The following is a 116,902-nucleotide window of genomic DNA, read 5'->3' on the forward strand; positions in this document are numbered from 1 at the left end:
CTCCTCTTTCTTCTGTCAGTACTGGGACTTGAACTCAGGGCTTGGGCATTGACTCTGAGCTTTTTTACTCAAGGCTAGCATTCTACTGTTTGGGCCACAATGCTACTTCTGGCTTTTTCTGTTTATGTGGTGCTGAGGAATTGAACCCAGGGTTTCATGCACTCTGGGCAAGCAATCTACCACTAAGCCACATTCCCAGCCCTCATATGGCTTCTTGTTACTTATTTTCTTTTTCTACTCAGCCTCCTGAGTAGCTAGAATTGTTTTTTTTTTCTCAAGGCTAACACTACCAAAGCACAGCTTCTGATTTTATGATGATTAATTGGGTTAATTGGACCTCCTAGACTTCCTGCCCAGGCTGGCTTTAAACCATGACCCTCAGATCTCAGCCTCCTTAGTAACTAAGATTATATACAGGCATGAGTGACTGGTGTCTAGCCCCTAAACTTTTTAGTAACTTTATTTGGCTGACACTCTACCACTGGAGCCACAGCTCCATTTATTATGTTTTTAGAAGTTAAGGGAAGAGTTTCACAATCTTTCCTGCTTAGACTGATATCAAACCATGATCCTCAGAACTCATGTGCTTTTTTTTGGTAGTCCTGGGGCTTGAACTCAGGATTTGGGTGCTGCCCCTGAGCCTCTTTGTGTTCAAGGCTAGAGGTCTACCGCTTGAGCCAAAGCACAACTTCTGGATTTTTTGAGTAGTTTATATGAGATTAAAGTCTCACTGGGACTGGGACTTTTCTGCCTGGGCTGGCTTCGAACCAGATCATCAGATCTCAGCCCCTAAATTGTTAGGTTTACAGGCATGAGCCACTATCTCTGGGCCTGATATCACCTCCTAGGATTATAGGAGTAAGCACCCTGGCCCTTTTTTATTTTTTAACTTATTGTAGGGTGTGTGTGTGTGTGTGTGTGTGTGTGTGTGTGTATGTCAGTCCAATCTTTAAACATGAATTTAGGGCCTGGGCACTATCCTGAGTTCTTTTCTCAAGATTAGTGCTTTACTGAGCCACAGCTCCACTTCTAAGTTTTTTGGTGTTATTTGGAGACAAGAATTTCATGAACTTTCTTGCTTAGGCTAGATCCTCAGATCTAAGCATTCTTGAGCTATACTTCCAGCCATCTTTTTTTTCTTTTTGCCAGTCCTGGGCTTGAGCTCAGGGCCTGAGCACTGTCCTTGGACTTTCTCAAGGCTACTACTTGAGCCACAGCAACACTTACGGCTTTTTTCTATGTATGTGGCACCAAGGACTCGATCCTGGGTCTTCGTACAGGCTAGGCAAGCACTCTACCCCTAGGTCAAACTCCAGGCCTTTACTTTTTTTTTTAATTGGAGATAAGGTTCTCACCAATTGTCCTGTCCAGGCTTGCTTCCAGCCTCAGTCCTCATAAGCTCAGCTTCCTGAGTAGCTAAGAGATGTGAGCTACTGGCAGTCAGCCTTTTTTTGTTCCAGTATGAGGCTTGAACTCAGGGCTTGGGCACTCAAGTTTAATGCTCTGCCACTTGATCCATACCTGTTTCTAAGCTCGTTCCTATTGAAGTTTGCTATTGGTTAAGCCCTGCCATAAGTAGGCACCAGAGCATCCATAGTGCAAAACTCTGAGCTTTGGCAGCAAGAAAAGGCCTTGTCTGGGCCTCTGAAAAACCCCATGGAGACCTGGTGATCCTCAGCTGAGTTATAACTCCTACTTGAGTGACTCAGGTGCACTGCCAGTTGAGGATGACTGGTACCTTGAATTCAACTCTCAGTATCCCAGCTGGGGCCCTGCCCTAACTCATTGCAACATAGACAGTGGAGCCACAGAGCCCTTTGAGGGGTCATGAAATCATCAAAACCTTGTATCCCAGGACATGACACTTGTATTTCTCGGACTACCCGCTTCTAAGGATCGCTCCCTTCTGCACCATGCAACCCAAGCACCTTGGGGTCTTTCAGCCTCCCAGACCCCGACACTTCCAAGCTGTGTCATCCCTCCCAGGCATTTTGACCAGTAAGAGGGCACAGGGCCCACTCTCTCCCGCAGTAGTAGTCCTGGACGCCACCCCTTTCCCATATTTCCTTGCAGTCTGGCAAGATTGGCAAGGATCCTCTGCTGGGAAGCCTCGCCCCCGCAACTACAGACCACACCCAGTTCCTAAGCCCTTCCTCCTCAGGGACTTCCCCAGCTCTAGCTTCAACTCCAGGGACTGTTCCCAGTGCCTATGATGTCCTGGAACTTTTCAAGTTTAAAGCTAGCGTTTTACCACTTGAGCCACACACCCAAAAGCCCGTTCTGGCTTTTTGGTGGTTAACTGGAGTTGAGTCTCCAGGTCTTTCCTGCTCAGGCTAGCTTTCAACTGTGATCCTCAGATGTGTCTCCACAGTGGCTAGGAATATAGGTGTGAGACGTAAGCACTTGACTTACTAACCAGTTTTAAACAGAAAAGAGCATTTCCACCTCCTGGCAGTGGCTTACAAAAAAGTTACTAGCTTCCAGTAGGGCATGGGTATTGGTGTGGTCTGTGCAAAACAAAACTTTCCAACCTTCTGGAAACTGAATCCTCTATGTGACATTTGCACCCAAGTAGAGATGAAGCCTGCAGCACTTGTGTCAGGGTTTGCCCACAAGTGACAGTAATGGAAGGATGATATGCATCCCTCTCTCACCTTACTCTCACCTACTCTACCCCAAAATTAAAACTCATTTTTATCTATTCTGTGCGCAGCCTGTTCTAGAATTCAGGAGGGCTGAGATACATAACAATATCACTAAAAAACAATATGGAAGCTAGGCGCCAGTGGTTCACACCTGCAATCCTAGTTACTAAGAAGGCTGAGATCTGAGGATCGCAGTTCAAAGCCAGCCTGGGCATGAAAGTCCAGGAACCACCAGAAAATCAGAAGTGGTGCTGTGACTCAAGTGGTAAAGCAATATCCTTGAGCTGAAGGGCTCAGGGACTGTGTCCAGGCCCAAACCCCATGACCAACAAAGAAAAAAAAAGAAACATGAGCTGGGAATGTGGCTTAGTGGAAGAGTGCTTGCTTAGTATGCATGAAGCCCTGGGTTTGATTTCAATACCACATGAACAGAAAAAGCCAGAAGTGTAGCTGTGGCTCAAGTGGTAGAGAGCTAGCCTTAAGCAAAAGAAGCTCAGGGACAGTACCCAGGCCCCGAGTTCAAGCCCCAAGACTGTGAAGAAATAAGCAAACAAGCAAAAAGAAAAACACAAGGGTAGAAATACACTTTCTTCTGCTAAAAACTGGTTGGCAGAAGCCAGTTCTGGTGACTTACAGCTGGAATCCTAGCTACTTAGGAGGCTAAGATCTGAATACCAAGATGGAAGCCAGCTTAGGCAGACAAAATCTGTAAGGCTTTTTTTCTTTTTTTTTTTTGTTGGTTGTCAGACTTGAACTCTGGGCCTGAGTGTTGTCTCTAAGCTCTTCAGCTCAAGGTTACTGCCCTATCACTTGAGCCATAGAGCCACTTCTGGCTTTCTGATGGTTAAGTGGAGATAAAAGTCTCATGGACTTTAGTGCCCGGGCTGGCTTTGAACCTTGATCCTCAGATCTCAGCCACTTGAGTAGCTAGGATTACAGGTGTGACCTGTGGTGCCAGCTATTTTTTTGTCAGTTGTGGGGCTTGACTTCTAGGCCTGGGTGCTGTCCCTTAGCTCTTCAGCTCAAAGCTAGTGCTCTACCAATTTGAGCCACAGCACTATTTCTGGTTTTTTGGTAGTTAATTGGAGATGAGTCTCATGGACTTTAGTAAGTGGGCTGGCTTTGAACCCTGATCCTCAGATCTTAGCCTCCTGACTAGCTAGGATTACACATGTGAGCCACAGGTCCCCAGCAGCTTTTATCTTTTTGGACACTGTCCCTGAGCTCAAGGCTACCACCCTACCCCTGGGCCTGGGCGTTGTCCCTGGGCTCTTCAGCTTCAGGCTACCACCTTACCCTGGAGCCAAGCCCCATTACCCCGTTTTCTAGAGGTTAAGTGGAGATAAGAATCTCAGTTCCTTTTGTGCCCGGGGTTGGCTTTGAATCTTAATTCTCAGATCTCAGCCTCAGTGAGTAGCTAGGATCACAGGCACCATGACTGACAGCATTTTTTTTTTGCCAGGCTTAGGGTATGAACTCAGAACCTGAATTGTTGGGGTTTTGTTTGCTTCTGTTTTCTTTTTTCCTAGTACAAAAACAAAAAGGAATTTCTGACTTTTGGGGAAAGTTAACTGGAGGTAAGCTTCTTGGGGATTTTCTTGTCGAAACTGGCTTTGAACTTCGATCCCCAGAGTTCAACATCCTAAGTAGCTGATTACAAATATGAGCCACCAGTGCCAGCTCATGAGATTCTTTTTTTGTGGGTCATGGAGCTTGAACTCAGCTTGGGTACTGTCCCTGAGCTCTTCAGCTCAAGGCTACCACCCTACCCTTGAGCCAAGCCCCACTTCCCGTTTTCTAGAGGTTAATTGGAGATAAGAGTCTCAGGTCCTTTTGTGTCCAGGCTGGCTTTGAACCTTGATCCTCAGATCTCAGCCTCGTGGGTAGCTAGGATTAGAGGCATGAGCCACTGCACTGGGCTAGGATTTTTTTTGCCAGTCCTGGGCTTGAGCTCAGGGCCTGAGCACTGTCCTTGGACTTTCTCAAGGCTAGAGCTCTACCGCTTGAGCCTCAGGACCACTTCAGGCTTTTCTCTATGTATGTGGTACCGAGGAATCGAACCTGAGTCTTCATACATGCTAGGCAAGAGCTTTAACGACTAGGCCAAACTCCCGGCCCAAGGGCTAGGATTTTTTTTTGCCAGTCCTGGGGGTTGAACTTAGGGCCTGGGCACTGTCCTTGAGATTTCTCAAGGCTAACACTGCCACTTTCAGGCTTTTCTGTTTATGTGGTAGTGAAGAATGAATCCAGGGCTTCATGCATGCTAGCAAGAACTCTTCCACTAAACTATATTCACAGTCCAGAAAAGGTTTCTTATGAAGTCACTATCTCAGCCTTAGCCATGGGGCTTTATGGAGGAGGCAGCAAGGGTATTGGGCTGTATGTATGGCATGAGGGGAAGTGGACACATTCAGCCAGAAATCTTTGTGCTCCCATAATTTTGCAAGCTTGTTCTTGAATTTTCATTTGTCTAATTCACATCTTTTTTTCTTTTCATTTTTGGTACCAACCCTGGGCCTTGAACTCCAAGTCTGGCCTCTGTCTGAGCTCTTTCGCTCAAGGCTTGGCTAGCACTCTACCATTTGAGTCACAGCTCTACTTCTGCCTTTTTGGAGCTAGAATTCTTTTGCTCTAGCTGATTTCAAGCTGTAATCCTCAGATCTGAGCCTTCTGAGTAGCTAGGATTATGGGAGTGAGCTACCAGCACACCTGACTGTATGCACATTTTCTTGCTCCTCCCTACCCCCTCTGCTCATTCCCTCTGCCAAGCCATGAATCGAGCCCCTCCTTGTGGGACTCTTAAGTCCTTAGAAAGGCTTCTGCCTCTTGTCCAGAGATAGGGGTCATGGGGGTAGCCGAAGGAATGCGTACATAAGCATTTCAAAATTGGCTTTAAATACTCATTAGGGTGCCACACAAAGGAGCTGGGGTTAGTTTGTTTTTTTTTCAGTTGTAGGGGGCTGGGGTGCCCTGAGAGGAAAGAAAGGACCCATTTGTCTTGGAAGCAGGGGTATACCACCCCCACCCTAAGACAAGGGTGCTCATCCAGGTCCTCCTTTCCGATGGGTTCCAGGGCTACGTGGAAGCCAGTCCTCCCTTAGAGGTATATGACCAGGGAGGGAGAAGTAGCTCCCCAGGTGGCAGGCAGTGGGCTCTTCAGTGGAATTGTTGATAGCCAGGATAGCCCGGAGCTGGACTACCATCCTTTGCACCTAGTTGACTGGGGTCCTCGAAGAATGGAGGTGCTGAAGAGGGAAAGACAAAGAAAGTAAGCAGCAGAGAAGGAGGCAGACAGAGCGATTCCCACCTGCTTTCCCATAGATTCTCACCATTGCGGAACTGCTGCGCGGTATAGCGTGTGAGGAGGATGCCCACACCCTCAATGAGGGCCAACAGGATGCCTCCCATCATGGCCGAGCCTACCATGGCCAAGGGGCCACCTGCAGGTGGAGAGGAGATGGAGGTGAGGGCAGGTACAACGGAGGAAAGGGGCAGGGCCAGAAGCCAAGGACACTCACTGCGAGCAGCCAGCACAGCCCCTGTCAAGGCACCACTGGTGATGGAGTTCCAGGGGTCCTCCTTGCCCCGAAGTCGTACCAAACCACAGTCAATGGTGGAGAATAGGCCGCCCCACACAGCAAAGCTACCTGTAGAGGGGCAGAGGTCTAGTCATTATTTCCCAGCAACCCCCCAGAATTCATATCTCAGGGGATGAGGACTTCAAAGGTCTGAAGGCTTTGGGCAAAAATGGGCTAGAAAGGGAAGTTTGGTGCAGGGCATGTTCAATCTGCACAAGACCCTGGGTTCCATCCCCAGAAACAAAAAAAAAAAGAAAAGAAAAGAAGAGAGGCACTGGTGGCCATGCCTATAATCCTAGCTACTCAGGAGACTGAGATCAGAAGATTGAGGCTCAAAGCCAGCCCCGGCACAAAAGAACTTGAGACTCTTATCTCCAATTAACCTCTAGAAAACAGGAAGCGGGGCTTGGCTCAAGGGTAGGGTGGTAGCCTTCAGCTGAAGAGCTCAGGGAAAGCGCCCAGCCCGAGTTCAAGCCCTATGACTCACAAAAAAAAAAAAAGACATGAGATCTGGGCCAGGAGATTAGCCTAGTGGTAGAGTGCTTGCCTAGCATGCACAAAACCTGGGGTTCAATTCCTCCGAACCACATACATAGAAAATGCCAGAAGTTGGCCAGGAGTGTGGACTAGTGGTAGAGTGCTCACCTAGCATACATGAAGGCCTGGGGTTCAATTACTTGGTATCACATACACAGAAAGAGCCAGAAGTGGTAGAGCACTAGCCTTGAAAAAGCTTGGGGACACTGCCCAGGGGCCTGAGTTTAAGCCCCAGGACTGGAAAAAGAAAACAAACATAAGTAGAGGCTATACAGAGCTCAGTAGTCAAGGGAATGTCTGGCAGGGAAGAACCCACATTCCAACTCTAGTACTGCCTGGTCTCCCCACTCCCCCACAAGAACAGGTAAAACCACCTGGACCTTCTGATTAGCATGGGAAAGCCTAAGGACAGTGTCCAGGGCCTGAGTTCAAGCCCTACAACTGGCACACACAAAAAAGCCATAAGTGGTACTGTGGCTCAAGTGGTAGAGCTCTAGCCTTGAGAAAACCCAAGGACAGTGCTCAGGCCCTGAGTTCAAGCCCCAGGACTGGCAAAAAAAATCAAGGGAGAGTGCAAGGCCTGAGATCAAGCCCAAAGATGGAGGGAGGGGTTGGGGAGAAAAGCGGGAAAAAAAAAGTGGACAAAGAAGCAGATAACAGTTGGGCACGAGTGGCTCACTTCTGTAATCCTAGCTCCTCCTCAGGAGACTGATGTGAGGATTAAAGTCAGCCCCAGCTGAACATAGGTAAAGAAAGGCGGGGGGGGGGGGGGAGCGGAGAAAGGAAGGCTCCCAGAAAATATTCTGTCCCCATCAAGTAGGTAATGACTGTCTTAAAACTCATCTTTATCTTCTGTGTGCATGCATGAGCGCCAGTCTTGGGGACTGAACACAGGGCCTAAGCACTGTCACTGAGCTTTTTGGCTCAAGGCTAGTACTTTACTGCTTGAGCCACAGCTCCATTTCCATCTTTGTTTGGTGGTTAACTGGACATAAGTCTTACAGTCTTTCTTGCCCAGATTGGCTTCAAATCTTAATCCTCAGATCTTAGCCTCTTGAGTAGCATATAGGCATGAGCCATGGATGCCTGGCTCTCCTGATCTTTATATGGAGTTGAAAAATGGTTATAAGCAGATTCATCTTTTATTTGGCTTTGTTTTGTGCTGGTCCTGGGGCTTGACTGAACTCAGGGCCTGGGAGCTGTCCCTGAGTTTTTTTTTGTTCAAGGCTGGTTCTCTACCACTTAAGCTACAATTCTACTTCCTGCTTTTTGGTGCTTAATTGGAGATAATAGTCTCATACTTTCCCACACAAGCTGGCTTTGGACTGAGTCTCTCAGATCTCAGCCTTCTGAGCAGTTTCCTGGCCTAGAAATCAAACTGCTTCAAAGTCCAAAACTTTTGACATAAGTAGAAAATTCCGCAGCAGAATTCATGTGAGGTGTACTAGCCAAAATACAGGTGAACAGAACATACTGTATAAAATTAGTCAAAGACAAAGGACATGTGTCTGCAGTCCCAGCTACTGAGGAAGCTGAGCCAAAAATTACTGGAGCTCAAAAGTTAAGAGCCAGATACCAAAGGCTCATGCCAGTAATCCTAGCAACTCAGGAGGCTAAGATTTGAGGATCATGGTTGAAAGCCAGCTGGAACAGGAAAATCTGTAAGAATTATCTCTACTAACCAACAAAAAAAAGTCCCAAGTAGAGCTGTGAGACTTAGGTGGTAGAACTCTGGCCTTGAGGAAAAAAAAAAGAAGCAGCAGCAGCAGCTCTGGGGACAGTGAACAGATCCTGAGTTCAAGCTTCAGGGCTGGCCCCAAGTGGGGAGAGGGCAGGGATATGCTTTGACATTATAGAAAGACACATTTCTCCGCGCGCGTGTTTGTGTGTGTGTGTGTGTGTGCGTGTGTGTGTGTATGTGTAAGGTGGTATTGATAGGAATTGAACTGAACAGAGGCCTTGTGCATGCTAGGCAAACATACTACTACTCAGCTACATCTTCAGCCCCAAGACTCATTCATTCTCTCTCTCCAGTCTGAGGCTTGAACTCAGGTTGGCATTGTCCGTGATTTAAAAAAAAAAATATTTTATCTGTCATAGGGTTTGAATTCTAGGTCTGCCTGGGCACTGTCCCTGAGCTCTTTAGCTCAAGGTTACAACCCTATGCCTTGAAGCCACAGCACCTCTTCCAGTTTTCTAGTGGTTAACTGGAGATAAGAGTCTCATGGACTTTAGTGCCCAGGCTGATTTTGAATTGCCATCCTCAGATCTTAGCCTCCTGAGTAGCTAGGATTGCAGGGGTGAGCCACCATGCCCAACTTACCAAGCTTCTTCTTCTTTTTTTTTTTTTTTTGCCAGTCATGGGCTTGAGCTCAGGGCCTGAGCACTGTCCTTGGACTTTCTCAAGGCTAGAGCTCTACCACTTGAGCCTCAGCACCACTTCTGGCTTTTTTCTATGTATGTGGTACCGAGGAATCGAACCCGGGTCTTCATGCATGCTAGGCAAGCACTTTAACCACTAGGCCAAACTCCCGGCCCCCTTACCAAGCTTCTTTTGTGCAAGGCTAGCAAGCTACCACTTGAGCCACAGTGCCATTTCTAGCTTTTTCTGTGTATGTGTTAACAAGGAATCAAATTCAGGGCTTCATGCATGTTAGGCAAGAACTCTACCACTAGGCCATAGCTCCTAATTAATTAAAGACCTTTAAACCAATCCCTCCCTGCACTATGCAAAAAAAAAAGAAAAAACAATAGGTTTACATGATAGAAAATTACCTTTGGAGCTGGGTGCAGTGGCTCAAGCTTGTAATCCTAGCTACTCAGGAGGCTGAGATCTGAGGATCATGGTTCAAAGCCAGCACGGGCACTAAAATCAATGAGACTTTTATCTCTAATTAACCACTAGAAAACCGGAAGTGGTGATGTGGCTCAAGGGGTAGGGCAGTAGCCTTGAGCTGAAGAACTCAGGGAAACTGCCCAGGCCCAGAGTTCAAGTCCTGTGACCAAAAAAAAAATTACCTTTGGGCAGGGCACTGGTGGCTCACACTTAAAATCTTAGCCACTCAGAAAGATGAGATTTGAAAATCACAGTTGAAATCCAGTCTGCACAGGAAGCTGCATAAAACTTTTTTTAAATCAGTGTGGGGCTTCAACTCAGGGTTTAGGCGCTATCCTTGAGCTCTTTTGCTCAAGTCTAGTGCTCTACCACTTAGAGCCACAGTACCACTTTCTGTTTTCTGATCAGAAATAAGATGGATGGGCAAGGAGTTTGGCCTAGTGGTAGAGTGCTTGCCTAGCATTCATGAAGGCCCGGGTTCGATTCCTGGATACCACATACATAGAAAAAAGCCAGAAATGGTGCAGTGGCTCAAGTGGTAAAGCTCTAGACTTAAGAAAGCCCAATGACAGTGCCCAGGCCCTGAGTTCAAGCCCCATGACTGACCAAGAAAGAAAGAAAAAAAGAAAGAAAAAAAGAGAAAAAAAGAAAGAAAGAAGATGGTGATAATTGCAGATAAGAGTCTTGCCTAAATGGGTGTGGTGCGCTGTGGCTGGCTCTGGCTCTTGGGGCATGGTGGCTCACACCTGTAATCCTAGCTACTCACTGAGGCTGAGATCTGAGGATCAAGGTTCAAAGCCAGACAGGGCACAAAAGGACCTGAGACTCTTATCTCCAATTAACCTCTAGAAAACTGGAAGTGGGGCTTGGCTCAAGGGTAGGATGGTAGGCTTGAGCTGAAGAGCTCAGGGACAGCGCCCAGGCCAAGTTCAAGCCCCATGACCCCCCCCCAAAAAAGTCTTGCCCAGTGTGAGGTAGTGGTACAGTGCTTGATTAGCATGCATGAAGACCTGGGTTGGATTCCTTGGTGAGACATACACAGAAAAAGCCAGAAGTGGTGCTCTGACTCAAGTGATAGAGTGCTAGCCTTGAGAAAGTTCAAGGACAATGCCCAGGCCTTGAGTTCAAGCCCCAAGACTGGCAAATAAAGAATAAGAAAAATCTCAAGAATAGCACCCAAGCCCTGAGTTCAAGCTCTAGGACCAATAACAAAAAAAAGAAAAGAAAATTATCTTTGGGATATGTGTATAAGTGTGTATGGCAAAGTTAATTTTGCATTTAGACATGGGATCAATTCCTGAGATTTCATTATGCATATGTAAAAATTTATGTTTCAAATGGGCACTAGTGGCTCATGTCTATTATCCTAGCTCACCACACACTGAAGTCAGCCTGGGAAGGAAAGTGAGGCTCTTATCTCCAATTAAGCAGCAAAAAGCTAAAAGTGGAGCTATAGTTCTCAAGTAGCACAGTGCTAGCCTTGAGAAAAGAAAAAACTCAACTCACAGATAGTTCCCAGGCCTTGAATTCAAGCCACACTACTGATAAACATGCACACACAAATTGGAGCACTGTGTTCCAGGACCTATTTTTAAGTATTCCATGTTATTTGATTCATGACAATTTAAAGTAGTTAATAATAAATGGTTGACTTAATGCTGGTGGTTCATACTGTTATTCTAGCTATTGAGAAGGCTGAGATGTGAGGAACATGGTTTGGAGTCAGCCCAGGCCTGAGTTGAAGCCCCAGGACACCCCACCACACACATGCACACCTCAGGGCGGGGGACGCTTGCCTAGCATGCATGAAGTCCTGGGTTCGATTCCTTAGTACTACATAAACAGAAAAGGTGAGAAGTAGAGCTGTGGCTCAAGTGGTAGAGCAATTGCCTTGAGCAAAAGAAGCTCAGAGACAGTGCCTGTACTCTGAGTTTAAGTTTCAGGATTGGTGTGCACAAACAAGATCACCCTGAAGTCAACATCGTATGTTCTATGTTTCCCCAAGCATCTCACCTCCAATCTGGGGTGCTCGAATCCTTACAGCATTGACACTGCCTCTGAACCGTTGTTGAATTCCCTGAGGAAAAGCAAGGCAAACAGTTAGAACAGGCTTCGAAATATAGTGTTGTATAGAGGGGTTCTAAGCTTTTAAGAGGGGGTTGGAGAAATGGGTACGGTGGCTCACATGTGTAATCCTAAACTACTCAGTCAGGTATCTGAGATCACCCAGAGGCCTGGAGAAGAAGTTCGCAGAAAATCAGGGCTGGCTCACAGTCAAGGGGTAGAACACCTGACTAGCAAATACAAGGCTCTAAGTTTGAACTCCAGCACCAATAACAATAAAAAAGAAAGAAAGAGGTGGACTGGGAGTGTGGCTTAGTGGTAGAGTGCTTGCTTAGCATGCATGAAGCCCTAGGTTCCATTCCTCAGTGTCACATACACAGAAAAAGCCAGAAGTGGTGCTGTGGCTCCAGTGACAGAGTTCTAGAGCCTTGAGCAAAAGAAGCTCAGGAACAGAGCCCAGGACCTGAGTTTAAGCCCCAGGATTAATTTTAAAAAAAAGGCGGGGAGTGGTGCTGCAAAAGTACATCTCAACGGTAGAAAGCCTATCCAGTGTATAAGGATCAAGGTTCCAGCAAGAAAGAAACGAACAAACAAAAACAGGTAGAGGACAGGGAATGTGGAAAGGTCTCCTGAAGGAAGAGGCAAATGGGCACTGGGTCTGTAGCTCTATGGCATCTGTGCATCTATGCTGCAGGATGCTAGAGGCCATGGTTTGGTTCCTATCACACACACACACACACACACACACACACACACACACACACACACACACACACACACACACACACACACACACACACGGAGGCATATCATGTGCTAAGACCTTGAGGAAGAGAAACATGGGCAAAGATCCAGGAAGGAGAATTGTATGATATCTGGAGCCCATGCCTCACTCCTATAATCCTAGCTACACAGCAAGCTGAGATTTGAGGACTGAGGCCAAGGCAGAAAAAGTCTGTTGAGACTCTTATCTTCAATTAATTAACAAAATGCTACAAGTGGTAGAAAGCCTGCTTTGAGTGGAAAAAGCTAAGAGATAGTGACCAGGCTTAAGCTGAAGCCCTGGTACTGCCACATAAAAAAGAAAACAAAGGAGCAAAGGAGGGGGCGGGAGTGTGGCCTAGTTGTAGAGTGCTTGCCTGGCATGCATGAAGACCTGGGTTTGATTCCTCAGTACCATATACACAGAAAAAGACACAAATGGTGCTGTGACTCTAGTATAAGTGCTAGACTTCAGCAAAGAGAGAGAAGGAATGGGGGGAGGAGGGAAGGAGAAAGAATTCTAGGAGTTAAGGGACAAAGCTAGATATAAAAATTGTAGAAGCTGGGCATGGTGGCACGTGTCTGTAAACCAATACTAAGACCAGCCTAGGCTTCATAGGGAGACTTTAGTCTCAAAAAGCCCTTAAATAAGGTGGGTACCAGTATCTCATGCCTGTAATCCTAGCTATTCAGAAGGCTGAGATCTGAGGGTGGAGGTTCAAAGCCAGCTTGGCTACGAACTCTTATCTCCAATTAACCATTGAAAAAGCCTGAAGTAAAGGTGTGGCTCAAACAAGAGACAGCCTTGAGCAAAATAGAGGTGATAGCAACCAATAAGGCTCTCTATTCCCACTATTAATATGCACAAATATAAAGTATTTAGACAAAAATAAGCAAATGTTAGGACATTTAATGAAATCTTCTGGAAGGATGGTCTGAGAAAGAAGTGGAATTCATTGTGTTAAAATGAAAGGATTTTCTCCATTTTGAGACTCTAGCCTTCTGGTCAATTAAATTTTAATCATTTCTGTATGCCTAGGTTCCTGTTTCTTTTTTTTTTGCGGTCGTGGGACTTGAACTTCGGGCTTGGGCATTGTCCCTGAGCTCTTCAGCTCACGGCTATTGCCCTACCCCTTGAGCCACAGCGCCAGTTTTCTGGTGGTTAATTGGAGATGAGTCTCACGAACTTTAGTGTATGAGCTAGCTTTGAACCATGATCCTCAGCAGCTAGGATTACAGGCGTGAGCCACCACACCGAACTTCCTGTTTTATTCTTTTCTTTTTCTCGTATGCCTGTCTTGGGACTTGAACTCAGGCTATGGGCACCGTCCTTGAGCGTCTTCTGCTCAAGGTTAGCAAAAACTGGAGCCACAGCAGTCACTTCCAACTTTTTTTCTGTTTATGTGGTACTGAAGAATCATACCCAGGGGTTCATGCATGCTAGGTGGGCATTCTACCTCTAAGCCACATCCCCAGCTCTTCTATGTCTAGGTTTCTAACCCAGACTCTAATTTTACGTTTAAAAAAATCTGACTTTATATACATATTTAAGATTTGATAATACTTATGTCTTGTTTGTTTTTGTTTCCTGGTGCTGGGGATGGAACCCAGTACTTTACATCTGCTAAACAAGTACTGTGTTATTGGCATTACTCCAAGACCAGATCCAGGGGCCAGGCCTGACACACGGGCATCAGAATGAGTAAGTGCATGTTGAAAGGCAGCTCCAAGCAGCTTCCAAAGCAGTCTTCAGTGTCAAGGCTACTGATTCCCACACCACCAGGGGGCAAGGCCCAGACTCACAACAGGGGCATTACGAAAGCCCTTGACTGCCTGGAAGACTCCACCACCGATGACCCCCATAGTGAAGGCTCCTCCACAGTCATCCACAATCCGCCATGGGCTACATGCAAGCAGGAAGGAAAATCACAGGGTTAATGAGAGACCTTTCTCTGCTAGGCCCTGCACCAAGATTCATTCCAACTGGGAGAAACCAAGTCATCTGAGTAGGAACTCCATGGGTGGGAAGAAATGCTTCAAAATAGCAAGTTAAAGCCAGGCACAGTGGCTCAGGCCTGTAAAACTAGCTACTCAGGAAGCTGAGATCTGAGGATCACAATTCAAAGCCAGCCCAGGCATTAAGGTCCACAAGATCCTTATCTCCAATTAACTACCAGAAAACCAGAAGTGGCACTGTGGCTCAAGGGATAGGTAGGTAGCCTTGAGCTGAAGTGCTCAGAGACCACCACCAGGCTCCAGAATTCAAGCCTCACAACGTATTAGAAATAAAAATAAATAAAAATCAAACTAGTCCTCTTAGGGCCTCCCTTTATAAAAGCAAGAAAGGAAAGCAGGTATGGTAGTACTATTGCTCATGTACTGTAATTCAATTAATTATCAAAATGCTACAAGTGGTAGAATCAGCTTTGAGCAAAACAGCTAAGAGACAGTGCCAAGGCTCTGAGTGGAAGCCCTGGTACTGGCACACAAAAAACTCCCTGTAATTCCACAGGAGGCTCTCAGTTCAAGGCTAGCCTTAGAAACATTGTGATGCTTTGTCTCTCCACACACACACAAATTGTAAAGCTATAAATGGAATAGAAGGGGATGATCATGCATATTACTCTTGATTCCAACCGAGATATCAGCCAACTGTTCTGCTATCACCAAAGATTTAATGAATTGATTACATGGAAAGAGTTGGCATTTGCTTGTTCAGTGTTCATTAGCTAGTGATTGTCACTCAGAGCAGGGCAGAGTAGGGCTCCCATCTACAACGCTGGTCACATCTTTCAATCTGTTGACATCTTTAAAACCCCCTCCCCTTTTAAATGTAAAACTGGGGAAAAACGAAGACTATGTGGAGAATCCAAGCTCCCAAGCCCTATCTGGAAGTCTCAATAAAGCGGCCTGAGGAGGTTGGGGGGGGACCCATCCTAGGTAACCCTGAGGAGGCCCCACCAACGCTGTGATGAATTCCACCAAGCGTGGCTCCGCGTTAAGGGGGTTCATGAAATCACGAAATCAGGAGCCCGTGGAAAACGTGAGGTAGGCTCGTCATACCCCATTCTCCCAAACACAACAAATAGCGCTTAGACAAAACCCGAGTAGGAGGAGGTAGACGAGGGACGCGAAGGGAGTTTAAGGTCGTAGAGCTCCCAAATCTCAGGATTATGACATTCTAGTGCGGAATCCTCCCCTGCCCGCTTCCCATGACCGGCCTGTGCCCCAGCAACAGTCCCAGTATCCATGCCCAAAGTCATACCAAGGCTCCCGAGCGTATTCCTCCATGGCGCTGGTATGTGGCGGGCCAAGTCGAGACACTCCAGCGAACCACGCCTCTACAGTAAACGCACCCGAGCGCGCGAACGTTCCATTCTTCCAGGGGAACGATTGGGTCACTTTGCTACACGTAGAAACAAAGTTTCACTCTTATTGGCTGGATAGGCTAGCGTCATAGGTTGGGTGCAGCCTTGACGTCGCCCAGTTACCTCCTGGCTGCGAGGAGTAAAAGCTCATTTTCTACTGTGAGAAGAAAAAAAAAATCCTTTGGAACTGCTTAAATTGAGGACGAGAGACTAGATAATTTCCTACCATCCGCACCCACTGTATTGGTAACCCCCAGGTGAGTGCATTCTTTGCTTTTTCTTTTGCAGGGAGAGAGAGTGCTTCATTTTCCCCCCCCCCCCATTCTCGAGTCTTAGTTTTTCCCATCCGGCAGTGTTTAACAGATGTTGGGTGAACCCATGTTTTGTTTTCGGGGGGGAGATGTGGTTGCCGCGTCTGATTTCCTCAGCCAGTGGGAGGAGCTTGAGGCTTGGGCCTGGCTGAGGAACTGGGTTCGGAGCGTCAGGCCTTGTTTGCCAGCCTGGTGGTAAGTGTCGCAGCTTTTCCTGCCTGTCTCTCTTCCTCAGCTTTCTTCTGTTCTCTGCTAGCTACTAGTGTAGCTACATGTTACAAGAAGGTGCTTAAGCACTACAACCAGATTAGAATCTTCATCTAAGCTGTTTTGTGAATCTGTCCTTTCACCTCCAGGTTTGTCAGCTATGCCGTTGCCTGTTGCATTGCAGACTCGCCTAGCCAAGAGAGGCATCCTCAAACATCTGGAACCCGGTGAGAAGCTAAGAACGGATGGGCCTACCACATGCCAGTACCCTCCCTTCCCCCCCACCCAACTCGGACTGACACTTCCTTTCCCTTATTGGCTGGAGCTCTAAGACCTTTAGCCACATCTCTAACCCTCACATGCCAGTTTTGACAGGCTTTTTTTTTTTTTGGTGATACTGACACTTACCACCTAGCATGGCCAGATCGACATCTCATTGTTAATATGATTTCCTGATACCTATCACACGAGCCACCACACAGTCCATTTCCATTTGGACTGTGTGATAAACTGTATCATATGAGGAGTGGTTGAAGGATAGAAACTTAGCAATTCCGATACTTGATGATGAGTAAAGTCGAGCATAGTGGTTCATGTCAGTAGTCCCAACTTATTCAGAAAGTGGACATTGGAGGAGTATGGTCTACGTCATTTGGGACATAAATGTGAGCCCCTATTTAATAAATAACTGAAACAAAAAGGCTTAGGGGCATGGGCTCAAGTGATAGAGCATCTGCATAGGAGCAAGAACTCAAATTCAAACCCCATTAATGAAAAGAAAAACTAAATAATGACTCCATCCATAAGAATGGCTTCATACTTAGTAGAAAGGACAGTTGGCTCTCGCACTCCCATGTGCCAAGTACTGTAGCAAAATGGTGTTTTGCTATTTAATACAGAAAGTACCATATTTTTATTTTACATTATCTGTAACTTATTTAGTTCACAAAATAATTAGACTAACATATACTTAAAGCTTCCAAGTTCCTAGTATTTCTGTTATAGTTAATTTTCTAAATAATACTGGCTGGGCTGGGCTGGAGCTCAGTGACAAGGTGCTTGTCTAGCAAGTACAACGTCCTAGGTTCAACCCATAGTACCAAAACAGAAAAAAATGCAGTTAAAAAATAAAATAGGGGACCGGGAGTTTGGCCTAGTGGTTAAAGCGCTTGCCTAGCATGCATGAAGACCCGGATTCGATTCCTCGGTACCACATACATAGAAAAAAGCCGGAAGTGGTGCTGAGGCTCAAGTGGTAGAGCTCTAGCCTTGAGAAAGTCCAAGGACAGTGCTCAGGGCCTGAGCTCAAGCCCAGGACTGGCAAAAAAATAAAATAAAATAAAATAAAATAGGACAGGAGTGAGGCTTAGTGGTAGAGGACTTTCTAGCATTCATCAAGCCCCTGGGTTCCATTTCTCTATCTTATAGACTGAAAAAGTTGGAAGTGGTGCTGTGACTTAAGTGAGTACTAGCCTTAAGAAAGCTCAAGGACAGTGCCTGGGCCCTGAGTTCAAGCTCCCAGACTGGCCAAATCATTATAATAAAATAAAATAGGGGGACTGGGGGTGTGGCATAGTGGTAGAGTGCCTAGCATGCATGGAGCCCTGGGTTTGGTTCCTTGGTAGCACAAACACAGAAAAGGCCAGAAAGGATGGTCTGGCTCCAATGGTAGAGTGCTAGCTTTGAGAAAGCTCAAGGACAGTGCCCAGTCCCTAAGTTCAAGCCCCAGGACTGGCACAAAAAATACAAATAAAATAGGGGCTGGGAATGTGGCTTCCTGGCAGAGTGCTTGTGTAACATGTATGAAACCCTGGGTTTGATTACTTAGTACCATATAAACAGAAAAAGTTGAAAGTGACGCTGTGGCTCAAATGGTAGAGTGCCTTTTTTTCCCCCCAGTCCTGGGGCCTGGACCCACGGCTTTGATACTGTCCTTGGGCTTTCTCAAGGCCCTACAACTTGGGCCACAGCACCACTTCCAGCTTTTTCCCCTCTATGTATGTGGTACAGAGGAATCGAACCCAGGTCTTTGTGCATGCTAGGCAAGCACTCTACCACTAGGCTAAACTCCTCACCCCTAAAGTGCCTTCTTTTGCCTTAAGCCAAAGAAGCTCAGGGACAGTACCCAGTCCCTGAATTTAAGCCCCAGGATAGTAATGTAAAAAAATAATAAAATGATCCTGTTTGGCTGGGCACACTGGTACCTGTGTGACTGGAGCTAGTGTGCAGTGTGGGTTAGGTCTGAGGGTGACCCTGGGTAAAACATTTGAAACCCTACCTAAAAAATAGCTAAAGCAAAAAGGAATGAAAATGTATTTCAAGTGGCAGAGTGCCTGGCTACCAAATATGAGCCCCCCAAGTTGAAATTTTAGTCCTGCCAAAAATAAATGATTGTGGGAATCTGTCATTTAGGCCTACTATATTGCTGGCAATGATATTTTTGGCCTATGATGTGTCAGATGATGGAAAATGTCAGTATCTTCACCTTATTGATAACTGACATATGTTACAAGACTAATGTGTGCCAGCTATAGACTTTATTTTTGTACCAATCTTGGGGCTTGAACTTAGGACCTTTTTTTTGCTGAAGGCTAGCATTCTACCACTTGAGCCACAGTGCCACTTGTTCTGAATCCTTAAGTTACTAAAGATTTTCATAAAATAAACCTGCAGTAGACTCCCATTAATATCAGTAGAATAAAATGGTGCTAGTGCTCATTACTGTAATACTAACTATGCAGGAGGCTGAGATCTGAGGATCACAGTTTGAAGCCATCCCTGGCCAAAAGTCTGTTTGATGAGTCTTGAAAAAGCCAGCAGTGAAGCTGTCCAGGCTGGCTTTGAATGTGGATCCTCAGATCTCAGACTCTTGAGTAGCTAGGATTACAGGCAAGTAGTTAGGATTACAGGTGTGAGCCACTGACACACCTGGCTAGATAAATGTTTTGATGAATCCTTAACAGTTCTGAAACCAGATAGGTTTATGTACCTGTATTAACTCACTACCTTAACATAGAAACAAAAGATCTAGGTAAAATTTCTGGTAAATTCCCTAAAGTAGATGGATTTAGAATGTGAGCAATTTATTTCCTAGCACGCACATAGTTTGTGTACATGTGTACACACATATACACTATATATATGTGTGTGTATCTTTTTTTTACAGTCCTGGGGCTTGGACTCAGGGCCTGAGCACTATCCTTGAGGTTTTTGTTTATTTGTTTGTTTTTTGCTCAAGGCTAGAGCTCTACCACTTGAGCCACAGCACCACTTCCGCTTTCTGCATATGTGGTACTGAGGAATGGAACCCAGGGCTTCATGCATGTTAGGCAAGCACTCTACCCCTAGGCTACACTCCCAATCCCTATGCATGTATCGTCTACATGCAGCTTGCAGAGACAGATGCGGCTATAAGTCTAGGATGAGAACTCCTGGTCCTTAAATACTTGTCTCTTTGTTCTGCCAGAGCCAGAGGAAGAGATCATTGCGGAAGACTATGACGATGATCCTGTGGATTATGAGGCCACGCGGTTGGAAAGTCTGCCACCGAGTTGGTATAAGGTGTTCGACCCCTCTTGGTGAGCCTGGGTTCCTGGAAGGGGGCGCAGCTTTCTGATTATTGCCCTTTCCCCTCTCTTGTCTTTGGCTGTGGGACATATGAGGGACAGGGAGGAAGAGGTCTAGGGTACAGACAGAGGGGCAGAGATTGGTGACACAGAGTTGATTGATTGGAAGGACCTCTGTGCTAACATTCTTTCTTCCCATCCCCTACAGCGGGCTCCCTTACTATTGGAATGCAGACACAGACCTTGTATCTTGGCTTTCTCCCCATGACCCCAACTCCATCGTTACCAAATCTGTGAAGAAGCCTAAGAATAATAATGCAGGTTAGTTGGCACGTACGCCTTGGGTGATTCCAGCAGTTCTCAGAGAAGGACTATGGAAAGAAAGAGTGGAAGAGGGGCAGGTGAACCGAGGCAGGCCCAGCCCTAGGAAGTTAAGGTTGTTGAATGCATGGGCTGCTGAGGCTGGGGAGAGGAGGTGGTTACTTAAAAGTGTGCATTGTGTATGCTTGTACATGCTTTGGTGCTGTCCATAGCTCCACTTCTGGCTTTTTGTTTGTGTGTGGGGGGGTTATTGGACATAGAGTCTCAGCTGGGCATCAATGGCTCATGCCTGTAATCTAGCTACTCAGGAGGCTGAGATGTGAGGATCATGGCTCGAAGTCAGCCCAGGAAGAAAATTGCCAGTGAGACTCATTTCAGATTAACCACTCAAAAACCAGTAGTGGTGCTGTGGCTCAAGTGGTAGAGCACTAGCCTTGAGCACAAAGAGAATCAGGGACAGTGCCTAGGCCCTGAGTTCAACCCCCCAAAAAAGTATCACAGACTTTTTTCCTGCCCAAGCTGGCTTAGAACTATGATCCTCAGATCTCAAACCTGAGTAGCTAGAATCGATTACAGATACAAGCCACCCATTGGTGCCTGGCTACTTTATAGAACTTCTATGTTCCCCCTAGATGCTGAAGAGAAAGTGGACCGGAACCATGAGAAGCCAGATAGGAACCATGAGAAGCCAGACAGAGTGGAGAAGTCAGAGCGGAACCATGAAAAATCTGATAGAGATCGAGAGCGTAACTATGACAAAGTGGACAGAGAGAGAGAGCGGGATAGGGAACGGGAACGGGACCGTGGGTATGACAAGGCCGACCGGGAAGAGGGCAAAGAACGTCGTCACCATCGACGGGAGGAGCTGGCGCCCTATCCCAAAAACAAAAAGGGTAAGAGAAAAGGCAGGGACTCAGGTTATGGTAAGGAAGCCTCTCCTGGGCTGTCCCTGCACCTGGGCTTCCACAGAAATCTCTTCATAGTGGTATGGGCTCCATTTTTTCCTGGGATGCAGGGCTCAGTGACCAAGGGCTCTTTTGTGTCTTGAGTGAGTGAAGAACTTACATAGTCATTTACTACTCCAGTGGCTAACCGAAAGGATGAAGAGCTAGATCCTATGGACCCCAGCTCGTATTCAGATGCACCCCGGTAAGTTGAGACAACCTCTCCTCATTCTTGTGGCACCTGTGCACACCATCTGCCTATCATTTCCTTCCTCCATTCTTCATTCTGGGCCAGCTTGCAGGGGGAGGGCACGGGAGGGAGAATGTGTCTGTGTCATCTCATCCTTCTTCCTGCCCCCACCCACTTTCTGTCACCCTCAGAGGCACATGGTCAACAGGACTCCCCAAGCGGAATGAGGCCAAGACAGGAGCTGACACAACAGCAGCTGGGCCCCTCTTCCAGCAGCGTCCGTACCCATCCCCAGGGGCTGTGCTCCGGGCCAATGCTGAGGCCTCCCGAACTAAACAGCAGGATTGAAGATTCACTCTTCCGCAGCACTGGAAGTTTTCTTTCTTTCCTTCTTTCTTTCTTTTTTTTTTTAAACGTGTGGTGGTACTGGGGATTGAACCCAGGGCCTTGGTGTGTGCTATAAACCCCTCTAGGATTAAGCTTCAATAAAATCATTGAGTATCAATAAAATCTTTTTCTGTAGAAGCTTGAATGCTTCCCTTTACTCACTCTTTCCCAGGTTTTCCAACCCAAAAGCTGGCAAGATGCAAAAACACAATTTTATTTGCAGAAATGCACCTAAAAAAACTATGGAGGATGGCAGTAACTTAAATGGGTCATTAACAGAGAGAGCTTAGTTGTGATAACCCTGTATGGGGGCAGGTGTGGCACCGATGGGAAGTTCCACCAGCTACCTCATCCTACTCCTAATACTGATCAGAGTTTCGTCCCAGCTGAGCCCGGGGGCAAGAAAGGAGAGCGAGGCCAGGCCAACGTCTTCAATCCCGGTGGCTACGAACCCTTCACCTTGGTGAGCAACCTGTGGTGGAAATGGGAAGGAAAGAGAAACACAGAAAGCTGGGATGTGCTGGAAAGTGGACTTTTTGGAGCAAGCGAGGGCTGTGGTAGTAAGGCTGGTTGGCAGTCTCGAGGTTAGTAAGAGTGTCTATGTCAGGAGAATGAGCCCCTGGGTCAGAAAGCTACACATGGACTAAATAAATACAACATCTTTATTTGGCATTGGGTAATCCTGACATTTTGTTCATTACAGTTCCTTAGAAAACAAACCCAAAAAATCAGAACAAATTAATCAAAAATAAAGATCCAATGGCCCTATTTACATTTAGCAAAGACAGCCTAGGCAGCTTTCTCACATACCCCCACGCACACACGGACACACACACGCACACGCACACGCACACACACGCACACACACACACCCCTGGGATAGTTAAGGGGTTAATAAGCTTTGGGGAGTGCAGGGTGCAGGTTCCATTCAACTCTGAGACCACCTCCCCCACCACGAATTAAGCCAATGTGGTAGCAAGAGCAGGACGGGCAGCTTTATTTTCGTCTCTGGGTAGCTCCAATAAGAGCCCTGCATCTGACAAGTGCCAGTGTTTCAGTTCAGTGAGACTGAAGCTACTTCCAGGATCCAGAAACCTCCCCTCCCTGCTCTTTCACACTCTGGATCATTTAATGATCTGCTTACAAACCACTCAAAACAAAAACAACCCAGCTCCTACCACACCCTTCTTCAAATGGGCTGAATGAAGCCAAGCTCTCAGCTTATGCCTCTTCCTCACCCTTGGGCACTTGCAACAGGTCATCTTCAAGGGTCTCAGTGCCAGGGAAGCTGCCCCAAGGTTACATGAGACCAAGCTGCTAACATGATCCAAGGTGGTGAAGGGAGGATAGAAGGCCTCAGATGATGGGAAACAGAACCCTGCAGGTAGGCATTAGTCATTATTGAAGAGCTGCAGGACTTCTGACTTTTGTCCAGTCTGCCCTTACAAAAGTAGAGGGATGGCCAGCTGGGATGGACTGTCTCCGAGGTAAGAGGACACCTTCGGCAGAGGGTGATGGGGCAGACGAAAACAAGGCCTTGAATGGCAATACCCAAAATCCTGTCCCCAAAGAGGTTAGACTGGGGCAGGGAAAGCAGCTCTAAAATCCCCGTCCAGGGGAAGAGAGCCCATATACCAGGAAAGATCATGTGACATCTGGCCTTAGTTCCGTGCCCCTCAGGAAGTCTCAGTGACCTGGGAGAAAAAGACCAGCTTCCAACCCCAGAGGAGCAAGGCCCTGGCAACAACTTCGGTCCTGCAGATGCCCAACGCCCTCCACCCGAGTCCCCCTGCTTCCCTGTCTCCCCCAACCGCCACCAGCCCTCACTTCACCAGCACTGACTTTGGCAGAAAGGGCTCCGTGATGAGGTCCCCTCGATGCGAAGAGAGCTGTGGTGGTGGTGGTTGCCCCGGAGGCTGCTGGTGAATGGAGGGCCCAGAGGTGGTAGCAGAGGCAGAAGCAGAAGCTATGGCTTTGACTGCACCTCGGGGAAGGCTGTAGAGGTAGACGGCACCAATGACGAGCCCAGCGCCAAGAGCAAATAACGGGTCCAGGTGGAAGCCAAAGAGGCGAATGGAGGCAACAGTGGACAGCACAATGGACAGGGAGGTGGCAAAGCCCTTGAGGATGTTGTCAGCATACTTGACAACGACAGCCACCAGCAGCCCACCAAAGGCTTGATTTAGTACCACACCCCAGACAGCAGGTGTGTACCCAAAGAAGAAGCCACGGTGAGCCACAGCAGTGCCCTCAGCCCACCAGAGCCCCACTAGGCCCAGGGCTGTGCCAAAGAGACCCAGCTGCAGGTTGCGTAGCCACACAGAACCTGAGCTGCCTTTGAGGATCTTCTCAAAGTAAACGCCTGCAAAGCCCGAGGACAAACAGGAGGCCACCACGGCTGCTAGGCCTGCTCCAGGATTCTGATCCAGTGGCCGTGGGCCACCTCCACCAGCTTGCTGTGCCTGGACGATGGCAACACCAGTGAAGAGGAGCAGCAGGGAGGCCCACTGCAGCCTAGAGAGGCTGCGGTTCAGCATGAGCACGGAGAAGAGGGCCGTAGTCAGGATCTTCAGCTGGTACGTCACCTGTGAGTGGCATGACGAAGGCACTGAGGGCAGATCCTGACCCCCCAACAGCTGCACTTGGGGGGTACAGAATCCTCTGTGGGCCCTCAGGTACAATGATACATAGTAGGCATGGTAGGTGACAACAACAAAAACAAAAAAAACAAAAAGAGTTGGGCGCGGTGGCTCATGCCTATAATTCTAGCTACTCAGGAGGCTGAGATCTGAGGATCGCAGTTCAAAGCCAGTCTGGGCACTAAAGTCCATGAGACCCTTCTCTCCAATTAACTGCTAGAAAACCGGAAGTGGTGCTGTTCCTCAAGGGGTAGCTTGGTAGCCTTGAGCTGAAAAGCTCAGAGACAGCGCCCAGGCCCCGAGTTCAAGCCACACACACACACACACACACACTCAGCCACTGGCTACTAACTAAACTGTGGCTAAGCAGTCCTTAAAGACAACACAGCAGAGTATACAAAAGGGCAGTTTTGCCAAAGCACTAGCCCTATCTGAGTCTTGGCATCATCTCTGCTGGGCAGGAATGCCTGTGAGACTTTTTTTTTGGTCCATGGTGAGGCTTGAACTCTGGGGCGGGGTGCTGTCACTGAGCTCTTCAACTCAAAAGTAGCCCTCTACCACTTTGAGTCACAGCACTAATTCAGGTTTTCTGGTGGTTAATTGGAGATAAGAGGCTCCTGGACTATAGTACCTGGGCTGGCTTTGAATCATGATCCTCAGATCTTCAGCCTCCTGAGTAGGTAGGATTACATGTGTGAGACACTGGTGCCAGCCGTGACACTGTTATCCCTCCAATGAACCACCAAAAAGCCAGAAGTGGAGCTGTGGCTTAAGTGGCAGAGCACCAGCCACGAGCCAAAAAAGTCAATCTGTCTGCCCATGCTGCCTCTGAACCTCAATCCATAGATCTCAGCCTCCTGAGCTGCTAGATTACAGATATAAACCACTAGCACCAGGTCCAGAGCTGCTAAAACCCAGGAAACCTGATACATGACTCCAACAAGCAGGCTGCTCATGCATAGCCACAAGGCCTCGAACTTATCTCTTTTTTCCTTTTTGCCAGTTCTGGGACTTGAACTCAGGGCCTGGGCACTGTGTCCCCTCTTTAAGATTCTTTTTCTCAAGACTAGCACTCTATGGCTTGAGTCATACATAGCACGACTTGTGTTTTTTTCTGTTTATGTGGCACTGAGGAATTGAACCCATGGCTTCATACATGCTAGATAAGCACCCTACCAGTAGGCCACATTCCCAGCACCCCCCTCCCCGGCCTCCTTTTTTTTTTTTTTGTAAGTCATGGGGCTTGAACTCTAGGCCTGGCCCTGTCCCAGAGCTCTTCAACTCAAAGCTTACCGCCCTACCCCTTGAGCCATAGTGCCAGCTACTTCCAGTTTTCTGGTGGTTAATTGGAGATGAGAGTCTCACAGTCTTTTAGTGATCAGGCTGGCTTTGAACTGGGATCCTCAGATCACAGCCTCTTGAGTAGCTAGGTTTACAGGTGTGAGCCACTGCACTCAGCACCCGCCCTCTTTTTTTGAGATAACATCTCACACTACATATCCCAGTCTAGCCTCCAAATCTCCAAACTGCAACTTCAGCATCCTGAGTGCTAGAATTACAGGCATGTAATATACCTGGGCCTCAGTGATTCTTTTCTGTTGGTGGTGGTGTTGGTTGTGGGGCATAAACTCAGGACCTGGGCACTGTCCTGCTTTTTAGTGCTCTATCACTTTGAGTCACAGCATCTTTTCTGGTGGTTAATTGGCTACAAGAGACTCACAGAAGAGCTGGGCACGGTGGCTCATGCCTGTAATTCTAGCTATTCAGGAGGCTGAGATCTCAGGGTCACGGTTCAAAGCCAGCCCAGGTACTAAAAAGTTTGTGAGACTCATCTCCAGAAAAATGGAAGTGGCATGGTGGCTCAAGAGGTAGGACGGTAGCCTTGTGCTGCAGAGCTCATGGACAATCCCCAGGTCCAAAGTTCATGTCCCATGAGTAACAAAAAAGAAGAGTCTCACACACTTTTCTGCCTGGGCTGGCTTTGAACCTTAGTCTTCAGATCTCAAACTCCTAAGTAGCTAGGATTACAGGCATGAGCCACTGTGCCCAGCTAGGTATTTCTATTCTATTTCCTGATTCTCACAAGAGGAAACTGAAGTTAGAAGGAAGTTGCAAGGATATTCTAAAAGTGATATAGGGACTGGGAGTTTGGCCTAGTGGTAGAGTGCTTGCCTAGCATGCACAAAAACCCAGATTCAAATCTTTGGTCCACATACATAGAAAAAGCTGGAAGTGGTGCTGTGGCTCAAGTGGTAGAGCTCTAGCCTTGAGAAAAGCCCAAGGACAGTGCTCAGGCCCTGACTTCAAGCCCTAGGGCTGGCAAAAAAAATGTGTGTGTGTGTGGTCATGGGGCTTGAACTCAGCCTGGGCACAGTCTCTGAGCTCTTCAGCTCAAGGCCACCAACCTACCCTTGAGCCAAGCCCCACTTCCTGTTTTTTAGAGGTTAATTGGAGATAGAGCCTCAGGTTCTTTTGTGCCGAACTGGCTTTGAACCTTGATCTTCAGATCTCAGCCTCCTGAGTAGCTAGGATTACAGGTGTGAGCCTGATTTTGTTCTCAGCAGTCTACCTTGTTCCCCACTTTATGCCACTAACCTAGCCAGTTTTCCTTGAGGCCAGGCTGTGCTGGCAACTCACCTGGAAAGTGGCAGCTGGTAGGTTGGAGATGGCAACATACTGGAGGTTATTCTGTAAGGTGTAGATGAGAGAGGGCACTGCAAGCTTGAGTGTGTCCACATACTGCACAAGGACAGCCTCATGAAGGAAAAGAACCAGATGCTTCACGTTACCTAGGTAGGAGGAGAGACCTTTCAGCATGACTACCAAAAGACAGGATCCACTTGACTGGGAGTGTAGCCTCATGGTAGAGTGCTTGCCTCACATGCACAAAATCCTGGGTTCGATTCTTCAGTACTATATATATATGCTGGAAGTGGTACTGTGGCTCAAGTGGCAGTGGGCTAGCCTTGAGCCAAAAAAAAAGTGTCCAAGGACAGTGCCCAGGCTCTGAGTTCAAGCCCCATGACTAAAAAAAGAGGGGATCCACTGAAGGCTAGGACCAGGTCTAGCTCCTACATCCATCTCTGTGCTATGTCCTTATCTGAATCCCTTCCCCTATCTCCTCACTCCCTAGGGACTACAATCCAGTGTTTTTGGTTTTGTGTTTTCCCCTCATTCAGTGATGGAACCTAATGTTAATCACATATTAAGAATGTAAATTACCACTGAGTTCCACTTCAGAACTTTGAACTCAGTGGTAGTTTAGCCTTGCCAGAAGTATGAGAAGCCCTAACTTGTATCCCTAGCACTGCAAGAAATTAAATAGCCATACAATAACTATCCATCATGTTTCCTTGTCTAAAAGCTCACTCCTTGACATGAAGCCCAGAAAGAGCAGGCAGTCTACAGTGAAATAATTTCACTCATTGAAAGTTCATGAAGTAGTAGCCTTTGAGTTTGGCCTAGTGGTTGAGTGCTTGCCTAGCATGCACAAAGACCTGGGTTGGATTCCTTGGCACCACATACATAGAAAAGACCAGAAGTGATGCTTATGTCTCAAGTGGTAGAGTGTTAGCCTTGAGAAAGCCCAAGAACAGTGTTCAGCCCTGAGTTCAAGCCCCAGGACTGGCAAAAAAAAGTTAAACACTTTGATGAAATTTTCTTGCCCAGGCTGATTTTGAACCACAATCTTCAGATCTCACCCACCTAAGTAACTAGGATTACCGGCTTGATCCCCTGGCACCTGGCCAGTTTGCACTTTTTGCTGATTAAGTGGAGATAAAAGACTCAGATGAGGGGCCGGGAGTTTGGCCTAGTGGTTAAAGTGCTTGCCTAGCATGCATGAAGACCCGGGTTCGATTCCTCGGTACCACATACATAGAACAAAGCCAGAAGTGGTGCTGAGGCTCCAGTGGTAGAGCTCTAGCCTTGAGAAAGTCCAAGGACAGTGCTCAGGCCCTGAGCTCAAGCCCAGGACTGGCAAAAAAAAAAAAGACTCAGATGACAAGTTGGGCACCTGAGGTTCATTCCACAGAAAACCCCAAGTGTTGTTGTGGCTCAAAGTGGTAGAGTGTTAGGCTTTAGCTGAAAAACTCTGGGATGGCACCCAGACTCAGAGTTCAAGCCCCATGAACCCCCCCCCACCAAAAAAACAAAAAGAAAACAAAACTAGTGTGTGTGTGTGTGTGTGTGTGTGTGTGTGTCGCGCGCGTGCGCATGCCATTCCTGGGATTTCAACTCAGGGTCTGAGTACTGTCCCATACTTTTTTTTGGCTCAAGACCAGTATACTACCACTTCTGTCACAGCTCTATTTCTGGTTTTTTGGTATTTAATTGGAAATAAGTATCTCATGGATTTTCTTACCTGGGCTGACTTTTAACTACAATCCTCAGGTATCAGATTCCTAAGTGATTAGGATTACAGGCATGAGCCACCAGTTCCTGGCTCTCACTATATGTGTGTGTGTATGTGTAATTTTTTTGCCAGTCCTGGGCTTGAGCTCAGGGCCTGAGCACTGTCCTTGGATTTTCTCAAGGCTAGAGCTCTACCACTTGAGCCTCGGCACCACTTCCGGCTTTTTTCTATGTATGTGGTACTGAAGAATCGAACCCCAGTCTTCGTGCATGGTAGGTAAGCACTCTACCACTAAGCCAAACTCCCAGCCCATCTCATATCTTTTAAAAAATATATATATATAATGGGGACATTTATATATATATATAATGTTATTATTATTAAGGTGTTGCACAGTAGGTGCAGTTCACCTTTGAGTCTTTGAAGAGGAGAGTCAGTGCTTAAGGAAGTTTTCTACAACTACAAGCACTGGGTTATCCAAGAAACTCCTGCTGATGTTCATTCACAGTCAGCATCTCAGAACTAATTACTGGATCACATCCTCTCATTTTCTCATTATCAGGTCAATGGGCTGGAATCCATTAGCTCAAGCCTGTAATTTTAGCTACTTATGCTAAGATCAAGGTTTGACCCCAGCCCAGGCAAGAAAGTCTGCCAGACTCTTATCTCCAATAAACTCCTTCAAAAGCTAGAAGTAGAGCAGTGGCTTAAATGGTAGAAAGTTAGTCTTGGACAAAAGAAGCTCAGGGATAATGTACAAATCCTGAGTTCAAGCCCCAGGGTACATTTTGTTGTTGGTGGTCATGGAGCTTGAGCTATGGTCTTGAGCACATTCCTGAGCTCTTCAGCTCAAGGCTACTGCCATATCCCTTGAGCCACAGCGCCACTTCCGGTTTGGAGATAAGAGTCTCATGGACTTTAGTGCCCTTGCTGGCTTTGAACTGCAATCCTCAGATCTCAGACTGCTGAACAGCTAGGATTACAGGTGTGAGCCACCACACCTGACTATGTACACATTTTTGTTGTTGTTGTTGCCAGTCCTGGGCTTGAGCTTAGGGCCTGAGCTTGGGCTTTCTCAAGGCTAGCATTTTACCACTTGAGCCACAGCACTATTTCTGGCTTTTTTTTCCTGTGTATGTGGTAGTGAGGAACTGAACTCGGGTCTTCATGTATGCTAGGCAAGCACTCTACAACTAGACCAAACTCCAGACCCCAGGGTCTTGAACTTTTTAAGCCAAGGACTCAACCACTCAAGTCATAACCCCTGCTCTTTTTTTCCTTTTGTTTTAGTATTGGTTTGGTTTTGTATTTGTGCTGGTCCTGGGATCTGAACTCAGGACCTGGGCATTGTCCCTGAACTTTTTTGCTCAAGGCTACTGCTCTACCACTTCAGCCACAGCTCCACTTCTACGTTTATTTTTCTTTTTTCCAACAACAGTGTTTTGGGGGTTTTTCAAGACTAGAGCTCTACCACTTGAGCCACAACACTACTTCCGTTTTTTTCTATGTATGTGATAACTGAGGAATCAAACCTGGGTCTTCTTACACTCTACCATTAGGCCAAACTCCCGTCCCTAGTTTTTTTGTGTGGTTAATTGGAGACGAGTCTCACATCTGGGTGCTGGTTACTCACCCCTGTATTCCTAGCTATTCTGGAAGCTGAAATGTGGGGATCGTGACTTGAAGCCAGCCTGGGCAGCAAAAGTTTGCCACCAAAAAAGCTGGAAGGCAGCTGTGTCTCAGGTGGTAGAGCACTAGACGAGTGAAAAAGCTCAGGGACAATGCCAAGGTCCTGAGTTCAAGCCCCAGGATTGACAAAATAAAAAGAGATATCTCATGGATGTTTCCTGCCCAGGTTGTCTTCGAACTGTGATCATCAGATCTCTCAGCCTCCTGAGCAGCTAGGATTAGAGGGGTGAGTCACTGGTGCTCAGGTCTTTAGTTTGTTTTTGACAGGGCCTTGCATTTTTGTCTGGGCTGGCATCAAATTCAAAATCTTCCCAAGTAGCTGGGATTATAGACCAATGCTACCATCCAAATTTTCTGTTTTGAGGCAGAGTCTTATTATGCAGCCCAGACTAACTTTCTGCTTGCCTGAACCTTTTGAATAGATGAGACTGTCAGTGTTGTACGAGCACACTCAGCTGACATTATGTTATTATAATGGTATAGCTGATATTATACTAGCTACCCAGGAAGCTAAGATCCGAAGACTGAAGTCTGAAGCCAGTCTGAGAAGAAAATTCTGTAAGAATATCTCTAATTAGGGCTGGGAGTTTGGCCTAGTGGTTAAAGTGCTTGCCTAGCATGCATGAAGACCCGGGTTCGATTCCTTGGTACCACATACATAGAAAAAAAAAAAGCAAGAAGTGGTGCTGAGGCTCAAGTGGTAGAGCCCTAGCCTTGAGAAAATCCAAGGACAGTGCTCAGGCCCTGAGCTCAAGCCCAGGACTGGCAAAAAAAAAAGAATATCTCTAATTACTCAACACAATACTAGACTGAATGCATGGCTCGTAAAAAGAGCTGAGTTCAGTCCCCAATACTGGTATGATTACCAAATATTTTTTTCAAGATCAAAACAGGGAAGCTGGAGGCATGGCTCAAGTGGTAAAATACAAAGCAGGCACAAGCACCTGAGTTAAATCCCCAATTTTTTTAAAAAAAAATAGAGGGCCAGGAGTTTAGCTCACTGGTAGAGTGCTTGCCTAGCATGCATAAAGACCTGTGTTCGATTCCTTGGTACCACATACATAGAAAAAGCTGGAAGTGGTGAAGTGGCTCAAGTGGCAGAGTGCTAACCTTGAGAAAAGTCCAAGGACAGTGCTCAGACCCCAAGTTAAAGCCCCACAACTAGCAAAAAAAAATAGAGAGTTTACTTCAAAATAAGAAAGAGAGGTTACTCAGGTGGCTGAGATCCAGAATTTGGTTCAAAGCTAGCCCAGGCAGAAAAGTACATGGGATTTCATCCAAAAACTAACCAGCAAAAATTGAAGGAGGTGTGACTCAAGTGGAATAGCATCAGTCAAGCAAATAAACCAAGTGAACTGAAGGATCTAAGCTCAAAGCCTTGGCAAAATAAAGAGGGAGGGGTATGTAATAAATATGAGTGTATGATCAGTCATGCTGTTTCATGACAGAGAGGCTATCAGTTAGCAATTAATTGGAATGGTTGTTTGAGTTTTACTATTCTATCTAATTTTGTATATATCTGAAATTCTCCATAATCAAAGTTAAATCAATCACCCCAAGAGTGTCATACTTTTGGGGCAGAATTTCTCAGTCCCACTGCTCCCAGGTTGTTAGAGGAGACTCACCTACTCATAGCTGGGGGCAGGAGGGAGAAGTTCAGATGCACTTGACCTATGTCCCAGGCAGCTTCATAGACACGGGAATAAAGCTCCTGCTAACCCTCCCATGTGTACGTGTGCACACACACACTTATAGAGTCCCACCCACCAACCCCCTCCTTGGCTCATACCCCTCTTCTGTGCGAAGAGTAGCAGGAGGCAGGTGAGACCTTTGAGCACTTCAGCCATGACCACAGCGGTGGTGGCAAAGAAGCGGTCCCCAGGTAGTGTCCGGGCATAGCGGATGCTGAGAATGAGGGAGGCATTCTGGACCACTAGCACAGCTAGGGATATGTACTTGAGGCGACGGTGAGCTGTAGGGAATAGAAAGGGACAGGGGGAAAAGGATGAGGTCAGAAGCTGCTGGGACAAAGCCACATCATCATCCCATCATTATTCCTTTGCCAACTAGGATACTCTTAGCTACAGCAACAACCTCCTTCTCCTTGGCCACCCTGACTCAATGATTCCACTCTCTCGACCACAGACAGGAAGTCTGAAAGGGGGAAGTGGACCTACTCTGGTCCAACCCATATCTAGAATTCTTGCTGTCAAGATTTCTTGTGTCAAGAAATGAACAGGGTATGGTTGGGGGTGTGGCCTACTGGTAGAGTGCTTGCCTGGCATGCATGAAGCCCTGGACCTGATTCCTCGGTACCACACACATAGAAAAAGCTGGAAGTGGTGCTGTGACTCAAGTGGTAGAGCTCTAGCCTTGAGAAAACCCAAGGACAGTGCTCAGGCCCTGAGTTCAAGCCCCAGGAATGGCAAAAAAAACAGAAAGAAATGAATAGGGTAGGAGCTGGGAATGTGGCTTAGTGGTAGAGTGCTTGCTTAATATGCATGAAGCCCTGGGTTCAATTCCTAAGTACCACCTACACAGAAAAAGACAGAAGTGGTACTGTGGCTCAAGTGGTAGAGTGCTAGTCTTGAGAAAAAAAATGACCAGGGATGATGCCCAGGTGCTGGGTTCAAGCCCCAGGAATGTTGAAAGAGAGGAAGGAAGGAAGGAAGGAAGGAAGGAAGGAAGGAAGGAAGGAAGGAAAGAAGGAGAGAGGGAGGGAGGGAGGGATAGGGTAAGGCCTGGATACCCTCTCTTCCTCCTCAGAGAAGCAACTCTTTCCCAGACAGAATACCAGCAACTACTACATTCTCAGCATTTACTGAATGCTTACTGTGTACCCACCACCAGGCTAAGGGATGAGATGATCTGAGTGCACTCCTATCAATCTGATCTCTGAAATAACTACGGAGATTCTCATTTTATGTAAAGGAAAATTGAGAGTTTATAAGAAAAGATTATTTTACTCAGGAGGGGCAATGCACACGAAAGAATAATACCCTAATACAAGAAATGAATGGGATCTTTGTATAAGATCTGTCCTCCCCCAGTGCAATGGTATTCCCTGTTATCCTAAGGATTTAATCCTACATAATGAACAGTCAGTCTACAGAAAATGGTCTAGTTCCCTCTGTCACACCAGGAAATACTTTCCCCATCCTCCACACCCTCTCAACGCAGCCAAGGAATAATTACTTCTACCCAAAGGCACAAGGATCTCTGCTATAAGGAAGGACCTGGCACTCTCAGACTGTTCTGACATATGAGGAAAGAAATCACTCCCACCTCGACAAACAATGAACTCTACCTCCATGAGGGCTCTCCCCAGAACATTCTCCTCACGGCATGAAAGACATCCTTGTGCTCAAAATGGACCCACTGGTCACATAAGGAAGAACCTGCCCCACCCTGTCAATTTATAAGGAATGAGGCGCCACCCTCAGAATAGTCTCTCCCTTCTACAAATAAGAACTCCCACACCCTCCGAATGGTCTCTCCCTTCCATAAGGAACTCACACTCTCAGAATGCTGTCAGTGGTCTTAAACCTTTCTGAAGAGGAAAATTCCCTCTCATGCAAAAATGATCTTTATTGCCAATATGTGGTGAGACCCTGCTTGCAACCACCCTTTGAACGATCCATTACCGCCCCTCACACACTCCCTCATCCCCGTCCCTCCCAGCTACACGAATATTCACATAGGTCGGTGCACGGGGGATGCTGTTCCCTAATCCTTCAGTGAGGAAGCATTCTGACCCTCGGGGCTCCCGACTTCCGCCCCGCCGTCGACTGTTCAGTCACAGCTCATCTCACCCGCGCTCGCGGTCCCTGGCTCCAATGTCCCCGCGGAGACCGCTCCTGGCCCGGCCGCCGCGGTGGAACCACCAACCCCAACCGCTGCCATGTTGGCATCTGCCCGGCCCGTCCCCTCGGCAACAGCAGGCCACTTCCGTGTCCGTCACTTCCGCTTCCGGGACCCTGCTCCTTTTTTTTTTAAGTGGGAGGGACAGGCGAAGGCGGACCAACTGCTGGGGCTTTCCAGGAGGGCGGCTTGCTTTTCCCGCTTCTCAAAGAGCGGAGCCTAAGATGGCGGCGAGAATTCCTCTAGAACCAAGCGAACTAGAATGTTCCCAGCTAGAATCCTAGCGATCTTTGCCGAAGTACTTTGGCCCATTCCTGCTTCTAGACCTGCCCCCTACCTTCCGTTTGTCTGGTTCACTGACCCGGTTTCCCACACTACCCGCCCATTCCCTCATGGGCTCATTGGTCCGGCTGCCCCTTCCACCTCGGCTGTTTATTGGCACCGCCTCCAGATGGCGCCGCCCTTTCCGCATCACAAACTCCTAGATCTCCTTCTGGTTGGACTGAAGTTCCTCTTAACCCTCCCGGCCAGATCCCGCCCTCAAGGACCTAGGAGCCACTAAGACCCAGAAGACACGTGTGTTGTATGTGTATATGTGCGTTTAGGGGCGGGGAGATGGGTAAATGGGCACAAGGCTCTATCACTTGAAGCCATACAAGTGAGAAAGCCAGTGACAACTGTGGCTAGAAAACATGAAAAATTAAGAGGCAAAAGCTGAAGTTAAAAAGGATTTTTCTCAGTAGCCTGAGGCTTTTTCCCCTCTAATTCTTGCTCCAGGCCTTCAGATCAGGGATGTGAGCAACCATGTCTAGTCTGCTGAAAAGGACTTCTCTAATAGGATTTCACCCTTCTAGTTTCAGCTTACACTTCAGAAATCTGTCTGTACAAATGGCCAGTCGCTTGTGAATTTTATTTATTAAATAGTGGGATTCCACACATGGCTTTTTAAATAATCCAGGCAGGGGAGAAGTTGACAGGAGGGCACACTTGCAGCTCTCCTACCTCCAGTACATAAATATTTACATTTTTAGCAATTTGACAATTCTGGCTCAGTAGGAGGCAGCAAAGTTGGAGGGGGGAACCCCAGGAGAATACACAACACATTTTCCCCCAGCTCATCCCCCACCCCAAATACACCCCATCCATCCCATCCTAGTTTCTGGTGATGTCCGATGGTGACTGTTTCCCACTCCTTTCCAAATTATGGAAGTCAGGTTTCTTCTCACCAGAATAAGAGCACTTGGGGTAACAGTAGGATCCCCTCACCAAAATTAAAAAAAAAATCACCAAACAAAAAATCAAACACACAAAAAAGCCCTGGAACATCAACAGGGCATCATTTCTCCCAGAATAAGCAGTTCTAGGATGAGATAGGCAAGCAGCTTGACCAAATATGGGACCCTCGGCTAGGGGAAAGGGCCCTTTTGCTAAAATAAAACAGCTGCTGGGGAATTTTAAGGAAAGCACCCTTGCCCACGTGAGAGCATTTGAACTAAGTATCTAAGTTTGTGTGGTGGTACTACAGGAGGTGCTAGTGCAAGGGAAGGGATTTACAACTTAAGGAAAACAAATCCTAGGGTTCCGAAGGGAAAAAAAATTCTCCAAATAAACATCCTGAACAGAACATTAAACAAGGAATTCCCCCCTCCAGAATAAGGGCCACAGGAGGAAGGGCTCCTTCACAAGATTGGGATAGGAACTGGGCAGATTTGGCTCATCTTCTGACCCCTGAACCCTTATCCCTGACCTTAGTAATACTGGATTTTTAACAACCTGTATAACCAGGTCAACAGATGTCCATCTATCCCTGTGGCATGACCATGGGATTCCAACCAGTGGGAGGCCTGACTGGGCCTAGGGAAGCAGGGACCAAGCCAAGGGAGTAGTAGAACTTCCTTTAGGGGCACTGACGGGCACATCCTCAGCTGGTGTCTGCATCCAGGGGTCCAGCAGGATCTCCTCCAGTGAGGGACGGTTAGAAGGTTTAGGAGCCAGGCACCGGCGGATTAGGGCACAGCAGTCTGTGGGTGAAGAGGCACAGAGCAAATGAGTAACAAATAGTAAGGGGTTTAAAAAAAAGGAAAGACTGGGCTGGGACCAGTAAGGCATCTCACCTGAGGAGACATGGGCAGGAAAGTGAAGTTGAGCCTCCAGAATCTCCTGATCCCTCTCAAAGGGAATATCTCCACACACCATGTCATAGAGAAGGACACCCAGTGACCAGACGGTGGCTGGGAGTGCATGGTACTGGTGGCGAGAGATCCATTCTGGAGGACTATACACCCTTGTCCCTGCACACGAGCCAATGGTCAGAATTAGATTCTTCTATGGTGGTGCCCCCCTTTCCAGCCCCCACTCACCTCTAATACAGGACATTACATTTATATTAACAGCAGTGTTATCACTGCACAAGGAACAACTTTTAGAGTTGTCCCCGCTACCCCCAAAAGCATTTCAAAATAGTTAAGATCCTCTTAGGAGGGAATGTGGCTTAGTGGTAGAGTGCTTAGAGTGCTTGCCTAGCTTGCACGAAGCCCAGAGTTCAATTCCTTAGTACCACATAAACAGAAAAGCCGGAAGTCACACTGTGGCTCAAGTGGTAGAGTGCTAGCCTTGAGCAAAAGCTCAGACAGTGCCCAGGCCCTGGGTTCAAGCCCCAGGACTGGCAAAAAAAGGGGGGGTGGGGAGAGAGATCTTCATAGAAAAACAAAACAAAATCCATGTAGAAAGAACAGGATTTCCTCACTAGAATAACAGCCCAGTAAGGGGTTAGGGCACACTGCTAGAGATCAAGGCCTGAAAATCCTCAGTAAAACAGAAATCAAGAAACCTATTCCTAACAACCCTCCAATTCAATATGCTTCTCCTGTTGAGATTTGGGTAACAAGTCTTACCATCAAAGTCAGTATAGGGTTCATCATGAAGCAGGGCACCAGAACCAAAATCGATGAGTTTAACACAGCCTCGGCATAGGTCTATCAGGATGTTTTCATCTTTGATATCTCGATGAACAACTCCACGGGCGTGGCAGTGTTGGACGGCTGCCACTACCTGGGTAAAGAAGCTTCGGCTTTTGCTCTCACCCAGTGGACCCTTCTCTGTGATGTAATCAAAGAGATCCTGGGCAGGCATGGGCCTCTCAAGGACCAACATGAAGCCTTCTGAGGTCTCAAACCAGTCAAGCAGGCGGATCACACCAGGATGCCCACTGCCTTCACCCACCTTCCATAATAGTGCCACTTCAAGTGGGCAAGTTACTGAGTCTGACTGTGGGGTAGAAAGCAGAGAAGGCAGATGTAAAGTTAGCTTCTTTTTTTGTTGTTATTCATGGGGCCTGAGCGCTGTCCCTGAGCTCTTCAGCTCAAGGCTACCTCCCTACCCCTTGAGCCACAGGGGCCACTTCCAGTTCTCCAGTGGTTAATTAGAGATAAGACTATCATTCTTTAGTGCCCTGGCTGGCTTTGAACCTCGATCCTCAGAGCTCAGCCTCCTGAGTAGCTATGATTATAGGTGTGAACCACCGTGCCCAGCTAGCCTTTTTTTGTCGGTTGTGGGGCGTGAACTCTGTGCCTGGGCATAGTTCCTGATCTCTTCAGCTCAAGGCTAGCTCTCTACCACTTTGAGTCACAGGGCCACTTTTGGTTTTTGTGGCAGTTAACTGGAGATGAAGAGTCTCATGGACTTTAGTGCCTGGGCTGCCTTTGAACTTTTATCCTAAGATCTCAGGCTTCTGAGTAACTATGATTACAGGTCTGAGCGACCAGCACCTGGCTACTTTTTTTTTCAGTGTGTGTCTGTGTGCCAGTACTGGAGCTTTAACTCAGGGCACTGTCTCTGGGACTTTTTAGGTCAAGGCTGGCATTCTACCATTTATTTGAGTCACTCCTGGCTTTTTTGTAGTTAATCGAAGACACCAGCAGCTAGCTAGTATCTAGCTCACCTGGGTAAGGTGGCTCACACCTATAATCCTAGCTACTCAGGAGGCTGAAATGTGAGGATTGCAGTTTAAAGACAGCCCAGGTAGCTAAGTCCTTGAGACCTGTCTTTAATTAACTACCAAAAAGCCAGAAATGGCTCAAATAAATGGTAAGAGTGTCAACCTTGAGGCAAAAAGTCCCAGAGTTAAAGACCCAGGATCACCAAAAAATAGTAAGACCTCAAGCCTAGAATCTTAGCTACTCAGGATTCTGAGACATTAAGATCTAAGCTCAAAGCCAGCCCTGCCAGACAAACCTGAGCCAGAGGACCACCCTTGAGCAAAAAAGTATAAAAATAATGTCCAGGCCCGAGGACCGGCACAAAAGGAAACAAGATATAGAAATACAAGCAGGCCTGGGAGTTTGGCCTAGTGGTAGAGTGCTTGCCTAGGATGCACAAAGCCCCAGCTTCAATTCCTCAGTACCACATACAAAGTAAAAGCTGGAAGTGGTGCTGTGGCTCAAGTGGCAGAGCTCTAGCCTTGAGAAAGCCCAAGGACAGTGCTCAGGCCCTGAGTTCAAGCCCATGACTGAAAAAAAGGAAAAAATAGAAATACAAGCTCTAGAGTGCTACATTCTGTTTTTCTCACTGATAACTTGGGATTAAGAACAGTATTTTTGGGCTGGGAGTTTGGCCTAGTGGCAGAGTGCTTGCCTAGCATGCATGAAGACCCAGGTTCGATTCCTTGGTACCACATACACAGAAAAGAAGCTGGGCATGGTGCTGAGGCTCAAGTGGTAGAGCTCTAGCCTTGAGAAAGACCAAGGACAGTGCTCGGGCCCTGAGCTCAAGCCCAGGACTGGCAAAAACAAAACAAACAAACAAAACACAGTATTTTTTTGCCATTCCTTGTACCTGAACTCAGGGCCTGAGCACTGTCATTGGGCTTTCCTCAAGGCTAGTGCTCTGCCACTTGAGCCCACAGCACTACTTCCGGCTTTTTCTGTGGATGTGGAACCGAGGAATTGAACCCGGGGTTTTGTGCATGCTACCAGAGCATTCTATCACTAGGTTATGCTCCCAGCCCCAAGGTCTCAGCTTTTTTCCCTAATGTCTTCCCACCTATGCTACCCCAATGCGTGGCTACAATTACAGATCACTTATTTGGGAGGCGGGGGAGTTTGGCTTAGTGGTAGAATGCTTGCCTAGCATGCACAAAGACCCAGGTTCAATTCCTCTGTAACACACACACACACACACACACACGGAAAAGCCGGAAGTGGTGGCTCAAGTGGTAGAGCTCTAGCCTTGAGGAAATCCCAAGGACAGTGCTCAGGATGAGTTCACTCCCCAGGACTGGCAAGAAACAACAAAAACAGATGGTTTATTTGAGATGAGGTCTCACACTGAACAAGTATAATGGGCCCCAACTGGCTGTGAGTTTTTTTGTGGGTCACGGGGCTTGAACTTGGTCTCAGTGGTCTCCCTGAGCTCTTCAGCTCAAGGCTACCGCCATACCCTTGAGCCAAGCCCCATTTCCCATTTTCTAGAGGTTAACTGAAAAGTCTCAGGGACTTTAGTGCCTGGGCTGGCTTTGAACCTTGATCCTCAGATCTCAGCCTTCTGAGTAGCTAGGATTACCACCCAGCAGCTGTCAGCTTTGTTCATTTATTTTTATTTATTTTATTTTTTTTGCCAGTCCTGAGCTTGAGCTCAGGGCCTGGGCATTAAGGTTAGAGCTCTACCACTTCAGCCTCAGCACCACTTCTGGCTTTTTTCTATGTATGTGGTTCCGAGGAATCAAACCCGGGTCTTCGTGCATGCTAGGTAAGCACACCACTAGGCCAAACTCCCGGCCTTGTTCATTTGAGCACCAAGAGCACTTCTTGTTAACAAGGCAGGACTTACTAAGTATTTGTTAAACAAGTGGAAGCAGTTAGTAGTTGGGTATTTAGCCCCACAGACAAGCTTTTTAATGTATTTTGCCAACTGCCTGTATTTGTGTGTGCCATTCGATAAGAACGCGATTTTTTTTTTGCCAGTCCTGGGCTTGGGCTCAGGGCCTGAGCACTGTCCTTGGACTTTCTCAAAGGTAGCACTCTACCTCTTGAGCCTCAGCACCACTTCTGGCTTTTTGCTATGTATGTGGTATCGAGGAATCGAACCCGGGTCTTCATGCATGCTAGGCAAGCACTCTACCACTAGGCCAAACTCCCGGCCCGCGATTTTTATTTGAATAGCTTTAAGTGATTAATTGCAGGACCTGGCAGTTAAAAAAAAAAAACTCAATAAATGGTATGTGCTACGTTGTCACTATCACCAAGCATTTGGAATAACTCAATAATGACCCTCATCCAAAAGTACAGGCAGTGACTGCCAGAAGACTCTGTGTCTGAGTTGGGGCTTTTACTGGCTACATTGCCGACTGGCGTAGCCAGACAGGTTTTCTCACAGAGGTAAAATCTGCTACTGCGCAGGTGCACCCTCTCCCTCTGGATCCCACGGCATGCGCAAGCGCAATCTCTGAAATGCCCGCAGGGGGCGCTCTTTCACCTACAATTTGCTCAGACCCGCCCTTATGTCCGTTAGTGTTCCTGGCGAGGCTAGAGAGAAGCAGCTAGCATCCCCATGGCAACCACTGACCTAGGCCCCTCTTTCCTCACCGGCATACCCTATGGACAGTCCTTGAAAGTAGTGTTTGAAAGAAGGGTAAGAGTTGAATAAGGTTCTGGGGGATTGAGGTAAAACAGGGCTGTGTCACCCAAGGAGTAAACACGGGCTGGTGGGAGTGTTCTTAAGGTTACAGGGCCCAGGGAATCGAATATTTTAGAAAAAAAACAGGCGTTGAGTTTAGTGAGGGCGTCTATAGGTCAAGGAGGACAGTAAGATACTCACCAAAGTGGACCAGCCAAGTACTCGATTCCGGGAGATTACTTTGATGGCCACCTGGAGAAAAGGGGGTCAGCAAGTGATCCCCTAGACCGCGTAAAATCTAGACCCTCTAATCCCACTTCGCATACTTCCTTCTGCCAGCCCTTTAGTACCTCAGGTCCCCAAACACACATACCGTGATGAGCCAAGGATTTTCTCTGGCATTTCAAATTCCTTAAAACCAAATTTGCCTTTTACCACCATCCTTAGCCCCGATTTCAATTCCTCAGGCATCAAGACCCCCTAAATTTTCAAGGGTTGAGCTGTTACCCCCCCACACACGTCTTCCCTTTTGCGATACTGGGGATGGAACTTAAGGCCTTTAGTGCACGGCAATGTATTTACACCTGACCCACAGCACTTAAGCCCTCCAATTTCCTACCCTATCTCTAGGCTACCAACTCTGTACCATGGGGGTCCTAATTCTCACTACTCCATAATGACGCCTAGCTCCCAAGTTCCCCAAATTTCCACCTTCTTAATATATAAAGTACATTCCCCGAATCGGGGTGGTCGAGTCTCAAGAATCCCCGCTACCCCAATTTAACTCCTTGGGCCGCTAGAATTCCTACCTTGGAACCTCCTGCCTAACCCAATATGCACCTAGATCTCACCAGAGGCATATGGGTGAGTGAGTGCTCTTACGCCCCCCCAACCCGCATCCCGGTCCTCATGACCCTACTACACATTGCAGACTCCCTCGAGTCAGCCAGCATCCCAACTCAAGGAATCCCCCTCTCCCCTGGCCAAACACACCTAACCCCCCACCCCAAGACCCTCGTAGTGGGTACCTGGAGTCGATCAGCGACGCGATGTCCCGCGAAGACGGTGCCGAATCCCCCTTTACCCAGAAGGGGGCCGAGACGATATTCGGCCTCAAACGCTGCCCGATCCTTGCCTCCTACGCAGACGGAGGCGAGGAAGTCAGGGTGGCGGCGTGCTGAGCTTGGCCAAGACTCCCTCTTTCCCCGCATCAATACCTAACACCTAACCAGCACACCCCACCCCACTTTTTTGCAAAAAGGTAGACTATTCTCACCTGGCGGCTGTGTGGGGGTCACGGGGGGCGCAGGAAGCCCCTGTATTGGCTTGGTCAACATGGAGGAGGCGCTGCGCAGATTGAGTCCGCTGAATCCGCTGAGCCCGCAGGGCGTAGACGCCCGGGGCAGCGTAGCCGAAGAGCCAGGGCTGGGGGGCGCCAGGGTGGAAGGCAAAGAAACTGGTGGCCCGGAAGCGCCCGCAGACGGCGCAACGTTAAGATTCGTCGCGCGCGCCAGCCCCAATGTTACTGAGCCAGGGCACGCGCCTCCCGGGAGAGTCGCCCAGCGCGACGGCCCCGCCCACCTGGCTTTGATCAATCCGAAAGAGGCACCTGCTGTACCTCAGCCAATCGGAGCCAGCCCTTATTTGCATACCACCCTGAACGTTTCAAGGGCCCCCGTATGCAAATGCACGCCCGGTTCCCTCGTGGGGGCGGGGCATGCATGCAAATGATGGGGGCGCACACAGAGGAAACTGGTTCTGGGAATCCCTTTGCAGCAACCATTTGTTTTGGTTGTTGCGTGGCGTGGTTGTTGTTGGTTTGTGTGTACACTTAAAAAACAACTGCGCAGCCTCTTTTATTGGAAGCTGGTTTGCAGATGTAGCCATCTCTGCCTCAAGACTGGTGCCGAGACAATGTTAGGTCGACTTTTAAATATCGGAGCCTGGGGCTAGGAAGAAATCCTCTTTAAGGCTACTTTTCAACCAAGACCAGAATCCTCCAGGCTGTCTTTGCTTCAAAACAGAAGCCGGGCATTGGTGTCTTACACCAGTAATCCTAGCTGCGCAGGAGGCTGCGATTGGAGTATCCCTGTTTGAAGCCCCCCCAGGCAAGAAAGTCCTATGAGACTCCAATGGTAAATAGCTTTGAGGGGAAAAAAAAACTCAGTGCTCAGGCCCTGAGAAGCCCCTGAATGGACATGGACACACACACATACACAAACACACACACAGAAATCAGACTCTCCCACCTCAAGAGTCTTTCCAATATTCAGGGAGGATAACTGAAAATTACCTTGGGAGTCACACGTTTTAGCTTTCTAGGACTTGGCTGGCCCTAAGCAGTAGCCTGCCTATAGAGTGTTTTGTAGCCTTTAACAGAGACCCGGTGAGGTTCTGCCCTAGGCTCAGTCAGTGGATGTGGAATCTTTTAACCTATGGGGTTGGCTCTTGTGGGGGCTGTGTTTCAGAGCAAGATTGGGAAGTGTGGTGCCCTGGTAGAGACATTGAAAGAAATGGACTGGGAATGTGGCTTAGTGGTAGAGTGGTAGCCTAGCATTCGTGAAGCTCTAGGTTCTATTATTCCTCAGTACCATATAAACAGAAAAAGCCGAAGTGGCACTGTGGCTCAAGTGGTAGAGAACTAACATTGAGCAAAAAAAAAAAAGCTCAGGGACAGTGCCCAGGCCCCAAGTTCATTCCCCAGAACTGCAAAAAAAAAAAAACAAACCCAAAACATAAAAGAGGGACCAAGAGTGTGGTCTAAGTGATAGGGTGCTTGCCTGGAATGCATGAAGCCTGGAATTCAATTCCTCAGTACCACATTCACAGAAAAGGCCAGAAGTGGAGCTATGGCTCAAAAGTAGAATGCTAACCTTGAGCAAAAGTGCTCAAGGGCAGTGCCCAGGCCCAGAGTTCAAGCCCCAGTACTGGCAAAAGAGCAAAACAGAAAAAAAACAACAAAAGTGAAATGTGGAACAGCCTTAGACACAAGCTGTGACTTGGTAGAGGCTTCTAAAGAAGTAGTGTATGTAGCCAGGCTTGATGGCTCACATCTGTAATCCTTGCTACTCAGGAGGCTGAAGTCTGAGGATCAAGGTTCCCAGCCCAGGCACTAAATAACGTGAGACTCATCTCCAATTAACCACTAGAGGATGAGGAGTGGGGCTGTGGCTCAAGGGGTAGGGTGGTAGCCTTGACCTGAAGAGCTCAGGGACAGCGCCCAGGCCCAGAGTTCAAGCCCCATGATTGACAAAAAAAAGAAAGAAAGAAAAAGAAAACAGTGGAACAGCCATAGGCACTAGTAAATGAGAAATGGCTAGAGAAGGCCTCAACCTTAGACACATGCAACTAACAGACACAGAAATGGCACCAACACACAAACACATACATGTGAACAAACATGTCCTAAACATATATGCAGTCACTGTCAGAAAAAAATAATGCCCCAGAATTGAGAGATACAATGCTGTGCACAGCCACTCCAAACACTCACATGGACCTATACTGCCATATGACAATACAAAAATGCCCTGCCACACACTGACAAACTCGTTACAAACATACTGGCACCACCAGAAATGGCACTGTCACAGAAAGACTTGTTCTGTCCCAGAAATATGGACTCAGAATCTGTCATGAGAAGATACACAGATGCCATAGAAACATACGTGGGGCTCCCAAAACAGGCATGTAACAATGAGAGAGAACCATACAGATTTGCAGTGTCACAAAAACACAATAAAGACCAAGGCACAAACACTATCACACATGCAGCCTGATCACCAAAACTATACAGAAATGGGCACCTGGAATCTGTCACAGGATTACAGACATCTAATCCCATCAGACAGAAACCACAGATGCATTGTCATAGACACATACAGACAAGCATTAATCTCCAGTAGACACACAAACTGTTAAAAGCCTCACACTCAGTCACTATCTGACATACCTGGAAACAAGCCCTCATCAGACAGACAGACACACAGACACACACAGACACTAGGGAAACACTGTGAAATGCACAGAAAAACTTGGACTCACTGAAGTCACTCATAGGGATAACGTTCAAAAAGTAAACACACAGGTCGGGAGTTTGGCCTAATGGTAGAGTGCTTGTCTAGTATGTATGAAGCTCTGGGTTCTGGGTTCAATTTCTCAGTACCACATGAACAAAAAACGCAGGAAATAGCATTGTGGCTTGAGTGGTAGCCTAGAGTACAAAGAAGCTCAGGAACTCCGCCCAGACCCAGAGTTCAAGCCCCAGGGCAAAAACTAAAACTAAAACTAAAATACTAATTACTATAGAAGGGAAGTTGAAACTCAAGAGCACCCAAGGCCAGACAACTAGCAAACCACAGGTTTCAAAGCAAATCTTTTAACATTCATGTTTGACAATTGTATATTAGATACCCTGCAGCCAGCCATTCAGCAAGTCAAGCAGTGACAAAATCTTGGGGTCAATAGGGACACCATTAGCCACACAAGGAGTAGGGGGAGATGTTTTCAGAAAACTTGTGGTCCACCCAGCCATCACCACCTGGGCTTTATCCCTAAGATGGGCAGGGACAAAAGTGTCAAGAGGACTGGTAAACAACAACAAAAGAGTATTTTATTCTTCAGCTTCTTACAACAGCCCCAGAGGCTCCTCTGGTTACTCTGGAAACTCAGGCTGCAAATGAAGTGCCAGTAGGGCATTTCCACAGCATTTCCTCTTCAGATTATCATAAGAAAGATCTACTTAGGTAGTGAGAAACAAGAGTAGTGAGCTAGTGAGTAGTAGGTGGGATTCAGACCAGAAATTCAGTCTCTGCACTCCACAATCCCAGGTATGGGGTGGTGGAGGGGCTGTTATGAAAAAAAAAAAAAATATATATATATGTTCCCAAGTGAAGAGTATTTTGAAAACAAACAAGAAAAGGCAACCAGGGTCTACCTCTGTCCCCCAGTCTAGTCCGGAACTACTGAGCTCTAACAAAAAAATACTATGGCTTGAGTTTCAAGAGTAGTTTGGTGGGGGCTGAGGCAATAGTTTGGACTAATGGTACAGTGACTGCCTAGCATGCACAAAGACCTCAGTTTGATTCCTCGGTACCATATACATAGAAAAAAGCCAGAAGTGCTGCTCTGGCATGATAGAGCTCTAGACTTGAGAAAGCTCAGACCCTGAGTTCAAGGCCCAGTACTTAGGGGGGTAGGAGTGTGGCCCAGCGGCAAGAGTGCTTGCCTAGCATGCACAAAGCCCTGGGTTCCATTCCTTGGTACTACAATTGTATATCAGAAAAAGCTGAAAGTGGTGCTGCTGCTCAAGTTGTTGAGTGTTAGCCTTGAGAACGCTCAAGGACAGTGCCCAGGCCCTGAGTTCAAGCCCCAGGCATGGCAAAAAAAAGAAAGAAAAAAAGACTATAGGTATATACTACCACTCCTGAACAGCACAAAGTTTAATATGCAGGAAGCAGGGCACCAATATTACATGCCTGTAATCCTAGCTCCTCAGGAAGCTGACATCTGAGGATCACAGTTAGAAGGCAGCCAGGGTAGGAAAGCCTAGAAGACTACCCCCAAAAGTCAGAATTGGAGCTGTGGCTCCAGTGCTAGACCACTAGCCTTGAGCAAAAGCAGCTCAGGGTCAGTTTGTCAAAGCAGAGCTCAAGCCCCAGGCCCAGCACACAAAAACAAATTTTAAAAAAATGAGCATGAGCCTGCAGCTGGGTAGGTGACTGTATGTATTCAGGAGGCTGAGATCTTAAGGTCAAGTTTGAGGCCAACCCTTCTCTGTTCTTACATCCAATTAATGGTGGAGCTTGTGGGTCAAGTGACAGGCCAGTCTTGAGCAAAAAACTGAAGACATGTCAGACCCCAAGTTAAAGCCCTAACGTAGTGATTCTGTCTGTCACACACACACACACACACACACACACACACACACACACACGCACACGAACTAGCAGACAGCCCCTACTGAGGAGCATATGGATCTCTGAGGTCAAGCCAACACTTGTTATCATCTCCTCTTCCCAAAAACCCACCCACCCCCTGCCCCACACAGAACAGAGCAGCTCAGGGAAACTGACATTTGGTTTTATTGTGCCAAGGACATTACAGATGGTGGATCTTGTCAACACCTGCAGGGCACGGGTGCCCCATCTGCCAAGGCTGCTCCCACTCCCTACACTCAAATCTTGGGTGGCGGCCATGATCCCCAAAAATGCCCCCCACCTCAAGATTCCAGAGACTAGTGGTGGTGGAAGCAAAAGGAATGCAGCAAGGTCAGGGTCTCATTGTCCAAAGCCAGTTAGACATCTGCCACCCCCGCCTCCACTCTGGCTCACACACTAAGCCCCAGCCCACCTCCAGGGAGCTGGAAACCAGAAAACAGTGGCAACCCACATCTTTTGCACCTTCCGTGCCCCATGGCCGGCCTGCCTGCCCCCAAATCAGCGATGCCACCTTCATATACTTAATGCTGTTGTCTACATCAATTTGGATTGGTTGAGTTTTATAAGATAAAAGTACATTTTAATAAAGAAAAATTGGACATCGAGGCTCAGACATTGTTGGGGTACTTGAAAGGGACATTTCCCACTCCGTCCTCCCACCTCGCTGGCATCATTGTAGGGGAAAATTGTGACAAGATTATTGGATCTCGGTAGGAAGAATGAGCAGATTTTTCTTTCCTGGGGCTGCCTGGCTGTCAGGTGGTATCTTTGTGTGCCTCTTGCCTACCTTCTGCACCCCTGCCATAGTGCCCTGTGGAATTGCAGGGATGGTGCTGGGCAAGGGGCAAAGGGCACAACAGCTGTTGGTGACAAAAGATGGAGGCAGGAGTGAGATGGAGTGCAGGGTGGGCCAGCCATAGGGAAAGTGGAGGAGGGAAAAGACGGGAGAGAGGTAAAAGAAAGCCAAAGAATGTGGGGGTGGCACCAGAGGCCCAAGTGTCGGGGTTCAGGAGATGGTGTCCAATTCCTGTGTCTCCATCAACTCTTGTCTGGGGGTGGGTCTCTGTGCACTTTGTTTTTCTTCATACTGTCTAGATATTCCTGCTGAGACACTGCCAGCACAGATGCTAGGATCTCATCATCATCCCAGTCATTCAGACCTGTTGGGCAGAAAAACAAAAATCAGACAAGGATGACAGGACACCCTGAGCCAACTTCCCCCACCCTTGGCCAATTCCCACACCCAAATCCCACCCGTGTTCTTGTCACTCTTTTCTCTTATAGGCCTCAGCCCCACTAGAGAGCCCTGGTGGGAAACCCCGCCTGCACCTGAAAAACCTCCCCTAGTCCCTCGAACTTTTGGGAAGAGATGTCCAGAGGTTCTAAAAGTCCTCTTCCTTGGGGCCTGGGAGTTTGGCCTAGTGGTAGAGTGCTTGCCTAGCACCCATGAAGACCGGGATTTGATTCCTTGGTACTACATGAATAAAAAAAGACTGAAGTGTCATGCCTGTAATCCTAGCTACACAGGAGGCTGAGATCTGAGGATCATAGTTGAAAGCCAGCCCGGGCACTAAAGAACTTCTAAAGAACTTGAGACTCTAATCTCCAATTAACCAACCCTAGAAAATGGAAAGTGGGGCTGTTGCTCAAGGGATAGGATGGTAGCCTCAGGCTGAAGAGCTCAGGGACAACACTCAGGCCCAGGGCTAGGGTGGTAGCCTTGAGCTGAAGAGCTCAGGGACAGTGCCCAGGCCCAGAGTTCAAGACCCAAGACCCACAAAAAGAAAAAGCCAGAAATGGTGCTGTAGCTCAAGTGGTAGAGCGCTAGCCTTGAAAAAGTCCAAGGACAATGCTCAGGCCCTGAGTTCAAGCCCCAGGACTGGAAAAAAAATCCCCTTTTTAGGACTCACCACTTTTTCTAGTCTCCCCAACTACCAGATGGCCCATCCTAGTGCTGACTTACCAAAGGCAGAAGGGGACATCTGCTGAATAAGAGCCCGGCACTCCAGCGCAGGATAGAGAGACACAAGAGGAGAGGTGGCCCGATCGGCTCCTGCAGAGAACTGACTGCTTGTACCTGAGGCAGATAAAAAATCAGAGATAGAGCCCAGGCCTCAAGCCTACTCCCAGCTCTCAGCCTGCATACAAAGCTACTGACCTGGTGCACAGGGTGAAGGAGGTTTGGCAAGAGCTAAGACAGTGCCTGGAGAAGGGGGCTTAATGCCCAGTTCAGCATGCAGCTCAGGATGCTCAGGTGATGAGGCCGAACTCCGCTGCCTTGGAGATCTGCTTGTCCACTCCTCTAGGCCACTGGCAGCAGCTGCTGTGGCTGAACTGCATGTGGCACTGGCTTTTCGAGTCTGTAGTGGGGAAGGGAAAACCCATAAGGTCCAACATAAGCCAACCACCCTCTTGAGCTTCATCCTCCAAAACTACTCTTTTCCTCAGACACTGATGAGAAAACAGCTTCATTGTTTGACCCTGTTATTCCCATTCACACATGGAACCACAGAATCTCTCTCACAGGACACTGGCTGAGTGTATTTTATTTTGGTCTGAGACTGGAACTTAAACTTGGTACCTCACTCTCACTCACTGGGGCTGGTGCTTGCTCTACCAACTGAGCCACATCTCCAACCCTACCTTGAGTTTCTTAGTATCCCTCTCTCAAACCCTTGCAGCCAACTAAAAGTCCTATTCCTCCTACCTTCAACAGACTTGAATCTAACCCAAACCCTTCTCACCACCACAGCCCTGTCACCGCCAGTACCATCACCATTCACCAGGACTACTCTAGCAGCCTCCTCCCTGCTGATTGCAGGGAGGAGGTGAGATCTGAGGATCATGATTTGATCCTGGGCAAGAAAGTCTATGAGACTTTTTCCACTGAATTACCCAAAATGGGGCCAGGAGTTTGGCCTAGTGGTAGAGTGCTTACCTAGCAAGCATGAAGACCGGGGTTTCAATTCCTTGGTACCACATACATAGAAAAAAAAAGCTGGAAGTGGTGCTGTGGCTCAAGCGGCAGAGCTCTAGCCTTGAGAAAGCCCAAGGACAGTGCTCAGAACCTGAGCTCAAGCCCCAGAACTGGCAAAAAAATTTTTTTAAATTACCCCAAATACCAGAAGTAGGCTGTGGCTCAGGTGGCAGAGGCCTAGCAAAAAGCAGCTCAGGGATAGTGTCCAGGCCCTGTGGTCAAGTCCTAGGATACATACACAGACATACACAAGCACGCACGCACGAAACTCAAAATCCCATTGTTTCTGCCTTTCTGCTTTTTTCAGAGGAAAAAAAAAACGTCTCCACAGCCCACACCTCCCTACTCAACCTGAACAAACCACCTCCCTGCCTGTATCCAGTAGTTACTACATTCTATTTAGCCATACTGGCCTTGCTACAGGCAGTGCCTAAGTTAAAGCAGATGTACTGACCCAGCCCTCTGACTTCCTAGTCTTTGTGTATAGCTTCTGCAACTTTTTGCTCAAGTGTCTCCTGCTCTAAGATCTATCCTAATACACTATTTAATCCTATGAGCTCCTGCCTATTTCCATCTCCACTCAGTCCTACTCATCCCTTGTACTCAGATTCTCCATATTCATCCATCACACTTCTTAACTAATTTAGTCATCATTTGTTTCATTCTGCAAGGATCTGAGCATCACAAGGACAAAACTTGGCCTTTTGGGCTCACTAATGTATCTCAATACCCCAAGAATACTGCTTCTTGGCACAGGTATGCAAAATATTTGTTAAAACAAATTATCAGCTCTTATAAATACATACCATCACTTCATGCTTCTTATCTCCTAGATACCTGTTTGCCCACCCCTCTCCTCAGCCCTTAAAAGGCAATCTGGGTCTGGGTGTTGTCCCTTAGCTCTTCAGCTCAAGGCTAGCACTCTACCACTTTGAGCCATAGCACCACTTCCCATAGACTTACCTGCCGAGGCTAGCTTTGAACTGTGATCCTCAGATCTCAGCCTCCTGAGTAGCTAGGATTACAGGCACAAGCCATTATTGCCTGGTGAGTCTTTCTCTCAATAGGTAGGGTTGTTGAGAGCAGAGTAGTGTGATTCTGCATTTACATCCTCAATACAGAGCTTGGAATGCAAGGGTGTTGAACAAAACTTGTCTATCTATAGCTAGCATAGTTTCCTCGTGTCACCAGCAGCAGAGGCTGTTCTCTCTTACTACTTCTGTGCAAGTGTTGAGAGTTCCAAGGCATAATGCCAAGACCGGGACCAAGACAAGTTACAGATGTGGCTGGGAGCTTCCTTCCTTCCCTAATGTCAAAACCATTTCATTTTTTTCTCGATTCACTTTGGGGGAAAATATAGGAATAAAGAGTTCCTTGCCTGGCCAGTCCATGACCCACCTGACTGCTGCCTCGGACCTGGCGGGCCTGTTTCTCCTGATCCCTCAGCCACTGCAAATAGGATTCTCGAGCCACCTGTTCCTCAATGGCCTCATTTGTGGCCTCCCAGTCTGTGGCTCGTTTCTTGTCTTCTAACATTTGTTGTTCAATCCATGACTCCTCTGATGTTTTTATGGCATTCTTCATTAAGGACTGCTCCGCAAACTGCAAGGGGAAGAAAAAACAGGAATGCTGGGTGACCTTCTAAACCTGGGGAAGAACTAAATTTGTAACCATCCTATGAGGTTATCTTCCTGATTTGGACTCATTTCATGTAATAGTTACAAAATAGGCTCAGAAATGTAGTCCCACAGGCTCCAGCCAAGACCACAACGGAAAGGCAGGTACTCCCACAAAGAAACATTTGACAGAGAATCAGGGACTTGCCTGTGAATCAGGGCCTGGAAGAAACCAGGCTTGAGTTTTGAGACCGGTCACTCAAAAGCCCTAACTCAATCTCAACATAAGAGGAGCCTAGGGCAGCAGGTGCTCTCTAAACTAGTCTTAAAAGAAGCCTCACCTATCAATGACTCAGTTTCATAATGCTGGCACTTTCCTCACATAGACGGAGCAGAAAGAAAGATGGGCAGAGAACAGAGCTCGGCAGACTCAAGGCGAAGAGAGTAGGGACTAGGTGAGGCTCTGTGAGATGAAGACCAGTAGTGGTATGGTGTAGACATTGGGAGTTATATGACATTGCATACGTATCACATGTTAGGATGTGAGATACAACCTCATTTTAAAATATGAAATAACAGAAAAAAATATTCCAGGAAGTAAATATTGCTTTGTGATGCTTTAGTCAACATTATTTCTTATTTTGTGACAAAGTTCTTGGGTCAGGATGGCCTGGAGCTCACAATTCGATGCCCTCCCCTTCTAGAGTGCTGGCATTAAAGGTACTTACTATCACACCCATTAACATTTTTTTAAAGAAAAAAAATCAGGATACTCAGGCATATAATCATAGCTACTCAGTGTTAGGTGATTCTAACACTGAGGAGGCTGAGAGCTGAGCATCAGGGTTCAAAGACAGCCTGGCAGAAAACTCCCTGAGATGATTTTTTCCAATTAACTACCAAAACGCAGGGAGAGGAGATATTGTTCCAGGTGTACAACCCTAGCCTTAAGCAAAACAAGCTCAAGGACAACTCCCAGGTCCCCTGAGTTCAAGCCCCAGGACCGGCACAGAATTAATTAGCTAATTAATTAATGAATTGCCAGTACTGGGAAATGAACTCAGAGTAATCCCTCTATCACTTGAGCCACACTTGAGTCCCATCAGTTAACACTGGCATACACATTCCACTCACAAATGCATGTGAGCTAAGTATTGGTATTAAAAGTAATTCTCTACTACGAAGAAAAGTGAGGGATGGGGCCAGGAATTTGGCCTAGTGGTAGAGTGCTTGCCCAACATGCACGAAGACCTGGGTTCTATTCCTCGGTACCACATACTCAGAAAAAGCCAGAAGTGGTGCTGTGCCTCACATGGAAGAACACTAGCCTTGAGCAAAAAGTGTCCAAGTACAGTGCCCAGGCCTTGAGTTCAATTCCCAGGACTAGCAAAAAAGAAAGAAAGAAAGAAACTAAGAAAGAAAAAAGAAAAGAAAAAAGAAAAGAAAAGAGAGTTAGAAGAGAAGAATGAGGGAGACTATGTGTAAATTATTTTAGAACAAGACAATTTTAAAATACATAATGGACTAGGGGTGTTGCAGTGATAAAACACAAATGAGAGGCCATGGGTTTGATCCCAAACACTGTAAAAAAAATCTAAAAACTAAAAATTAGGCAAGCAGGAGTTAAGATTTTGGCCTGGTGGTTAAGTGCTTGCCTGGCATGCTTGAAGCCCTAGGTTTGAAATTCCTCAGTACCACATACACAAAAAAAAGCAGAAGTGGTACTGTGGCTCAAGTGGTAGACTGCTAACTGCTAGCCTTGTGCAAAAGTGCTCCAGGACTCAGTTCAAGCTCCAGGACTGGCAAAAAAAAGGAAAAATAGGCAAGCACTCTAAACACAGAATTTAACAAAAAAAAGATAGACAGATATGTAAAAATGCTTGGTCTGGGCATATAGCTCTAGTAAATCACTTTAAAAAGCTGTCATTAGGCAAGTAAAACAAAAAATTATATAATACAATTACATACCTAAACAGAATGGCTAAAATTTCAAAATAACTGGTAGGAAGACTAATTGCCACAAAGGATGAAGAATAACAAGTTTGGGTTTTAGTAGGTAGTATTAGAGTAATGAGTTACCACGTACTCAAGCACCTAAAGTACATCCAGAGCCTAGGAACTTAGAAATTTACTTTGTTATGATGGGGTGGGGGCTGGGATACAAAACAATACACCCATTTTGGAAGAGAGATTTTTCAGTTTCTTACAAATCAAAGCGTGATCTTATATCATGCAGTAATCCTGATTCTGCATATTTAGATAATCTAAATTCTTATGTCTACATAAAAATCTGTAGACAGTTTATTCATAATTGCCACCCCCCAAAAAACTAGAGAAGCAAGTCTAGTGCTGGGTGGCTCAGGACTACAATTCTAGCTACTTAGGAGACTGAGTCCTGGAGGACTGTGATTCAAAGCCAGCCCCAACAGAAAAGCCTGAAAGGCTCAACCTCCAGTTAGGCAACAAAATGCCACACTGGAAGTATGGGACAAGTGGCAAAACATCAGCTTAAAGCAAAAAAAAACCCAAGTCAAAGAATGAGTCCTTGAGTTCAGGTTTGAGTTCAAGCCCCAGTACCAGCACCAATTTTTTTCTTTTTCTTAATTGGAGGGATCTTAATGCTTATGAGCTATCTCAAAACAGTAATTTGTTTGTATGAATCCAACTATATGGCATTCTACAATAGGCAAAAGCAGAGTCAATAAACTAGTAGTTGTGGATAGCTACACATATGCAGCACAGGGAATTTTCAGGATGCTATAATGGAATGTTCCCCAAATGGTAGGTAGTTTTGGTAGGTCAAAATACGTTGAAATTTACAAAACAAAGACAAATCCTCAAGGCACACAGATTTTAAAAAAAAAGGACCAGTTAAATGCTAGAGGGGATTTTAGAACACAATGCAGACAGAGACAAAAGAATCTAAATTGCAAATATATGCAAGGACCTGCAGGGATTTGGTAACCTAAGGCATTTTGCAAGTGAATGGAATTTGTAACACTAAAGGCAAAGGAATTGTGCTTATCACTGGGTACACCAGGGGGTACCAAGTTAATGACTTGGACCCAACTTAACAAAGCAGTTATGTAAATGGTGGGTGCTGGGTGGGAAAAGTTTCCCCACCTTTAGAGTGGGAATTAACAAGGGGAGAAGACTAGAATGAAGCACACATGTAGTATATGGAATAGAGTTGGAGGTAACTCCTTAAAAACTCACATTTAGTTGTTTCTTTTTATTGCACCGGTCTTGGGGCCTGAATTCAAGACACCAGTTCCTTAGCTTGTGTGCTCAAGGCTAGCACTCTGTCACTTGAGGCACAGTTCCACTTCCAGCTTTTGGTTGATATTAGAGAGAAAAGACTCACTGGGCTTTCCTGTACCAGCTTTGCTTCAAACCATAAGCCTCAGATCTCTGTCTCATGAGTAGCTACAATTACAGGCATGACACATCAGAACCCAATTTCATGCTTAGTTTAAGGCAGACTCAGATGTTTATGTTTATAAATACTAACAAATATGTGAACACCCAGAGATTAGTGTGTACATACACACATAGTTCCTGGCTCTGTGAGTTCAGAGAGCCTAGAAACAAGGACAAGCTAGTGGCAGAGTAACATTCTGTAATAAAACTTTCTAGTGGAAAAATGGCTAATTATAGGGCTAAAAGAAAAAATACCAGAAATGAACCTGGAAACACCTTATAAGACAAAAACTGATGAACCTGGAAACACTATGTGAGACAAAAAAACTAAAGAATGCTTCAAGCTGGGACTATGGCTAGGAATGTGGGTAGTGGTAAGAGTGCTTTCCTACTAGCATGCATGAAGCCCTGGGTTCAATTCCTCAAGAGGACACAAACAGAAAATGGTGGAAGTGGCACTGTGGCTCAAGTGGTAGAGCACCAGCATTGAAGGAAAAAGCTAAGGGACAGAGCCTAGGCACATCAATCAAAAAAATGTTGAAACAGGAACTAGGGAATGTAATACTCAAGGGTAGAGTGCTTGTCTTGCATGTGTAAGGCCTTGTATTAGATCCCAAGAAATAAACATCAACACACTGACACACATGTGCATGACAAAAAATTAAAGCTGCCATAATCTGATAAAAAAAAAGGGTGGCCAGAGCTCTGGTGACTCACATCTGTAGGCCTAGCTACTCAGGAGGCTGAGTTCTGAGGATCATGGCTCACAGCCAGCCCGGGCTCTAAAAAGTCGGTGAGACTCTTATCTCCAATTAATCACCAAAAAACCGGAATTGGCACTGTGGCTCAAGGGGTAGGGTGGTAACCATGAGCTGAAGAGCTCAGGGACAGCACCTAGGCCCAGAATTCAAGTCCCACGACAGACACAGACACGGACACGGACACAGACACACACACACACACACACACAATGAAAGTAGTGCTGTGGCTCAACTGGTAGAGAGCTAGCTTTGAGCAAGCCCCACAACTGACCAAAAACAAAGCTAGAAGTAGTGTTGTGGCTCAAGTGGTAGAGCACTACCCTTGAGCTTCTAAAAAAGCTCAGGGACAGAGCCCAGGCATAGAGTTCAAGCCCCCAGGACCAAAAATAAAAACAAAAACACAAAACCTCAAAGTGTAAATGATACTATCCCTAAGAGCATATTGAAATAAATGAGTAGGTTAATAACTAGAAGACAATTGACATCTCTACAGCAGAATAATTTCAAATATTTTCCGTGGATATTCTAACCTCATCTAACCTCAGGGAGAAAGAACCCTCCTCCTCCTTTCCTCAAGTACAACTTCCTTCTAAATAGTATAGCATGGAGAAGGTGGGAAAAAACTTCACAGTGGGAGAAATCTAATGAACACTACCTTCTGTAACATAATCAAGGTCAAAATCAATAGTCACAATCACATTTCTAAGATACTTTGGTTATAACATAATGACACTTTATCTGTGATCTACCCAAGCCCACATCTACAGTGAACATCAATGTGAACATCAAATGAATCCTCAGAAAGTAGTTCTCTTCCTTTGACCAGCATTCTTAAAAACTGTCAAGGTCAGCCAGCACCAGTTGTTTATACCTGTAATCCTACCTATTTAGGGGCTGAAATCTGAAGATAGAAGACTGAAGCCAGCATGGGCAGGAAAATCCATGAGGCACTTATTTCCAAGTAACCACCAAAAAGCCTGAAGTGGAGGTGTACCTCAAATGGCAGAACACTAGCCTTGAGCACCAAAGTTTAGGTAGAGTGCCCAGACCCTAAGTTCAAGCACCAGGCCTGCCACTAAAAGGAAAAAAAAAGTTACCTGTGGCTCAAGCCATGAATCCTAGCTACTCAGGAGGCTATGATCTGAATTCAAAGTCAGACCAGGCAGGAAAGTCCATGAGACTTTTACCTTCAATTAATCATCAGAAAACCAGAAGTGGGACAGTGGCTCAAAGTGGTAGAGTGCTAGCCTTGGGCTAAAGATCTCAGGGAAAGCTCCCAGGCCCAGGCCCAGGCCCAGGCCCAGGGTTCAAGCCCCTAACCAACCAAAAAAAAAAAGAAGATAATCTGGAGTTGGGTACTGGGGTACTGGTGGCTCATGTCTGTAATCCTAGCTACTCAGGAGACTGAGATCTCAGGAACATGGTTCAAATCCAGATCTAGGAGGAAAGTTTGTAAGGCTCTTATCTCCAATTTACTATTAAAGTGGAGGTGTAGCTCAAGTGGCACAATACTATCCTTGAAAAGCACAGTGCCCAGATCCTGATTTCAAGCTCCAGTAATGACATACATAAAATCAAAACAGGCTGTGTTATCCCAATAGCCCTCTCTCTCCTAGCTCAGCATGCTCTTTTCCTAGGCAGCATTAGGCTCATTCAGTAGAGGTAGTAAACAATTAGCTACCACCCCCTTCACCTGAGATGATATTCAGCTATGACCATATAAGGCAGGAAGGTCCCCTAAACCTCACAGGTCATATTGGTCACCTGAGATGGCACTCCTTTAGTCAGCTATGACCAAATAAGGCAGTCAAATCTCCTAACCCTCACAGTCTTATAAAAGGTCACCTAACCTAATAGCTGGTACCTTCTCTTTCTCTCCTTCTCTCCCTCCCCCCCCCTCTAACTTTCTCTCTTTTGAAAAGGGGTCTTGACAGTCCCCTTGCTGGCAATAAACCTTTCTTTGTTCTTAGTACCTGGAAGTCCCTTAGTACTCTCTACTATTTGAGCCATCGCTCTACTTTCAAAAAAAAAAAGGCAGATGGGCCAGGAGTTTAGTAGAGTGCTTGCCTAGCATGCACAAAGACCCAGGTTCGATTCCATGGTACCATATACATAGAGAAAGCTAGGAGTGGTGCTGAGGCTCAAGTGGTAGAGCTCTAGCCTTGAGAAAGCCCAAGGACAGTGCTCAGGACCTGAGTTCAAGCCCCAAGGCTGGCAAAAGAAAAAGCCAGAAATGGAACTGTAGCTAAATGGTGAAGCACAAAGAGGCAGGCTCAGGGACAGTGCCCAGGCCCTGATTTCAAGCACCAGAATAAAAGTCTTCCAGACTTTCCTGCTCTGGTAGGCTTTGCAGTCCTCAGATCCCAGCCTCCTGAGGAGCTAGGATTATAAGTTTAAGCCATCAGCATCAAACTTACTACTCCCTCTTTCTGTGGCAGTCAGGCTGCCCAGAGGTTTCGTACAACTTGCCCTAGGGATCCACATCTGGTAAGCTATAGCCCATGGCCTAGTCAGGACTTTGTGACCCCAGTAGGCTGTGATTACTATAAAGACCCACGTGGATGTCGAGCTACTCAGACTAAGATCTAGCTTACTCTTTCCAAACAGGACTCTATACCCTAAAATGTCAGACCACAATAGGAGTAAAAGATGAATGAGCCAGCTTATTGCAAACTAAAACCACAGAATAACCCTGAGAGATGTTGCTAATAGCTTTCTAATTTCATATATAGGTGAGACCTTAGGGTGGACCCAGAAAGAAGATAGGACATTTTTGTGGGCTAGAGGCAGCATGAAAGCTCCATATCCATCAAGTACCTTGGGCACCGGTATACACTTACCCCTGGTTTGAAAGATGGGAGTCCCAGTCCTACACCAATGGTAGCCTTATTAGGATTCACTACTGAATTATAGTGAATATTTCGGTGATAGCTGACACGGATGGGTTCATCTTCATTTTGATGGATTCCGTGGAATGTGTTAATAGGTTCTGTAAGAAAGAGAAGGAAGAAGCATCCACAGAGAGCCAGGTATGGCAGTCTCAGATGGAGGCACCATTAGGCCCTCACCTACCCACTACAGAAGTACCTGTGCTGTATTGGTACACCTCCACAGGGCGGTTGTACATCTCTGCCATGGCCTGCATCTCAATGTGGTTGCCATGGCAATTGTTTTTCCTCTTCCGGTTGATATAGGTCGTGAAGTCTTCTGTGACATAGTTGGAGAAGTAGTCTGCATTCTTCATCTGTGAGACAGATTGGAAGATCTAGGTCTGAAGGCAATGATCTTCCCATCCTCCATGCCCCAAGTCGTCCCTAGGGTTCTTACCAAATAGTCCATACAGTGCTTTCGCACAACCTCATGCATATCCTGGTCACCATATACCTGGTCAGCTGAGGAGACAGAAGAAAGGAGAAGCTGGGGTCAGAGCTACCAACAGAGAAGAGTCCTGCAGGAGGTGAGGAAAAATACCCTTTCCTACCCCCAAGGTTTGGAGAGTTCTTGCCCTTGTATAGTGGGAACAGGTTTATGAAAACAACAGGAAGGCAAGGATAATCTTGAAGAATTGGCGTACAGATGAGAAGGATATAACTACAAGCTTCGCCAGCAGGTCCTGTCCTTTAGGGTATAACTCAGACAAACTTTCTAAGTCCCATACATGGGGGGATCGGTCCTAGGGATTGAACTCTGGGCTTGGGCATTATCCCTGAGCTCTTCAGCTCAACGCTAGTACTGCACCACTTGAGCCACAGCACCACTTCTGGCTGTCCGGTAGTTAATTGGAGATAAGAGTCTCATGGACTTTTGTGCCAGGGCTGGTTTAAACCAGTGATCTTCAGATCTCAGCCTCCTGAGTGGTAGGATTACAGGAATGAGCCACCAGCACCCAGCATAAATGGACTTGTGTACCATCCATATTAGGTACAAAGATATTCCCTTTTGATTTTTACTTCAGAAAAGGAACCTGTGACTTGCTCAAGGTCACAAAGAGTCAAGTCTGTAAGAATCAACTCTATCATTCAATTTTCTTACTCTAAAGCAGGGGCAGGGAACATCTGGCCAGGGGGCTTTATAAGGCCCTTAAAATCATTTGGTACATGATGAGACAGACATGTATGCTTCTCATCAGTTGTTCCAGGCCATTGGCCTGTATTAATAATTTTATATGGCTTGCAAATGATTTCATAAATATCCAATGACCCTTGGTGGAAAAAAGGTTCCACACTCCAGCTCTAAGGAGTCAGTACAGCCTTTATAGGTTAAAAAAAAAAGAATGAGGGCCGGGATTTTGGCCTAGTGGTAGAGTGTTTGCCTAGCATGCATGAAGACCCGGGTTCAATTCCTCCGTACCACATACATAGAAAAAAGCCGGAAGTGGTGCTGAGGCTCAAGTGGTGGAGCTCTAACCTTGAGAAAGTCCAAGGACAGTGCTCAGGCCCTGAGCTCAAGCCCAGGACTGGCCAAAAATTTTAAAAAAAGAATGAGAACCAAGCACCAGTGACTAATGCCTCTAATCCTAGCTACTCAGGAGGCTGATACCTGGATCTCTTAGTTTGAAGCTGGCCTCGGCTAAAGAGTCCGTGAGATTCCAATTAACCAGCAAAATGATATACTGGAGGCATGGCTCAAGTGGTAGAGTACCAGCTGTGAGCAAGAAAATTAAGGGAAAACACAAGGCCTTTTATACTTGTACCAAAAAAAAAAGGAATGAGCAAGATCCTGGTGCTCTGGTGCTCAATCTCCAGCAGAACACAAGGAAGGAGGGGGGGGAAAGGAAGGAAAGGAAGGAAGGAAGGAAGGGAGGGAGGGAAGGAGGGAGGGAGGGAGGGAGGTAGGTAGAGGGAGGGAGGGAGGTGGGTGGAGGAAGGAGGGAAGGTGTCAGTAATCCTAACTACTTGCAAGGTACCAAAATTTGACCCTTATCAAGTAGTAGCTGGGCATGGTAGCATTCCAGTTTTGTGGAAGGCTGAGATGAGGAGGGCTGTGGTTCCTGCTCAGTCTAGTCATAAAAGCCTAGGAGCCTCCAGTTCAATGGAAGAGCTGAACACAGTACCATGGACCTGTCACCACAGTTAGGATGGGAAACATAAAATAGTGCTGAGCACTAGTGGCTCACACCAACTGTGATCCAGCTACCCAGAAGGTTAAAGATCCCAGAAATGGGGTGAGGAATGTAGCTTAGTGGTAGAGTGCTTGCCTGGCATGCATTAAGCTCTGGACCTGATTCCTCAGTACCACATACACAGAAAAAGCCACTGTGATTCAAGTGTAAGAGTGCTAGTTTTGAGCAAAAGAAGTTCAGGGACAGTTCCCAGGCCCTGAGTTCATGCCAAAGAGACAGAGACAGAGACAGAGAAGGGATAGGAAGAGGAGAGAGAGGAGAAAGAAAGGGGAGGGAGGGGAGGGCGAGGAGAGGAGAGGAGAGGAGGAGAGGAGAGGGGGGGAGAAAGGAGAGAGGGGAGAGGGGAGAGATGGGGGAGAGGGAGGGAAGGGAGAGGAAGAGGAAAGAGAGAGGAGAGACAGAAAAGGGAAAGAAAGAGAGGGGAGGGAGAGAGGGGAGAGAGAGAAGAGTAAGAGGAGAGAGAGGGAGAAGAGGGTGAAAGGGCGAAGAGAGGGAGAGAGAGGGAGAAAGAGGGAGAAAGAGGGAGAAAGAGGGAGAGGAGAGAGAGGGAGAGGAGAGAGAGGGAGAGGAGAGAGAAGGAGAGAGGTGGAAAGGGGGAGAGAGGAAGAGAGGAAGAGGGGGAGAGGGGGAGAGAGGAAGAGGGGGACAGAGGAAGAGAGGAGGAAGAGGGAGAAGGAGAGGGACTCATTTCTAATTAATCACCCATAAGCTGGAAGTAGAACTATGGCTTGACTGGTGTAATGCTGTCCTTGAGCAAAAACACTCAGGACCTGAGTTCAAGCCCCAATATTGGTACATACCAACATATATATATATATATATATATATATATATATATGAGCATGGCAAAAAAAATTTTAAATGCTGGAGGAAACATGGCTTAGCAGTAGGGCATATGTGAAGCAAGTTTGAGACCCTGAGTTCAAACCCCAATACTGGAAGAAAAAAAGGAAAAGAAAATTTCAAACATAATTCTGCCAGATACTAGTGAACTAAATGACCACAGCTAAGTGATTCTGACTTCTACGACTTCTATGCCTTATCTGTTAACTAGAAGCAAGAGAGAATATGATCTGAAGACCACTCATGGGGATTCAATTAGATAACAGCGTATAAAGTGACTAGCAGTGGGCCTGGGGGTAGAGGACTACCACAAACAGCTAGGTACCTGCAATCTTAGTGATCTGAAGATAATAGTTCAAAGCTAACTGGGGCAGAAAAGTCTATGAGAGTTGTGTGTGCCCATCCTAGGGCCTGGGTGCTGTCCCTGATTTTTTTTTTGCTCAAGGTTAATGCTCTACCACTTGAGCCATAACTCTACTACCAGCATTTTCTAGTGCTTAGTTGATAAAAACAGGCTTCTGGACTTTCTTCCCCAGGCTGGCTTCAAACCACAGTCCTCAGATCTCAGACTCCTGAGTGGTTAGGATTACAGATGGAGTCACCAGTGCCTGCCCCTGAGACATTCATCTCCAATTAACCACCAAAAAGCCAAAATTGGAGCTCTTGGCTCAAGTAGAAGAACATCATCCTTGAGTAAAAAAGCTAAGAGACACCTGGGCACTGGTGACTCATGCCTTGGATCAACCCCCCCCCACTCCCCACACACAAGAAAACTCTGTCCCTGCCTTCAGGGAGCATATACAGTTTAAGTTTAAAATAAAATATACTTGTACCTAAATTCAGCCTATCTTGGGAAAAGGGGTTGGAGACCAGGCTCAAGTTGTAGAGCACCAGACTAGCAAGCAAGGAGGAGGCATAGGTTGAAATTGCAGTTACAATTTAAAATAATTGGAGGCCAGGAGTTTGGCCTAGTGGTAGAGCGCTTACATAGCATCCACGAAGACCCAGGTTCCAGTCCTCAGTACCACATGCATAGAAAGCCCAAGGACAGTGTTTAGGCCCTGAGCTCAAGCCCAGGATTGGCAAAATAAATAACCGTCAGCCTTGAGTAAAAGAGCTCAGGGACATTGCTCAGGTTCTGAATTCAAGGCCCATGTCTGACAAAAAAATAATCTGCAGCAAGGTAGACAGCCTGACTTGTGATCTAATGGTTCATGAAATTTGGTCAAATTAAGGGGAGAGAAAAATCAGGTTTCCTCTGCCTGCTTGAGAATCCTTAAATATGACATTCACATCCTTGAGGACATGCTTTCTATCTACTTCAGTGCCTATTTCTTTTTTCTTTTTTGTCAGTTGTGGGGCTTGAACTCAGGGCCAGGGCATTGTCCTCCAGCTTTCTCACTTACAGCTTTTTCTGTGTATGTGGTACCAAAAAATAGAACCCAGGGATTCATGCATGCTAGAAAACACACTACCATGAGGCCACAAACCTGGCCCACTACCACGTATTCTTAATATTTATTTAGTGCTGGGGATAAAACTGCTAGGCAAACACTCCATCTCAACTACACCTCTAGTTCCCTACTCCTCAAAGCACAGAACCTCTAACAACCATATTCAAAGGTATGCACAGATTCTGCTCAACCAAACAGGGCTCCCACTGGAGGCAGAGACCAACTCATACCTAAAGTCCTGACCCCCCCAGGCTCATGGCCTCATGGCCTGAAAGAGCAAAGGAAATCAGTATGCTGAGCTGATAGATAGGCTAGGGATAGAACTAGTGATGCTTCTAAGAAACTGAAGTGTTGTCTCTGTTTTCTGTCTTATTTTGTTCATTTTTTTAACCAGGCCTGGCACTCTTCCTGAGCTTCTTTTGCTCAAGACTAATACTACCACTTGAGCCACAGTGTCACTTCTGGCTTTTTCTGTGTATGTGATACAAACAAAGGAATCAAACCCAGGGCTTTGTGCATGCTAGGCAAATACTCTAACACTAGGCCACAGTCCTGACCCTTATTTATCTGACTTTGGGAGGGTCAAGGGGTACAGAAATGGTAGGACAAAGGGTGAACAAATACAGCAGCGGTATTCACTGATCACTATGCTGACAATGAACTGTAGGGCTGGGAATGTGGCTTAGTGGTACTGTGCTTGCCTAGCATGTGTGAAGCCCTACATTCAATTCCTCAGCACCACTTACACAGAAAAAGCCAGAAGTGGTACTGTGGCTAAACTGGTAGAACACTAGCCTAGAGCCAAATTGGAAGTTCAAGGCCAGTACCCAGGCCCTGAGTTCCAGCCCTAAGACTGGCCAAAAAATAAAAGAAAATGAACTGCACAACTTGTGGGTAGGAACAGGAAGGAAAAACTGGGAGAGAGTGAAGGAAGGGGATGATACCGTTCCAAAAAATGTATTCATTACCTGAATTATGAAAATGTAACCCCTCTGTACATCAACATTAGAATAACAAGAAAAAAATAAAGAAATTAAATTGGGCTTTAAGATAAGACAAGCCTGATTTCCATTGGCTGCCACAAAGAGGGAATTTCCCTTTGTTTCCCCCAGAAGGCCACAGCTCTGATGAGATCCCCTCTGGGATACCCAGGCAAGGAAGTTCTCAGGGCACTTAGGAAAGCTGAAGAAATCTTTCATACCTGGCAGTGTACTTTCTAGGCCTTCCCTGAGGGGTTCTGGATGATAAGGAGACCAATACTACTCTGAGAGAAAATGGGCTGTGTCTGACAAGCCCTCAGAGAGGGAAGAGATCTCAAAGGAGGGGTAGGAACTCTGAAGGCGGGAAGGGGTAGCCCCATCACTGATGTAAACAAGGATGTGGCTTCTGTGGCCACACACTCCCCCAGCGGCACTTCCAGCAAGTCACATGTCCTACACACAAGCAGGGCCCTCCTATTGCTGCCTTTCTTAGAAGCCATGACTACAGAACCTGCTGTGGCTGTGCTGCCCTGGGCTACTGAAGGAGTTATTTCTGTAGGCTGAGTTTGGGGTGCCAGGCAGTGCTGTGTGCAGCTGCTGTAAACAGGAACTGAGATGGGAGCAAAGGGATAAAATAGGGGTGGGCTGCCAGAGCTAGATACCAGATACAGGAAAATGGGGGCAAAGAAGGGAGACTATAGTCCAGGGAAGGGAGCTGAATTCTATGAGAAATGTCTCCTTTCACCACTGTCAATGAACAAGGCCTTTGACCTCTGCACTGAAATGCCCTTATCCATAAAGTAGGAATAATAACTCTTCTTCTAAAGGTAAAGACTACAAGAAAAATATTTGTCAAGTACCTGAGGAACCGGACATGGGCAAGAAACTGGAACTCCACTTCTCATGAGGACAATAACTCCATCTTATTGCTAGCCACCCTCGAAGCCAGCCAGAATGCTATAGGAATGGCTTATTAAGCCCTTCCTCAATTCTGTTGCACTTCCTCCACCAGAGGAAAGCCACAAATACTGAATGATGTCTGCCTGTCTCCTCTTGCAAGCAGGAATGACTCTCCCTTTACTGAATTTACAGGCCCACAAACTGATCTTCTGTATCCTTTGTTCAAAACTCCAGCAAGCAAATTCACATTGAACTATTAAGTTTTTCATATGGGGTTCCTTAGGTATGGGTAAGTCACAACACATACATATACGCACATATATGTAGCTATGGGAGAAACTCACCGCCCACTGATTTTAGGCTGTACCCTAATTTTACAAACAATGTGAAAGAAAACTTGATTTTCTGAACCAAGTAAACAGCAACAGTATCTCCTGTTTGTTTTTTTCAGATCTGAGACTGAGACTAGGACTTGGTACTTGCTGCTTTTACTCATTGGCTAGCACTCTACCAACGTGGCCACACCTCCAACCCCATCAATACCTCCTCAACCAAGAAGAACTTCTACCATTCTTCAATAATAGAAGTGAGGAAACATATCATATTGTAAGCACTCAACTATGAATTAGCTTTTCTGACTTTCATTAAACTGCCTTTGTCCCTCAGAAAGCTTTTCCCTCCCAGACAGTTGGCATGGAGCTGGGGACCCAGGCTGGACTTCCCTGGGGTGGGGTTGGGGCAAGGTTGGAGAAAGAGCTGTCCAATGACCTGTAGAGGTAGGGGAATTCAGAGAACTTGTTTTGACAGAAACTGAAAGTCCTCCCCTTGCTGATGCTGCACCTGTTCCCCCTCTCATGATCCAGCTGGAAGAAGTCCCCTATCATCATCGCAACATACTCATTCCATCCCACAGAGGCTTCAGGAATTCTCAGCCTTTCCTAGGTGTGGTGAAACACAGGTGGAATCCAAGCACTCAGGAGGTTAATGCAGGAAGATCTCAAGTTCAAAGCCAGTCTGAGCTCCAAAAGGAAACTCCCAAACAAAACGGAACGAATTTTCCTGATAATTCACACCTGTACTCCTACCCACCCAGAAGGCTGAGATCTGAGGATCAAAGTTCAAAGCCAGCCTAGGCAGCAAAGTCCATGAAGACTCTTATTTTCAATTAGGCAGCAAAAAGCCAGAAGTGGAACTTTAGTACAAGTGGTAGAGCATAAGCCTTGATTGCAAAACCTAAAGGCTAGCACTAAGGCCCTGAGTTCAAGCACTAGTACCCACACGAAAAACAGAACAAACCAAAAAAAAAGAAAAAAAAAATTGGTTCCAGAGACCTCACACTCCAACTCATTCCACCCTCACCAAGGAAATCCTACTTTACCCAGATGTAACAATAACATAGAAACATAGCACAAGTCACCCAAGACCATATATGGGGATGGGGACGGGGATGGGGATGTGAAAGTGAGGACAGCCTCTTAAAGTGTAACTACTGTACCCAAGTGACATTACCATCCCCCACCCAAACCAGCTATCAACGATTCTGCCTTAACTCCTTGGGCCAGGACTGATCTCCGTTTCCCTGTGAGCACTGACAGGAATTAGCTAGAAACCAGGAAAGACCTGGGATTGTGGCAGATGACAGGTATGAAGAGCTGTATCCTTCCTTAGGGCCACAGAGGTCAGCATGAACCTTAACTCCCAAGCATAACACATTTTTTGCTTTCTCTGCACACACAGAGATACCCGCATGCATAGGGCCTGCCAAAGACATTCTCTTAGACTAAATACCCACATAGCTGACTAATGACGGCACAGAACCACTGGATGAAGCCAGTAGATGCCCTTGCCACCAATCAGGAAAGACAGAAGACAGTGCAAATACAGGAATGAATCCCCCCTCCTGCCCCACCATACTTCCTTTCGGTGGGAGGAGGAATGACTAATGGACTTAACAGATTCACCTCAACTTCTCTCCCCTGCTGCCTAAGCAAAGTCCTGACTCCTTAGAGTCCCTAAAATATAGTCAATATTTGCCCAGACTTGTATCAAGAAGGAAAGAAATTGAACTTTTTTTTTTGGTCGTGGGGCTTGAATTCTGGGTCTGGCACTGTCCGTGAGCTCTTCAGCTCAAGGCTAGCGCTCTACCACTTGAGCACAGAGCCACTTCCAGTTTTCCAGTGGAAATAAGAATCTAATGGAGGGGCCGGGAGTTTGGCCTAGTGGTAGAGTGCTTGCCTAGCATGAACGAAGACCCGGTTTTGATTCCTCGATACCACATACATAGAATGGACTTTGTGCCATGACTGGCATTGAACCAAGATCTTCAGATCTCAGTCTCCTGAGTAGCCAGGATTACAGGTGTGAGCACCAGTGCCCCGCATGAATTATTTGTTTTCTCCCTGTGCTGGTACTGGGCTTGAACTCAGCCCAGTGGGCTCCTGCTCTGCTTGCTTTATTTGCTCACAGCTGGTCTCTAACACTTGAATTACATCTCTATCCAGGCTATTTGCTGGTTAACTGGAGATAAAGCATGTCATAGAATTGCCTGCCAGAGCAGGCTTCAAAACAAGATCCAAGATCGCAGCCTCCTGAGAAGGATTATAGGCCTGAGCCACCAGCATTGGCTTGAGTCTCAATTATTTCTAAAAGGCTTTAAGTACAGGGTCCAACCATTTGCTTTAGAAACTACGGTGAACCATCTATTTCCCAGGTTGCTAACCGCCTGTTAGTCTTCCAGAAGTGCTAAGAACAGAAAAGGAAACTTGTCTACAGAACCTAAAAGTAAAATCCAAAATTTTTGGAACACACTGCGGTAGGGGACAACAGACACCTAATCTGTTCCCTACTACTCTAGTGGGGAACCTGGCCCACTGAGGGAAAAAGAGTCAAGAAAAGACACCACACACCTATCTCTGGCCCATAGTCTCAGTTACCCCAATGGTCACACACCAGTGGAGAAGACAAGAAAGCACAGTTCCATGGAGCCTGGCCTCTTAGATACATGTTCCTCTGCTCAACAATTCCCATGGACAAGATCAGAAAATGGGAGATAATGGGCAAAGAAATGTCAAAGGAGGCTGTTGGACAGGACATGGCTTATAGGAATCTTCTCCTTTAGTGGCCTGTCTCAACCTCAAACACTAATGCTATGATACTGGCTAGGTGGCCTAAAAACCACACGATACAGAGGTCATTCCTCTCTCCTCTCTCCCATCTTCCCTCCCCTCTTCTCTTATCAGTCGTGGGGCTTGCGCTCAGAGTCTGGGTGCTGTCTCTGAGCTCTTTTGCTCAAGGCTAGCACTCTACCACTTAAGCCACTGCTCTACTTCTAACTTTTTTTTGCCAGTCCTAGGGCTTGAACTCAGGGCTTGGGCACTGTCCTTGGACTTTTTCCTCAATCTAGCACTCTACCACTTGAGTCACAGCACCATTTCAAGTTTTCTCTGTGTATAGGGTACTGAGGAATGGAGCCCAGGGCTTTGTGCATGCTTTTTTGGTAGTTAATTGGAGATAATTGGAGATGTGAGTCTCATGGACAGGGCTCAGGCCCTGAGTTCAAGTCCCAGGACTGGCACACACACGCACATATACACATACAGACATACACACACACACGCACATATACACATACAGACATACACACACACACACACACACACACACACACACACACACACACACACACACACACACACACACACACACACACACACATATGGATGGTCCTGGTCAACATTTCTGGTCACAACCACTTCTCTCTGGTCCATACACACACATTCATATGGAATCCACTTTGCCCAGAGACCACTACCATAGCAGAGCCAGAGGCTTCTGCTGAGTCAAAGCTACTTGGAGAAAGGGAGAAAGGGAGGCAGAGATGCAGACTCACGTTTCCAGGAGAAGGTTATCTGAGCACAGCAGGGGCAAGATGGGCCACAGTATACCTAAGAAACTACATCCACTCCACCCAAGCCTTCACTGCTATTCACAAGTCCCCAACAGGAGGCAGTAGAGGAGAACTGGCTATAAGCAATTCAAATTAGTTCAAAAAGAGCTTCCCAGACATTAGAGAAAAAACAGGTCACAAAACCACATTCCTCAAGATTCCTAACAAAAGCTTACACGCACAGAGAGATCAAGAACACAGCCAAGGTCATCCAGCCAGTAGATAACAGCTAAGAATCTGGGTTTCTAGGATCATAGAAGAAAATGTGGGGGGCGGGAATTTGGCCTAGTGGTAGAGTGTTTGCCTAGCATGCACGAAGACCTGAGTTGGATTCCTCAGTATTACGTACATAGAAAAAGCCGGGAGAGATGCTGTCACTCAAGTGGAAGAGCACCAGCCTTGAGAAAGACCAAGGACAGTGCTCAAAAGCCCCAGGACTGGCAAAAAAAATGTGTTCCTGAGCTGGGCAGTGACTCACACCTATAATTCTAGCTACTCAGGAGGCTAAGATCTGAGGATCAAGGTTCAAAGCCAGCCCGGGCACAAAAGGACCTGAGACTCTTTATTTCCAATTAACCTCCAGAAAATGGGAAGTAGGGCTTGGCTCAAGGGCAGGGTAGTAGCCTTCAGCTGAAGACCTCAGGAACAGCACACAGGCCCCGGGGTAGGGCAGTAGCCTTGAGCTGAAGAGCTCAGGGACAGATCCCAGGCCAAATTCAAGCGCCATGAAGCACAAAAAAATGTATTCCTATGGCTAGGAGTATGGTTTAAGTAGTAGAAAGCCACTCTGGCAAACACAAGAACCTGAGTTCAACCAGGCACTAATGGTTCAAAGCCATAATCCTAGCTACTCAGGAGGCTGAGATCTGAGGATCCAGGTTCAAAGCCAGCCCAGGCACCAAAAAAAAAATCCATAAGACTCTTATCTCCAAAGAATCACCAGAAAACCAGAAATGATGCTGTGGCTCAAGTGGTAGACTGGTAGCCTTGAACTGAATTACTCAGGTACAGCACCCAGGCCCAGAGTTCAAGCCCCCATGACCGACCAAAAAAAAAAAACCCCAACAACAACAACAAAAAAAATGAGTTCAAGCCCCAGTATAGACTGAAAGAAGGGGGCCCTTTAGACACTTAGGAGTTCCCATGACTGCTCTACCACTGATGATTGTGAGGAGCATGTCATTTTCCATTTATGGGGGGGCAGCACAGCACTGGGGATCAATCCAGGGCCTTGCAAATGTAAGGAAAGTACTCTCCCCAGATATAGCCCCAGTCCTTTTTTAATCTTAATGGAGAATGATCTGAATTTCTCAGTAGAGTCTGAAGCACCCAGATTTGCACACAGTAGGGGTTAGGGAAACAAGAGAGTGTTGTCTTGTATGTTTGCAATCTACCCAACACTAAACTCTCAGTTACGTGCTCCTTCCAACTATTCAATGCATGGCAGGAAGTCAGAGCCTGCAGGCGTTTGCATTAAGCTGAAGATGACTACCATCTGTTCTTGTATAAGCTAGGCGAGAAACAGGGGGATAGCAGAAGGCCTGGGGACAAAGTCCCCTTCCCAGGCACATGTATTGTGTACTCTGCACCAAGGAAACCTCTAGATGAAGCCTAGAGACCAGGGGCCATGTACTTCAGGGGAGAGGCCATGGGACTTCTGAGGTTTTACAGAGAAAAGCCGAGGGCAGCCCAGTCACGGGAAATGTGTAGCCATATTGCTGATAAGGAAAGGCCTTCAACCTGCTGTGGTCAGCTCTTCCTGTAAGCTTGGGCCCCTTACTGGAAGGCCCTAATGGTGTAGGAGGGGTGTTGGGAGTGTTTGGGGAGAATAGCTAGACACACACACACACACACACACACACACACACACACACACACACACACACACACACACACACACAGTTCCTGATATGGGTTATTGTACACACCAGGACCTCACTAACCCAAAAGGATGCCTGAATGATCACCAAGTCCAGATGTTCAACTCTGCCATTAACCCTGCTTTCCCATTATCCAGCCTGAGGTCACGAGATAGCCTAGCACCTAACAGGTTCCCACTTGTTTCTTTGCTTTCCTTTTATCAAAGATGTTCCCCAAACCCAAGTCTTTCTCTAGGAAACAGCATAGGGAGAATATAAACTCAAGCCAGAAGGGTGGGAGATTTAGAATTTTCCCAAACCAACAGAATCCATTGTCTGAACAACTTCTGCTTGGTAGAAGAGGGAAGCTACCATTCACTCCACCCATTCAACAAACACTTCTGGATATAGGCACCAATGACAATAGCATCTGGGTTTTATTGTTTCATGAGGGTTATGTCAGGCACTAAGGGATTTACCAAAAGTAACCTCATTTAACCTTTACAACAATGGGTTCTTTTGGCCCCATTTTACGGCTCAGGAGAGGCTTCAGAACATAGAGTTGCTTATTCAAGGTCACACCAGGAAATCAGTGGTATAGCCCTTGTTAGTACCTGAACTATAGCCTATTAGTACACAAGCGGATTCACCAGAACCTGAGAGAAAGAAGAACAAAACAAGAAGGGCTGCAAAGTTATGAGTTAGGGCCAGGATTAGGAACCAGGTCTTCTGACTTCAGTTCAAAGCTCCTATTACAATAAGGAGAACTTTACTGTGGAAGATAACAGAACCCAAGAGAAAGGAAAGGTCATACTCGCAGGTTTGCCTCCACATTGACATGAAACTTCACAACAACCTTCTTAGGTCACAGATTCAGAGCCAAAGAGTCTCAAAGATCCAGCTCTGGGATGGCTAGAAAGTGATAATGAAGAATTTAATTTTATTATGCGTGATAACAGCATTTATTTTGTGTGTGTGCCAGTTCTGGGGCTTCAACTCAAGGCCTGGGTGCTGTCCTTGAGCTTTTTTGCTCAAGGCTAGCACTCTTCCAATTGAACCACAGCCCAGCGTCCTGATTTTTGGTAGTTTATTAGAAAAAAGAGTCTCACAGATTTCCCTGCCAGGGCTGGTTTTTAACGGCTATCCTCAGATCTTAGCCTCCTGAGTAGCTAAGATAGGCGTGAGCCACCGGCGCTTGGCGAAAACAGCTTGTTTAATAAAAGAGAGACAGTCTACAATTATTAGAGACATACAGAAATACCAATGAAATGATGAATGTCAGGGTTATTCTTTTAAAATGGTTGCAAGAGAGTGAGAAAGAGTAGGCAGTGTAGTGATGAAACAAGGCTAGCCATGTGTTATGTTGATGACTATTCTGAAGCTAGATATTAAGTGATGAGAATCTGCTCTCCTCCGGCAGTAACTCAAGGTTGCTCCCAAGCCAAGCTCACTGACTACCCTCCCCCACCTTCCTGAAATTCTCCAGGCCAGAATCTCAATTTAAATATGAAAGCCCACTCCCCCCCATCCCTATCAGGTAATAGGTGCCAGAATTCCTTAAAACAGAAGCGAAAAGGGACTTGCTCAAACAAAAGATTACCAGAGCCAAACCAGCACCCTTAAACTTGTGAAACTCTCTAAATCCTCCTGCCCCCCACCCTGCCCCCACCCATTACCCTCCTGAAGTCCCTCCATCCCCGCCCCCATTACATCTCCAGTCTCCTGACTCTCTTCAGGTTACCATGGCATCTCTCTTCAACCTTCCATTAAAGTTGGTCTAGTCTGTGGAGTTTGCTCTCTGCTCTTTATTAAAATTTCCTCACAATTCAAGTTTCTTTACAATGAGTTCCTGAAGTTTCACTATCTACTTGCGTGGACGTTAAAAAGAAAAAAAATAGGCAGGGAGTTTGGCCTTAGTATTAAGAGTGCTTGCCTAGCATGCATGAAGACCCGGGTTCAATTCCTTGGTACCACATACACAAAAAAAGCCGGAAGTGATGCTGTGGCTCAAGTGGTAGAGCTCTAGCCTTGAGAAAACCCAAGGACAGTGCTCAGACCCTGAGTTCAAGCCCCAGGACTGGCAAAAAAAAAGATAAAAGAAAAAAAAATCCATGATAGAAGAAATTTGTAAAGATCTAGTTTTGTATACATACATACACAAATAGAAATCACAGACATGAGATAAGGTCTGAGTGCAAATGCAGGTATCCTATATCCTACAGTAATAGCAATGTCCTGTGGTGAAGAACATAATCAAATCCAAGACTCCAAATCTAAATTTACTACATACTTGGTGTGTGATCCTGGGCCAGTTACTCTCCCATTTTCACGCCACTTTTCCCACCTGAGAAATGGTAGCAATAATAGTCCCTATAATCACCTACCTGAAGAATTAAGAGTTTCCTGTAGTGTCAACAGAACAATCTGTCCCTAAGTGGTTTTTTACTTATTTAACCTATTTATTTTACTGGTATTGGGACTTGAACTCAGGGGGCCTTGCTCTCCCTTGGCTTTTTTGCTCAAGGCTAGTGCACTACCACTTAACCCTTGACATTTTGCTGGTTAATTAGAGGTAAAAGTCTCAATAGACTTTTCTACCAGGGCAGGCTTCAAACCCCAATCCTCCGATCTCGGCCTCCTCAACAGCTAGCATTACAGGCATGAACCACCAACAACTAGCTCCATTTTCTTTTCTTTTTTTTTTTTAAGTCGGTCGTGGAGCTTGAACTTGACCTAGGCTCTGTCTCTGAGCTCTTCAGCTCAAGGCGAGTGCTCTACCACTTGAGAGCCACTTCAGATTTTCTAGTGGTTAACTGGCTCACCAACTTAGGTGCCCGGGCTGGCTTTGAACCTCAATCCTCAGATCTCAGCCTCCTGAGTAGCTAGGATTACAGGCATGAGCTACTGGCGCCAGGCTTCTCCATTTTCTTTATTAGTATCATTGCTCTTATTATTCTAGTACCACAAAACTTTCATGAACTAAGGCCAGAGGCAAGGTATTACTTAAAGCTGGAGCCAGGGGCTTAGCTAACCCTACTCAACCTTGTCTCAGAAGCCAAACCTGACAACTGAGAAACAGCCCAGGGACAGCCCTAGGCCCTTGAGGGCTGAGGTAGAGACTCACCTACAGCCCGGAATAGACAGGCGCCGTCCTCCTTCATCTGCTTGATGATGAAGCCTTTCTTGTCCCGAAGGGCCTTTTCAAACCAATGTTCCTGCTGAAGGGAAGATGTGGGGGTCAGCAACAGGGAAGGCCTGTACCACCTCCCCAGGGCCCTTCCCTCAAACTCTTAAGAAATTCAGGTAACTAGCATAGAGGACACTGGGTAGTTTTCAAGCCTTCTTGACCACTCCACACTCATAGAGCAGGAGACTCTTTCTTTTATAGACTCCATCACTGGTTAAGAGAGAATGACACTTGCTCACAAAGGGCCCCCAAGTGCCCTGAGACAAGACTCCCATTTGCCTTCTCCATCCAGCTGAACTCGTAGGGCCTGACCTAGGCAGCCACAGGCCACGACCAAGCAAGTGCCTGGACAGAGTGCCTGGTTCTACTTCAAGGAGGTTCACCCAGGAGAGATGTTGAAAAGAGAGTGACCGACAAGAGCCTAGATATCTAGCCCCAAATACAGCTGGGGTAGCCTGAGATGTACTGCAGAAGACAAAAGGCATACAAAGACAGATCTCAATTTTGACTGAACATATTTAATACATATAAACACAAGGTTTACACCATTCTATAAATATATATATCTATGAGCCGGGAGTTTGGCCTAGTGGTTAAAGTGCTTGCCTAGCATGCACGAAAACCCGGGTTCGATTCCTCGGTACCACATATATAGGAAAAAGCCGGAAGTGGTGCTGAGACTTAAGTGGTAGAGCTCTAGCCTTGAGAAAGTCCAAGGACAGTGCTCAGGCCCTGAGCTCAAGCCCAGGACTGGTAAAAATAAATAAATGAATGAATGAATGAATGAATGAATCTAATCACCATTCTATACATATACGTATGTAAGTATATACATGTGCTAATCTGAAGGCTATAAACAAATATTATTCCTAAGTGTTGTTTCTTTGGGTAATTTTCCTGTAGCTTCCCTTTGGGTGTGTGTAGGCACTGGGGCTTAACCTCAGAGCCAAGTTCTTGTTCAGCTTCTTCACTCACATAGGGCAAACTATCACCTGAGTCATGCCTCCAGTTCCAGCTTTTATCCTGGTTAGAGATATGGGTTTATCTGCTGGTTCTGAGCCTCAAATCCTCAGATCTCAGCCTCCTAAGTAGCTTGGATTAAAGGTGTAAGCCACCAATGCCTTCCTTTTTGATAAAAGTATAAATCTTGTGTCCAAAATTCAGGGGCCAGGAGTTTGGCCTAATGGCAAAGTGTTCAATTAGCATGCAAGAAGGCCCGGGTTCGATTCTTCCGTCACCACATACATAGAAAAAAGCTGGAAGTGGTGCTGTGGCTCAAGTGGTAGAATTCTAGCCTTGGACAGTGTTCAGGCCCTGAGTTTAAGCCTCAGGGCTGGCAAAAAAAAAAAAAAAATTGAAGCCACCGCGGTAGCTTACACCTGTAATTCTACTCAGGAGGCTGAGATCTGAGGATCATCATTCAAAATTAGCCTGGGCACTAGAGTCCAAAGACTCTTATCTCCAATTAACCACCAGAAAACCGGAAGTGGCCATGTGACTCAATGGTGGTAGCCTTGAGCTGAAGAGCTCAGGGACAATGCCTAGGGTGAGTTCATGCCCCATGACCCACCCAAAAAAAAGTTTTAAAAAAATCCAGTCTAGAGCCAAGAGCGTGTGGCCTAGTGGTATAGTGCTTGCCTGGCATGCACGAGGACCCAGGTTCGATTCCCCGGCACCACATATATAGAATAGCTGGTACCACATATATAGAACAGCTGGAAGTGGTGCTGTGGCTCAAGTGGTAGAGCGCTAGCCTTGATCAAGCCAAAGGACAGTCCTCAGGCCCTGAGTTCAAGCTCCAGGACTGGCAAAAAAAAATCCAATCTTAGCCAGGCTGAGATCTGACAATTGTGGTTCAAAACCAGCCAGGGTAGTACAAAGTAAGTGAGACTCTTATCTCCAATTAATCACCAGGAAACTGGAAGTAGCACTGTGGTTCAAGGGGTAGAGCATTAGCCTTGAGCAGAAGAGCTCAGGGACAACGCCCAGGTTTAAGACCCATGACAACCAAAAAAAAAAAAATCCAGTCTTGTGGCTGGGTAATTACAGCCTCAAATTTTGGCCAGGAGTGTGGCCTAGTGGTAGAGTGCTTGCCTAGCATGCATGAAGCCATGAGTTTAATTCCTTGGTACCACATACATAGAAAAAAAAAAGCTGGAAATTGTTCTGTGGCTCAAAGTTTAGAACATTAGCCTTGAGAAAGCCCAAGGACAGTGCTCAAGCCCTGAATTCAAGCCCCAAGCCTGGCCAAAAAAAATCCCCAGGCTTGGGCTGGGAATGTTGCCTAGCAGTGAAAGGCTTGAATATCCAGTCTTTATCTAACTTAACTAGAAGTGACCTACTCCAAGGATCCCTAATGGGAGTGAAGATTCAAACATTTTGAAGCAAAACCATTAAGAAATTTTCTCATGAAGTCATGCCCCAGAATCTTTGTTGAAGTGTTACATAATACAAAAAAATATATATATATAGACCAGGGGATTTCTCCTAAATCTGAAAAATTTTTAAATTCCAAATCACATTTGGCCCCCAAAGTCTAGAGTAAATGAGCCTGTACAAATGTGTGCTTCCCGATTCTTTAAAAAAAAAAATACCATGTACAACTTAAGACATATTTTCCATTTTAGAAACAAAGCAGATTTTCCCCAGGCTCTTTGCGCCCTCTGCTGGACACAATGGCAGTCAGCCTGATCCATTAACAGGACTGCAAGCTACAAACCTGCCTGGTATGAACATCCATCCCAGGGATTTACAGGATCTCAATTAATACTAATTACACAGAGGGTCATATTTCTATATAAGACCCATTGTCCCCAGTTTAAAGAAATCATCCCCTTGGAAAACGAGGAGAGAAGAATTTCTGGCAAAGTTGTAAGCATAAGGTTTAGAGCTCTGTGTTTCACCTGAAAGATCTCAATGGGCATCCAAAAATGCCACAGACTACAACAACCTTACAATGTTCTTTCTTCCAGGGAGGTTGTGGACTAGCCCATTATAGCCAGTTACCAAGTCATCTTAGCTTGACAAGACTCATCACGGCCATGGGGCCATGGCCCCCAGGGGCTGTCTATCAAGGAAAGTGCAACAGTAAAACTAGGTTCACACTTGACAGGATGAATTTTGAAAAAGAAAAGAAGAAGGAAGCAGGGCAAACTCCTAGGAATAGAAGGGAGATGACAGAAGAAAAGTAAAGGAGAATAATGGGCTCTTATTCACCTAAGACAAATTTACAGATCCTGAACTGAACAATGAATAGCTAAAAATAAGGGCTGGAAATGTGGTTTAGTGGTAGGGTGCTTGCCTAGCATGCATGAAGCCCTGAGTTTGATTCCTCAGTACCACATACACAGAAAAAGCCAGAAGTGGTGCTGTGACCCAAGTGGTAGAGTGCTAGCCTTGGACGAAAGTAGCTCAGGTACAGTGCCCAGGCCTGGAGTTCAAACCCCAGGAGTGGCAAAAAAAAAATATGAATCATGGCAGTCACCACTAACTCCCACCTATAATCCTAGGTATTCAGGAGGCTGAGATCTGATAATTGAGGTTGAAGCTGTCCAGACAGACAAATTCTGGACTACCTCCAGTTAGCTAATCTCCAATTACCCAGCAAAAATCAGAAATGGGGCCGGGAGTTTGGCCTAGTGGTTAAAGTGCTTGCCTAGCATGCATGAAGACCCGGGTTCGATTCCTCGGTACCACATACATAGAAAAAAGCCAGAAGTGGTGCTGAGGCTCAAGTGGTAGAGCTCTAGCCTTGAGAAAGTCCAAGGACAGTGCTCAGGCCCTGAGCTCAAGCCCAGGACTGGCCAAAAAAAAAAATCAGAAATGGCCCAGAGTTTGGCCTAGTGGTAGAGTACTTGCCTAGTATGCACAACGATCCGGGTTCGATTCCTCAGTCCCACATACATAGAGACAATGCTCAGGCCCTGAGTTCAAACCCCAGGACTGGCAAAAAGAAAAGTCAGAATGTCAGGCATAGTGGCTCACATCTATAACCCTAGCTACTCAGGAGGCTGAGATCTGAGGACTGAGTTTCAAAGCCAGCCCAGGCACTAAAAAGTCCTTGAGGGTAGGGGTGAGGGGGAGGGAAATGGGGACCAAGACATGTGAAAGGGTATCAATGTATGGGAATTAATGCACCATCTATCTGGCAAATATCATGTAACCCTTCTATTAATTACAATAAAAAATATATGAAAAAAAGTCCATGAGATTCTTATCACCAATTAACCACTAGAAAAAAGGAAGTGGTGTTGTGGGTCAAGGGGTAGGGTGGTAGCCTTGAGCTGAAGAGTTCAGGGACAATGCCCAGGCCTAGAGTTCAAGCCCTATGAACGACAAAAAAGATGTCAGAAGTTTATGTGTGGCTCAAGTAGTAAAGTACCAGCTATGAGGAAAAGCCAAGGAAGAGCACCAGGCCAAGTTCAAACCCCAGTACCAATAAGAAGAAAGGAAGGCTGGGCATCAGTAGCTGATGCCTATAATCCTAGCTACTCACAAGGCTGATATCTGAGGACTACAGTTCAAAGCCAGCCCAGTATGTGAGACTCTTACCTCCAATTAACCACCAGAAAACAGGGAAGTGGCCCTGTGGCTCCTGGGGTAGAGATAGCCTTGAGTAAAAGAAGCTCAGGGGGCTGGGATTTTGGCCTAGTGTAGAGGGCTTGCCTTGCATGCACGAAGACCTGGGTTCAATTCCTGGATACCACATGCATAGAAAAAAGCCAGAAATGGTGTTGTGGCTCAAGTGGTAGAGCTCTAACCTTGAGAAAGCCCAAGATAGTGCCCAGACTCTGAGTTCAAGGCCCATGACTGGCAAAAAAAAAAGCTCAGGGACAGTGCCCAGGCCCTGAGTTCAAGCCCCAGGACTGGCAAAAAACTTAACTTGGTCTCTAGCTTGATAAGCCCACAAACCAACAAGGAAGGTGGAAGGAAATAGACAATTATCACACAAAGTGTGTGCATGCGACTTTGAAAGAGGTGAACACATCCCGTAAAACAAGAGACCTGATCCTGTCATTAAGGTTGGCATTTGAGCAAAGGATTAATACATGAAGACCTCCAGAAATGCTTGTTAACTGATTAAGACATTCAGTCACTTCTATCACCTAAGCCTCAGGGATGACACGTACCCAAAAGTGAGCTCAAGTAAAGACCCAAGTAGACTAGGCATGTATGTAAGTAGGGAAGGGCTGGGAAGAAAAGATGAGCTCACATTAGCTAAGTGTTTGCTTTACTAGGCACAGAAGCAAAGATTGACCTCATTTAATTGTCCTTACCAGAGCCCAAGTGTCAGGAAGGGTTATCCTCATTTTACAAAGACAGAAAGGATGTAGGGACTGGGCACCAGCAAAGTCTAGTTTAGGGGCAACAGAGGACGCCTCTTGAGTCATAACAGAGACAAAACTGGCAGCAAGACGGGGAAAATACTGGTTTGTCTCTAAAAATTAAGGAGGAACAGCTAGACGGAATCCTTGCACAAAGAGTATTTGGGTCTTAGGGAAGCCACATGAGCATCTAGGTGTGCATCTAGAGGCTGGAGTACTAGCATGCATCAACAGTCTGAAGAGCTTGGCTCTGGCCTTTCATTCTCTTACTGGAAGGAAAATATCTGGGAAGTGGGAATGGGGCTCTAGTCATAAATTTAAGCAAGTGAAGTTGAGGCCCAGGATTTTACAAGTTCACTGCTGAGATTACGGGAGAGTCTTTCCCTGTCTTTGAGCAATTACAAGTGGGCTAAGCTCTCTAACGTCAAGAGTCAAGGCGGGACTATGTAACCTAGTGATCTATAAAGGCCTAAGAGAAGTCAGAATAGGCTGTGAGACCCAAACTGGAAGGGCTGGGAGCACAGCCTAGTGGTAGAGTGGTCACCTCGTATGCACAAAGCCCTGGGTTCAATTCCTCGGTACCACATACATAGAAAAAGCTGGAAGCGGTGCTGTGGCTCAAGTGGTAGAGCTCTAGCCTTGAGCAGAAAGTGTCCAAGGACAGTGCCTAGGCCCTGAGTTCAAGCTCCACGACTGGCCAAAACAAAACCTGGAAGTAGCACTATGGCTCGAGTAGTAGAGTGCTAACCATGAGCACAAAGAGGCTCAGAGAAAGTGCACAGGCCCTGAGTTCAAGCCCCAGGATCAGCACAAAATAGAAACAGACAAGGGCTGAGTGCATGGCTCAAGCATTAGAGCACCGGCATAGCCAGCATAAGGCATTCAGTTCAAACTATAATACCACACACAGAGAAAAGGTAAGAGTAACTCCTGTATCTTGTGAGCCCAGACTCTGGAAGTGAAGATGTGGTTCAAAGTGGTAGAGTCCTAGCCTTGAAGGAAAAGGCTCAGGGACAGCATCCTGAGTTCAAGCCTCATAAATGACAGGGTGGGGGGGAATTAGGCCTAGTGGTAGAGTGCTTGCCTAGCATTCACAAACACTGGGGTTCAATTCCTCAATACCATATAAACAGGGAAAAAAAGCCAAACAAGCTGGGGGCCTGTCGCTCATGCCCAGCTACTCAGGAGGCTGAGATCTAAGGATCAAGGTTCAAAGCCAGTCTGAGCAGGACAGTCCCTCAGACTTTTATCTCCAATTAACCACCAGAAAAGAGGAAGTGATGCTGTGGCTCCAAGTAGTAGAGTGCTAACCCTGAGCTGAAGAGCTTAGGGATAGCGCCCAGGCCCAGAGTTCAAGCCCTATGACCGAGGGGGAAAAAGCCAAACAAAATCACAAGGTTCAAGGGCCGGGAGTTTGGCCTCGTGGTAAAGTGCTTGCCCAGGATGCACAAAGACCCAGGTTCGATTCCTCAGTACCACATATATAAAAAAAAAACCACAGGGTTCAGGTGGGAATGTGACTTGGTGGTAGAGTGCTTGCCTAGTATGCATGCAGCCCTGGGTTTGATTCCTCAGTACCACATAAACAGAAAAAGGCGCAAGTGGCACTGTGGCTCAAGTGGTAGCCTTGAATGAAAGAAGCTCTAGGAGAGGGCCCAGGCCCAGAGTTCAAGCCCCATGACTCCCCCACCCCCACCAAAAAAGAGAACAGAAGGTTTTAAGTTCAAACCCATATACCACCACACATATGTGCACACACACACATATGAGAAAGATCTGATACAGAAGACACGCATACCTATACAGAGAAGATAATGTAAACATGAAGGCAGTGACTGAAATGTGGTAGCCACCAGAAACTGAAAAATGGCTAGAATTCCTCCCCAGAACATTTAGAGGAAGTGTGGTCCTGACAGCATTTTCATTTTGGCCCAGTGAAACCAATTTTAGTCTTCTGGCCAAAATTACTTTTTTGCCAGTCCTGGGGCTTTAATTCAGGGCCTGGGCACTGTACATTAGCTTTCTTTTGCTGTTTATGTGTATTACTCATTTTATTTTACCAGTCCTGGGGCTTGAACTCAGGGTCTGGGCACTGTCCTTGGGTTTCTCAAGGCTAGCACTCTACCACTTGAGCCAAAGCACCACTTTGGACATTTTCTCTGTGTGTGGTACTGAGGAATGGAACCCAGATCTTCGTGCATGCTAGGAAAGCACACTACCACTAGGCCACGCTCCCAGCCCTACTTTCTCAAGGCTAGCACTCTACAACTTGAGCCATAGCACCACTTCAGGCTTAGTGGTACCAAGGAATCGAACTCAGGACTTTCGTACATACTAGGTGAGCACTCTACCTGCAGGAAAAGCTAATACAAAGTCTAAAATCTGTTTTTGTCATCTGTGGGGCTTGGATTCTGGGCCTGGGCACTGTCCCCTAGGATTACAGGCATGAGCCACCAGCCACCATGCCCTGCTAAAATCTTTCACTGTAGCATTCCTTGGTATCTGAGCTCCACCCCATTCCTTATAATTAACTGTGAGATAACTATAGGGGGTTAGAATTAAGGCAGAAGGGGCCTGGAGTCCTTTCCTAGTCTGAGAAGCTGCCAACCCAACCTATGGATAAATGAGCTGCCACTGAAGGGGCAAAGGGGCAGGAAAAGATGGCAACAGCGGTGGTAATAATAGACAGATGCCTTTTCAGAACCCACGGCCAAGAGATGTGTTTAGTATTCTGGACCTCACAACTCTGTCCCAGCAACCCTGGTGCCAAAACCACCTCCTTCCCCAAACACCCAGGAACACTGGTGAAGTTTCACAGTCAAAATATAAACTATCTACCCAGTGACAGACACAGATATAGACTTTTTTCTTTTTATTGTCAGTCATGTGACTTGAACTCTGGGCCTGGGCATTATCCCTGAGCTCTTCAGCTCAAGGCTACCGACTTGCCCCTTGAGCCACAGTGCCACTCCTGTTTTTTTCTGGTGATTAATTGGAGATTAGGAGTCTCTTGGAACACTTGGACTTTTTAACTTTGAGCCATGATCCTCAGATCTCAGCCTCCAGAGTAGCTAGGATTACAGGCGTGAGCCACCATACCTGCTAGACATAGACTTTCTAAAGACCCACAGAAACCCTCCAGGGCAGAAGGCTTATAGAAGAGCAAGACCCTATCCTATAGCTCAGATCCAACTATTTGGCAATAAAAAGGAACAAAGTAGCTGGGTGGCTCAGCCTATAACTCTAGCTACTCAGGACCGTGAGATCTGAGGATTGTGGTTCAAAGCCAGCCCGGGCACTAAAAAAGTCCGTGAGACTCCTATCTCCAATTAATCATTAGAAAACCAGAAATAAAAAAGGAATGAAGTACTAATAAATGGTATGCCATGGATTAGGCCTTGAACACATGTTAACTGAAAGAAGCCAAGCCAAAGACACAAAATACTGGATATCATGACTCCACTTTAATCCAGACTAGATCCATCATTCTAAACAAAAAGTAGATTAGTAGCTGTCAGAGGCTAGAAGAAATTGAGATTATTAAGGAATTATGGCTAAGGGGTGTAGGAGTCCTTTTTGAGTTGATAAAAATGTCCTAAAATGAGCCAGGGGCTGATAGCTCATCATAGGTACTTAGAAAGCTGAGATCTGAGGATCGTGGTTCAAACCCAGCCTGGGAGGAAAGCCCATAAGACTAATTTTCAATTAACCACACACACATACGCACAAGCACATGCACACACAATCAGAAGTAGAGCTGTGGCTCAAGTGGTAGAGCACTAGTCTTGAGCATAAAAGCTTAGGAATAATGCCCAAGACTTGTGTTCAAACCCCAGTACTGCCAAAAAAAGTCTTAAAAATGACTGTGGTGTTGGTGGAGGGGTACGTATGCATAGTTGTAGTGATATACTGAAACCTACAAAACTGTACACTTTTAAGATAAATCACATGGTACAGGAGTTACATTTCAGTAAAACTGAACCCTCAAGTATCTATAGCACTTGCCAGGGAGGACATTGAGCAGCTATTTAAATGTCATAGAACCCTGTCCCCCCCACAGAAAAGCCAAAATTCCACTTAAAATTGAGCTACCAGGCACCAGTGGCTCATTCATAAACTACTCAGGAGGCTCAGGGTTTGAGGATCAGAGTTTGAAACCAGCCTGAGCAGACAAATTCCTGAGATACTTGTCCCATTAACCAGCAAAATGCCTGAACTCTAGGTTTGGCTCTAATGATAGAGAGCAAAAAAAGGTAAGGAAGAGTATAAGGCCTGTAGTTTAAACCCCAGTACCAGCATACATATAAATATTTTCCAGGAAGGGTGGGTGTTTGGAAAGTAGAGAATTAAGGAAGAGATTGCAACTTGCTTCAGAGCATTCATTTTAGAAATGGAAAAAAACAAGAACCCAAAAAAGGGAACTACCAGAAGACCATACAATTCCCTACTGCTTTGGTAGGGACCATTTTCTACCTCTGCAACAAATATCTGATTCTGAAAGTGTTAAGAAGAGTTCAAGGGCTGTGGACTAGTGACTCAAGCTTGTGTGATCCTAGCTACTCAGGAGGCCGAGATCTGAGGATCAAAGTTCAAAGCCAGCCCAGGCAGAAAAGCCTGTGAGATTCTTCGCTCTAATAAACTACTCAGAAAAGACCAGAAAGTGACACTGTGGTTCAAGTGGTAGAGCACTAGCCTCGAGCAAAAAAAGGCTCAGGGACAGCACAGTGGCCACAAATTCAAGCCCCAGGATTGGCAAAAAAAAGAGGAGTCCAAGGAATATATACTACCAGATGATGAATTACTAGGGGTATACAAACACTCCCGGAAAAAATCAAGATAGTACTGGAGTAAACTGTCTTGCCTACTCTGGACAGGAAGTATCAGTCAAGGTCCAAGGTAGACAAAGTCAGACATTCATAACTCAATAACCCTGGGCAAGGATGGACTTTTACAATAATGGCAGTTGAAAGAGGGAACAGGTTCTTACACTTAATCATAAAGCATCTCAGCAACAGATGAGATTTGGTCTTTCCAGCTCCAAAGCTCAAACTTTTCACACAACTTTCTCTACACTATATCCAACAATCTCCCAATGGCAATTCTACCAAGATTATGATCACACCCAGCTGCTCACAAACATTGCCATCCATCAACTTTAAGACTTACACCATAGGCTAAGAAGTTGGCTTAGTGGTAGAATACTTGCCTAACATGCATGAAGCCCTGGGTTCGATTCCTGAGTAGCAAGCATATACACATAAAAGGCTGGAAATGGCACTGTGGCTCAAGTGGAAGAGTGCTTGCCTTGAGCAAAAGTAGCTTAGAACAGTACCCAGGACTGGCATTAAAAAAAAAGGTCACTTTGTCCTGTCCATCAAGCATTGGATGGCTGGGAGAGAACAGAAGAACAGAGAGGTAAACAGAGGAAAGAGAAAGAATCCAGTTTCTCCTGCAAAGATACTATTCACTGTCATCTCCAAGTTAAAAGTGTTATGAGTTCCCTAAAATTCTCAAGTTAATGACAATTCATCAGCAAATTACTTAATCAGTGAGGAGACTAAGCTGCAGGAAGCATAGACAAAACCTATTCTGATTCATTCAGTAAAACCCAACCAACCCAGAGCTGGAACTCAGACATCTTGACTACAGGGCTAGACCCAGTGTCATCTCCCACTTCGGCGCCTATAACCCTTCTCAAAGAGCTCTGGGAGGTTCCCAAACTCAAGATACTTATAGAGCTGGGATTTTTGCCTAGTGGTAGAGTGCTTGCTTAGCATGCATGAAGCCCTAGGTTCGATTTCTCAGTACCACATACATAGAAAATGCTAGAAATGGTGCTGTGGCTCAAGTGGTAGAGCACTAACTAGCCTTGAGGAAAGCTCAAGGAGAGTGCTCAGCCCAAGGACTGAGTTCAAGCCCCAGGACTGGTAAAAACAACATCAACAAAAAAGATACTTACAAGTTATCCTTTTCAGAAGGTAAGCTCTCAACAAAGCAGCCATGTTTCAGAAAGGAACCCCCTGACATCATCTCCCCAGCCCTTAGATCCCCAGATACCAGAGAGAACAGAGGTATACTTGCAGAACCTGGATCAACATCCCCTTCTGTGCAAGGAATCCAATAGGTCACTAGGATATAGATGTCTTAGAGATAATCTTGAACCAAGATTAGGATGGTAGAAAGAATCACCTTTTCTCATCTCCCCCCTTCAAAAACAGCCCTAAGTTGGGCCAGGAGTTTGGCCTAGTGGTAGAGTGCTTTGCCTAGCATGCACGAAGACCCAGGTTCAATTCCTTGGTACCATATACATAGGAAAAAGCCAGAAGTGGTGCTGAGGCTCAAGTGGTAGAGCTCTAGCCTTGAGAAAGTCCAAGGACAGTGCTCAGGCCCTGAGCCCAAGCCCAGGACTGGCAAAAAAAAAAACAGTCCTAAGTTGAGCCAGGTAAAAGGAGTTAGGGAAGACAGTAGGACAGAAAACCACTCCCATGTCATAAGGCAGATTTCGAGCCAGGAGTTTAGCCCAGTGGTAGAGTGCTTGCCTAGCATGCACGAAGACCTGGGTTCAATTCCTCGGTACCACATACATAGAAAAAGCTGGAAGTGGTGAAGAGGCTCTAGTGGCAGAGTGCTAACCTTGAGAAAAGCTCAAGGACAGTGCTCAGGCCCTGAGTTCAAGCCCACAACTAGGAAAAAAAAAAGGAAAGGCAGATTTCACCAACCCACAGAACTTTACTTTCATGTTCATTTTTTGTTCTGTTTTCTTCTCTTTATTCTCATGTTCATATGGGAGCAAATATGAGGGCAGGATTGTAAAAAGGATATAAGAAAGTCCTGTGTGTTTTGAACTCAGGGCTTGGGCACTGTCTCTGACTTTTGCTCAATGCTACCACTTTAACACTTGAGTCACAGCACCACTTCCCGCTTTTTCTGTTTATGTGGAGCTGAGGAATTGAACCTAGGTCTTCATGTACAATAGGCAAGTACTCTACCACTAAGCCACACTCCCAGCCCAATGGCTTTTTTTTGGTATTAAGCAGCATAATACTTCCTTCGCTATCCCTTGAATAAGGGATGGATGTACAATTTACAAACGCTATAGGGGAAAAAGACTTTACCCCACCCATGGAAAGAAAAAATAACTCCTCGTTTTGAACTCATTTAGTCCAAATGGTACATCTTGACAAAAAGAATGGGTGGAATCCAAGAACCATTGGTTCACCCCTGAGATGTGAGGACCGCAGTACAAAACCAACCAGGCCAGGAAGCTCATGATTACTCAACTCAGGACACTGAGATCTTATGGCAGTGTGAAGACAGTCCAGGCGAGAAAGTCCATGAGACTTTTATCTCCAGGGTTTAAAAAAAAGCCAGAAGTGGAGCAGTGGCTTAAGCAGTAAGACCACTAGTCTTGAGCAAAAAATCTCAGAGAAAGTGTCCAGGCCATGAGTTCAAGCCCCAGGACTAGCAGAAAGAAAGAGGGGGGGGGGGGAGAAAGTGTGAGAAAGAGAGAGAAAGAGAGAAAGAGAAAAAACGCATGCACGAACAAGCAGTAAAGTCCATTATCATTCTTTTTTTTGCCAGTCCTGGGCTTGGGCTGAGGGCCTGAGCACTGTCCTTGGGTTTTCTCAAGGCTAACACTCTACCACTTGAGCCATAGCACTACTTCTGGCTTTTTTCTATATATGGGGTTCTGAAGAACTGAACCTGGGTCTTTCTTTGTGCATGCTAGGCAAGCACTTTACCACTAGGCCAAACTCCCAGCCCCATCCATTCTTATCTCTAACCACCAAAAAATGCTGGAAATGCAGGTAAGGTATGGTTCAAGGGATAGACTTCAACCCTTGAGAGAAAAACCCTGAGTTCAAGCTCTAGTACCAGGAAAACAAACAAAAAATCCAAAAGTACTGAGCCAAAAGGGAGAGGGAGGTGGGAGAATTTCCCAGGAATAGGGATGCCCCAAGCCCAGTCCGTAGGAATAAAAATGCTTATCAAAAGAACTTGGAAGCAGGGCCGGAGTTTGGCCTTAGTGGTTGAGTGCTTGCCTAGCATGCACGAAGAACCGGGTTGGATTCCTCAGTACCACATACATAGAAAAAAAGCCAGAACTGGTGCTGAGACTCAAGTGGTAGAGCAGTAGCCTTGTGAAAGTCCAAGGACAGTGCTCAGGCCCTGAGCTCAAGCCCAGGACTGGCAAAATAAAAATAAAAATAAAAAAAGCACTTGGGAGGGAGCCAGGAGTTTGGCTTAGTGATAGAGTGCTTGTCTACCACACACATAGACCTGGAATTGGTTCCTCAGTACTCCATACGTAGAAAAAGCCAAAAATGGTGGTGTGGCTCAAGTGGTAGAGCTCTAGCCTTGAAAAAGCCCAAGGACAACATTCAGGCCCTGAGTTCAAGCCCCAGGACTGACAAAAAAAATAAGCAGTTGGAAGGTCTGGAAATGTGGTACAGTGGTAAAATACTTCCTAGCATGAGTGACGCCCTGAGCATGATTCCTTAGTACTACATAAACAGCAAAAGCCAGAAGTGGTTCTGTGTCTCAAGTGGTAGAGCAACAGCCTTGAGCAAAAGTATTTCAGGGACAGTGCCTAGGTCCTGAGTTCAAGTTCCAGGGCTGGCACAAAAAAAAACAGTTGGAAACAGAGCCCTGGTGGCCTATAATCCTAAAGACTCAGGAGGCTGAGATCTGAGGATCACTGTCCAAAGCCAGACTGGGCAAGAAAAGTCCATGAGATGCTTCTCTCCATTAAACTACTCAAAAAGAATCCAGAAGTGGTACTCTGGATCAAGTGGTAGAGCCTTGAGCACCAACAGGCTCAGACATAGCACTCAGATCCTGAGGTTCAAGCTCTAGGACTGAAAAAAAATAACAAAAAGCAGTCTGAATCTCTCCTTGGTCCAGAATCTCTTCTGTGGTCTCAGATCTGACAATCTTCCTAGAGAATGTAGGATTTCCTTAGCCCTAAGCTTGGTGAGCTCAGAATAAGGAATTCTTATGACCTGTGTACCCACATTCCTCTGTCCAGTGAAGGAAGACTCTGGCTCCACTGACGATGACCTCATGTCCTCTCCTTGGTGATAAAAGATCACCTGGTGTACGATGGGAAGAAAGCCACATGCCCAAGGGGGACTCAGCAATCAGTCTCTAAGTCAGAAGACCTCTTGTCCCCGAGGGAGATGACACAGGCCCCTAGAAGGAGGCCCAGACTCTATTTCTCAGAATTCCATCCTGCACTTGTGTCTGGGAGTAGGAGTCTTAGGTTCAATTCCTCAAGGCAGGAACTCTGATGTTCCTAAAAGGCTCCAGTGACCAGGAATATTTGTATGTTGCCTGAGGTGAGGTGACAGACAGCATCCGCAGGGAAGATTCAGATCCAGATTCTACGGTGGAAAACAGACACTCAAATACCTAAGGTAAAGTTCAAACTCTGAGTGTGTGTGTGTGTGTGTGTGTTGGAGGGGAGGGGGAACATTCAGGACTCTATATTCATATTTCATGGGAAGGGTGTCAGGGCTCAGTTCCAGTGAGAAGAGTTCTATTTTTGTTTTTGTCAGTCCTAGGGCTTGAACTCAGGGCCTCAGCACTGTCCTTGGGCTTTCACAAGGCTAGAGCTCTACCACTTGAGCCACAGCATCACTTCTAGCTTTTTTTATGCATGTGTTACTGAGGAAACAAACCGGGGCCTTTGTACATGCTGGGCAAGAACTCTACCACTAGGCACAATTCCGAGCCTGAAGAGTCCTGTTTGGGATGAGTACCTCAAGTTTCTTTCTTTCTTTTTTTAATTAAAGAATTTATTAACATTGATTTTTACATCATATATCAAATGACGTACTTAACAAACAAGTATTCAAGAAGGGAATCTCTATATACAATCACTGGCACTTAGATTTTGGAACATAATTAAAATTATAAGTACCTCGTTTCTTTATTTTCCTCTTTTTTTTGTCGGTCATGGGACTTGAACTCTGGGCCTGGATGCTGTCCTTCTTCAGCTCCAGGCTACTACCCTATCCCTTGAGCCACAGTGCCACTTCCGGGTTTTCTGGTGACTAATTCGAGATAAAAGTTTCACAGACTTTTTAGTGCCCTGGCTGGTTTTGAACCATGATCCTCTGATCTCAACCTTCTAAGTAGCTAGGATTACAAGCATGAGCCACTGCACCTGGCTCAAGTTTCTTAAGGAAGAAATTTAGACCTAATCTGTAGAAAATATTCACTGGAAGGTATATGGGGTTCTTGTCCCCAAAAGAATCTTCAAATATTCTTAGCGCAATGGATCTCAGGCCCTTGAAGGCAGGACTAGAAAGGCCTCAGATATCACTTCTAGAACTACACCCTGCCCATGTACCAATTTATGGTTTCAGAACACATAACAAGGAGTTCAAAGGCGCTGGTGGCTCAAGTCTGTAATCCTAGCTACTCAGGAGGCTGAAATCTGAGGATCAAAGTTCAAAGCCAGCTCAGGCAGGAAAAGGTCCATGTGATTCTTATCTCCCACAAACCTTCAAAAAGGCCAGAAGTAGAGCTGTGGCTCAAATGGTAGAGTGCTAGCCTTGAGAAAAAAAGAAAAAGCTCACAGACAATACCAGGCCCAGGGCATACACACAAAAAGCTCAAGCTCTTTAGGAACTGAAGAGAGGCTCTCAAGCCCATTAAAGGGAAAAATGGAATGTTAAATCCTCAAAGCATGTCTCAGTCCTTATAATGGAAGTAAAGGATTTTAGATCTCTGGTTGGTAGGGGGCTCTCAGATTCCAAAGAACATTCAGGCACCAGTCCCTCAGAATAAAGTCTAAAGAGCTCATCTTGCCTGGAACATCTGTAGAGGGATGTCAGATACCTAAAGAGTCCTCAGGTCCAGCCTACATTATAAGAAGGAGGACCTTAGGCCACGACATACAAAACTTTTAATCTTTTTGTGACAGTACTAGTGCTCAGACTGAACTTTTTCTGCTCAAGGTTGGGACTTGAACTATAATTCCACTTCCAAGTCTTACTCTATTGAAGAAAGGGTGAGGCTTCTTGGTGGGAGGCCAGAGATACTAAAGACCAATTCTTTAAAAGATTAAGGAACAAAGCCAGGTGCCAGTGGCACATACCTGTAATCCTAGATACTTTGGAGGCTCAGACCTGAAGATCTAGATCTGAAGCCAGGCAGTCCAGAAAAGTCCATGAGACACTTATCTCCATTTAATCCCCCCCCCCCAAAAAAAACCCCAGAAGTTATGCAGTGGTGACTCAATTGGTAGAGAACTAGCCTTGCACAAAAAGCTCAGGAACACCATTTAGACACTGAGTTCAAGTTCTAGGACCTGCACAAAAAATAAGGTTAAGGTCCAGTCCAGTGTCCATGGCTCATGCCTATAATCTTAGATACTCAGAAGGCTGAGATCTGGGGATCAAAGTTCAAAGCCAGCCCAGTCATGAGATTCTTTTCCCCAATCAACTACCAAAAAGCCAGAAGTGGATAGAGTGCTAACCTTTAGTATAAAGAAAAAAAAGCTCAGGGACAGGGCCCAGGCCCTGAGTTCCAGCCCTAAGCCTAGCACAAAAAAAAAAAGAATTAAGGTCCATATCTCATATGCTCTCCAGCAAAAAGAGCTGGGGACAGGTGACTTGTTAGTTTCCCTCAGTGAGTCCTTCAAGCTCACATCTACATAGCCAAGGAGCCTAGGGCTGCTATGAATGAGCGAACTTTCTTTTTTTGTGTGTCAGTCCTAGGGCTTGAACTCAGGGCCTGGGCACTGTCCCTGAGCGTTTCTTCTTAAGGCTATCACTCTACCACTTGAACCATAGTTCCAGTTTCAGCATTTTGGAGTAATTGATAGGAGGTATGAGTCTCACATCTGGGCTCTGAGTGCTCATACCTGTAATATCCTAGATTCTCAGGAGACTCAGATGTGAGGAACACAGTTCAAAGACACCCAGGGCAAGAAAAGTCTTATCTCCAATTAACCATAGTATGCTGGAAGTGGTAGAGCACTAGTTTTGAGCAAAAAGAACTCAGAAACATCACTCAAGCCCCAATACTACCACCCAGAAAATAAAAATGAAGTCTCACAGACTTTCCTGCCTGGCTGGCCTTGAACCACAATCCTAAGATCCCAGCCTCTTGAATAAACTACAGGCTTGAACCAAAAGCGCCTGACTCTAGCCAGCTTTTCTTAAGGCACAAGACTACCTTCCTATTCTTAAAGGAATATTCATCCTGAGTTTATAAATATAAAATTCAAAAAAATCAAATTTATGCCAAACCTGACCTGTGTTACAGTCCAAGGGGAAATGTTTTGGGACCTTATGTGACCCCTGAGGCCTGATGACAGGGATAGAACCATGCAAAGTGAGAGTCACCCTTCCATCCTCAACTTACACACCCAAGGATGTAACACTGAGTTATTTTTCTATACAAAGTTTTAGCAATGCCGTATTAAAATGATTTCAGACCCAATGAAATAATTACCTCTTTCCTCTTTGAAAAGTGTGCATAATGTAGGTGAATTTAAGACCATAAGTTTGGTCTTAATTAAAATGGCATTTCTTCTCAGAAATAAACAACAACAGCAGCAACAGCAACAGCAACAGCAACAGCAACAGCAACAACAAAAGATTAAGGTCCAGGAGAAGAGGTTCACACCCTTGCCTCTATCCAGGGACCATCTCCGACTACCGATAGGAAAAAGATCTCCTATACCAAGTAGAATTTGTTCTCCCTGGGTATTGTGATTCTCCTCTCCAAGAGATCAATTCCTCTTCCTGAGAAGTCTTACCACCCTAAAGAAAAGCCCAGGAAATCCATCTCTTAAGTGTGTGTGGGTGTGCACAAAACCTTAATTCTACAAGAAGTCTCTCCTGAAGGCAGGCTTAGGACCCCTGAGGTCTCAGGCGCTACAATGGAGCACTCAACTCTAGAAAGGAAGAGGAAGAGCAGTCAATACAGCACCGGATGTAAGCCTCTTCAAAGGATTTTAGTTTCCTTGGGATGCTCACCCCCACCTCTGAGGCTATCACCCTATTTGAGTTCCCCGGAGAGAACGCCTCAGACTTCTCAGAAAAACAAAAGAAAACACAAAACTAGTTTTCAAGTCAATGAACAGACAAGTCCCCTGGAGACACTTCAGACATCCCTCTCGGCAAGGGATCAATTCTGCTTGGGACTCCGGGAGAATTCCCACCTACTAGTTTTACAGATGAAAGCACCAAGGCCAGAAATGACAACCCATCTTTAAGACCATCCCCTTATCTAAGGAGAGGGTATAAACCCAAGTGCTTGGATGAAGACTTCTTCATGCCTCCTGCATCAGCAGGAAGACCTAGGTCCTTCAGACCACTTTCAGCGTTTCTTGGGTCTCAGTCTGGAGATCCCATTGGAAAAACCTGCCACCCGCTCAGCTACTCTCCAGCCCTTACCTGCTCCACTGTGGCAGGATCCATAGCCTCAATGCGCGCTGCAGCAGCTTCATATTCGTCCTCACTGTTGTAGCCAGCTCCGACCTCCTCTCGCTCCGGACTGCCCCCGCCAACTGCGCCAACCCCGGCAGCTTGTCGCCGTCGCTTGCTGTGCCCCGGTCCCGAACAACAGCCGCCCACGCCCACAGTGCCTCCCACGCCCACCACCACTCCCGCCGCGCCCACCCCCGCGGCTGCTGCGCCAAGCGCGTCACCTGGACCGCCGCCGGGACCACCAGGACCTCCGCACGGAGGTGGAGAGGCCTGTTGTGGACGAGGGCCTGCCACTGCGCCTGGAGGCACGGAGAGTGCCCACCGGTGGAGTGCGCCAGGCGGTCCGGGTAGTGGGCCCTGAGGTGGTGGTGAAGCACGGGGACGGGCACCTACGACGCCCGAGTCACGGTCGCGGTCGCCACCACCCACGCCAGTGCCGCCGCCGCCCACGCCCACACCCCCGCCGCGACGCGGCGCTGGGGGCAGCGGCCCAGGCGGCGGCGGCTCGTTGGTGGAGTCAGCGTCGGGAGGTGGCGGCTTCTTTTTGGGGAGAATAGTCATGGCGGCACCGCCAAGTACCCCCCAGCAAACTCAGCGCGAGGCACGATGGGATAGAACCCGGATGAGGGGGGCTACTGTTCTGCGCGGAGCACGACGGGAACTGCGAGGCCCGGATAGAGATTTAGGCACTGGTTCGAGGGCCGTAGGCGGTATGCAGGTCACGCCCCGAGGAGATCCCGGATGTAAAGTCCCCAAGATGACAGCAGCGCAACGAGTTCGTAGTAGTCGTCTCCCCAAGTCCAGCAAGTTTTTTGAAACCTCCTTCCGGGCTTGCGCTACAGAGGAAACAGAACCAAAACAACACCTCTTCGCCCCACCCCCTTACAGGTTCTTGAACTACTGGGTGGGGCCCCAGGAGTAGCGCATGCGCGCCAGGATACAGCCCCGCCTCCTGCTCGGAAATACGTTGGCGAAAATCGCCAGCTGCGACAACAATTGCAATCACTAACCAATCGAAGAAGCTGTGTGGGCCCTCAACAACGTCCACCGGCCAATCAGAAAGAAGCGCTCGCCCTTCCGCGTTCTCCGTCTCAAATTTTAAAGTAGGCACCCTTGTTTTCAGCCTTTCTTCTTGTCAGTCCCTTTCTGTCTTTCGCTCCTCTCCCTGAGGCTCTAGTTCGTTAGCATGGATACTGCAAAAAGATAGCGAGGCCTCCTGAGTGCGCTTACAGCGCCTCGGCCCCAAGATTCCCACCAGAACACAGCCGACTAACCGAGCAGTATCCGAATTCTCAAAGCGTAACAAACCCTTGTAGCGTCACTTCCGGTTCCACCCGTTGGCATAGGAGAAGGGGCGGGTCCACTTTACCCGGCAACAAACTGAGTCAGCGTTTATTGGTTAAGAGACGCTGTCACTCACTCCAGACAGACCTATGCAGCGGCAGGTACGAGCCATGGGGGAATAGCCATGAGAGTGTATAAGGAAACAGACACGCCTTGTCTGGCAGCTCCGCCTTCTCGTCCTCTTGTTGACCTCTCCGCCCCTAAAGCTAGTGCGCATACATATCACTGTTTTATATTAGGGATTTTTTGTTTGCTCAGTTTGTGTGTGTGTGTGCGTGTGCGCACCCGTGTGCGCGGACACGCCAGTTAAGGGACTTGAGCGCAAGGACTGGGTGCCCACAGCTTTCTTTTTTCTTGAAGCTCTACACAGAAGCTCTATTACTTAAGCCACAGCTCCACTTCTGTCTTTTGGATGATTTATTGGCAATAAGGCTCATTAGCTGGCAGTTTGGCTTAGTGGTAGTGTTGGCTAGCATGCGCGAAGTTCAGGGTTCGATTCCTCGGTCCCACATAAACAGAAAAAGTTAGAATTTGTGCTGTGGCTCAAGTGATAAAGCGCTTACCTTGAGAAAGCTCAAGGACAGTTCCCAAGCCCTGAGTTCAAGCCCCAGGACTTGAGAAAGCTCAAGGACAGTGTTTAGGTCCTGAGTTTATGCCCCAGGATTGACACACTGGCTTACACTTACACTGGCTTCAAACATTAATCCTCAGATCTCAGCTTTCCACTAACAGCTCTGCTTTTACCCCAGCCATAAAAACCCTGCTGCAACCAAACCCGGTGCTATCTCTCTGACCCCAACCAGGGAATTCACCCGGGAGCATACCTCAATAAACTGTACTTACCTTATTTCTCCCTTCATGATCTTTTCTCACCTAAAACCTTACACTAGCTAGGATTACTAGCTCCTGAGTTACTGGAGCCCAGCAATATTTGTCACAAAAATGTTTATGAGCTAGCTAGTATGTCACCAGCCAATGCATCACAATGCTGTCAAAAAAAAAACAAAAAACCGTGGCATGAGGCTGGTGTCTCAGGCCTGTAATCCTAGCTACTCAGAAGCCTGAGATCTGAGGATTTTGGTTCAAAGCCATCCTGGGCAGGAAAGTCTATGAGATTTTTTTTTCTCCAATTAGCCACCAGAAAACCAGAAGTGGAGCTGTGGTTCAAAGTGGTAGAGTGCTAGCCTAGAGAAAAAAGCTCAGAGATAGTGATCAGCTCTGAGTTCAGGCCCCATAACCACCAACAATCAACAACAACAAAATCTCTGCTACTGAGCAGCTGGAGCACAACTACACTAATCTTGCTGTCCTAATCTGAGTGATGTTTACAATTCACTTAATACCCACTCCATCCCATTTCTAGTTCTATTTCTTTATCCTATTTGAAGATCAGGGATGAATGCTAATAAGTGGCCTGGTGATGTGACTGGCACATAACCATAACCAGTTTATGGATTACTTACTATGGATGATAGTATATGGAAATATCCTGCGTTTGGTGGAAGACCTCAGTTCCAGGCACAGATGGGTCATTATAAACTGTGTCTTTTGATATCCATCATAAATGAGGAATGGGATAAGCTGTGTGCGGTGGCTTACACTTATAATCCTAGCTACTCAGAAGGCTGAGATCTGAGAATCTAGGTTCAAAGGCAGCCCAAGCACTAAAGTCCTTAAGACTCTTATCTCCAATTAACCACCAGAAAACCACAAGTGGTGCTGTGGTTCAAGTGGTACAGTGGTAGCCTTGAGCTGAAGAGTTCAGACAGCGCCCAGGTCTAAAGTTCAAGCCCCGCAACAACCACCAAAAAAAAAAAGAAAAGAAAAGAAAAAAGAGGCCGGGAGATTGGCCTAGTGGTAGAGCGCTTGCCTAGCATGTATGAAGATTCCTCGCTACCACATATAAATAGAAAAGGCCAGAAGTGTCACTGAGGCTCAAGTGGTAGAGCTCAAGCCTTAAGAAAGTCCAAGGACAGTGCGCAGGCCCTGAGCTCAAGCCCAGGACTGGCACAAAAAAGAAAAAGAGACTGGGGCTGGAGTTTAGCCTTGTGGTAGAGTGCTTGCCTAACATGTACAAAGATGTGGGTTTGATTCCTAAGTACCACAGAAACAAAAAAGCCAGAAGTGATGCTGTGGCTCAGGTGGTACAGCTCTAGCCTTGAGACAGCCCAAAGTCAGTGTGCAAGCCCTGATTTCAAGCCCCAGGTCTGGTAAAAAAAAAATCTTAAAAAAAAGATCGGCGGGGGTCAGGAGTTTGGCCTAGTGGTAGAGTGCTTGCCTAGCATGCACAAAGACCCAGGTTCGATTCCTCGGTACCACATACATAGAAAAAAGCCAGAAGTGGTGCTGAGGCTCAAGTGGTAGAGCTCTAGCCTTGAGAAAGTCCAAGGACAGGGCTCATGCCCTGAGCTCAAGCCCAGGGCTGGCAAAAAAAAAAGATTGGGACTAACTGGGTACCAGTGACTCATGCCTGTATCCTAGCTGCTCAGTAGGCTGAGACCATAGGATCACAGCTCAAAGGCAGCCTAGGCACAAAAGTCTGTGAGCCTCTTATCTCCAATTAACCATAAAAAGCCGGAAGTAGAGATGTGACTCAAGTAGTAGAGCAATAACCTTGAGTGAAAAAGCTCAGGAACAGTGTCCAGGCCCTGAGCTCAAGCCCAAGATCCCCAGTTCACTTTCAGTCTGTTTGTGTGTGTGTGCGTGCATGCGTGTGTGTGTGTGTGTGTGTGTGTGTGTGTATCTCACACACACAGGTAGGCGCTAGTAGCTGATGTCTGTAATCATAGCTAGTCAAGAGGCTAAGATCTGAGAATCTTGGTTTGAAGCCACCTTGGCCAAAGATTCATGTCCAGTTAACCAGAAAAGCCATTAATGGAGCTGTGGTAGAGCGCACTAGCCTTGATTAATAAAACTAAGGGACAGTGCCCAGTCGTGAGTTCAAGCCTCGGTACTAGCACAAAAATAAATGAATAAATAAATAATCAGTGATTAAGTAAATTATTGTCTCTATTTCACAAATAAGCAACTTGGGGCAAGAGGAGAGATGGTAAATGATTCTCTCACTCAGGGATTAGAACAGGTAAACTTAAATCCAAGGTCTGTCTTTTCAGTGTTTCATGGAGATTATTCACACACTGCATTAGTGGAACCAGTGGCCCTGAAGAGAAAAAGTAATGGACATCCAAAAAGAAAGGAAATAGCCCAACTTGAGAGATGTTTTTATTGGGGTTAAATTCATAGTTGTTTGTTATTAAAAAGCCTGGGCTCATGCCTGTAATCCTAGCTGCTCAGGAGACTTAGAACTGAGGTTCAAAGCCAGCCTGGGCAGGAAAGTCTGTGATACTATTATTATTATTATTATTATTATTATTATTATTTTGTGGGTCATGGGGCTTGATCTCGGCCTGGACGCTGTCCCTGAGCTCTTCAGCTCAAGGCTACCACCCTATCCCTGGGCCTGGGCATTGTCCCTCAGCTCTTCAGCTCAAGGTTACCACCCTACCTAGAGCTAAGCCCCACTTCCCATTTTCTAGAGGTTAATTGGAGATAGAGTCTCATGTTCTTTTGTGCCAGGGCTGGCTTTGAACCTTGATCCTCAGATCTCAGCCTCCTGAGTAGCTAAGATTACCGTAGTTAGCCACACCCCCAGTGATACCATTAGTTTTAATTCATTAGCAAAAAAGCCCAAAGTGGAGCTTTGGCTCAAGTGATAGAGCATTAGCCTTGAGGGGAAAACAAACTGCTCAAGGATAGTACCTAGGCCTTAATTTGAAACCCCAGGAATAGCACCAAAAAAAAAGAAAAAGAAAAAAAGGTAGAAGTGGAGCTGTGATTCCAGAGGCAGAGCCCTAACCTTAAGCAAAAAAGCTCAGAGACAGAACCCAGGTCTTGAGTTCAAGCACAATACAGGCAGGTGTACACACACACACACACACACACACACACCTGAGTTTAAGTTGCTTCAAACCATATGCGGTCTCTCCATATGCAAATGAGGGAGTAAAGCAGATGCTGCCTTTGGCATGTCTTCCTGGCTGTAGAAGTAACTTCTTCACCTTCTTTCAACTTTCCAAGATCCTCATCTTCCAGAATACTTCACCAACCATCCACTTTCCACATATTTTCTCCCACACCACCCTTGCCACTTGTTGAAAGGAACTGAAATCAGTGATTTTCATCATCCTCTAATCCAACCCACCCCACCACACACCCCCAGATTCAGGAATTGCTCAGTCCTCATTTGTCCTCTCAGGTTTTATTGACTGATGGAAACTACATCTTTGTCAGCTGCCAGCTCCATAGGGACAGTGCTGCGGACTGGGAACCTGAGATGATGCTAGATTTCAGCCTGAGAGCCAAAGTTCCAGAAGGTGACCCAAGAGGGAAAAGAAGAAGAATATGTGGCAAGGAGCTATGGCTGTGGGGAGGGAAGGGGATCGAGAAGCTCCTCCTATAACTCCTAGAGTGATAGGAAGCTTCAGCCCTTAGACAGTTCTGGACTCCTGCCCAAGAACATAGAATCCACAACATAGATCTCCAAACATAGCCCAGCTCTTGCTGCCTGTCAGACTCTTATCTCAGCCAGTCCAGAAGCCAGCCCAACCCATGAAGGAAGCAAAACTGGGGAAAAGAGGAGGAGGAAGAGGAATTCAAGTGGCCCCTCTGATCAGGGCAGATGTAAATGCTGCAGCAAACTGGTCAGAGGCTTTGCATATTATCAAGGCAGCAGCTGCTATTGCTAGAGTTTGCTGGAAGCCCAGCAGAGGGAAAACAGGATGGCAGAGACCCATTTCCAGCAGCCAGGAAAGAGGGCGGTGATGGTGTTTGTGCTATCTGTATGTTGGGAGAGGCAGCCTGACCCCTCAGCTAAGGCCGGGAAGGGGGTGGGGAGAGGTGGCAGGTAAATGCTGAGGACACAGCCCTTGAAGCCCATGGTTGCATTCCAAGCTTCAGAATCTGGGAATTGCTGGGCCTGATGGAGGGTGAGGATCTCTCCTAGATGTTAGATCAGAAGTGAGGGTTCCCTTCTCTAAACTCTCCTTGCCAGACCAGAGCTCTGACATGTATCTGAGGGCCAGAGGGGAGGTGCATGCAGGAGGCCAGCTGGGAGAGACGGGGGCGGGGGGGGGCTGCCCTACTGTGTTAGGGGCAAGAAGGCCAAGGCCCTGTGAAAGTCTAGTGTGTCCGCTCCTGTCTGGAAAATGGGGATGGAGGAATTTTCCCATTCTCAGCTATTTCCTCATCCAGTGGCCTATTCCGTGAAACTCCATTGCATAGTTCTTGGCAGGGAGCAGAAGGGATTCCCCAGGCCTTCCCCTATCTGCCTCCCCCAAATATGGCTTTGGAAAGGAATCCCCAAGTATGAAGAGAGCCCTCTGAATGGATAGGCTCACCCCTCACAGAGAAGAGATCTTGACAGTTTCAGGGAGGAGGCAAGGGGTACCCAGGCTGGAGTTCCTGAGAGCGCCGCTAGCCCTGTTACCACCACCACCACCAGGGGAAGAAGGTTGGCTCTCATCTGGTGTGTTGGCAGGAGGGGTGGGGATACTGATGATGGCGGCCACGAAGTCCCGGCTGTCACAGTTCAGGTCAAGACTGTCATGGGGCTTAGCATTCAGGCTTGAACGGCTGTGGAGAAGGGTAGGAAAGATGGAAAATTCTTCAAAATTTATCTGGTTTTTATATTGCTAGTCCTGGGGTTTGAACTCAGGGTCTGGGCAGTGTCCTTGAGCTTTCTCAAGGCTAGCACTCTACCACTTGAGTCACAGGACCACTTCCAGCTTTTTCTGTGTATGTGGTACCAAGGAATTGAACCCAGGGCTTCCTGCATGCGAGGCAAGTACTCTACCACTAGGCCACACTCCCAGCCCTTCAAAAGTTATCTTAATACTTGCCACAGCAACCATGGCATGTATTGAATACCTACTAGTCTGGGGAAAATATATTAAATGTTCCCCCCTTCATACTTAGTGATGATAAGAGAGTGAGGGCTCTGAAGTCAGCTAGTCCTGGGTTTAAATCCTGATCACACGTTTTATTTGCCAGTCCCGGGACTTGAACTGGAGGCCTGAGCACTGTCCTTGGGCTTTCTCAAGGCTAGAGCTCTACCACTTGAACCACAGCACCACTTCCAGGTTTTTCTATGTATGTGATAGCTAGGAATTGAACATGGGTCTTTATGCATGGTAGGCACACTTTTACCACTAGGCCAAACTCCCAGCCCCCTGATTATACTTCTTACTACACTAAACCTCTCTTAGATCTGTGGAATATGAAGAATAATATACCTCATGAGGTTGTGGTAGAATGCTAATGAGGAACTACATGATATAAAATGCTCAAAGCAATGCATCAAACCTAACAGATGTACATATATATACACTTACATGTAAATATACATGTATACATTTTTTGTTTGGTATTGAGGGTTAAATCCAGGACCTTGTGTGTGATAAGCACATATGCTACTACTGAGCTACACCTCAAACCTGCATGAGTATTACTACCTGGGCTGGGTGTGTAGCCTAGTGGTCGAGAGCTTGCCTAGCATGCACGTAGCTGTGAGTTCGATACCTCAGTATCACATACACAGAAAAAGCCTGAAGTGGCACGGTGGCTCAAGTGGTAGAGTGTTAGCCTTGAGCAAAAGTGCTCAAGGACAGTGCCCAAGCCCTGAGTTCAAGCCCCGGGGCTGACAAAAGAAAAGTATTACTACCTACTGTTATTTCTAATCATGCCACAATCTTGCAAAGGTATACTGGGAGCTGGACATGGTGGCACATGCATGTAATTCCAGTGCTCTGAAGGCTGAAGCAGGAGGGGCCTCAGTTCCAGGTTAGCCAGAAATGGCTCAACTGGTAGAGTGCTAAACTTGAGCAAAAGAAACTCAAGGACAGTGGCTAGGCCCTGGGTTCAAGCCCCAGGACTGGCAAAAATTAAAACAAAACAAAAGACAAGAAAAGAAACAAGCTGGGCATGTCTATGGCTCATGCCTGTAATCCTAGCTACTCAGGAGACTGGTTTGAAGTCATCCTGGACAGGAAAGTCTGTGAGATTGTTATCTCCAATTAACTAAGCCCAAAAAAAACCCCAGAAGTGGAACATAAGCCTTGAGCACACAAGGTCAAGCACAGGCCCAGATCAGCCCCAGAACAGGTGCGCGCATGTGCACACATGCACACGCATATGCATACACACACACACACACACACACACACACACACACACACACAGAATCTGCACTAGACTCTATCCTCATTCCCATCAGAGATGCCATCCTAGCACTTGGCCCCTCTCTCACAGAGCTCCACCCATAGTAGTTTCCTAGTTGTGCTCTGATACACAGCTACCTCAAGACATTTGCCTGGGCTATACACTGTCTGGACAGCTCATCCTCTACTCATCTGGATGCTCACTCCCTGGCCTCCTTCAGGATTAGGCTCTGACACAATCTTACAAAAAGCTTTCTCTGCCAGATGCCATGGCTCACAACTGTAATCCTAGCTACTCAGGAGGCTGAGATCTGAGGATTGCCGTTTAAAGCCAGCCTGGGCACTAAAGCCCATAAGACCCTTATCTCCAATTAACCGCTAGAAAACTGGAAGTAGCCCTGAGGCTCCAGGGATAGCCTTGAGCTGAAGTGCTCAGAGACAGCGCCCAGGCCCAGAGTTCAAGAGTTCAAGCCCCATGACCGATAAAAAAAAAAGCTTCCTCGGTATCATGTTTGAGTGTGGATTATTCATAAAGGACTTGCTTCCTATGCGTAAGGCCGTTCTATCGCTAGGTGTGCCCAAAATTCATTAATTCAAAAGTAAAGAAAAAGCACTATATCACACCCTAGAGAGTACACCTCTGTACTCTCTAGCCACCATTGCTGGTTTGTAGGGTTTCCCCCCACCACCAGTCCTGGGGCTTGAACTCAGAGCCTGGTCACTGTCCCTAAGCTTCTTTTACCCAAGGCTAGTACTCTACCACCTGAGCCACAGTGCTACTTCTGGCTTTTCCTGGTTATGTGGTACCAAGGAATCAAACCCAGGGCTTCATGCATGGTAGGCAAGCACTCTACCACTAAACCAAATTCCCAGCCACCATTGCTGGCTTTTTTTCCTACTTGGTAGTTGCAGATACTTAACCTACAACATACTCTGTGATTTTCTTTGTTTAATTATCTTGAAATAAGTTCTAGGACAGTTTTATTTTTCCTTTCCTTTCCCTTTATTTCATTTTTTTGTTTGTTTGTTTGGTCATGGGACTTGAAGTCTGGGCCTGGGTGCTGACCCTAAGCTCTTCAGCTTAAGGCTATTGCTCTACCACTTGAGCCACAGCATCACTTCTGGTTTTCTGGTGGTTAATTGGAGTAAGATCTCACAGGATTTCGTGTCCAAGCTAGCTTTGAGCCCTGATCCACAGCTCTCAGCCTCCTCAGTAGCTAGGATTACGGGTGTATGTCATCAGTGCCTGGCTTACCTTTCTTTCCTTCTTTCATTTTCCCTTTCTTTCCTCTGTTCTTTCCTTTTTCCTTTTTTTCTTTCTTTCTACTTGCTTCCTCTTTCTTCTTTCTTTTTCTTTCATAGTATAGGGGATGGAACCCATGCCTCCTGCAAACTAAGCAAGTGATACAGGTTTTTTTCTTTCTTTTCTTTTCTTTTTTTTGTTGTTGGTCATGAGGCTTGAAATTAGGGACTAGGTACTATCCCTGAACTCATTTGCTCAAGACCAGTACTCTGCCACAATGACCCACAATACCACTTCTGGTTTCCTGGTAGTTAATTGGAAATAAGAGTCTCATGGACTTTCCTGCCCAGGTTGGCTTTGAACCGTCATCTTCAGATCTCAGCCTCCAAAGTAGCTTGGATTACAGGTGTGAGCCATCAATGCGTGGCTTCAGGACATGCATTTTTTTCCTGTTCTATTCATTACTATATCCCAAGTGCTTAAAATTGTGTGGCATGCAGTACATGGTCAATATTTTTACATATGCCAGTACTGGAGCTTGAAATAAGGACCTCAGGCTCTCACATTGATTGCTTAAAGCTGGCACTTTACCACTTGAGTCACACAAGTACTTTTAGATTTTTGCTGGTTAACTAAAGGTAAAAGGCTCTCTAACACCTGGCTTCCACAAATTATTATTATTCTTTTTTGTTCCAGTACTGAGGTATAAAAGCAAGGCCTATATACTATTCTTTACTTTTTATGCTCAAGACTATATATCTACCACTTGAGGTACAACTCCAGTTCCATGAGTTTTGGAGTTAATTGGAGATAGGAGTTTCCTGGACTTTCTTGCCAGACTGGCTTCAAAACATGATCATCAGATCTCAGCTTCCTGAGTAGCTGGGATTAAGGTATGAGTCACCAGTGTTTGGCTCAAAACATTCTTTTTTAATTTAAAACATTTGGGCCAGGAGTTTGTTTCCATTTGTTACTATAAAGGTAATGTACAGGGAGCCGGGAGTTCGGCCTAGTGGTAAAGTGCTTGCCTAGCATGCACGAAGACCTGGGTTCGATTCCTCAGTACCACATATATAGAAAAAAGCCAGAAATGGTTCTGAAGCTCAAATGGTAGGGTTCTAGCCTTGAGAAAAAGAACCCAAGGACAGTGCTCAGGCCCTGAGTCCAAGCCCAGGACTGGACAAAAAAAAAAAAAAAGGTAATGTACAGAGAGTTGCAGTAATATAAGTGGTGCTGAGACTCAAGTGGTAGAGCTCTAGCCTTGAGAAAGTCCAAGGACAGTGCTCAGGCCCTGAGCTCAAGCCCAGGACTGGCAAAAAAAAAAAAGAGTCCCATGGACTTTTCTGTCAGGCTAGCTTCAAACCATGATCCTCCGATCTCAGCCTCCTAAGTAGCTAAGATCACAAATGTGAGCCACCAGCAACTTGTTCAACAAAATTAATTTTTTAACCAGTTCTGGATACAAACTCAGGGCCTGAGCACTGTCCTTGGACTTTCTCAAGGCTAGAGCTCTACCACTTGAGCCTCAGCTCAGCTTTAGGCTTTTTTTTATGTATGTGGTACTGAGGAATCAAACTGGGTCTTTGTGCATGCTAGGCAAGCACTCTACCACTAGGCCAAACTCCTGGTCCCCAAAATTGCTTTCTGAGATAAAATTTCACTATGTTTCCCAGTCTAGGCTTGAACTTCTGAGCTCAAATATGCCTCCTGACTCAGTCAGTCTCCCCAGGAGCTGGAACTATAATCATGAGTCACTACTGCTGTTCAAATTGGAAAGAACTAATGCCAAAAGAGGAATTTTACATAAGGTCAATTCAAGATCTAGATATGAAGTTTGAGTTTGAACTTGAGTTGCTGTGCTTAGAGTCATGCCAGTTCATGCCCACTATATGTCCCTTCACCACCCCCATTACCATCTGTGGCAACCAAGTGGGATAGGTGCTTACCTTTGAGGGGCAGGACTTCTCCGAAGTCCTGCCAGCGTGTCCAGCTCCTGCATGCTGCCAGGGCTAACTGAAGCAGTGGAATTGGCAAGGCGGATGGCACGGCGCTTGGCTCTACGGGGGCAGCAAGATGATAGCAGGTTGCCAGACCCCATTGGCTGAGAGGACACAGAGGTGCTACGACTAGTGCGGCCACCCAGTGAGACAGTTCCCAAGGCCTCACTGAAGGTTAACTCATCTGTGAACTCATGGCACTGTAGGAAGAAAGGAGGCAGGGTTATAGGTTATCTCATGGGAGTTAGTCTCATCCCCTGTGCCTTTGCTTAAGCGCTGTTCCCTCCTTCCTGGAAATCACTATCTTTTCCTTTCCCTTGCTCGTTTATTTTCTTTTTTTTTCCCCCCAAGTCCTGGGGCTTGAACTCGGGGGCAGGAATGTCCATGAGATTCTTATCTCCAATTAACCACAAAATAAGCTGGAAAGTGGATCTGTGGCTAGTGATAAAGCACCAGCTTTGAGCACAAAGACTCAAAGATAGTGCCCAGGGGCCGGCAGTTTGGCCTAGTGGTAGAGTGCTTGCCTAGCATGCACAAATACCCGGGTTTGATTCCTCGGTACCACATACACAGAAAAAATGCCGGAAGTGGTGCTGAGGCTCAAGTGGTAGAGCTCTAGCCTTGAGAAAGTCCAAGGACAGTGCTCAGGCCCTGAGCCCAAGCCCAAGACTGGCAAAAAAAAAGACAGTGCCCAGGCCCAATGTTCAAGCTTCAGGACCAGCAAAAGAAAAAGGAAAAGAAGAAAGACAAGAATAGTAGCATCCTGATGCAATTTCCAGTTAGTAGCAAGCCTTCATTCTGTCATGCCACCTCTCCTTCAGTCTCACCGTTGTCTTCTCTAGACAGTGCAGCAAATGGTGATGCTGTTGTTCAAAAGCAGACCGATTCCTGATACATAGAGCCTGTCCGTCCCCGCTGCCGCTGTCCTGGAATGCACAGAGCAGAAAGAGGTGAGCATTTTCCTCTCCTCATCCCAGCTTACCCCACCTCCCAATCTGGGGGTGCCCCTCTACCCCGTCTACCTCAAGGCCTCCATTTTGCTTGTACTGCAGGAAGGCATTAGTAGTTCCACTCTTTGCCAACCGGATCCTCGCCAGGCGTACCTTCTACAGAGAGTTGGAGACAGAGTCAAGTGAGTTAGCCCAAGAATAGATGAGCTCAGGGTATGAGGAATTAGAGGTGCTCAGAAGAAAGATAGGGTTACCTGCTGTGCTCGACGCTTATCAGCACGCTGGTTCTGGTGGTAGATGCGGCTAAAGTTGGATACAATGACTGGTACAGGCAGGGCAATGACCAAGACACCACTGAGTGAACAAATAGACCCAAAAATCTTGCCAGCAATGGTACTGGGCACCATGTCTCCATAGCTGGGAAAGGAGGGAGGTAGGCCAAGGTCAGGAAAAGTGCTCGTCCTCCTCTTAGTACCCCCATTCCAGTCTACTCAGCCCTGACTCACTCTGTAACCCTGGCTAGACCCTTAGTCTTTCTGAACCTGTTTCAGATATTTCTGAAAAACATGGGAAATGAGAGCCAGGAGTGTGGCCTAACGGTAGAGTGCTTGCCTAGTATGCATGAAGCCCTGGGTTCAATTCCTCAGTACCACATACACAGAAAAAACCAGAAGTGGTGCTGTGGATCAAGTGGTAGAGTGCTAGCCTTTGAGAAAGCTCACAGATAGTGTCCAGGCCCTGAGTTCAAGCCCCAGGACTGGCAAAAAATGTATGGACAATGATCTCTCTGACTAGCACTGTGGGGAAAGGAGGGTCAAATGAGAAATGGGGCTTCATTTTTGCATCTACCACCTGCTGACTTCATCTAAGCTATGTCCTGGGTATCTGAGAAAGATGGAACTCTATTAATATGAAGCAGAGAGGTGAATGCAGATGCCAAAGGCAAGTAAACATATGCTTCTGGGAAGAGAGTCCCACCACTACAAGCCTTCTGAGGGGCTGGATACCCTGGGAAGAGTATTCTGTTGGTTTTGCCAATCTCTCTACATTCTCTATGTGGGATCACTTCTTTTTTTTGCCAGTCCTGGGCTTGAGCTCAGGGCCTGAGCACTGTCCTTGGACTTCCTCAAGGCTAGAGCTCTACCACTTGAGCCTCAGCACCACTTCCAGCTTTTTTCTATGCATGTGGTACCGAGGAATCGAACCCGGGTCTTCGTGCATGCTAGGCAAGCACTCTACCACTAGGCCAAACTCCCCGCCATGGTGGGATCCCTTCTGACTCCTCCCAGGGGAAGCCTTGAAACTGTCCTCAGCTGGGCACAGTGCCATATAATTCTAGCTGCTCAGGAGACTCAGATCAAAGGATCTTTTTTTTTGTTTTTTGCTAGTCCTGGCTTGATCTCAGGGCCTGAGCACTGTCCTTGGCTTTCCTCAAAGCTAGAGCTCTACTATTGAGCCACAGCACCACTCTGGGTTTTCTATGTATGTGGTACCGAGGAATCGAACCTGGGTCTTTGTGCATGCTAGGCAAGCACTCTACTACTAGGCCAAACTTCCTGCCCTGGGGATTTTCTTTCAAGATAGCCCAGGTAGAAAAAGAAAAGAGGTTTATCTCCAATTAAGAGCAAAAAGCTGCAAGTGGAAGTGAATGTGTGATGATAGGCTACTGGCCTTGAGCAAAATGCTGTAGTAGAGCTCGAGGCCCTAGTATAAGCATCAAAAAGAAAAGAAAGAAAGAAAGAAAGAAAGAAAGAAAGAAAGAAAGAAAGAAAGAAAGAAAGAGAAAACAACCAGATGTCAATGGCTCACACTTGTAATCTTAGCTACTCTGGAGCCTGGGCAGGAAAATCTGTGAGGCTCTTAACTCAAATTAAGCACCAAAGTGTTAAAAATTAGAGCTGTGGCTCAAGTGGTAGAGCACTAGCTTTGAGCAAAAAAAGCTCAGGGACAGCACCCAGGCCCTGAGATCAAGCCCCAGGACTAACATAAGCAAAAGAGGGGTGGGGGTGTGTGTGGGGGAAGACACATCTCAAATTAATCACCCAAAAGCTAGAAGTAGAGCTGTGGTTCAAGAGGTAGATTGCTATACTTCAGCAGAACAAAACCTCAGGATAGTGCCCAGGCCCTGAGTTCAAGCAGGACTGGCACACAACAAAAGTGCCCATTCGTGGTCACTGCTGGTTACCTTTCTGTGGCACAGTGGTAGAGTGCTAGCCTTGAGGTAATGAAGCTCAGGAACAGCTCCCACGCTCTGACTTCAAGTCTCAGTATTGGTACCAAAGAAAGAAAAATGGGGAGATAGAAGGAGAGAGAGAAGGAAGGAAGGAAGGAAGGAAGGAAGGAAGGAAGGAAGGAAGGAAGGAAGGAAGGAAGGGCGAGCTGGGCACCGTGGCTCACACCTGTAATCCTAGCTACTCAGGAGGCTGAGATCTGAGCATCAGGGCTCAAAGCCAGCCACAGCAAAAAGTCTATGAGACTCTTATCTCCAATAAACTACTCAGAAAAAGATGGAAGTGGTTCTGTGGTTGAAGTGATAGAGTGCTATTCTTGAGCACAGAGAGGCTCAGGGACAGTGCTCAGGCCCAGTGTTCAAGCCCCAGGACTATAACCAAAAAAGAAAAGAAACTGTCCTCATAATGAACGCTAGGGAACCTTAACTCTTCCTCTCTTCCTCTATACCATCACACTCTTATGCACAAAGTCAACCTTACTGACTTGTTTCTCAGTGCAAGCAACTAACAAACTCAGGAATACACAACATGAGTTCTAACCACAGGACCAATTAGAGCTGCACAGAAATGCAACCTCAGTAATTTTCAGCTTTTAGGCCTTTCCTCTTTGCCCTAGAATGATACTTCCTTATTTCTGTGTCTTGACTTATTCAAGTCAAGTGTCCGTTCCAAAGCTGTCCTAACTCCTGGCTGCAGAATGTGTCACCTCAGACGTCTCCATTACGAAACATGGGAAGTCATCCACCCTCACAGATCTGTTGTGAGGACTGAATAGGTCAAAAGGCATCCAAAATACCCAGTACCAGTCTGGGATATAGCTCAGTGGCAAAGCAATCTCCTAGCAAGTACAATGTTCTGGGTTCGATCCTCTAGTGCCAGAAAAGAAAAGACAAAAAAATATATAGTGCAAGGAAGTGGCGCTGTGATTCAAGGGGTAGGGTGGTAGCTTTGAGCTGAAGAGCCCAGGGACAATGCCCAGGCCCAGAGTTCAAGTCCCACAACCGACCAAAAACAAACAAACAAACAAAATGGGCAGGGAATGTGGCTCAGTGGTATGCATGAAACCCTAGGTTCCATTCTTTAGTACCACGAAAACAGAAAAAGCTGAAAGTCATGCTTTGTGTGCCTCAAGTGGTAGGCTACTAGCTTTGAGCACATAGAAACTCAGGGACAGAGCCTCTGAGTTCAAGCCCCATGACTGGTCAAAACCAACCAACCAACCACAAACACCAAAAATACCCAGTACCCTGGGGTTGGAGGTGTGCCTCAGTTGACAGAATGCTACTCAATGAGCAAAAAAGTGTCAGGCACCCAGTTCAAGTCCTTGTCTTGGACCAAAAAAAGAAAATGAAAAAAAAAATCCCAGTTCCATCTTGCTATCAGGGCTTAAAACTAGTTTGCTGACTGCTTTCTATTATGGCAAATGCAAATACATAATTTTTTTGCTAGTGCTGGACCTTGAACTCAGGGTCTGAGCACTGTCCTTGGGCTTTTGCAAGGATAGAGCTCTACCACTTAAGCCACAGCACCACTTCTGGCTTTTTCTGTGTATGTGGTACCGAGAAATTGAACCCAGGTCTTTGTGCGTTTTAGGCAAGCACTCTACCACTAGGCCAAACTCCTGGGCCCTCAAATATATAATATTTCAAGCATGCACGAAGACCAGTGTTTGATTCCTTGATACCACATACATAGAAAAGCTGGAAGCAGGGGCTGGGAGTTTGGCCTAGTGGTTAAAGTGTTTGCCTAGCATGCACGAAGACCCGGGTTCGATTCCTTGGTACCACATACATAGAAAAAAACCGGAAGTGGTGCTGAGGCTCTAGTGGTAGAGCTCTAGCCTTGAGAAAGTCCAAGGACAGTGCTCAGGCCCTGAGCTCAAGCCCAGGACTGGCAAAAAAAAGAAAAGCTGGAAGCAGTGCGGTGGCTCAAGTGGCAGAGTGCTAGCCTTGAGGAAAAAGCCCAAGGACAGTGCTCAGGCCCTGAGTTTAAGCCCCAGGAGTGGCAAAAAACAAACAAACAAACAAAAAACCCTAGTTTGCTGAACTAATCCTGAACTGCCAACTAGAACTAACTTATACTCCTCACAAATCGCAAATCAACCTTTTTCCCTTTCCCCTTTTTTTGGGGTGCTAGTATGAGAGCTTGATCTGAGGACCTGGCCACTGCTCGTAGCTTTTCCTTTTTCCTCAAGGCTAGTGCTCTACCACTTGAACTGCAGCCCAACTTCTGGATTTTTGGTGGTTGACTGGAGATAAATGTCTCATGGACTTTTCTGCCCAGGCTGCTTTTGAACCGAGATCCTCAGATCTTACCCTCCTCCTGAATAGCTAGGATTACAGGCAGGAGACACCACCAGTATCTAGCCTCCTTTTTTTTTATCAGCAGGGCTTTGAACCTAGGGCCTGGGAGCTCTCCCTGAGGTTTTTTAGACTCAAGGCTGATGCTCTTCCACTTAAGCTGCATCTCCACTTTCAGACTTCTCCCCCCCCTTTCTTTCTCTCTCTCTCTCTCTCTTTCTCTTTCTGATTAGTATGAGGTAAGAATCTCATGAGGTTTTCTGCCTGGGTTGGCTTTGAACAATGTTCCTCAGAGCTCAGTCTCTTAAGGAGGATTAGAAGCATGAATCACCACAGCCCAAATAAGCCAACTTTCTGTACCTCTATTAAGACACTGAACAAGGCCAACTTAGTCATTCATTCCAGAGATATTAAGCAATATACCTAACCTAAATTTTCAGGATTACAGTATCTGCCCTATCCAATATCTTTAAGAGCATCCCGAGGAAGCCAGACCTGATGATGTATGCCTAGAACCCCAGATTTGGGAGGCAGACGCGAGAGAATCATAACTTCCTGGCAAGCCTGCCTGATAGTGAGACCTCTGCCTCAAAGAAAAAAAAACAAAAAAACAAAACAAAGCAAAACTACCAAACAAAAGAAAGTCATAGTGCTAGAGGTGTGACTCAAGTGGTAGAGCGCTAACCTAGCAATGAAAAAGCCCTGGATTCAATGAAAAGAAAGAAAGAAAAGCAAGTAAGAAAACCAGCAAGGAAGCAAGCAAGCAAAAGAGATAGGTGGGGGGCGAGGGAGGGAGGGGGGAGAGAGAGAAAGGAGGGAGGGAGAGAAGGAAGGAAGAGAGAAAAAGGAAGGAAGGAGGAGAGGAAGGGAAGAGGGAGAGAAAGAAGAAAAGAGAGAAAAAGAGAAAGCTATTCATGAAGTTATAGAGCTTGTGACTAGATACATGAGACACTATGTCCCATCCCCAGCATATCTACCTCCCCCCCAAAAAGAAATGTATGAGTTTGACGATTCCATTTGGTACTTGTATCCCAACTCTGATTTATCACAGGAGTTGGCAGTAAAAAATAAACTAAAATAAAAATGCTGAAAATACCTTTTGGAAAACACCAAGGAATTACAGACCCCCAGAGGTAGTGTCCCCCATAGCAGACAATGGAAGTTTAGAAGATGCAGATCAAAAAGGAAAGTAGCCCAGTACTGGTGGCTCACACCTGTAATCCTAGCTACTTAGGAGGCTGAGATAATGAGGGTCATGGTTCAAAGCTAGCCCAGGCAGAAAAACTGTGAGACTATTTCCAATTAACCACAAGAAAATTGGAAATGGGGGAGGGAGCCGGGAGTTTAGCCTAGTGGTAGAGTGCTTGTCTAGCATTTATGAAGACATGGGTTCAATTCCTCGTTACCACATACATAGAAAAAAAGCCAGAAATGGTGCTGCGGCTCAAGCAGTAGAGCTTTAGCCTTGAGAAAGCCCAAGTCCAGTGCCCAGGTTCTGAGTTCAAGGCCCAGGACTGGCAAAAAAGAAAGAAAATTGGAAGTGGAACTATGGCTCAAAGTTGTAGTGTGCTAGCCTTGAACAAGGAGCTCAGGGACAGGGCCCAGGTCCCACAAATGACAACAAAAAGAAAGGAAGTCAATAACTATATGTACTGCACCAGAAACATTCAGAGAACTCACAACTATATCATGAATCCTCTTTAGATAAAGGGATCATTTTCCACTTTACAGAGGGAAAAACAGAGACCCTGAGAAAATGTCAACAGAAATAGAACAGTTAAGACAAACTTAAACTCATATCTCCTGACCTGGAAAATCAAGGTATGATTAGAGCTGGGAAAGATTAGAAAATTAAGCACAACTCCACAAATCTTTACAGATGAGTAAAATTAAGCATATGAAGTAAAAGGGGCATCCAGGCCCTTGTGGCTCACACCTGTAACCCTAGCTACTCAGGAGGCTATGATTTGAGCAGAGCCATTCAAAGCCAGCTTGGGCAGGAAAGTTTGTAAGATTATCTCCAGTTAACCACCAAAAAGCCAGAAGTGGAGATGTGGATCAAGTGATAGAATATCAATCTTTTTTTTTTAAGTCGGTCATGAGGCTTGAACTCAGGGTCTGGGCACTATCTTTTAGCTTTTTCACACAAAGTGAACACTCTATCACTGTGAACCACAGTGCCACTTCTGGTTTTCTTGTGGCTAATTGGAATAAGACTGTCATGAAGACTTTCCTACATGGATTGGCTTTGAACCTTGATCCTCAGATCTCAGCTTCTGGAGTATCAAGGATTTCACTAGTGAGCCACTAGTGCCCTTCTAGAGTAGTAGTTTTGAGTGAAAAAGCTAAGTTCTCAGGCTGTGAGTTCAGGCTCCAGTACTGGCACATTCACATAGAGAGGCACACAAGAAAGAGGTGGGGGGGCAGAGGAGGAGGAGGAGGAGGAAGGAGCTGGATGTCTGTAATTTGTAATCCAGCATAGCAAGATGAGAGACTGACAGACAGACAGATTGACTGAGAGGCTATCTTAGCATGTATAAGACCACATAGAGACATAGAGGTCATTTAGCTAACCTTGTAATTATGCAAAATGGGTGGGTATAAGAGAATGATGGAGCATCTCCAAACACAGGGCCAGCACTTACCCAAGTGTGGTCATGGTGACAATTGTATACCAGAAGGCTGCAGGGATACTTGTAAAGTTGGTTTTACTGGTCCCCTTCTCAGCATAGAACATGACAGTGGCGAAGATGATGATGGCCATGGTGAGGGAAAAAAGGAGAAAGCCCAGCTCAGAGGCACAGCTCTTGAGTGTGTAGCCCAGAATCCGCAAGCCCTGTGAGTGCCTGGAGAACTTGAAGATGCGGAATACCCGAAACACACGCAGGGTGACAAAGGCACCAGAGACATCATCATTCTTGGGCACAAAAAGCCCAATGTAGTAGGGAAGGATGGCCACCACATCGATGAGGCTCATGACACTTCGCAGGAAGCGGCAACGACTGGGGGCGGCAAAGAGCCGCAGGAGATATTCCCCAGTGAATATGAGCACGCAGGCCGTGTCCATACAGAAAAACGCCATGGGGAAGCGGTCACCACAGGGCTGCTCCCTCGGGGGCCTCCGAGCAGGACCACGGCATGGGATGGTTTCTACCACGTTGGCAATGACCGACACAGCGATGAAAAACCCGGTTACATAGTAGAAAACGAGAGCTGCGGTGCTCGTGTGTGGGTTCTCGAAGGCCCTCCAGAGCCTCTGTCGGAGGGAGCTACCTGCAGGTAGGGCTGGGCCTTCCCCAGCCTGTTCAGCCTCCTCATCTTCTGCCAGGCGCTCAGCATTTTCCTTCTTTCGATCTCGGTATTCTTCAAGACAACAGTCACCCACAAGCTCGGGGACCAGGCCATAAAAGGCCAGCTCCTCATCAAAGGCCTGGATACACTCCTGCCTGGGACAGTGCAGCCTGCCTGTACGGTAGAAGTTCAGCACATGCCGGAACATGTCTGGGTCACGATCGAAGAAATACTCGCCTGAGTCGGCATCATAGAAGAATTCTTTCTCTGAGCTTCCCAGGAGGGTGTCTGGGTAGCGATCCAGTGTGTTTTTCCATGTCTCGAAGCGCCTGCCGCTCACGTTCACCACCAGAACCTCATCTCCTCGAGATGCCTTTACTCCGGGTGCGGGAGGCAAGGGTTGCTGGGCTAGGGGCAGCCAGCCCACAGCGGCCGCCCGTGCAAAGGGCAACCACGTGGCCACACCTGCCGCCATCCTGAGGGACTCCCCAGGCTCTCGGAGACTTGGAGGGGTAGTTGTTTAGGAGAATATAGCTGTCTCCAGGATGATGGGCGCTTGAAGAGGCCCTGGATAAGAAACTGGGAATGTCTAGAGAGGCCAAGAGGAACCAGGAGGAAAGGGGGGAGAGAGAGAGAGAGAGAGAGAGAGAGAGAGAGAGAGAGAGAGAGAGAGAGAGAGAGAGAGAGAGAGAGAGAGCGCGCGCTACTTGGGGGCATTTAAAGAGCCTAGGAAGGGTCTGAGTGGTGTCTGCAAGGGTAAACAAGGGTCCCAGGTGGCCTAAGGGGCCAAGAAAGATCCTCAGAATTAGGGAGATGGAGATGATTATAGAATGATCAACATGCTCCTGACAAATCGAGGGTGAGGGGGGTGGAGGGGAGGGAATCTAAAGGAACCAAGAAACAGGTGGGGAACTGTGCACACACTCAGAGTTCTCAGGGAAGGAAAAAGGGCTTGGGTTGTCTTAACCAAAATAGAGAGTGGCTGGGGCATCCAGGATGGGCCCAGAGGAGCTTCAAAGAGGCTGTGTGTCTGGAGTGATTAGAAGCCCCTCAAGGATCTAGAAAGGGGCTGGAGCTTCTCAAGGGTGGCTACAGAGCCAGGAGGTTATAAAGAGGCTACAAAGTGTCTAGGGAGCGCTTAGAGCAGCCAAGAAGAGCCTGGAGGGTGTTCACTAGGTTCTATAGTAGCTCTGGGGAAGGCAAAAGCCAGGCCCCACTGGTAGCGCTGGAGAGAAGAATGGGGTAAACTGAAGGGGGTAGATCTGGAGCTGGGTAGACTAGTAGATGTAGAGGGGAGTATATCTAGAGGGGTTCAGGAAGCCCAGGGTCCACAGTGTAAAGAGTTTGTGTGTGTGGGGGGGAAGGGATCCAGGGAATCCCCAGGGGCTGGAATTCAAACTGCAGCAAAGTTGGGCACAGATATTGAGCACCGCAGAGAACTGCAAAACACTAAGAGGCAGGGGTTTCCTCCCACCCGGGTACCACCTCGAAATGAGCAAGACAGGGGGTGGGGTTTTGAGAGGGAGTTGGGCGTGTCTCCAGGGAGGGGGCTGCTGGATCTCGCAGGAGGCTGAGGGGGCGGGGGGGGGGGGGCTGGAAAAGCCCCAAGAGGGTTTGATACCATAGGTTAGGGGCAGATCTGGGGAAACCACACCCCGAGGGGATGGCGATGTACTTGGGCAGCAATAGCGGCTGCAGAACACAGCAGCCACAGCCTGGCCTAGAGGGGAAGGCGGCACCGGCAAAGGGAAAGGGGCTGGGTCCCTGGAAGGAGGCTCTGGAAGGATAAGGTCTGGTGGAGATGCCTGGGGGCTGTCCCAGGTTGAGCTAGGAGGTGGGGGGCTGGACCAGAGAAGGACAAGGACAGCGCTGTTGGTAGTCCCCTCCCCCTCCCCATAGAGCGGTCCTCACCTGTGTCCCCGCCGCTGCTGCAGCACAGCAGCGATGGGGCTGGGGTACCAAACACCGGAGCTCCCGGCCCCTTCTGCAGAGCTGCCCGAGTTGTCTTCCTGCTCCAGCTCTCTCCTCTCTCTCTCTCTCTCTCTCTCTCTCTCTCTCTCTCTCTCTCTCTCTCTCTCTCTCTCTCTCTCTCTCTCTCTCTCTCTCTCCTCTCCCTCTCTCCCTCTCTCTCTCCTCTCCTCCTCTCCTCCTCTCTCTCTCTCTCTCTCTCTCTCTCTCTCTCTCTCTCTCTCTCTCTCTCTCTCTCTCTCTCTCTCTCTCTCTCTCTCTCTGTCCCCGCCCTCTGAGCTTGCCTGGAGATGGAGTGAGAGACAGGGAGGGGCCTCGTGGCTCCCCGAGCCCCCTCCCCTAGGACAGCCAGAGAGGGACCCTGGGGAGACTCCGCCTCCTACAAAGCTGGTTGGGCCTCAGTCGCGTCATCTGGAAAATGGGGGTGGCAGCGAGTGTTGCCAGTTCTCCCCATCTCCTTCCTGGACTCCCCCCTCTTCCTGCCCAGCTCTACCCCCAGGGGCACCCCCACCCCACCCGCCTGAATCAGCAGCACTTAGCAGATCGGATCGATGGAGAGGCGTCCATTAATGGCCCCAGAGCGGAGTGCCACGGGGAATGATGCAGCGCAGTGTCCCATCCCCACCCCCCAGGCTGTGAAAGGGCAGAAGCTGGACGGGAAGCGGGGGTATTACAGGAGGTGTTTCTCTAGACAGCCAGGTCTCTCCTGAGACCCCATGGGGGGCATGAGTCGCAGTGCCAGCTCTAAACAAGATTTCCAATGTTGGGACTGGCGTACCGCTCTTCCATCCTGTTTTCCGATGTGAAGAGGAGTCATGGAAGTGCAGATAGGGACAATCCGGGCTCTACCCTCTTAGCCTGACAGACCCTCTGCCAAGGGTGGGGGGGCGGGGCTTCCTTATCTGTCCACATCCAGTGCCCTCAAATAACACCTCTTCCTCTAGAGAGAGCTCAGTGCCTGGGTGATGAGAAGAGCACTTTGTATGGAGTGCTTCTGGCAAGCATAGGAGGATCCAAACCCCAACTATGCCACTGATTTGATGCGTCCTTGGGCAAGTGACTTGCATTGTTTCCTCAGTTGTTAGATGGAGTTATCCCAACTTAAGTGTCATTTGGAGATTGCACTGAAGTGATGTGATATGGCACAGGGCCTGGCAGGATGCTTTATTTATTTATTCATTCTAAGACAGGGTAGCATGGTTGGCCTCAGCTTTCTGAGTGCCAGGGTTATGAATGTGTACCACCATGCCCAGCTATGATGCAAGATATTAAATAACTAAAGGTGTTTGGCGAGAGGGGGCTCAAGCTTAGCCTTTCAATCCATATATCCATCCATAAAATTGTCCATCTTCTTCTATCACACACTTGATGTCCATTCTTCCAACCTATCCACCAATCCATACGCCCATCTCTTCCTTTATTAATCTACCCACAAGTCTACTCATGCATTTGTATGTTCACTCCATCCACCTAACCATCTGCCAACGTATCTGTATGTATCAACCCACCTATTTGTCCTTTCACCCATCATTTATGCCCCTACTTTATCCTCCACTCATTAGCTCATCCACCCCTTTACGAAGCAATTTACTCCCCGTGTCCACCCATCAACCCAATTCATGCACCTTCCTATTAGTCTGTCCATTTACATCTACATATATCCATATTCTATCCACTTACTGATGTCTTCATATATATATATATATATATATATATATAT

The 116,902-nt window shown here is 46.8% G+C and overlaps 6 protein-coding genes across 12 annotated transcripts; 1 reads left to right on the forward strand and 5 right to left on the reverse strand.

Annotated features, from left to right (window-relative positions):
• Positions 1-5,519: 5,519 nt before the first annotated feature.
• Timm17b (translocase of inner mitochondrial membrane 17B) lies at positions 5,520-15,826 on the reverse strand. Of its 2 annotated transcripts, XM_090326572.1 has the most exons (6): positions 15,688-15,820; positions 14,226-14,325; positions 11,610-11,673; positions 6,164-6,292; positions 5,975-6,085; positions 5,520-5,890 (listed from the first exon to the last, which is right to left on the reverse strand). In XM_090326572.1, the coding sequence occupies exons 1-6, from the start codon at positions 15,711-15,713 to the stop codon at positions 5,802-5,804; spliced, it is 519 nt and encodes a 172-aa protein (XP_090182698.1). In that variant the 5' UTR covers positions 15,714-15,820; the 3' UTR covers positions 5,520-5,801. The 2 variants fall into 2 exon arrangements, with proteins under 2 accessions (XP_090182698.1, XP_090182697.1); XM_090326571.1 differs by having other exon boundaries at positions 5,520-6,085; positions 15,688-15,826.
• A 62-nt stretch (positions 15,827-15,888) lies between these two features.
• Pqbp1 (polyglutamine binding protein 1) lies at positions 15,889-21,854 on the forward strand. Of its 2 annotated transcripts, none has more exons than XM_090326569.1 (7): positions 15,889-16,047; positions 16,458-16,535; positions 19,775-19,886; positions 20,083-20,195; positions 20,828-21,088; positions 21,281-21,344; positions 21,521-21,854. In XM_090326569.1, exons 2-7 carry the CDS (start codon positions 16,469-16,471, stop codon positions 21,675-21,677), a joined length of 774 nt encoding a protein of 257 aa, XP_090182695.1. In that variant the 5' UTR covers positions 15,889-16,047; positions 16,458-16,468; the 3' UTR covers positions 21,678-21,854. The 2 variants fall into 2 exon arrangements, with proteins under 2 accessions (XP_090182695.1, XP_090182696.1); XM_090326570.1 differs by lacking the exon at positions 15,889-16,047 and adding an exon at positions 16,230-16,296.
• A 213-nt stretch (positions 21,855-22,067) lies between these two features.
• Slc35a2 (solute carrier family 35 member A2) lies at positions 22,068-34,686 on the reverse strand. 2 transcript variants are annotated; one of them, XM_090326566.1, is made up of 5 exons: positions 34,211-34,686; positions 32,188-32,370; positions 26,993-27,144; positions 23,559-24,301; positions 22,068-22,188 (listed from the first exon to the last, which is right to left on the reverse strand). In XM_090326566.1, the coding sequence occupies exons 1-5, from the start codon at positions 34,299-34,301 to the stop codon at positions 22,161-22,163; spliced, it is 1,197 nt and encodes a 398-aa protein (XP_090182692.1). In that variant the 5' UTR covers positions 34,302-34,686; the 3' UTR covers positions 22,068-22,160. The 2 variants fall into 2 exon arrangements, with proteins under 2 accessions (XP_090182692.1, XP_090182694.1); XM_090326568.1 differs by lacking the exon at positions 22,068-22,188 and adding an exon at positions 22,980-23,094.
• A 478-nt stretch (positions 34,687-35,164) lies between these two features.
• On the reverse strand, positions 35,165-42,389 carry Pim2 (Pim-2 proto-oncogene, serine/threonine kinase). The gene is made up of 6 exons (XM_090326175.1): positions 42,148-42,389; positions 41,900-42,009; positions 41,073-41,123; positions 37,154-37,526; positions 36,374-36,550; positions 35,165-36,280 (listed from the first exon to the last, which is right to left on the reverse strand). The coding sequence occupies exons 1-6, from the start codon at positions 42,206-42,208 to the stop codon at positions 36,114-36,116; spliced, it is 939 nt and encodes a 312-aa protein (XP_090182301.1). The 5' UTR covers positions 42,209-42,389; the 3' UTR covers positions 35,165-36,113.
• A 4,542-nt stretch (positions 42,390-46,931) lies between these two features.
• Otud5 (OTU deubiquitinase 5) lies at positions 46,932-93,953 on the reverse strand. Of its 4 annotated transcripts, none has more exons than XM_090326923.1 (11): positions 93,919-93,953; positions 93,655-93,837; positions 92,612-93,480; positions 73,813-73,906; positions 58,912-58,976; positions 58,672-58,828; positions 58,425-58,573; positions 51,186-51,389; positions 48,969-49,170; positions 48,774-48,887; positions 46,932-47,970 (listed from the first exon to the last, which is right to left on the reverse strand). In XM_090326923.1, exons 3-11 carry the CDS (start codon positions 93,203-93,205, stop codon positions 47,849-47,851), a joined length of 1,701 nt encoding a protein of 566 aa, XP_090183049.1. In that variant the 5' UTR covers positions 93,206-93,480; positions 93,655-93,837; positions 93,919-93,953; the 3' UTR covers positions 46,932-47,848. The 4 variants fall into 4 exon arrangements, with proteins under 4 accessions (XP_090183049.1, XP_090183051.1, XP_090183050.1 ...); XM_090326925.1 differs by lacking the exon at positions 93,919-93,953 and having other exon boundaries at positions 73,813-73,903; positions 92,612-92,724; positions 92,866-93,480; positions 93,655-93,912; XM_090326924.1 differs by lacking the exon at positions 93,919-93,953 and having other exon boundaries at positions 92,612-92,724; positions 92,866-93,480; positions 93,655-93,912.
• Positions 93,954-99,117: 5,164 nt separating this feature from the next.
• Positions 99,118-115,245, reverse strand: Kcnd1 (potassium voltage-gated channel subfamily D member 1). Its single transcript, XM_090326900.1, has 7 exons — positions 115,126-115,245; positions 112,569-113,803; positions 105,647-105,809; positions 105,465-105,548; positions 105,270-105,368; positions 104,392-104,642; positions 99,118-99,619 (listed from the first exon to the last, which is right to left on the reverse strand). Exons 2-7 carry the CDS (start codon positions 113,687-113,689, stop codon positions 99,388-99,390), a joined length of 1,950 nt encoding a protein of 649 aa, XP_090183026.1. The 5' UTR covers positions 113,690-113,803; positions 115,126-115,245; the 3' UTR covers positions 99,118-99,387.
• Between the last annotated feature and the right edge of the window lie 1,657 nt (positions 115,246-116,902).

Source organism: Megascapheus bottae, chromosome X, assembly GCF_031878675.1.
Source record: "Megascapheus bottae isolate mThoBot1 chromosome X, mThoBot2.hap1, whole genome shotgun sequence".
In the NCBI taxonomy this organism is placed as follows: Eukaryota; Metazoa; Chordata; class Mammalia; order Rodentia; family Geomyidae; genus Megascapheus; species Megascapheus bottae.

Excerpts from the sequence above, each read along its gene's own strand:
- Timm17b (XM_090326571.1), bottom strand. The coding sequence starts at position 15,713 with ATGGAGGAATACGCTCGGGAGCCTTG. Across the intron at positions 14,326-15,687 it reads GAATACGCTCGGGAGCCTTG|CCCATGGCGGATTGTGGATG; the intron begins GTATGACTTTGG and ends GCTTGCATGTAG. Across the intron at positions 11,674-14,225 it reads GCTTTCGTAATGCCCCTGTT|GGAATTCAACAACGGTTCAG; the intron begins GTGAGTCTGGGC and ends GCTTTTCCTCAG.
- Otud5 (XM_090326923.1), bottom strand. The coding sequence starts at position 93,205 with ATGACTATTCTCCCCAAAAAGAAGCCGCCACCTCCCGACGCTGACTCC. Across the intron at positions 73,907-92,611 it reads ATCCTGCCACAGTGGAGCAG|CAGGAACATTGGTTTGAAAA; the intron begins GTAAGGGCTGGA and ends TCTTCCCTTCAG. Across the intron at positions 58,574-58,671 it reads GGTGTACCAATACAGCACAG|AACCTATTAACACATTCCAC; the intron begins GTACTTCTGTAG and ends TCTTTCTTACAG.
- Kcnd1 (XM_090326900.1), bottom strand. The coding sequence starts at position 113,689 with ATGGCGGCAGGTGTGGCCACGTGGTTGCCCTTTGCACGGGCGGCCGCT. Across the intron at positions 105,369-105,464 it reads AGCAAAATGGAGGCCTTGAG|GACAGCGGCAGCGGGGACGG; the intron begins GTAGACGGGGTA and ends TGTGCATTCCAG. Across the intron at positions 104,643-105,269 it reads ACTGTCTAGAGAAGACAACG|TGCCATGAGTTCACAGATGA; the intron begins GTGAGACTGAAG and ends TTCTTCCTACAG.
- Pim2 (XM_090326175.1), bottom strand. The coding sequence starts at position 42,208 with ATGTTGACCAAGCCAATACAGGGGCTTCCTGCGCCCCCCGTGACCCCC. Across the intron at positions 42,010-42,147 it reads GACCCCCACACAGCCGCCAG|GAGGCAAGGATCGGGCAGCG; the intron begins GTGAGAATAGTC and ends CCGTCTGCGTAG. Across the intron at positions 37,527-41,072 it reads TACTTGGCTGGTCCACTTTG|TCAGACTCAGTAACTTGCCC; the intron begins GTGAGTATCTTA and ends TCTACCCCACAG.
- Pqbp1 (XM_090326569.1), top strand. The coding sequence starts at position 16,469 with ATGCCGTTGCCTGTTGCATTGCAGACTCGCCTAGCCAAGAGAGGCATC. Across the intron at positions 16,536-19,774 it reads CCTCAAACATCTGGAACCCG|AGCCAGAGGAAGAGATCATT; the intron begins GTGAGAAGCTAA and ends TTGTTCTGCCAG. Across the intron at positions 20,196-20,827 it reads GCCTAAGAATAATAATGCAG|ATGCTGAAGAGAAAGTGGAC; the intron begins GTTAGTTGGCAC and ends TGTTCCCCCTAG.
- Slc35a2 (XM_090326566.1), bottom strand. The coding sequence starts at position 34,301 with ATGGCAGCGGTTGGGGTTGGTGGTTCCACCGCGGCGGCCGGGCCAGGA. Across the intron at positions 32,371-34,210 it reads GCCAGGGACCGCGAGCGCGG|CTCACCGTCGCCTCAAGTAC; the intron begins GTGAGATGAGCT and ends TATTCCCTACAG. Across the intron at positions 22,189-23,558 it reads ACGGAGCCCTTTCTGCCAAA|GTTGCTCACCAAGGTGAAGG; the intron begins GTCAGTGCTGGT and ends TTTCCACCACAG.